This window comes from Pseudoliparis swirei, chromosome 15 (genome assembly GCF_029220125.1).
Source record: "Pseudoliparis swirei isolate HS2019 ecotype Mariana Trench chromosome 15, NWPU_hadal_v1, whole genome shotgun sequence".
NCBI lineage: Eukaryota > Metazoa > Chordata > Actinopteri > Perciformes > Liparidae > Pseudoliparis > Pseudoliparis swirei.
Genome location: NC_079402.1, coordinates 6266150 through 6387759, shown reverse-complemented (window position 1 = coordinate 6387759; position 121610 = coordinate 6266150). Strand labels below are relative to the sequence as shown.

Below are 121610 nucleotides of genomic sequence, written 5' to 3'. Positions count from 1 at the left end.
TTTGTGTGACTAGAGAACCGTACATTCTTCCACAACCACTGCTGGCATGGAGCACCACAGGGACCAGTGCTCGGCCCTTTACTCTTCTCCTTCTAGATGTCACCTTGGGATCAACTATTTCTAAAGCATATCATTTTAATGGAGATTTCTCTAAGATCTACTTCGTCTCACATAAGGCAACTGAGCAAACTACCCGACTCCGTCTCACGGAAGATTATAAACTGGTTATCTCAGAACTTCTTTCGATTCAAATGAAATAAATCCGATTCATCGTCGTCTTACTCAGAAACCCGGGCCCTATTTCTCGTACGTGGTTTAACTCAGTCGATCAAATGGCCTATTATCCAGCTAAAATGTTGAAGTCAGGCTATCTGGGTTTCTTACCTCTCCTATTACCTTTGGGGTCAATTTGACCCCATTCAATGTTTAACGTCTCTTGACATCATTAATTTTGCTTCATATTTCATGACTTTTCCTAATTTATTGGGGACAACTGGGAAAACATAACATTCACATGATGATATGTTTTCAATGTCCTGGACCCAACTTATACGCATCGGTGTTCCTTGGGGTCAATTTGTAAAACATATAAGAAATATCAACTTTTTTATTTATTTAAAGGGCTATTTAGGTAGTCAACAAACAAACATAAAGTATTTCACACTTAAACTTGGGAAACAATATTAATTCAAATAATGTTCTGAAGGTTTTAATTGCTGGGGTCAAATTGACCCCGAGGGTAAAAAGATGTCAGTAAATTTGAAGGTAACAGGAGGGTTAAAGGATGATCCACGCTCAAACAATCTCGTTAATTGGAACCAGACCTCAGTAATCAGGATAGTTAGTAAGATAGCGCGTGCCCGTCCGACTTCAAAAGGGGGAGGCGTCGATCACCGAAACCGTGATTTTCTAACAGCACAATAGCAAATAAACTCAAAGGAAGAGCCTCTTTATTCTCCGCTAACGAGCAGGAGATGATAATGAACACAAAAGAGAAATTCCAGACGATAATCATGGAACATCTAACACCACCACCGCTGCAAGGGCTAGACAAGAAGCATGGCAACACATCAGACAAGTTAAATGAGTAATGCTGCGTTTACATGAATATTCACAACACTTTACTCGCGTGAGTTTACTCTCCAGACTATTTGTGGTTCATTCATTAAGTTGATTCACTTCATTCCCACTGGAGAGGGGGCGTGGCTTATCTCCATGGCTTATCTCTGTCGAAACACTTATACTTTCCACCATGGAAGAAATAATCACTATTTCTGCTTTATACCTGTTGGGAAACTCCCACAAACGTGGGAACATCAAATGCCCTATATATATATATATACAGATATAAGAAGCAAGTTTGGAAAAATCACCATAGCAACTAATATATATATATATATATATACAGATATATATATATATATTAGTTGCTATGGTGATTTTTCCAAACTTGCTTCGTGGAACCGAAAAGCCTGACTTGTCAATCTCATCCTGAAAAGTATCCACGACATTAGCCAGGTACGAGAATTAGGGCCCATATCTGATAATATAAGAGTCATCGTAAAACCTTGGTGTCATATCCAATCATGCTTCCTTAATCCTCATGACATTTCAATTTCCTTTTATCCTTTGATTACTTCTGTTTTAATAGCCTGTAAGCCTTAAAGGCGTTTATGGAACTGGTATTTCTGACTTAATAACCACTTATGAGCCGCAGCCTGAGATCTTCCGGCAGGTCTCTATTTATAAGTAGAGGTTAAAAACCAGAGGAGACGAGGCCTCATGGCCACTGCACCCTGACAGAGGAAGATCAGCCAACTCTTTATCTTCATTCGTCCCTAAAAATATTATTCTAGGAATGCATTTTTCTTAAACGATTGAGTCTACATTCTCGTTTGTAGGAAGTTCCAAACTGAAGCCGCAGCTTTGAAACATCTAAAAAACCTTAGTCCTGGTGTTATTAAGAATAACAGATTAAAAAACAAAATGAGGCTTTTAAGAGTGACCGCCGTCTCAAGAGAAAACGGCTGTTTAGTTCAACCGTTAACGAGTAACGAGACACACCGCATACTTCAGCGCTCCCTTAGTAAACAACAGACAGGATGAGTGGATGCATGCAATGCTGGAGCTTTTTTATTCATTAATTCTAGCTGTAAACTCCTTGCCAACAGTAGATCCAGGATTTAACTGTTCAGTGTCTCAAATGGAGAGAAAAAAACTGTTTACTGTTGGGATTTTAACTCGGGAGCAGTTCGTTACTGTGTCAGCAGAGGGCGCGAGAGTATCAACACACACGTGCACCAGAGTCATGACAAAACTCCGACTTTGTCCCAGGCATAGTAGGACTCTACCCGTACCCTGGAGGACAGCACCACCTAGTGGAGACAGCATTATCAACGAAAGAGCTGCTGTGTGTGTAGGTGTGTAGGTGTGTGTGTGTGTGTGTGTGTGTGCACGTGTGTTCACAGGTCCAGAGTACAGTGCATGTGGTAGGTGCGCTGGTGTGTGTGCGTGTGTGTGTGAGTTGTTTTCGCCAACACATGAAAACAGGGGGAGGTGATTATAAAATACATGATAGGGATTAAGTAGGAGGAAAATAAAAGACAAACACTGGGCAACAAACAAAATCCTCCATCTTTGTCACATGACATGACAAAAGACAGCGGCCTGACATCATTTAGGGCAGCCTCACACAACCACCTTTCTTTCTTTGACCCTTTCTTTCTTTGCCCCCGAAACAACAACCAGGCCGGCTGTGGGAGTACAATAGTCGACTCCATCCAAAGCAGCACGGACGAGGAGCAATTGAACTGAAATGCCATTCCTTTCCTAAAATAAAACAGGACATACAGGCTGGCAGGCAACAGCTGGACACAAAAGCTGCCTCCTGGTCTCTCCCTCTGTGTGTGTGCGTGTGTGTGTATATATATGTGTGTGTGTGTGTGTGTGTGTGTCAACATGTAACAGCAAATGTTTACTAGCGAGTTGGAATAGGCCTTCGTGGGTGTTCTTTTCACAAATCACAAATCATTAGTGTTGTTTATCTATACAAGTGTGGCAGCTATAATATATATATTAGTGCTGTGAAAAATAACGCGTTAACTCAGTTAATTCAATTACAGGTTTAACTAGTTATTTTATTTTATTTGGAGATTTCCCCCTGTTATAATAGTAGGGGAGACACTGGAGTTGATAAGCGTGTCTTCTTGTCTGATCAATACGCAACTCTGAGGTGCGCGAATGGACCGAGCGGCCAGCTGCTGATCACTCACTCAACGAACAGACAATTTTTTTGGGAGCACCGAAGACCCATTTTGACCCAGGAAAAACCCTGAATGTATATATGGGATTAATCATGATTAATCCACAGAAACCTGTGATTAATCTGATTAAAATTTTTAATCGTTTCACAGCCCTAATATATATATATATATTAGGGCTGTGAAAAATAACGCGTTAACGCGTTATGAATAAATTGCAGGATTAATTAGTTATTGTTTTTTAACGCATTTAACGCATGCGCAGAATGAGCTTCCAATAAATCTGTTGTTGGTCGTCTCTAACCAGCAGCATGTCATTTTGTCTCTAGGTGTCGCGTTAACACTAATCTCCGTCTCGCGCGCCGCAGAGCTCAGCCGCGATGCGCGCACACTGGTGAGCAAATTATGTGCATCCCTGTGTATAAATGTATATATCCGTCTTTTGTCATAAATCTTTATGTTCTCACAAAAATATACCGAGAATATCGGTAATATGTGATTAATCATGATTAATCCACAGAAACCTGTGATTAATTTGATTAACATTTTTTATCGTTTCACAGCCCTAATATATATACAGGACTGTCTCAGAAAATTAGAATATTGTGATAAAGTTCTTTATTTTCTGTAATGCAATTAAAAAAACAAAAATGTCATGCATTCTGGATTCATTACAAATCAACTGAAATATTGCAAGCCTTTTATTCTTTTAATATTGCTGATTATGGCTTACAGCTTAAGAAAACTCAAATATCCTATCTCTAAATATTAGAATATCATGAAAAAGTATACTAGTAGGGTATTAAACAAATCACTTGAATCGTCTAATTAACTCGAAACACCTGGAAACATATTTTCAAATGTTTGATTTTGTTTTGCTGTTATAAATCTTTTTTTTACTTGGTCTGAGGAAATATTCAAATTTTATGAGATAGGATTTTAGAGTTTTCTTAAGCTGTAAGCCATAATCAGCAATATTAAAAGAATAAAAGGCTTGCAATATTTCAGTTGATTTGTAATGAATCCAGAATGCATGACATTTTTGTTTTTTTAATTGCATTACAGAAAATAAAGAACTTTATCACAATATTCTAATTTTCTGAGACAGTCCTGTATATAGTTATATAACAAGATAACAATATATAACTCAAAAAAACATAGTAAATATTGTAACTCTAAGAAAATAACCACAATACAAGGAACTTGCGGCGGCGCCGTACGTGATGGCTGCTGTGTTGCGAGCTCCCGGATTTTGTAGTAGTTTTTTGTTATTTATTCTTCTTATTGCGACTATTTTTGCACAAAACGTTAGCAGCCAGTTAACATACGACAGATGCACACTTCTGGAGATTGGATCGGCAGTTGCTCGCCGCCTACCAGAGTTTTTCAACTCTTACTCGGACGTCCCGCCAGGAACAGTAGCGGAACTATCTCCGTCCATTTTAGGCGCGATCTCACGACGGAGGGGGAAGCGAGCTGGCGTGCTGGTCAGGCTGAGACGTCGAGCCAATCGACCCCCACTACCCACCATTTTACTGGCAAATGTACAGTCTTTGGACAATAAGCTATGCGAGCTACAGGCTCGTATTCAATTCCACCGGGAAACTAAGGACAACTGCATCATCTGCCTTACGGAGACATGGATGTCGGAGGAGGTTACCGACTCAGCCATCGAGCCGGCAGGATTTTCCGTCCACCGCGCGGACAGAACAAAGACTCTCTCTGGTAAAGATCGTGGAGGGGTATGTCTCATGATAAACAGATCTTGGTGCAACCAAAGTCATGTACATACTCTCAAGTCGTTCTGTTCGTCCAGTCGTGAGTACCTAATGCTCATGTGTCGACCATTCTGGCTACGAGGAGTTTACAGCAGTCACCGTAACTGCTGTGTACATTCCGCCTCAAGCTAACACGGACATAGCGCTGAAGGAACTCTACGGGCGATCAGCGAGCAGGAGTCGGCACACCCGAGGCTGCTTTCATTGTGGCGGGGGACTTCAACAAAGCGAACCTGAAGAAAGTTCTCCAAGTTCTACCAACACATAACAAGCAACACGCTGGGGAGCGGATTCTCGACCACTGCTACACTCCCTTCCGGGATGGATACAAAGCCCTCCCCGCCCACCGTTCGGCAAATCGGACCACCGCTCCATCCAACTACTCCCGCCTACAGGCAGAGGCTGAAGCAGCAACCAATCGCTGTGAAGGAAGTGCAACGCTGGTCGGACCAATCGGAGTCTATGCTACAGGACTGTTTTGTGCGTGCTGACTGGGATGTGTTCAGGGTCGCGTCGGACAACAACGTCAGTGAGTACGCGTCCTCAGTCACCGGGTTCATCAAGAAATGCATAGATGACGTTGTTCCTACCAAGTCGGTTCGGATTTATCCCAACCAGAAACCGTGGATAAATGGCGATGTTCGCGCTGCACTCCGCACGCGTAACACCGCCTTTGACTCGGGAATATGGCGGAATACAAAGAGCCCGCTACGACCTCCGTAAGACCATCGGCTCTGCCAAGCGGGAGTTCAGGAACAAGGTGGAGGAAAAGCTCAAGAGCCATGACGTGAGAGGTGTGTGGAAGGGCTACAGACAATCACGGACTTCAGAGGGAGAACCAGCGGTGAAGAGAACTCCTCTACCTCCCTCCCAGGCGAGCTAAATACATTCTTTGCTCGGTTCGACGTGAGCGGCAGCCGACCGAAGGCAGCGCCGCCGAGGAGACCAGCCTGCTGATCATCTCAGAGGCTGGCGTGCGCAGAGCCTTCAAGCGGGTGGACATCCGGAAGGCGGCAGGTCCCGACCACATCCCGGGCGCCCTCAGAGCATGTGCAGACCAGTTGGCAGGAGTCTTTGCAGACATCTTCAACCTCTCCCTGTCCCAGGCTGTTGTTCCTGAGAGCTTCAAGATGTCCACCATTGTGCCTGTCCCCAAACACCCCAAGGTAACCTGCCTGAATGACTGGAGACCCGTAGCCCTCACCTCGATTGTCAGTAAATGCTTGAGAGGTTGGTCAAGGACTTCATTTGTTCCATGTTGCCTGCCACGCTGGACCCATGGCAATTTGCATATCGTCAAAACAGATCCACCGACGACGCAATTGCCATGGCACTTCACCGCCCTTTCCCACCTGGAGGAGGAACTGTTGTGTGCGAATGCTGGTTGTGGACTACAGCTCAGCGTTCAACACTATTGTTCCCGCCAAGCTCGACACCAAGCTCAGAGGTCTAGGCCTGCACTCTACCATGTGCAGCTGGATACTGGACTTCCTGTCGGGCCGCCGCCAGGTGGTGAGGATGGGCAGTACCACCTCAGAGCCGCTGACCCTCAACACGGGAGCCCCTCAGGGATGCGTGTTGAGCCTCTCCTCTACTCCCTGTACACCCACGACTGCACGGCCATGCACAGCTCCAACGTCATCATCAAGTTTGCTGACGACACAACAGTGTTGGGGCTGATCACCGACGACGACGAGACAGCCTACAGGGAGGAGGTTGGATCACTGGTACAGTGGTGGCAGGAGAACAGCCTCGTCCTCAACGTCAAGAAGACCAAGGAGCTGATCGTGGACTACAGGAAGCGGAGAGGAGAGCACACCCCCATCTCCATAGACGGAGTTGCAGTAGAGAGGTCAGCAGCTTCAAGTTCCTCGGCACATCTCCGAGGACCTCACATGGACCACGCACACCACTCACGTGGTGAAAAGGGCCCAACAACGCCTGTATTTCCTTAGGCGACTGAGGAAATTCAACATGGCCCCCCGCATCCTCAGAACATTCGACACCAGTACCATCGAGAGTGTTCTGACAGGTTGCATCACCGTCTGGTACGGGAACTGCACCGCCCTGGAGCGTAGGGCACTACAGAGGGTGGTGCGGTCGGCACAGTACATCGTTGGAGGTGAGCTTCCTCCATCCTGGACATATACACCAAGCGGTGCGTGGCCAGGGCCAAACGGATGATGAAAGACAATAACCACCCCGGCCACAAACTGTTCACCCTTCTACCGTCAGGCAGGCGATACCGCAGTATCAAGTGCCGACAAACAGACTGAGGACAGCTTCTTCAGTCAGGCCATCAGGCTGCTGAACAAGGACTGAGACCCTCATTAACACTATACACCAGAACATATTCTGTGAATATCTATGGCCATGGTGTATATTTTATTACATTGTTTTATATATATATATATTGTATATATATATTGTATGTATATACATATATATATATATTGTCTAAAAAAAAGTGTATATTTTATTACATTGTTTTATATATATATATTGTCATGATGTATATTCTATTACATTGTTTTATATATATATATTGTTAATACTTTCTTCTTTTTTTTGTGGATATCGTATAGTTTATTCTCATTCTTATTCTTTTTTTTTTAGTCTGCTACTGCTGTCGGGTGTTTTGCACATAAGAATTTCACAAACCGATTATACTTGTATAAAAGGGGATGTGACAATAAAAACTTGAAACTTGAAACTTGAAACTTGTTGTATATATATATATACAGGACTGTCTCAGAAAATTAGAATATTGTGATAAAGTTCTTTATTTTCTGTAATGCAATTAAAAAACCAAAAATGTCATGCATTCTGGATTCATTACAAATCAACTGAAATATTGCAAGCCTTTTATTCTTTTAATATTGCTGATTATGGCTTACAGTTTAAGAAAACTCTAAAATCCTATCTCATAAAATTTTAATATTTCCTCAGACCAAGTAAAAAAAAGATTTATAACAGCTGAGTGTTTGTCAAGGCTCAGGAAACCCTTGCAGGTGTTTCGAGTTAATTAGACAATTCAAGTGATTTGTTTAATACCCTACTAGTATACTTTTTCATGATATTCTAATATTTAGAGATAGGATATTTGAGTTTTCTTAAGCTGTAAACCATAATCAGCAATATTAAAAGAATAAAAGGCTTGCAATATTTCAGTTGATTTGTAATGAATCCAGAATGCATGACATTTTTGTTTTTTTAATTGCATTACAGAAAATAAAGAACTTCATCACAATATTCTAATTTTCTGAGACAGTCCTGTATATATCTGCATATACCGACCTACTGTATATGTACAGTATAGTATCCTGCTGACATGATTTGTGATTTGTTGGCACTAAAATGTATTTTATTTGCCAACTTCCCTGTTTTTTGCAGTTAGTTTGTCTCGGGGACCTTGAACGCAGCACAGTGGATACACACCGTCGTTGTCGATACACTGGTTATTGAAGCTCTCCAGCACCGGAGCCTTGGAGCTTTGAGCGAAGCTACCCAACCTGAGTGACTGACTGCGCGAGGACAGCGAGCAGCTGCCACTGTCCGTCATACACACACGCACACACACTGAGCGGGTCCCCTGCACACACGGCTGTCCCCCTCTGCAGTGAAGGAACACAACAAGTGAACCGACCAGAAGCGTCTCCGCGGGAGTCTGACCCGCTCCCCCCTCCCCTCGCCCCGTCGCCCGGTAGAGGGTCTCTCTCTGGAGCTCAGGATGGCGGTCGTGGAGGCCGCTGTGGTCTTTCTCCTGGTCGTGGTCGCCTCGGCTCACGGGATTAATGAAGGTGAGTGAGGGTTTCCATTTGCTTTCAAGGGGGTCTTCTTCTTCGACATAAGTTGTCATTTTGTCCGGCGGTGTCCTCTCCTTGATCCGCAGAGGCGGATATAGAAGCTGTAAATCAGGACCGTGTCTCACAGAGTAATTAATAACAAGAGAAGGAAATTAAAAACACGTGTGCACATTTAAAGGCAACAATGGATGTGGACACAATATCCTAGAGATCATTCTGCCACAATGTTTAGTTTAACTTTCTTTATGTGTGTGTTCCTGAAGTGGACACGCTGGTGTTCTCCACATAGTGAGATCACCTGTTGCCCCGCCACATCCTGCACGCGGGGAGGAGGTGTTTATAGGGCCACACCGCGTCAATGTGACTGAACTTTACCGTGGCGGCAGGATATAGTGATGCGTTCAGGAACCGATTCGCCTCCACCTCCTGGGCCAAGATACTCAGAACCAGGGGAGTTTGTAGGATTTGAAGAAAGGGGTTATGGGGGCTGGTCCCAAGGGTAGCGGTATCAATGACTATGTATGCGCGCGCAGCGTCCCACCATCTGTTTTTTGGGGGGGGGGCCGGATATCTATTGTTAGAGACAGAATTTCAGGCTCTTTGTGATATTTTATGCTCATTTGGACACTATCACTGAGATAAAGATGAACTAGTTCAGTGTCAATTATGAAGCCCCCCTAAAACACGCCGAATGGCGCCCCTGCTCAGAACCAGGTACAACCGGTTCTTTTTGTAACAGAACTCGTAGGCTTTAACTACACTCCAGTGGCTCTCATCTATTTTTGCCATATGAATGTACAACAGCTCCAGAATTATTATTTTAAAAAGGACACCTCATTAAAAATGTTGAGCAGTGGTCCTCGGGACAATTCAATTCAGTTTATTTTGTATAGCCCAACATCACAAATTACAAATTTGCCTCAGCGGGCTTTACAATCTGTACACATACGATATCCCTGTCCCAGGGCCTCACGTCGGATCAGGAACAACTCCCAATTTGTAATTTGTGATATTGGGCTATATAAAATAAACTGAATTGAATTGAACAGAAGGAAGCGTTACAGAGTTACATAAACATATAGAATGAATATGGCAGAATGTATGAATAATTAGTAGTAGGCATGGCACACGATCCAGACTTCCACAATCTGTGAAACAGAACAGGACACGGGGGAACCGGGGGAATTGTCACCATATCAGAATCTTGGCACAGCTCGCATGTTTTGTATGTCGAGTTCATGCTGCAGATTATTGGCCTCGGAAGAAAACAGGTGGTTTAGATGCTGCCACAGAGGGGCAGATATCGTAGCCGGCTTGGGTTGCCATGCAATGGACCGGGCCTTTTGGCAGACATCCCGTTGGGCCAAAGAAATGAGAAGAAAAGAAAAAAAACATGCACTCGGCTACCAAAAGACACAAAATCTGAGAAAAATAATATATATATATATATATTGTGTCAACTACCCCTTTCATTTGAAACCCTCAAAGCGATAGCCGTGTTGTATCCTCAAGATTGTGAGTCCTTATATCTTGTTTATCTCTATACACAGAAGTTACAGCGAGAAACTTACAAACTTTTAAAAAACTAAAAAGTGATTAAAAAAAAAAAATTCTATTAATGTGCTGCTGGTTATAGAAGCAAGACTGTTTCCATATTTTTCCAGAGCACTCCGGGGAAAGAAAGCAAATGAGGAATTTCAATTCAATTCAATTCAGTTTATTTGTATAGCCCAATTTCACAAATTACTAATTTGTCTGAGTGCTTTACAATCTGTACACATAGACATCCCTGTCCCAAAACCTCACATCGGATCAGGAAAAACTCCCAAATAACCATTCAGGGGGGAAAAAGGGAAGAAACCTTCAGGAGAGCAACAGAGGAGGATCCCTCTCCAGGATGGACAGATGCAATAGATGTCATGTGACCAGAAGGACATATTTAGAGTTAAAATACATTCAATGAATATGACGGAGTGTATGAATAGTTCATAGTAGGCATATTCCACGATGGAGACCTCCACGATCCATCAGGCAGATGGCGGTAGAGAGGAGGAGTGGGCGGAGTCTCAACAGTGGGCTATTCCTTTTTTTCTGATTTGTTCAAATCAATGTAAATTTTTTTTAGTTGAACGGCTTGATTGAGCCCAGTTGTACAAGCTGTGGCTGCAAATGCATGTTTAGCAACAAGTGCTGTAAAGCTGCATTGTTATTGCTGTTATTACTGGCCCCTGGCTGGGGGTGTGGGTCAGTTGTGCGAAGCTCGGATGACACAAAAGGATCGCTGGCTTTCATTAGCTCTGTTCTATGTCATTAAAAATGAGCCGAAGCAAACAAACATGATGTGATGTTGATCACTAGTATTGATGTGTCCTCGTGCATAACGACATCTGTCTCTTAGGCCACCTCAACGAGATGTTAAATGAACTAGTGACGTCTTTTGTAATCATCCACAGAATGATTTTGATCATGGAAGATGTCAAATATGTCAATAGCTCTGGCTCAAAGAGGGTGTCTGTGTGTGTGAGCCGCAACCACAACAAACAAGAAGATGAGCCCCCTGCAGACATCTGATCCACCAACAATACTATCGTCTGTTTGTCGACAGAATCAAGAAGAGAAAACATGTGTCTGGTCAGCGTGATGGAATCTGGGGGTGGGAGGGAGGGTCACGTTGTTTTTACGATTTGATTAAAGTATGGAAAACACCTAGAGGATAAACTGTGAAGCAAAGCAAACACCAAGGGATGTTACAAGTTACAGGCCTCTGCTTCTGGGAAAGGGTCGACGGGGAGTTTAGGAATAGGGGAGTAAATAAAATGCAGAAAGATATGCAATTAAAGGTCAAGGGAGTGATGCATGAATAGACAATCAATCTAATAACTCTTGAGTTTTCACAGAAACAATTCCACCAATGGGAGTGCTTGAGGAAAAAGTATTCGTCAAATTCATTAGGATTCGTCCTCTGGGAACCGTGCATCTCTACCAAGTTCAAAGAAATCCTTCAAAGACATTTTGCTGGTGGCACCAAATTCCTGGGAAGATGCGCAATGTCTTACAGCTTGTATTCTGTCTCCTGACCATTAGGGGGCGACTCCTCCAGTTGCAAAAAGAAGTCGTATAGAAGATTTTGAGAAATTGACTCTACTTCTCTCTCGATTTCTAAATTCAGTAAACATGAGTTTATGGTCTCAATCTCAAGTTTTTGGTCTTCTTCAATACAGCATAATGTTTAAGACGGTCCATTAAGAGTCAAATAGACCGTTATAAGGATGTTCTGAAACTGGGCACTTCGCAAATGATGAAAAACAGGCTTCCGGATGCGCGTGAATTAAGTTATCAACATTTAATGGCAGGAAGTGTAAAACAAACATTCAAGGCCTCACGATCGTGGTCTTCCTCGGTCCCGGCTCCTCAGCCTTCTGGCGTCGGGGTTCCTGTGGAAGAGCGCTATCTCTAATCCACAAAGTCTTAGACTCAAAATCAGCCAATCCTCGCTCTCAAAGGTGAGTCCAGCCTTTAACACCTAGTGATGGGTTCAAAGTCCCGCTAGAACAATGGAGGGGTCGAATGTCACTGAACCCCGGGTCAAAACGTCACTTCCGGTCAAGTATTTTCACAATAAAAGCCCCGTCTATTATTGTAAGTCACTTCACAGATTCCAACCGGCTTCGACAATCTATAATACTAACATTGTCACTCTCATGCAACATACATTAATTCTTGCCATTTACATTTGTATAGAGTAAACATTACCCCTATGCTTCATAATACATTTATAACAATATCAATATTCTCCCTAATATTTACCATTCTAATATCTTTCTATATATATTCATTTAAAGCATAAGACCTCTGCACATGTTATCAAAATAAACTATTACAACCTAACACCGTAAAACAAAGAAGGGCGGGGACTACTGTTATTGACAGGTAGCTTACCTGTCATTCCAAATTAGTAGTTCCGAATATGGTAACTTATGTTACGACAACATTACGACGGCCTTAATCTAAGATGGCGACGGCGGAATTGCCAGACTCGACGCTTCAAAACATCAGTCCACGAACCAAAGGATGACGTCATGATGACTCTGTCCACGTCTTGAATACAAACGCCAAGAGCCACCGATTGGTTAGTCCTCTTTGGGCTGCAGTAGAAAGGAAGACCCGCTCTCAAATGGACATCATTATGAGTATCATATTCCGTTTCTGCTAATAGACGCTGCACACTGGCCTTGTTCATAAAGCAGGTGCAATTGAGATATTTCTCCTTAATGTAACTTAGGCCAAAATGGCATCCTAGTATTTAACCCCCCTGTTGTGACATCATGCCAGGGTTGCAGTATGATTTACAGTAGCTCTCTTTATATCACACGTTCATGAGCCAAGCAGCAGCAGTGACCTGAGGTTGGGGGTGTGGCTGTGGGCTGGCGTTTCCGGCTCTGTTATTACGAAATTGAAACAAAAGAAACACCCCAAAAAACACACACACACACACACACACACACACACACACACACACACACACACACACACACACACACACACACACACACACACACACACACACACACACACACACACACACACACACACAATGTCCCTTAAACACCATTCCTTCATTATCCTCCATTCCCTTGCTCCTCCTCTGATCTCACCACTCTCCTGTTTTCTATTCTCCCTCTTCCTCTCCTCAGTTCATACACAGTTCAAGGCGAGCCTGATGTCTCTGATCTGAATCCACACATAAACAGTTCCACTGTCTCCCTCCATCCCTTTCCCTTTTTAATTCGTCCCTCTTCTCCCGTTTCCTTCAACTCTCTTTGGGGGGGGGGGGGGGGAATTAATATCGATCGCATCTGTAGGACGGAACAGAACAGGTGTTTCTATTGGCTTTTATACTGAGTGTCCACACAGAAAATGGTCATTTACTCGCTCTCCGTTGAACATAGACCATCTGTGGAAACGAGATAGCGGCGAGCAGAGTGCGCACCGGGGTCGGAGAACATTCAGCCGAAAGCTGTAACAAACCCCCGATCCGATCCCGTTAGTCATAGCCGGACGACGAAAAACAGATGACCCCAACTAGAACGCGGGAATGCCAAGAATGTCAAATAGTTGAGTGAAACATATGCAGCTGTGTTTCGGCTCAACGGCACACGTCATTCAGCCGACTGCTGATGGCCGTGTGATACGGCGGACAGGAAATGACAACATTCCACCGTCGAATTCGCCTTGTCCAACGACGTGTTTTTACCTTCGCATTGAAAATGCGGAAGGTTATGTTTTGATCGCCGTGTATTTATTTATTTATTTTTTCGTATGTGTGTTACTCGCATAACTCAAAAAGTATTAAACTGGATAGCATGAAATGTGGTGGGATGGTTGGTTATTATCCGGGGACCATTTGATTAGATTTTGGGATCAATCGGGTCAAAGGTCAAGGTCAAGGTCATGAAAAGGTCAAAATCTTCTTTGTCAATTTTTATCCAATTGGCATGCAACTAATGCCAACATGTTCAAAATTCAATGCCCAATCTTGTGATATGCGAAGGTATGCGCTCTACCGAGTGCCCATTCTAGTCTTTCCATGTCCCCCCCCACGTAGCGCCTCGCATCATCACCTTATTGGAGACACTGGATGTGATGCTGGATCACAACGCCACCTTCATCTGTGAGGTGGAGTCCCGCCCCCGCGCCGACATCAGATGGACCAAGAATAACCACCTCATCACGTGAGTTTGACCTCCTTCAATGACGGCATTCAGCTCGTCGACTCTCGCAGGTGCTTTATGGAATATAACCACGCTAATGGGAAACAATGTCAAATGGTAATCTGGCAAAATGTTTTGCTTTTTCCCACTTTATTTGCTTTTTCCCACTTTATTCCCACTCGGGTATGTCACATGATATTTCCATAAAGAAACATCAAATGGTATGAGCTACTTCAGAAGGCGCTCCTCGTCTCCTTAGCCACGCTTGGCTATGACCGCCGTCTGCTCTCAAACATGTCCGTGTCAGATCGCAATGAAACCGCTGCCACATTTAGCTATCCCAAGGCTATAGTTATGGTAAAGTTATTAATCTAAAAATGTATAGTCTCAAAATCATCCACACTAACATTATATCATTATAGCCATTTCAAGACGAACACAAGCAAACCAATACCTGTCATACCTGTACATATCATTAGCTTCTACCTATCAGAAGGCTTCAGTTAAAATGATCAAACAAATACAAATGTAAGTCATGTTTTTTTCTTCTTCTGTTAATCATGTCAACGTTGTTGGCAAAGAAGTTATAAAATATCTGTAACATGAGGAGTTAGCTGCAAGGCTAAGATGCTCCTAAGATTAGCTGCTAATTTTGACTATCGATGCTCATATTTGAGCAGAAGTATAAACCCTCTAAATAATAATGTCAGGTGCAAATATTGGTCGTCACACGCGTCACATGATTGTTCCGTGTGAGGTTCATAATCGCCATTTGTAGAACAAACATATTTCTAAAGCCCATTTTGACAATTTAAAAGTATGGTAAAAGTGTATATTAGAAGCTCAGACAATTTAAAAGAATGGTAAAAGTATAACTCTAAAGCCAATACAATTTAAAAGGATGGTAAAGGTGGATATCAGAAGCTCAGACATTTGAAAAGAATGGTAAAAGTATATTTCTAAAGCCTCTGCAGAACATTTTGCTTAAAGTGGATATCAGAAAATAAGACAATTTAAAAAGTATGGTAAAGGTGGATATCGGAAGCTCAGACATTTGAAAAGAATGGTAAAAGTATCATTCTAAAGCTCAGACAATTACAAAAATATGGTAAAAGTCCATTTGGTCGCTCTCATCTTTGCTTCCCGGCGTCCTCTGTGGCCCACCAGGTACTATGACCCCCGGTACATCACCAGGGAGCAGGGACAGATGCTCAGCATCCCTCGCGTGAGAGAGACGGACAACGGGGAGTACTGCTGCCTCGCCACCAACGGCGTCGGAGAGGCGGCCAAGAGCTGCGGGGCTCTGCAGCTCAAGATGAGTACGTCATCTTATGTCATGGCTTCCTTTCGCTGACACGATCCAGGTTGTCCGACGTGAATTTGAAGATTCTAAACAATTTGATGTCTTGTCCGTCCCCCCTTTTTTTTTTCTTCACGCCAGAGCCACAGATCAAACGCCACCCGACCAACTTGACCCTTCTGATAGAATCCAAAGCGGTGCTGCCCTGCATTACCCTCGGCAACCCCAAACCAGATGTCACCTGGCTCAAAGATGACGAGCTCATCAAGGTGCGCTGTGGTGCAAATGTTAGCAGAGGAACACCTTTTTTTATGTAGGGGCGTGGCTTCCTTTGTCCCACGGATACAAATGCATTGGTAACAAAGGTTGTGGAGGTCTGGATCGTGGTCCATGCCTACTGTTAATTATTCATACACTATATCATATTAATTGAATGTGTTTATGTAACTCTGTAATGCTTTATTCTGTACACATGACATCTATTGCGTGAACGTTGTTTTTCCTATTTTTGGGAGTTTTTCCTGATCCGATGTGAGGTCCTGGGACAGGGACGTCGTATTTGTAGGGATTGTAAAGCCCTCTGAGGCAAATTTGTAATTTGTGATATCAGGCAATACAAAAATAAACTGAATTGATTTGAATTGAACAATGTTGAGAAATCCATTCTATCTTTTAAAACAAAGTAACACAAATGTGTCTCTTCTCAGATCAGTGCCCGCGTTACTATTCTAGACTACGGGGCGTTGAAGATCCACCAGATTCAGAAGGAGGATGCAGGACAATACCGCTGTGTGGCCAGGAATAGCTTCGGACTGGCCTTTTCCAAGCCGGTCACCATAGAGGTCCAGGGTGCGTATTTAAACCTCAGGTTCACTTTCTCTTCTCGGGGACAGTCGGAAAAGAAACGTGGGCTGTAATTGATTTGCTGCAATGTATTCTGCGTCTGTGCGTGTGTTCAGCTCCAGCTCGAATCCTGCGTGTCCCCAAGGAGAAGCGGGTAGAGTACGGCAGCCAGGTTTCCCTGGAGTGCAACGCCACGGGGAATCCCACCCCCACCATCACCTGGCTGGAAAACGGGAACACGGTGAGTGTGTCGTGTTTGGTGGGTTTGACCAATAATCTGACGCTGATGTATTTTTGGCTTTTTTTCATGTTTAAAACCATAAAAAAAGACCACACATTGAGGCTCTCCACTGAATCCAAAATATAAAACATTATTTATGGTAGTTGCTCCGTCCACCGATCAATGTCTCTCAATGCTCGTGATCTTTGTCTCACGCGGCCAGCATCGTAGAAATGTCGTTGACTGAAGACACTTGCTGCATGATTACAGAGACTCATTGGAAAAGAAATCCATAACTTGTCCTCTGCCGGTCCTCCAGTGGATCTCTCTATTTCAGGGACGGGGACAGGGGTTCCTTGCACTTCACGTTCAAGGACTATGGCGTCCATGAGAAATGCATCGAGTTACGCATTTTGGCCTTCAGAATAAATAAAAAAATTCTCGTCATCATCTTGTTTTTATTGTTTTTGCTTTGCAACAAGAAGTGACACTCGACGTCCAACGGAACTCTGAGAAATACTTCTTTTTTAAAAAACTGTTCTTTCTTTCTTTTCTTAACTGAAAACACACACACCGTGAAACGGTTACAGCTCTAAGACAACTCCCGGACCGGTAAACACTGTGGTTGCGACCTGTCAATCACAAGGTTGCCTCGACCCAAAGCAAACCTTGCTTTATGTTACTGTGGCAGCTGTCTCCAATTTGGCCTCGACTGCTGGTGACTGGCAATCAGCAGCCGAGGCCGCCCTCATAAAAGCTCTCAGGTGAGAGTGGAGCAGGAGAGTGAGCAGAGGCTCAGTGTTGCGGTCTGCTCTGTGTGTGCTGGTAGAATAAAATATGTTACCGAACGGGACCTCGTCGTTGTGTTCTGGTAATCCTTGGTGCTTTTGGCGGAAACCTGCTGCACTTCTCGTTAAAGTACTATACGGTGGTGTCCCATTTGTTTTGGTCTACAGCTAACACGATGACGATAGCGCTCTGCGGCGCATCGGTGGTGTTATCAATATGTCCGTGTGGCTTTGACAGATGAAACTACTTGTGAGAAACACAGAAGCAAATTACTTAAAAATAACCGGCTCATGTGAGCAAGGGGAGAGTGGGGGACACACAAGGAACACTAATCCACACGAACATACCGGACACACAGTTTCTTGCCGTCTCCCTGGATGCCTCTCTCTCTCTCTCTCTCTCGTAAGCGGCGGAAGAATTCTCATTGGAGCACCGGAGGATTGAAGAGATTTAGCCGGTGATGCACAGTGTCATCGGCTTTGATCGCGGGCACCTTTTTTTACCCCAAGGCCTGAAGGTGTTGGATGGTTCGTATCAACTGCTTAAGTTCCACATCTTGACCTTCGGAACCTTTAGAAGTGACAAGAGAAGGTGGGGCGCAGTACAAGCAAAGATACTTTTTAGGCGACCAAAAAAGGCTTACAGCGAACAACTTTCCATTTCAACTGAAAACACACACAGTGAAAAAGGGTTAAAGTTGGAGGACGAAAACACGGACGTCTACCGGACCGGACGGCGGCGTGGTGGCGACCTGTCAATCACAAGGTGGTCCCGCCCTAAAGCATACGCTGCCTTATGGTCTATCTGACTCTGAATGGAGCATAGTTTACTAAATGAACATAACGCTGTTTTGTAGGAGACTTGAAACTAGAGATTGAGATCAATTTTTTTTTTTTTCTTCATCATGGACGTTAAATTACATATTAGACCACCTTAAGAATAACTTGAAGTTTTTGTTTTTTCAACCAGGCAGCAGACTTGTTCCATGCGTGCCAATGCGGGCAGACAAACACCACATCACGTCTGGGTTTTTAATGGTCTTGGGTGCTAGCTACAATGTGATTACAGGCCCATTATGCTTGTGTGTGTGTGTGTGTGTGTGTGTGTGTGTGTGTGTGTGTAATGATTAAAATGAGTGTGCGAGCTGCTTTTCTGGCAGCTTGTTCGGGTTATTAATTTCAGCGAGGCTGAATCGAGCTAGTCTCAAAAACAGGCGAGTGTCAGACACAACTTCAAATATAGACTTGTCGCACTTCAGCACACATACACACACACACATATCATTTGAATATATGTGAGAGTTGTGCATCAATCCTGAAACATAAAAAACTACAAAGGCATTTCATCTAATTCCATCCTTCCAGTGTGAATACCAGGGATCGACTACAAGCAGTTCCATCAATGCCAGACACATAACTTCCTGTATGCGCTTCATTTGATCAGCTCGACGCCCACGAGACCGCAACACATGTGCATGATCACAATGCACTTTATTTCATGTTCATTTCATGTTTATTTATTTCACGATGGATGTTTCAGAGGACAGATTTGTCCTATTCTCACAATCTGTTCACAATTACATTCTTTTGTATTAGCGCCCTCGTCTGGTGGAGAGTGGGACTACATGGACAGACTTGCCTGATCCCTGTCAGATGAAGCTCAGTCCTGTGATTTAATACAACCAAACGCATAATCATCCTGAGACATACATTTTTATTTCGGTCATCTGTCCCATTCTGCCGCTTCAAATACAAGTTCCAACGATAAATGGCGAGGTTGGAAAGTCTGCTCTCAGAAATGCTGCCCAACTTCCTGCTGAGCACCCAACGACAACCAGCTGGTGAACATCGTGGAGCAGTGAGACGTTTTCCCTGAATGTGAATATTAGAAACTATTATATATTCAATATAATATAATACTACTATTGGATATTAGAACACCTCTCGGTTAAAATAGGTAATAACTAGGGCTGTGAAACGATTAAAATTTTAATCGGATTAATCACAGGTTTTTGTGGATTAATCATGATTAATCACATATTACCGATATTCTCGGTATATTTTGTGAGAACATAGAGATTTATGACAAAAGACGGATATATACATTTATACATTCTTCTATACAATGGTGCTGCAACTCAGCAGTTATTTAGCAGTTTTCTTCCATATGGAACATTAATACATCTTCATCCTAAACAGAATGTTTAACCCTCCTGTTACCTTTCGGGTCAATTTGACCCCATTCAATGTTTAATGTCGGTGTTCTTTGGGGTCAATTTGACCCCAGGCTGTTTTTCACTGTGTCAAACATATCAGAAATATCAACTTTTTTATTTATTTAAAGGGCTATTTAGGTAGTCAACAAACAAACATAAAGTACCTCACACTTAAACTTGGGAAGCAATATTAATTCTAATAATTTTCTGGAGGTTTTAATTGCTGGGGTCAAATTGACCCCGAGGGTAAAATATGTTCGGAAATGTAAAGGTAACAGGAGGGTTAAACAGAACATTTTTCTCTTGTTTGTCAACCATTAACTCCACCATGATACAATCTAAAGGTGGACAGATTGACAAGTGACTTTTTTTTGCTCGGTCCCGATGCGCGCACACGGAGCTCTGTGGCGCGCGAGACGGAGATCGATAAGTGTTAACGCAACGCGAATAGACAGAAATGACATGCTGCTGTGGAGATACGATCAACAACAGACGTTTAGTTTAATAAAAGAACAAAGACGTGCTCTAGAGAACATGTCAGGGGGCGGGCCAATCTTTTTAATGTCATGCGATCTACCGACACTACGCCGCGATCGACTGGCAGGTCGCGATCGACGTGTTGAGACCCCTGATCTACAGGAAGTAAAAGTCGTAACAAGGTTTCCGGAGGTGAACCTGCGGAAGGATCATTACCGATGAACAGACCGTCTGCATGAGAGCGGACAGAGTTCAGATTGAAGTGGTGTATTGGAAGCTCATTTTGCAAGTGACTTTTTTTTCGTCCCGACGACCAACACCAGACAGATTGGAAGCTCATTCTGCGCATGCGTTAAATGCGTTAAAAAAATTAACTAGTTAAACCTGTAATTGAATTAACTGAGTTAACGCGTTATTTTTCACAGCACTAGTAATAACGTTTTCCTCGTACGTTTGACACAACTTAACACAAAATAATGCAGCATGTAAATGTTTGTTACCGCTAATGATAATTATTTACTGTTAATTTAACTTTAAAGCTGCTCGTAACTTATGGTTAATACAAATAAAATATATATATTTGTTTAAGTGTACATCTGATGCAAAATCTTTCACACACATTTTTTTTGCAGGAAGGAGTATTTTTACCGTAAGCTTTTTTTCTGTTAAAAAAACGTAGTATTTTAAGTTACTTCAAACCTTTTGTGAAATTATGGACTTTTCATTAAATTAAATTAAATTTATTTATTTATTTGAACAGGGGCCGTACACATCGATCAACCCAGGGGTAAATGTGTCAGTCTTAGCTAAGGCTAGATATCAACTGTAGTCCCTGTGGCCAGATATTACAAGCCTTCACTAATGGAGAGAAAGGTTAGCACAGAAACATCATAAAAAAGCAATAAACATACAGGTTACGATCAATTACTGGCCTCATCATGAAATCATTAATAAAAACATCATAAAAAGCATATACACAATCACTGAGGAGGGTGTCACGATTCATGCTCACACAAATTAAATTGTGATCTTTAAGTGAGCTAACGTAAGTGAAAACGCGGGTTATGTCTGCGGCCCTGGTCGTGGTCCATGGGGAGTCTTCCTCAGGCAGAGAGGAAGATGACGATGCTGTCGCTAACTGAGGGCACTGAGCAATATGAAAATCGTTGAATTTTACCAGCAAGCCGCTGCGAGATGTGGAGGTGACATATCCACGGCGCAACTCCTGAAGTGCAGTTTGACCTCGTAACGAACGACGCCACGCCGGCTTATCGTTTTGCTTTCGCTGTGGTTTTTATTCCCTAGATTTCGGGTGCGTCCGTGGACGAGACTTTGACGGGCGAGGTGATCCTGTCCGTTCTTAAAGTGGCGGTGACCAAGCCGGCCCTGTACACGTGTCTGGCCTCCAACAGACACAGCGCCGGAGCCAACACCGTCAAGGCGACGGCCAGAGTCACGATCGCAGGTTCGGGGGCCCCTCTTCTTTTTCCTCCTCCTCCAACGCTGATTACAAAAACAACAGCGGCCTATCTGTGTGTGTGTGTGAGGGAGGTTGTTGCTGCTTCGTCTTAAGTTCTGTTAACTGCCATCGATATATATTGTGTTTTTCTGTGGCTTCAGCTGTTGCCCCCCCACCCTCAACACCACCATTTGGTTGCTATCTCAGCCACACTCACCCACACATCCCACATGATGACCACAGTCACCTAAAAAACGACACGCATCCCTTCCTCCCCCGGCCACACACACTGTCCCCTCCTGAAGCTGTGAGCGGGTGAGAGGAGCGCCATGGCTGGTTTTCTCCTCCTGCCGAGGTTGACATCCGTCGTTTCTCCTGCTCTCTTCTCCCCTCTCCTCCTCCTGCTCGCGTTTCTTCAACCGGCTTCTTCTGGATACTGCCGCTTCCCCATAGAGTGGAGGTAAGCGACATGGTCCTCATTTCTATCCTCCTGGCTTCCTCGCATGTTGTTCCCCTCTCTCCTCGGTGCATGGCGACATGTATATGACATAGTAGATTTGGGAGGATTTGAAATGGTCAATATAGCGATCTTATTTTCCGTGAGTTTAAAAAAAATCCTCTGTCAAAATGACACAGCACATTGTCTTTTTGCTGGATTCTATACGGATACTACAGCCGTCTGTGTTGGAAGAAGTGCTTCAGGGCCCCGCTGAAGACAATCGGCATTGTAGCTGCAGCGCTCGGCAGGAGCCGGTCAGTCTGGCAGTCACCCTCACGCCGTGAGCTGAATTTAAACTTTGCTAATCCACACTAGTAACCACATCTGGACTATGTACAGTATATGTATAGAGAGAGAAAGAGAGATAGAGAGAGAGACTGATTTTCTGAGGTAAGAATGAAGAAATAATTGCAGGTCACAGACAACAAAAGGATCAGGCTTGATCGTTAGAGATTACATAATTTTCAAACTCATGACAACATCTGCACCGTATATTGGCTCGATGCAGAAGAAACAGGAAGAGAGAGAGCATCATAGAGAGAGAGAGAGCGTGAGAGAGAGAGAGAGAGAGAAAGAAGACATGGCGGGGTTGGCAAATTGATTCACAAGTGAGCTTTAAGTTCCCCTCCCCTAACATCTGGAGTTTGTAAACGGGCCGGAGCGAAGGCTGCCAGACAGACAGGGAGGTCGCAGATCTCTGAGGTGAGACCGCGTCCTCCAGTCTGGACACGTGGCTCGTGTCCAGACTGGAGAGACAGATAGAGGGAGACAGAGAGACAGACAGGCGGGTTTAAGTACGTCTGGTTTTCAGACAGGATCGAAGTCCATGGGAACCCTCTACAACCCTTTGCTGTGAGCAACATCTGGATTATTTTAAAGACAGTATTTCAGATGGAGACCATACCTTTTTAAAATAAATAAAAAATCTCTTCATTCATTTTGTGCACAAACTATTAAAAAAAAGATTGGAAATAAGCAGTTTGAGTTTATTCTTTAAATCCATGTCGCGCTTCCTTGACCCCATAAAACAATTCCAACACCTTACAGACACTTTGCTGCTGCCCCCCTCCCCCATCTCCTCAGACTTCCCTCCGATACCCTCCCCCCAATCCCCTTGAGACGATTTAAAAAATAGAGAGTATGGGATGAAGCACAAAAAACAGGAGAAGAGTACGTATCTAAACATGTGGAAGTAAAATGCAATCAATGTGATCAATATCAGGACATTAAATTAATACATTCATTCAATCATCAATGAGGGGAAAAAAGTTGCACCCGCCTCCTCACAAGTTCACTACCTGTCAGCCAACACAGGAACTGACTGATTGCTCTGGGGACCTAGAGTCCACCCCCCACACCCCCCTGTTTCTCACTGTTTTTCTTTCCTTCTTGTAAAATACACCTCCACAGACATCAGGAATGGGTGCAAGCAACATTATGACAGATGGTAACTTCTGTAAGTGTCCTTTGCACACACACTTCTACGATTCCAGGAGCTGGAGCAAGACACCTTGAAACTCCAGTCTAACTCTTTGTAACCCTCCCGAAACAAGCACCGGAATAACTGGTCGAGATACTAATATATATATATATATATACACTGTATATGTATATATATATATATATATATATATGGGTCAAATCAATTGAGAACCCATTCTCATTTACAATGATGACCTGGCCAACAGGCCGTAGCTCAGTCCACACAGGGGACATAAACAGCACAGATACAATACAGTATGACAAACACATGAGAAAATGGCTGAAAACAACATGGGTAAATAAATAAACACTATATACAACAACCAAAAAAAGGAGAATTACTGGATGTTCTTCGAGGGCTGGTCAGACTATGAGATGTTGCAGCTTCCGTTCGAACATGTTGAGAGAGGTGCGGGTGTTAGTCTGAGCATGTTTTCTAGTGAGTTCCAGTCATTTGAAGCAGCACAATGAAAGTATAATAACTGATGCTGTTCACCATTCCTCCTGTCCTCTGCAAGGGATGCTGAGGGTTTAGATCAGTGGTCCCCAAACTAAGGCCCACGGGCCGGATGCGGCCCGCCTCCACATTTGGCCCTGCCCCCTAAACAATACCAGACACATTATGATTTTTTGTTCAGTCTGGCCACGCAAATCCTAGACTAGCCCCTTTCAAATAGAACGTATGAAGATCCCGGAAAGGGTTATTCAAATTTGGTAATGGGGCTTTCAGTAAAACAATAAATGTTTACATTTAGGCACCCCTGCGATTGTCATACTTTCTCTGTTACAAACTGACCCCGGGCCCCATCAGAGAAGGGAAAAGTTATGTGGCCCTCACAGGAAAAAGTTTGGGGACCCCTGGTTTAGATAATGGATGGATGAACTTGTCTCCCTCCTAGAAAGACCTTCATACCTGCTTATCTTCCCAGTTAAAACAGAATCTATAGACGCTACAGCAATTAGGTAAAATGTGTTCATCTTCAAACATCTGCCAGTCCATATTTAAGTCGTCAGCCGAGACGCGTATCACACTAATATCCTCTTTCCCCCCCCATGCAGACTCTACAAGGGCGTTGCCGGCTACTGCAGTGCGTACCGCGGCGACGTGTGCCGCGACGTCCTGCGGGACGACCTGCTGGTGTTCTTTAACTCCTCCCTCCCGGACCCCGAAGACATGCAGGAGTACCTGGTCCAGAGCTGGTGGACGGAGCTGGAGGGCCTCGGCGCTCTGTGCAGCCCCGCGGCGCGCGCCCTGCTCTGCCACTCCTCCTTCCCCGACTGCAACCCGTCAGGGTTGGGCCCGGCGCCCAAACCCGTCTGCAGGTAGCGTCTCGGCGTCTGTTCATGGACGTGTAGAAGTGTATTCACTTTCCCCTAAGTGAATGCACCTGTTATATTCATCATGGATGTTGTAGAAAGTGTCCAGTATGGTGACTCCTCTCTGTCTCATAGGCAGCTTTTTATTGAACTTTGGATTTCTGTCTCTTATTTGTGTAATTTTTTCACTTTTTTGAGATTTTTAGGGAGACTCGATGTGTTTAACGATCCTCATCGTTTTGTTTTGATCGCTGTGTATTTATTTGTATGCGTGTTATTCGCATAACTCAAAAAGTATTAAACCGAATCGCATGACATTTGGTGGGATGATTGGTTATTATCCGGGGACCATTTGATTAGATTTTGGGATCGATCGTGTCAAGGTCATGAAAAGGTACCAAAAAAGGCTGCGGCGAAGGTATGCGCTCTACCGAGTGCCCGTTCTAGTTTTACCAAGTTTTTATAGAGCACCTGCTGTAGATTTGTCTTCAAACTTCGTCCATCATGGATTCCAGTTGATTACCAACATGTTAGCATAAAGGCTCCGTGCTTTATTCCAGATTCTTGGGTTAGTAACAGCATCTTCCTTTTTTTTCTCCCTTTCTTTCTCTCAACTGAACAGAGAACACTGCCTGGCCGTGAAGGAGCTGTACTGCCACAAGGAGTGGCTGGTGCTGGGGGGCAGCAGCTCGGTCCAGCCCGGCTTCTTCAGCTCGGTACCCGGGTCCCACGGATCCACCTCCCTGCTGCCCAACTGCCAGGCGCTGCCCAGTCTTCTCAGGGACCCTGACGCTTGCACCCACGTCCCTTTTGTAGGTAAGACCGGCCTGACTGAGACAACTTTGTGTGGTTGCTTATCTCGCTGAAGAAGAAGAACAAGAAGAACAAGAACAAGAAGAACAAGAAGAAGCATATGATTCAGAATGTGAAGAATTCCCTGGACTCTTCAGAGGAGTAAATTGGAGAATTATTTGCTCCATAATAATAATCGGGTACCGCAGAAACGGCTCGAACGCAGCAATCTTGCATGAGAGCCAAACAAAGAGATGGAGTGTGAAATCAAAGGAAGGTTTGCCACGCGCAGTTACTATTGGCCCAAATACAGCCCGGCCGGCAAAGCTGCGGGTCGCTGATACTGATGAGGTCATTATAGAGGTCAGACTCAGCCGAGCCAAAACACACAGCTATAGGCTTGTGTGTGTGTGCGCGGCGAATGCTTTAAAGGCGTCATCGCATGTGTGTTTGCTCTGTAATATAATATCGTTGACCCTCGGTGCTGCACGGATTCTTTATTTTTTTTCAAATTGCTTGACAGCTGTGCTTCCTCTCACAAATTAATTCTTTCCTTATCTGCTTTTGTTTCCTTTTTGCCCTTTTCAGACATCCAGAAAGATCAAATCACGAGTAAGTTGAGAAGCGTTTTAAAGCGGGGGAAACAAAACGTCAAATCAAATCCGTCCGCTCATCAAACGGCGTCGATGCTCAGGGTCGTTCTGTTTGGTCTCCACAGCGACGTGTTTCAGTGACCGGGGACGTTTCTACCAAGGCAGCGCCAATGTGACGAGGTCCGGGGTGCCGTGTCAGTCATGGAGCCAACAGGTAATGTGTGTGTGTGTGTGTGTGTGTGTGTAATAATGAGCGGTGATTCATAGAGATCCCACGAGAGATCAATGAGAAAAAATACTTTACTTCTCTCTTGATTTATTGTAAACATGCATTTATGGTCTCAATCTTTAGTTTCAAGTCTTCTTCAATACATTATGTTCACTTCTGTAAATGATGGTCCATTTAGAGTCAAATAGACCATAAAGCAGACTATGCTTTAGGGCGGGGCTTACCATGATTGACAGACAGCTGCCGCTACCAGAGCCGTCGAGGGAGTTTCTACGTCACAGCAAACATGGTCACGTCCACTTCCTGCATGCGGGCGATGGTAATCCACGTGGTCACAAACAAGGAAGCGTAAAGACCTCAAAACCTGAAGCGAAGGAAGATGGATGCGTACAGCCAACGGGTATCCTACAGGTCGCCATTTTTTTATCGCGTAACTTGCGTACTTCGGTAACGGCACTTCAATAAAAAAAAATTTGAATTAGAAATAACCTGACGTTGCAATATTGTATAATTTTCTCCCGGCCCTTGGTCACATGTTTCAAACCGTGACTTGATGGTGACCTCACAATCACAGAATAAAGGTGAAAGATGTCGAGGAATATATACATAAAGGTCGTAGCCACGGACTGATGATGTGTTTAAGTCTAAGACTCAAAGTGTGACTGATATTCTCTGTGTGTGAATGCTCAGTTTAAAATCAAACATTCCTGATCTCTCTCACACACACACACACACACACACACACACACACTAACTCCCTGTGGCCCAAAAGCCTCTTTATGTTTTTATGGCTTTGCTCTGTGAGAGAGTCTGTGAGGTTGAGCTGTTACTACTCGTGTGTGTGTGTGTGTGTGTGTGTGTGTGTGTGCCAGGTCAGCAGAGAGAGGGCAGGGGCTCATGTCACATCCTGCCTCTGGAAGCAATTAGCTTTCACACGCATATGCAGCACACACACACACAGACATATAGGTGAAACTAAAAAAGGGAATATTACCGTATTTCTCTCCACACCATTTGGGCTTTCACTTCCATATATATATATATATATATATACATTTAGAACATTTTTCCATGATTTAAAATGAGTCAGCTGAGAGCACTAACAAGTCAGCAAAGACAGTCAAATCATTGAGCTGACATTAGTTGAATTTGTGGCCAACTACAGTTGACAAAATGTGCGAGTGGCAGATGTCATATCGGTGTGTGTGTGTGTGTGTGTGTGTGTGCGTGCAGCCAATCAAGGATCCATTATTCCCAAAATGACTACAAATTTGTAGCCGTAAATGTGCCAGCGATGTTATTGTGAACGACGTACCTTGCGGCGTGGGAGCAGAGCGCCTGATGAGGCGGCGTGTCTCTGTCAATTAGAGCTAATGGGATGTCTTCACCAGCGGCTCACACAGCGGGCGCTGCAGGCCCTCTGCAACGCCCCGGGGGGCTTGGCTGTGGGTTTTAATAACAATGCGCCACATTGGAAATGTCAAGACACATTAACTACATTTTATGGGACCTTAAAACACAGCAAACGGCGTGACGACCCATGACAACAACGCTTGTGTCACGGCACGCTTTCCAGCATGGGAGTTTTTCAGGCTTCAACAGAGCTAAAAGAATTCACCGATCCCGAAACAACACTGACATCAGTCCGGACACAGCTGAATGGACGGGTTCTGGCTTGATGGACAGGTTCTGGCTTAATGGACAGGTTCTGGCTTAACGGACAGGTTCTGGCTTAATGGACAGGTTCTGGCTTGATGGACAGGTTCTGGCTTAATGGACAGGTTCTGGCTTAACGGACAGGTTCTGACTTAATGGACAGGTTCTGGCTTGACGGACAGGTTCTGGCTTAATGGACAGGTTCTGACTTAACGGACATGTTCTGGCTTAATGGACAGGTTATGACTTAATGGACAGGTTCTGGCTTAACGGACATGTTCTGGCTTAATAGACAGGTTATGACTTAATGGACAGGTTCTGGCTTAATGGACAGGTTCTGGCTTAATGGACAGGTTCTGGCTTAACGGACATGTTCTGGCTTAATGGACAGGTTATGACTTAATGGACAGGTTCTGGCTTAATGGACAGGTTCTGGCTTAATGGACAGGTTATGGCTTAATGGACAGGTTCTGGCTTAACGGACAGGTTCTGGCTTAATGGACAGGTTCTGGTTTAATGGACATGTTCTGGCTTAACGGACAGGTTCTGGCTTAATGGAAAGGTTCTGGCTTAACGGACAGGTTCTGGTTTAACGGACATGTTCTGGCTTAATAGACAGGTTATGACATAATGGACAGGTTCTGGCTTAATGGACAGGTTCTGGCTTAACGGACAGGTTCTGGCTTAATGGACAGCTTCTGGTTTATGGACATGTTCTGGCTTAACGGACAAGTTCTGGCATAATGGACAGGTTCTGGCTTAACAGACAGGTTCTGGCTTAATGGACAGGTTCTGGTTTAATGGACATGTTCTGGCTTAACGGACAGGTTCTGGCTTAATGGACAGGTTCTGGCTTAACGGACAGGTTCTGGCTTAATGGACAGGTTCTGGTTTAATGGACATGTTCTGGCTTAACGGACAGGTTCTGGCTTAATGGACAGGTTCTGGCTTAACGGACAGGTTATGGCTTAATGGACAGGTTATGGCTTAATGGACAGGTTCTGGTTTAATGGACATGTTCTGGCTTAACGGACAGGTTCTGGCTTAATGGACAGGTTCTGGCTTAACGGACAGGTTCTGGCTTAACGTGTTAGGGTATGAGTGTTGTGGAGGACCCAAACGCACGCAACACAGTCGCTTCAGAATCAAATTCAGGATTTTATTAACCTGAATTGCACAAAACAAAAAACAAGAAACAAACAAATCTCAACACAGGGAGAACTGGCAGTCTCACTCTAAAGTCGGGAGGGCAACTCAACCGCTCTCTGCTGATCCGGCGTCGGGAGGGCAGCTCCACCGAGCCTGTGAAGTCGGGAGGGAAACTCAACCGAGCTTGTGAAGTCGGGAGGGAAACTCAACCGAGCCTGTGTGCTGCTGCTGAACCACAGGCTTTACCGGAACGACCTGACAGCGCGCCAGAGAAAGACCTGGTCCTTATAACCACTGCTGGTGATTACCAGAACTCATCACAGCTGGTCCAACGGAAGCGGGCGTGGCAGTTGGCGGAAACCGGGGGTGGATACTGTAGACAGACAACACCACACAGACAGAAGGGAAACAAGACAGGGGAATCACACACTAGGAGCAGACAGGAACCCTAACATAACGGACATGTTCTGGCTTAATGGACAGGTTCTGGCTTCATGGACAGGTTCTGGTTTAATGGACAGGTTCTGGCTTAACGGACAGGTTCTGGTTTAACGGACATGTTCTGGCTTAATGGACAGGTTCTGGCTTAACGGACATGTTCTGGCTTAATGGACAGGTTCTGGCTTAACGGACATGTTCTGGCTTAATGGACAGGTTCTGGCTTAACGGACAGGTTCTGGCTTAATGGACAGGTTCTGGTTTAATGGACATGTTCTGGCTTAACGGACAGGTTCTGGCTTAATGGACAGGTTCTGCCTTAACGGACAGGTTCTGGCTTAATGGACAGGTTCTGGTTTAATGGACATGTTCTGGCTTAACGGACAGGTTCTGGCTTAACGGACAGGTTCTGGCTTAATGGACAGGTTCTGGTTTAACGGACAGGTTATGGTTTAATGGACAGGTTCTGGTTTAATGGACATGTTCTGGCTTAACGGACAGGTTCTGGCTTAACGGACATGTTCTGGCTTAATGGACAGGTTCTGGCTTAACGGACAGGTTCTGGCTTAATGGACAGGTTCTGGCTTAACGGACAGGTTCTGGTTTAACGGACATGTTCTGGTTTAATGGACAGGTTCTGGCTTAACGGACAGGTTCTGGTTTAATGGACAGGTTCTGGCTTAACGGAGAGGTTCTGCCTTAATGGACATGTTCTGGCTTAACGGACATGTTCTGGCTTAATAGACAGGTTATGACATAATGGACAGGTTCTGGCTTAATGGGCAGGTTCTGGCTTAACGGACAGGTTCTGGCTTAATGGACAGGTTCTGGTTTAACGGACATGTTCTGGCTTAATAGACAGGTTATGACATAATGGACAGGTTCTGGCTTAATGGGCAGGTTCTGGCTTAACGGACAGGTTCTGGCTTAACGGACAGGTTCTGGCTTAATGGACAGGTTCTGGTTTAATGGACATGTTCTGGCTTAACGGACAGGTTCTGGCTTAATGGACAGGTTCTGGTTTAATGGACATGTTCTGGCTTAACGGACAGGTTCTGGCTTAATGGACAGGTTATGGCTTAACGGACAGGTTCTGGCTTAATGGACAGGTTCTGGCTTAACGGACAGGTTATGGCTTAATGGACAGGTTCTGGCTTAATGGACAGGTTCTGGTTTAATGGACAGGTTCTGGCTTAACGGAGAGGTTCTGGCTTAATGGACAGGTTCTGGCTTAACGGACAGGTTCTGACTTAACGGACATGTTCTGGCTTAATGGACAGGTTCTGGCTTCATGGACAGGTTCTGGTTTAATGGACAGGTTCTGGCTTAATGGACAGGTTCTGGTTTAACGGACATGTTCTGGCTTAATGGACAGGTTCTGGCTTAACGGACATGTTCTGGCTTAATGGACAGGTTCTGGCTTAACGGACATGTTCTGGCTTAATGGACAGGTTCTGGCTTAACGGACAGGTTCTGGCTTAATGGACAGGTTCTGGTTTAATGGACATGTTCTGGCTTAACGGACAGGTTCTGGCTTAATGGACAGGTTCTGCCTTAACGGACAGGTTCTGGCTTAATGGACAGGTTCTGGTTTAATGGACATGTTCTGGCTTAATGGACAGGTTCTGGCTTAACGGACAGGTTCTGGCTTAATGGACAGGTTCTGGTTTAACGGACAGGTTATGGTTTAATGGACAGGTTCTGGTTTAATGGACATGTTCTGGCTTAACGGACAGGTTCTGGCTTAACGGACATGTTCTGGCTTAATGGACAGGTTCTGGCTTAACGGACAGGTTCTGGCTTAATGGACAGGTTCTGGTTTAATGGACAGGTTCTGGCTTAACGGACAGGTTCTGGTTTAACGGACATGTTCTGGTTTAATGGACAGGTTCTGGCTTAACGGACAGGTTCTGGCTTAATGGACAGGTTCTGGCTTAACGGAGAGGTTCTGCCTTAACGGACATGTTCTGGCTTAACGGACATGTTCTGGCTTAATAGACAGGTTATGACATAATGGACAGGTTCTGGCTTAATGGGCAGGTTCTGGCTTAACGGACAGGTTCTGGCTTAATGGACAGGTTCTGGTTTAACGGACATGTTCTGGCTTAATAGACAGGTTATGACATAATGGACATGTTCTGGCTTAATGGGCAGGTTCTGGCTTAACGGACAGGTTCTGGCTTAATGGACAGGTTCTGGTTTAATGGACATGTTCTGGCTTAACGGACAGGTTCTGGCTTAATGGACAGGTTCTGGCTTAACGGACAGGTTCTGGCTTAATGGACAGGTTCTGGTTTAATGGACATGTTCTGGCTTAACGGACAGGTTCTGGCTTAATGGACAGGTTATGGCTTAACGGACAGGTTCTGGCTTAATGGACAGGTTCTGGCTTAACGGACAGGTTATGGCTTAATGGACAGGTTCTGGCTTAATGGACAGGTTCTGGTTTAATGGACAGGTTCTGGCTTAACGGAGAGGTTCTGGCTTAATGGACAGGTTCTGGCTTAACGGACAGGTTCTGACTTAACGGACATGTTCTGGCTTAATGGACAGGTTCTGGCTTAACGGACAGGTTCTGGCTTCATGGACAGGTTCTGGTTTAATGGACAGGTTCTGGCTTAACGGACAGGTTCTGGTTTAATGGACATGTTCTGGCTTAATGGACAGGTTCTGGCTTAACGGACAGGTTCTGGTTTAATGGACAGGTTCTGGCTTAACGGAGAGGTTCTGGCTTAACGGACATGTTCTGGCTTAATGGACAGGTTCTGGCTTAACGGACATGTTCTGGCTTAATGGACAGGTTCTGGTTTAACGGACAGGTTCTGGCTTAAAGGACAGGTTCTGGTTTAATGGACATGTTCTGGCTTAACGGACAGGTTCTGGCTTAATGGACAGGTTCTGGCTTAACGGAGAGGTTCTGGCTTAACGGACATGTTCTGGCTTAATGGACAGGTTCTGGCTTCACGGACATGTTCTGGCTTAATGGACAGGTTCTGGCTTAACGGACAGGTTCTGGCGTAAAGGACATGTTCTGGTTTAATGGACATGTTCTGGCTTAACGGACATGTTCTGGCTAATGGACAGGTTATGACTTAATGGACAGTGTGGCAGCTGTGTCTGATTTGGCCTCGGCTGCTGGTGATTGGCAATCACTCAGCAGCCGAGGCCACCCTTATAAAAGCTCCCACTCGAGAGTGGAGAGGGGGAGGTGAGCAGAGGCACGTGTTTTGCGGTCTGCTCGGTGTCCTGTGTGTGGAAATAAATATGTCTTTGAAGAACATCTCTTGCGGTCTGGCGGATCCTTGGTGCTGGGGGGGGAAACCCACGGGTGGCGGCCTCAGGCCTGCTACATTGGAGCCCAACGTGGGGCCCCTGAGGACCCAGTGCCTGAAAGGGAGGGAGCCAGACCAGGAGGAACAGCTGATGAGCAGCTTGGGCCAGATACTGGCCCGGATAGAGGAGATGGGGCGGGCACAGGCGGAGGAGAGCCGCCTGTTCCTCGGAACCCTCCGAAACCCGCCGGCGCTGTGGCAGACTCCCGTTCCCCGTGACCCGTCGCCGCAGCCGACCCCCGAGCCCCGGGAGCCGTCGGAGCTGCCGACCCCCGAGGTCCGGAACCCATCGGAGCTGCCGACTCCAGAGCCCCAGGACCCGTCGGAGCTGCAGAACCCCGAGGTCCAGGAGCCGTCGGAGCTGCCGGACCCAGAGCCCCAGGACCCGTCGGAGCTGCCGACCCCAGAGCCCCAGGACCCGTCGGAGCTGCCGACCCCCGAGGTCCAGGAGCCGTCGGAGCTGCCGGACCCAGAGCCCCAGGACCCGTCGGAGCTGCCGACCCCAGAGCCCCAGGACCCATCGGAGCTGCCGACCCCCGAGGTCCAGGAGCCGTCGGAGCTGCCGGACCCAGAGCCCCAGGACTCATCGGAGCTGCAGAACCCCGAGGTCCAGGACCCGTCGGAGCTGCCGACCCCCGAGGTCCAGGACCCGTCGGAGCTGCCGAACCCAGAGCCCCAGGACTCGTCGGAGCTGCCGACCTCCGAGCCCCAGGACCCGTCGGAGCTGCCGAACCCCGAGGTCCAGAACTCGTCGGAGCTGCCGACGGCTGAGGTCCAGGACCCGTCGGAGCTGCCGTCGAACCCCGAGGTCCAGGATCTGTCGGAGCTGCCGACCCCCGAGCCGACCCGTCGGTGGAGGGCCGACTCCGGATCCCCGGGCCCTGTCGGAGGTACCAGCTACCGCTGCTCCATCCTGGCCGGTCCCGGCTCCCCGTTCCCCGGCCCGGCGGGCGTCAGCTCCCCGTCCCGAACCCCAGAGCCCCCACATCCTAAGCAGTCGACCCCAGAGCCCCCTCCTGCCGAGCCCGGTCCCGGTCCCCCAGGGCCCCTCCTCCGCCCAAGCTCTCATGGGGGGGGGAGTAAACTAGGCGGATGGAGCCCCGGCCTAAATCGAGTGGTGGGGAGTGTGGCAGCTGTGTCTGATTTGGCCTCGGCTGCTGGTGATTGGCAATCACTCAGCAGCCGAGGCCACCCTTATAAAAGCTCCCACTCGAGAGTGGAGAGGGGGAGGTGAGCAGAGGCACGTGTTTTGCGGTCTGCTCGGTGTCCTGTGTGGAAATAAATATGTCTTTGAAGAACATCTCTTGCGGTCTGGCGGATCCTTGGTGCTGGGGGGGGAAACCCACGGGTGGCGGCCTCAGGCCTGCTACAGACAGGTTCTGCCTTAACGGACAGGTTCTGGCTTAATGGACAGGTTCTGGTTTAATGGACATGTTCTGGCTTAATGGACAGGTTATGGCTTAATGGACAGGTTATGACTTAACCCTCCTGTTATGTTGCGGGTCAAATTGACCCGTTTCAAAGTTTGAAAATCTAGGAAAAATATTTCTAAGTACTCTTTCTGTATAAAACTTCTTCTGCTTACCTTATTTAGTGTAATCAACGTAAAGAAAAATACTAAAAAAATATCATGTATTTGCAACCCCCCCTGCATGTTTATATAACAGAGATGATGTTCCCGGGTCAATTTGACCCGGCTGTGAAAGTGAAGGCTAAAAGTCATCAGAAGAGTCACGTTTAGACTATTTCTTTCTTTTTAAATGTAGGACAGTCTTTCTTACTCCCTCCCAACAAGTTTCAACACACACACACACACTAACACACACGCGCACAGACACCAACACACACACAAACACACATATCAGCACACACACAAACACACATATCAGCACACACACACCCCGTTCACAACCCCATATATAAAGTTGTACACATTTCAAACTTCAAACAAAAGAATCAGGTGGTTGTTATGGGAACCGTCTCTATCCTGCTGTGTGCCCATCACCCGACATGAGAAGCACACTTTACAGAACAAACAATGTTTATCATCTTCTAACTTTCCCCCTAAATACACCTTTATTGGACATGGGACACTAATATGAGGGTTTCTTTCATGTCACAACTAATACATATGTCGTATACGTCGTACTTCTAATATACTGTCTGTCTGACATCCCAATCTCACAATCTCAGACCCACACACATTCTCTTTCTAACGACCCCAGCTGTGCGAGAAATACAGATACTATTTTGACGGGAACCTTTATTTTTCCCTGCGGGAAAACTCCACGCACGCCTTAGCAGGGGAGGGCCAAACATACAAAATGGTTGCTGAGCAGTCCTACAACATTACACTCTGCAGATACATTCAACTGCACCAAGAGGATGACTGTGTGCTGGCCTTTGGTCATCTTTTATCATATAATGTATGCATCTTAACGCTAAAAATAAACATAACTAAAGTTTACTTTCAATACAAATCCTTTATGACTCATTTGGCTTGATTTTTAGTGGGCGGGTCATTATGACCCTGAACAGCACAGGTATCTCATCTCTATTTATCTACATCACCCCATGAAATTTTTTTTTTACAAAATGCAAATAAAATTTAGGAGAAAATACATGTTATGGTAGACTAATGCAATTTTGATTTAGATTCTTTCAATGTTCCTAAAAAATTGTTTGAACATGTATTTTTCATTAAAACGAGTGAGTGCTCCTGATTGAACTCTGATCTATGGAGGGGTAAATAACTCAATTCCACTAAAAACTGATTTAATTGTTAGTAATGTTGTTGATGATGAGGTACAAACTATAGTTTTTAGAATTATTTGGTTTCTGACCACTTTTGGATGATTCAACATTAACCGGGTCAAATTGACCCGGGAACATCACGGCTGTATGTAAGAAACGAACATAACAGGAGGGTTAATGGACAGGTTCTGGCTTAACGGACAGGTTCTGGCTTAATGGACAGGTTCTGGTTTAATGGACATGTTCTGGCTTAACGGACAGGTTCTGGCTTAATGGACAGGTTCTGGCTTAACGGACAGGTTCTGGCTTAATGGACATGTACTGGCTTAACGGACAGGTTCTGTCTTAATGGACAGGTTCTGGCTTAACGGACAGGTTCTGTCTTAATGGACAGGTTCTGGCTTAACGGACAGGTTATGGTTTAATGGACATGTTCTGGCTTAATGGACAGGTTCTGGTTTAATGGACATGTTCTGGCTTAACGGACAGGTTCTGGCTTAATGGACAGGTTCTGGCTTAACGGACAGGTTCTGGCTTAATGGACAGGTTCTGGTTTAATGGACAGGTTCTGGCTTAACGGACAGGTTCTGGCTTAACGGACATGTTCTGGCTTAATGGACAGGTTCTGGTTTAACGGACAGGTTCTGGCTTAATGGACAGGTTCTGGCTTAATGGACAGGTTCTGGCTTAACGGAGAGGTTCTGGCTTAACGGACATGTTCTGGCTTAATGGACAGGTTCTGGCTTAACGGACAGGTTCTGGCTTAACGGACATGTTCTGGCTTAATAGACAGGTTCTGGCTTAATGGACAGGTTCTGGTTTAATGGACATGTTCTGGCTTAAAGGACAGGTTCTGGCTTAATGGACAGGTTCTGGCTTAACGGACAGGTTCTGCCTTAACGGACAGGTTCTGTCTTAACGGACATGTTCTGGCTTAATGGACAGGTTCTGGCTTAACGGACAGGTTCTGGCTTAATGGACAGGTTCTGGTTTAATGGACAGGTTCTGGCTTAACGGACATGTTCTGGTTTAATGGACAGGTTCTGGCTTAATGGACAGGTTCTGGCTTAACGGACAGGTTCTGGCTTAACGGAGAGGTTCTGGCTTAACGGACATGTTCTGGCTTAACGGACAGGTTCTGGCTTAATGGACAGGTTCTGGCTTAACGGACATGTTCTGGCTTAATAGACAGGTTCTGGCTTAATGGACAGGTTCTGGTTTAATGGACATGTTCTGGCTTAACGGACAGGTTCTGGCTTAATGGACAGGTTCTGGCTTAATGGACAGGTTCTGGCTTCACGGACAGGTTCTGGCTTAACGGACAGGTTCTGTCTTAATGGAGAGGATCTGGCTTAATGGACAGGTTCTGGCTTAACGGACAGGTTCTGGCTTAATGGAGAGGTTCTGGCTTAATGGACAGGTTCTGGCTTAATGGACAGGTTCTGGCTTAACGGACAGGTTCTGGCTTAATGGACAGGTTCTGGTTTAACGGACAGGTTCTGGCTTAATGGACAGGTTCTGGCTTAATGGACAGGTTCTGGCTTAACGGACAGGTTCTGGCTGCTCGTGGGAGGTAGGTGTGTGTCGTTGTTCACGGTGTAGCACATGTCCAGCATCACGTGTGCTCGGCTCCTTATCCATGGTAAACATGAAACGCACAACAAACCATTTGAAGTATTTCATCTGCAAACTGTTGGCAGTGATTGAGACTGGGCCTATATTCTTTCACTTTATACTGATTTGCGTGTAATATTGGGGCTCGGGGTGCCAAAAAAAGTCACTTGAAGTCAGGATTGAACTTTTTATAAGAAGATGACATCAGAACATTTCAAACATGTGGTGCTTCTCAGGAACACACTGGCATTCTGGGATGCAATGTGCAGGCCACACATACATTAAAAAGGTTGTCTGTGAAGCATAGTGGGATAGGTTTGGATGATCGTGCGTAAGTTCCTGGCCAGTATCAACGCTTTGATTTAACTGTAATGGCAGCATGGTTGGGATAACAGTCAGGCGGAACAGTGCTCCCAGAGCGACGCTGGAAGCAAATTGCACCTAAAAGACAGATGTGTGTGAACCCATGATGTTTGGAAATGTGCACAGAAACTGAAGGGAGAACCACCAACTTCAAACTTTGATTTAAGAAAACTCTCTTTCTCTATCATGAATCATCTCCGATCTCAGATCACTGATAGTTGAATTTAAAGTGTTGTTTTTTGCCGGCCTACCCTGGTCCATCAAAGGCAGAGCCAGCTGTTTCTCATACGAATGCCGGATCATTCAGCTGGTGGTTCGGTCCAAAGTCATCATTTACCTTCTATGCATCACAGAGCAGATGTTTTTAAGCGAGTATCTTTTATCGTGGGAATAAAATATTCTTCGCATATGGATCCTGGAGGAAATGAGTCAAACACGTTTGCCCTCTGTAATAAAATCCCATTTTATGGTCAGCACACACGCAACACGTGAATACTGTCGTGTGTACGGGCTGAGTAGTGTCCTATTTTGTGCTGAGTCATGGAGAAATACTGCAACAAGACTTTGATTCAGTCAGATTGCTGAGACCCCCACCAGCAATTAAATGAAAAGCACTTGAGTCACTGTTAGGGTGGAATTCATTATAAGTTTAATATTACACCTACAAAAACATCATACTCATCCTTTTTCCACAAATACATTAATTAGGTTGTCTTTTTATTTCTGATTATTTTGATCATTATTTGTTATTTAAATACTATCTGATGACAATAGCTCTATTTCAGGTCTATGAGCCTTCAGTGTTTTAAAGCCATGTTTGGTAATCTTAAAAGCATTCAATTCAATTCAGTTTATTTGTATAGCCCATTCTCACAAATTAACAATTTGTCTCGGAGTGCTTTACAATCTGTACACATAGACATCCCTGTCCCAAAACCTCACATCGGATCAGGAAAAACTCCCAAACAACCCTTCAGGGGGAAAAAAGGGAAGAATCCTTCAGGAGAGCAACAGAGGAGGATCCCTCTCCAGGATGGACAGGTGTAATAGATGTCATGTGTACAGAAGGACAGATTAGAGTTAAAACTAGGGCTGTCAATCGATTTAAAAAAATGAACTCATTAATCGTACATTTTGAAATTCATTAATCGCTGTGTTTTCAAAGAGGCTCCTACCTATAAAGTGCCAGCGAGGTATTTAATATTGTGGATGATAAATTGTTTCTTCAGTGAAACATCCAGATTAGTAAAAAAATATATATATATTGAGACACATTGGTCCTGTCATCTTTAACACTGAACAACAGCAGAACCAGTGGCCTTGGTAAACTGACTGACATTCAAATATGTCACGTTAACCCTCTGGAGGCTGGGGGCATTTTCTCCATTTTACAAAAACATGTAAATTCACCTTTTAAAGGCTTTTGCATATGACACATACCCACGTGTTATACATCAAACATTCCAGAACAATCTCAGCTCTATTCAATGAGGCACATTTGTCCTCGCGCCGTATTCTCTGGTTCTGACTGACAGGCTGCGAATGAGCTTGACCTGTGAGGTGGGAGGTCCTTTGTGATTTACTGAGTGTTCATTGGTTGTTTTTTTCGCAAAATGTTGACAGACAAACGGATTGACAAATCACAGTGAAGGTTTCGTGTGACGAGTTCTCTCCGCGCCGCGTCACCCGACACGTCGCCCCTTCGTTCCTCTGTGGATCAGAGGGGGAGACGGGATGAAGGAGGAGCAGGAGGAAACCCGACTGATTCATCCACGAGTTTAAACTGATTTCTGCTCCATATTTTCGCGAAGAAATAAGTTTTAAAAGCGGAAACAGTGTTAAACCGTACTGCCGCGGTTTGACACTCAGGGGAGTGAAAAAACTTCAACGAACACCGGAAGTAAACAAAGTTGCGTTAATTGCGTTAAAATATTTTAGTGCGTTAACGCGGCCAAATTAATCGCATAGATTAACGCGTTAACGCTGACAGCGGTAGTTAAGACACATTCAATGAATATGACAGAGTGTATGAATAGCATGAGTAATCTAGATTTTTTTGATGAGAAAAACAGCCCAACTCTTTTGCAACGAAAGTAGCCACTCGCGTTTAAAAAGTCGCTAAATCTAGCGAGGAAGTCGGCAACACTGACAGCCCTCGTCAGTGTGGCCGGGATCTGTATGTAGTGTTGAAAGTGCCCTGGTCCCTTCAGGCCAACCCTCCAAAGCCACTCCCCCCAAATTAAAATGACGAACGTAAACAACAGAAAAAGCTATTGTTTATGCTCACAGCTGTTAAGATAGCAGCTTGTGGAAAACGTGACGCGCAATGATGCCCACTGCCAGAGTACGGCGCAGGTAGGCAGGCAGGTAGCCTGTCCGATCATCTCAACAAATAACATAATTGTTCAGATGTTTATTCATTTGGTTCTTCCGAAAAGCAAAAGCTAAAAGCTTAAGTAGCGTGACGTTGTTAACCAAGTCGTTTTTTTGGCAGCATTCTTGCCAGCCGGTGTGCCGGGTGACAAAATGCTCATACGGTAGGGATTGTTGTGGATGTCAATGACCACTGAGGTATCTTGTCACTTGAACGTGTTGTTTTCAACAATCCCGGCAGGAGTAGTCAACCCCGTGAGCACTTTGCTTCATACATCCAGCAACGGCGGCACGTGTGCAAAGCAGCCGTTTCACATCTCTTGGGATAGGTTGGACCATCGCTCTTTTAATGACTTAGGACTCATGACACATGAAGACACCAGATGTTCAGTACTTGAGTTGGCACTCTTAAGGTTTGTCATGGCTTGGCTCTCAGCCACAACAAACGCACGATGGAGACGGTGGCGCGAGTAGGAAAAAGAGAAGTTTTATTCCACCGCTACAGGATAACAACACCGGCGGAAACACAATTCATAGGCCGGAGGTCAGCTGTTCCTGGCTGCTCCTCGTCCTACATCCTCTGGCCAGAGAGGGGGAGACTGCAGCCCTCCTCAGGTCCTTTATGGAGATCCTGATTGGATTGAGAGCACCTGGGGAGAGGCTGCACCTGGAGACAATCAGGGAGAGAGAAGCACACACACACACCCACACCCCAGCAGAGACAGTGAGGCAGAGGTCGTCACACCCCCCCCCCCTTAAAGTCGGTGTCCCCAGGACCACCGGCATCTGCAACCAACCCTATCCCAAACCAAAAAGCAATACTTAGTGCCATGGGGCACGTGACAGCGCGTCAGCAATAACATTGTCGGACCCCCTAATGTGCCTAACATCAAGGTTGTAAGCCTGAAGAAACAAAGACCACCTCGTCAGTCTTTGGTTGGGACACTTCATTGAATGTAAAAAGGTCAGGGGATTGTGATCTGTGTAAACCAAAATTGGTCCTCCTGCTCCCACATATACAGTGAAATGCTGCAACGCGCAAATGAGTGCTAACGCTTCCTTCTCAATAACCGAATAATTCCTTTGGTAGCTGTTAAGTTTCTTTGAAAAGAAACTGACGGGTCTCTCCACCCCCCCCTTGTCAAGCTGGAGCAGAACCGCACCGACTCCCACTTGGCTTGCATCTACTTGGAGACTAAAAGGACGATCAAAACATGGAGCCGCTAACGCCTGAGAGGAGCACAACAGAGCCTTACCCTATCAAACGCTCTCTGACAGTCAACCAACCAAGTATATTTTTCCTTAGCCCTAAGAAGTTCAGTCAAAGGAAACACTGTACTGGAAAAATGTTCACAGAACCTCCTGTAGTAACCCACCATACCCAAAAATCTCTGGAGTTCCTTTTTGGTTGTGGGCTGTGGGTATTCAGATATTGCTCTGACCTTGGCCAGAACTGGAGCCACACAACCCTGACCTACCACATGGCCTAGATATGTCACTGTTGCCTTTGCAAAGACACATTTGGCCAAATTAATAGTCAGATGTGCCTCCGCCAACCGTTCAAACAATCTCTCGATGCGCTGAACATGAGCCATCCAAGTATCACTGCAAATTACCAAATCGTCCAGATACACCGTACAGCCCTCTAAACCCGACACCACGCGATTCATCAACCGTTGGAATGTAGCAGGGGCATTTTTTAACCCAAACGGCATTACCTTATATGAATAAAGTCCCGATGGTGTGATAAATGCCACTATTTCCTGTGCTCGCTTGGACAAGGGGACCTGCCAATACCCTTTAAGCAAATCAAATTTGCTAACATACTTTGCAGACCCCACCTGATCCATACAGTCATCCATCCGCGGCAAAGGAAAAGAGTCAGATTTTGTCACCGCATTCACTTTTCTTAGATCAGTACAGAATCTAGGTGTCCCATCCTGCTTCGGCACCAAAATACATGGAGACGCCCAACTAGATGCTGATGGGACAGCAATTTTATTCTCCAACATGTAATTAATCTCTGCATCCAGCCGATTGCGCTTGACTGGTGGCATGCGATAAAAATGTTGCTTAATCAGCTGAGCGTCCCCAACATCAATATCATGCTCAGCCCAGTCAGTTCGCGATGGAGTGTCTCCAAACAGACACAGATATTTGTGTACCACTGCTGAGAGTTCCTCACGTCTTGATTCTGCCAAATGAGACAACAACTCGTCTAAATTACCTAGCGATTCCGAATTTCTCAAACGACCACAGAGCAAACTATCATCTCGTTCAGGCACTATATCCCCCTCATGCGTCAAACCATGTGTCACCGCAACAGCCGACTGGCCTTCCTCCTTCTCCACCCCTGTGTTTGTGTTAACCTCCTGCTTGTGGTAGGGTTTCAGAAGATTTACATGACAGAGGCGTTTAGTCTTCCTTCGTTCTGGTGTTGCCACAACATAATTTAAATCAGAAGTTTTCTCAATGATAGTGTATGGACCTGAATACTTCGCCTGAAATGGGGAACCAACAATAGGCATAAGTGATAGAACCTGGTCACCTGGATTAAATTCCTGTCGTGCTGAACGACGGTCATACCACTTTTTCATTTTACTTTGAGACATTGACAGCTTTTCCTGTGCCATACTCAAAGCAACAACCAACCGACGTCTGAAGCCATTCACATAATCCACCAAGCTCCGTGGTGGCTCAGTGTCCACACAACCCTCTTTCAGCACTGCCAAGGGACCCCGTACCGCATGTCCGAAAACTAACTCATTAGGGCTAAACCCCGTACCTTCATGTACCGCCTCCCTTGCAGCCAACATCAACCAAGGAAGACCTTCCTCCCAGTCTCCATCTAGCTCAGTACAGTAAGCACGTAACAAGGATTTCAATGTCTGGTGAAACCTTTCCAAAGCACCCTGACTTTGGGCGTGGTAAGCTGTTGACTGGTTCTTCTTAATCTTCAAAAGTTTCAACACCTGAGCAAACTTGTGAGATGAAAAATTGGAGCCTTGATCACTCTGAACGACCTTAGGAATACCAAATATTGAAATAAACTGCGACAAAGCCCTAACCACAGCCTTAGTTGTAATCGACCTCAAAGGATAAGCCGCTGGATACCTAGTGGTTTGACACATCACAGTCAGCAGATATTTGCAACCAGACTTTGAACATGGTAAAGGACCCACACAATCCACAATGAGATGTGTAAATGGTTCACTTACCACTTGTATCGGCTGTAGTGGTGCTGGTTTGATCTTCTGGTTCGGTTTCCCTGTCAGCTGACACACATGACATGTTCTGATATACTGCGACACATCTGTCTTTAGACGTGGCCAAAAGTAGTGTCTCAGGATGTTCAAATATGTTTTCCGAACCCCAAAGTGTCCACACTCATCGTGTGCGACTTTCAGGACAAGAGGACGAAGCTTAGTTGGCACCACCAGCTGGAAAACCTCAGTTTCCCTACCATCAACAGCCATCCATCTTCTAAACAACAAGTCATTACGCAACATGTATCCACTTGAAGCGTTTTCCCTTTCTGCCACTGGCGCAGCACAGTCAAAAAGACCCTTCAATGAAGAATCCTGACGTTGCTCCTTTCCCACCTCATGGTGTGTAAGTAACACCGAAAACTCAGACAAAGATGAAACCTCCACTGTGTCAGTTGACTTTCCATCTGATAGCAAGTCATGATCCCTTTTGGCCCTAGCCCGTGTGATCACACACGAGGCCGTAACGTCTGGCACCACTGTAGAGCGCCTCTCAGCTCCTGCCTCAATCAGACCACCAGTGACTACCACAGAAGAACCATCAGCCCAGACTCTACCACCTGCTAAATCGTTACCCAGAATGAAATGTATCCCCTCGATTGGAAAAGCCGGACGTACCCCAATAGCTACCTCCCCTTTAACAAGATCACAGTCAAGATACATCCTATGAACAGGAACAGGAAAAAACGTTAATCCCATCCCCCGAGTCCGAACCGTGTCACCAGTGTCACTTTCCTCAGACAAAAGCAGAACAGAGTCAATAATAAAGGAGTCAAATGCCCCTGTATCCCTCAAAATTGTAATTGGAATTTTGACCTGGCTCCCTACTAATGACACCAACCCCTCTCTTATAAAAGGAGCATAGGATGCCAGAACCTCAGGTCCACATAAGTGGTCCGTAAGCACCTTGTCAACATAGCAGCTACTCCCAGGAGCAGCGAACGCAACTGGTTTACCCACAAATCTTCCTCCCTTGGATTTTGCTCTAAGCACCGGGCAATCTGGTTTCCAATGGCCTTTCTCACGACAATAGTTACAAGTATCCTCCGATTTCCCCCAAGCCACTTTCTTTGGATCCAGCCCCAATGACCCAACATCAACAGCCCTTCCACTTCCCCCAAACCCAGGCAGATCTCCAGCGCGCCCTCCGAACTTGCCCTTATGCAGTAACACAAACTCATCCGCTGCCCCTGCAGCCTCGGATGCCGAAGTTACCCTGTGTTCTGTTATATAGGTTGCAATGTTGTCAGGAAGGATGTTTTTGAACTGTTCCAAAATCATGAGTTCACCCAATTTGTCAAAAGAAGTGATGTCCAGAGCAGCTAACCAACGTTTAAAATGAACCGACAAATCCCTCGCCATTTCCACATAAGTCTACCCCTGTTTTTTCTCCAAGGACCTAAACCGCTGTCGATAAGCCTCAGGAACAAGTTCATACGCTCTAAGCACCGCCAACTTTATTTTTACATAGCTAGAGCTATCCTCCGAACATAGCGCAGAATATGCGGACTGTGCTTTTCCTGTGAGTACACACTGAAGCATCAGGGCACAGTCTGCATCCGGCCATTCCCTAGCTTTAGCCACCCGTTCAAAAAGCAAAAAAAAAGTGTCAGGATCACTTTCATTAAATTGCGGTAACAAGCGCAAGTTGTTAGCATCGAACATGGAGGCGACTTGGGCTCCTGTACACTGTGCCACTCACCCATGGAAAGACGCTGTCCTTCCATATCAATTTTGGCTTTCTCAGTCTCCTGCCGCATCCTCTCCACTGCAATCTCCTTTTCAAACTCCATCTCATACCTCCTTTTGTCATGACTCAGCTGCAACAATAACATCTCCTTCTGCTGATCAAAGGACAGTGAACTAGCTTGCAACAGAGGTTTTACCACCCCCTCTTTCTCTGCCGGCAACACTCCTGTTTCACATAATGCCGACACAATAGAGGCTTTTATAGTGCTTTTTAGTCTCTTATCGCCAACGACTTCCACCGAGAAATGTTCCGCAATAATGAGCAGCTGCTCCATTGCGAAATTCCCAAGGGCTTCCTGAGACGGAGCCCTGATAAACGCGTCTATATCCGCCATACTACCACGCCACACAGGAGCTTACACTGAGAGAAAGAAAAAAACTGATTGGAGTTTCCCCACTCACTACGACACCCGCTAACTAATCACCTCCCTAGTCTTCATGTGGTTACTTGCGGCGGGTACTTATGCACTACAGACCGCTGGCCGAGCAAAGCGACTAGCAAGCTAGCAAAATTACTGAGACCACGGCCATGCCCCCAAACCGAAGTTTCAGCCACTTTCACCACAACATTACACCCCGCACAACGACCCCAAGGGAACCGTCGCTACCACCTATCAAGAGAAACTCCGGACAAAATAACGAACTAACTCAAACACACAACCTTATCTTTACCATCCCGGACGAGCCCCCAGCTGTCATGGCTTGGCTCTCAGCCACAACAAACGCACGATGGAGACGGTGGCGCGAGTAGGAAAAAGAGAAGTTTTATTCCACCGCTACAGGATAACAACACCGGCGGAAACACAATTCATAGGCCGGAGGTCAGCTGTTCCTGGCTGCTCCTCGTCCTACATCCTCCGGCCAGAGAGAGCGAGACTGCAGCCCTCCTCAGGTCCTTTATGGAGATCCTGATTGGATTGAGAGCACCTGGGGAGAGGCTGCACCTGGAGACAATCAGGGAGAGAGAAGCACACACACACCCACCCACACCCCAACAGAGACAGTGAGGCAGAGGTCGTCACAGGTTGCAGAAGCAACCGTGCAACCCCTAATGTCTCAGTCCAGTACATGTAACACCCTCTGCAGTACTAAACTCTAGCCTTACTCTAGACCGGCCAGGGCGTTCAAGAATGTATTGCATTATTTGAAAGGTCATCTTAGTCTTTGAAGAAGAGTCATAAATAGTCAATCTGGAACAGCTCTTGATCGTTACAGGAAAATAAATTAACGGAACCCTCAAGACAAGCATGTTCTAACTCAGGCCAGCTTCGCCCTCTAAATGACTCAATAGTAATACTGTCATTCAATTATAGAGACACATTCAACCACTCAAAAGTGTCCACTTCATGAGCGTAGCCGGAACAATCAGTGCGTCCCTTCTGGAACACGTTTATTCCCCCGCTGTATTAAAATCACATTTTTCCCACTGGAATGGTCAGGATACTGAGACCCTTTGTCCCGTGGTCCAGGAGCAGGTGGGGTGCGATGACGGCGACGTCGGCCGTCACGCAGGTGCTGCGGTTCTTGGCGGCGGCCCGTCTGGTGGCGGACCCGCCGGGGGCTGCTGCACACGCAAACGCCCGCGTCGATGTTTTGCCAGCCTTCCCGCTTGCATGCCAAGAAGAACAAACAGCATGTGGTTACCATTTCCTCCTGGGTGGAAAACCCCCCCGATCTGCACGACTGAGGGTCCCCACAACAGCTGTTGAAGGGAATGACACTGGAACGAGTGACATGAGACGCAACAGTGTTCACAGATGCTTTGCTGAAAGGGGAGAGCGGCTGGTGGAATGCGGCCTCCGGCAGCAGGGACCTCATGGATGGGTTGCCAACTGACGCAACTCCCACACTCCGCTGTGGTTCTGGATGATGAACCCCTGGGACTGGATGTATTTGTGCCATGGCTAAAGAAAGCGTCGTGGTCGACAAAGCTCTTCTGCTCGTTGATTTTTCTCCACTCTACCGTTCTGCATAGGTTCCCCACCAGCACCGCCTGTCCGTCAACGTGATTCCAGAGTTGAAGAACTCCGACAACGCCTGTAGGAACCCTGGGGGAATCAGCGACAAGCCCTGGTGTTACACCTTGAATCCCAACATCCGCTGGGAGTACTGCGCTGTGCCCCAGTGTGGGGAGCCGAGCATAGTACCAGGTACTCTCTCGCCAGGAAACTCGCCAATCAAAGAGAATGTATGGGATCCTATTCCACCAGTTATCAGCCCACCAACGAATGAATAAATGCTTATTCAGTTTAAGTCAATTCAATTCAATTCAGTTTATTTGCAGAGCCCATTTTCACAAATTAGCCTCAGTGGATTTTACAATCTGTACAAAACCTCACATCGGATCAGGAAAAACTCCCAAACAACCCATCACGGGGAAAAAGGGAAGAAACCTTCATGAGAGCAACAGAGGAGGATCCCTCTCCAAGATGGAAATGAGCAACAGATGTAATGTGTACAGAAGGACAGATTTAGAGTTAAAATACATTCAATGAATATGACAGAGTGTATGAATAGTTCATAGTAGGCATATTCCACGATGGAGACCTCCACGATCCATCAGGCAGATGGAGGTAGAGAGGAGGAGTGGGCGGAGTCTCAACAGTGGGCGGAGTCTAAGCAGGGCCATGGCATAGTTGGTAGTCGGCATATTCCACGACCCAGACCATCGATGATCCATCAGGCAGATAGGATCTATGACGTCTCATAGGGTCCGATGACCCTATGAGACGTGAAGTCAAAAGGACTCCGGGGAGGAAGCACAATTAGTAATGTGCACGTTTTCAAGGTTTCAAAAGCACATTCACAGCCTACCACCTTGACTTTAACCATATCCGGGTTTTTTTTTGTAGTGATGAAGCCCGAGTCGCCAGGCCCTCCTCAGACCACTCGTCTGCCCCCCGTGGCCACGGCATCGTCTCCGGCCTACTCCATGTCGGTCATCGTCATCATCCTGACTGCGTTTGCAGCCGCAGTCCTCCTCATCATCTGCATCCTCGCCTGCCACAGGCGGAAGAAGCAGTGGAGGAACCGAAAGAGGTCTGAAAAAAGATGAAACGGTTCTCTATTTATCCGCGTGTCCACCCTTTCTACACCCCTCACTCCCTCTTTCCCTCCGCAGAGCGATGGAGACCCCGACGATGAGCACTCTTCCGTCGGAGCTCCTGCTGGATCGACTGCACCCCAACCCCATGTACCAGCGGGTTCCCCTGCTGCTGAACTCAAAGCTGCTGGCCCTCGAGTATCCACGGAATAATATCCAATATGTTAGGGATATTGGAGAAGGGGCCTTTGGGCGGGTTTTTCAAGCCAGGTGAGAAGGGGAGTAACTTATCCTTACTGCTGGTGAAATTTATTTTCTTCCTTTGGGTCAAAATTCATCTATTAAACTTGTAAACCATCACCACCCGAAGAGCTTTACCCTCATACAGGTCCATTTAACTTTCTTTTTTATGTATGAATGCACATCCGTCCATAATAAAATCCGTAGCCAAACTGTCAAGTTCGCATTCAAACATAACACAAATGTGCAATTCCTTTTACCTTTTCAAAATAAAAGTCTGATTCATCTATTATAGAGAAAGTAGCATAAAGCCTCTATAAATTCTTCAAACAGTTTCCTCTAGGCCTACGTCAAAACCAATAAGGCAAATACAATGCAGGCAATCAACCCAAACAATAAACCTTCCATGGGGTTATTTACAAGGGGAAAGAGAAAGTAGATGTGCATAACAGCTGTATTGATCCAATTGGGCAATAAAAGGAGTGAAGTTAGAAATTGATAAGGACAGAGAGAGAGATAGAAAGTGGCTGAATTGCATTCCACCTTAAATTGAAAGAGGATGTACAAAGAGGGATATTTTCTTGCAATAATACATTACTTAGTACTTAGTATTTAAGATTACCGTGTCACCGTCAGATGCCATCGAGGATATTACTCAGGCAGAGAAATAGAGAGAAAATGTCACAAATCTATTAGGCTTGCAGGTGACTGTTGAATTGCATTGACATCTTACGAAAAGTTAGTTTTTAATTTTTCGGGGATTCTCTCTCCCAATGCCCAACAACATGAGCGGTTAAGGCAACACGACTTGGCTTGGTACAGGATACCATCTTCGTTTGGGTCAAATTTACAACGTGTGTCAATTAAAATAATTATGCAAGTTAAGTTGCAAAAGGATGATCAAATAAGTCGACTAGACTTGTTTTCATGCACAACACAGACTTTGGTCTCCTGGGTGAAAGTTCTATGACTTGTTGAACCATCCATACACCACAACGGTGTCACTCTGTCACGACTACGTCACCAGACATCTATACACATAACCCTGCAGGTCCTGGCTCACAACTACATCGGGCATATACGAATTTCAGTGCAATATGTTTAAATGTCGGGATAGCGGTCCGCATTTTCTCTTTTCCAAGACATTCGTAGTTTTGCACTTTGGTGCTCTCGTGAAAAGTGTCAGAAATAGTGATGTTGAGAATGAAAATGCCGAGGATTTTAATTGTTGAAGCTCTGCTGATAGGTGGAGAACAACAGACAGTGTGTTAGCACAGTAGTTGATGCCATTTTTACAGTAGCACCTGCATGAAGCCGTGCAGAGCTGGGAGACGTCCTTCAGGCTAGCTGGTAATCTCTTAATGGAAACTGGAATGGTGCAGTATATAGACACCCCTGAGAACTTAATACACACTCTCATAGAACAAAAACTAATAGGGACTTTAGAGATCTGCCGCGCTGTGCTTTCCGAAACCTGCCTCGGTGCGCGCATCCCGGACAGCGCACTGCATCTGTCGGGCCAACTACTCCACAGCCGGACGTAACGGGGCTGTGTCGGAAGCGAGGGGAGCGGAATCTGCTTTTATATCAATCACTGGAGATCAAAAGCTGGAAAAAGTTTTCAGCTGGAAACTGAAAGTTTTTTTCAGCTAACCCCTCGTCACTCACCAAGAGCAGTTCATCCCCCAACGGACAATCACACACCCCACTGAGGACCTACAGGTCTCCCTATTGCTGGGTTCGACAGGGCCCCTTTGGCCAAGAACCCACTTCCACCCGCCCACTTCACTCCCTCCATCATCAATCCCCTCAACACTCTGACACCCCTCTCCCATCCAACCCCCACGAAGAGGAGGATCAGAGAAGAGAGGCAGAAGATCAGGAGGCAGCGGGGGCAGGGGCCCGTGTCCTCCTGCTCCTGAGTCTGTGCTGCCTGAAAGTCTGCCCATCTTCAGATGTTCAACCCGATCACTCACTCTGAAACGGGTGTCCTTCCAGCAAAGCCTCCTTCATCATCGCCCCATCAAAATCCTCCAAATCCATTAAATGAGGACAGACCCCATCGCCCTCTCCCCTCTGGTCATGAAGTGTGAATGAGAGGCTTTGCTGGTGTTGAAGGACGTGACAGGCGCCTGCTGGCCCCTGCTGGACCCTGCTGCGTGCACCGTCAAACAGGGATGGTGGATAGCGCAATAAATATGGGACTACTGCATTTACTGCAAACTCCTCTCCAGGACATGCAAGGTTCTGTGTGTGTGTTGACTTCTCTGCATCATTCAAACAATCATCCCGGAGGTTCTACAACCCAAACTCTCCAGCTCGCGCCGTGCCAGCCTCACCTGCGGTGGATCACAAACTCTTTTTAGTCTGCTACTGCTGTCGGGTGTTTTGCACATAAGAATTTCACGAACCGATTATACTTCAGTGGACACCCTTCCCAACACTATATCCCCCAATTTCAAATTAAATAGGTTTGTTCGTCGTGGAGACCTTCAAGTTTCTGGGAATCAATCTCCCGCCTGAAGCCTCCAACAACATTAAACATCCATCAAAAGGCCCAGCAGAGGCTGTACTTTCTGCGCCAGCCCTGCCTCTGGTAGGCGCTACAGAGCACTGTACGCCAAATATTGTGTGTGTATAAGAAGAGCAAAAGTGTACATGAGTCAAATTCCATGTATGTGCAAACCTACATGGCCATTAAAGCTGATTCTGATTCTGATACACACATATTTGGATAACTACACGCAAGGGCATTGGTGCACTGGATTCACTGCTGAACAGCTCTGACTTACATTTTTTTTACAGATGCCTGACCTTAACCTACAAACCCAATTTAGCATTAATTATAACACTTCTTAAGTATCGTCCCTTTAACACCTCGTAGGAAGGAAGTGAGGACCGGCCCAAACGCCTTCACATTTCAACCTCCATCCTGAAACTCAAACAAAAACGTGTCTTCATATAGACAAACACGCACAAACACACCACACACATGCACAAACACACACACACACACACACGCACAAACACACCCACACCTGCATGCAGAGACATAAACACACAAATAGACCCGAGGAGTAAATACCTTCCCAGACAGATGGGCTTCGATCTGTAGATTCCCAATGTCTGTGTGATAGTGACTAAGTGTTTCCGAATGTGTGTGTGTGTGTGTAAGTAACTGACCTATACGATGCACAGCTCTCATACGGTTTTTGCTTAAAAATACTTAAAAGACCCATGGCTCACAAGAGTTCTCCTGAGGAAGCCACCTCCTGCTCGCAAAACAGTTCCAATCATGACGCCATCTTCTGTCTTTCTATTTTTTCCAGAGCGCCGGGCCTGCTGACGACGGAGTCCTTGACGATGGTGGCTGTGAAGATGCTGAAGGAGGAAGCCTCGGCCGACATGCAGAACGACTTCCAGCGGGAGGCGGCGCTGATGGCTCAGTTTGACCACCCGAACATCGTGCGACTCCTGGGTGAGTGGACTCTCACATGTACGGCATGTTTGCCGCGCTCACAGCTGCATTTCCCATCGTTGAATTGATGGTTTTGCCCTGTGAGACAGAGGGAAAGTGCAAAAACAGATCCGGAAACCCGGAAAGAGAGGGAGGCAGTAATGCGCAGTGGGACACGGTGAGCCTGCTGCACGTTAAATCCCACAGCAATGGAGCTGCTTTACCAGAAACACGATGAGAGTTATTTAGTCTTGAGCAAAAGCACCGTAGCTTTGTTGAGAAAGAAGCCATGTCGTTGGTTTTCTTGGCCGCCGCCATTTGGGCATTTTGCATCGAGAAATGACACAAGAGGGTGGAGTTATGTACCGCCGACCTGCTGGATGTTTAGGCAACCAAAACAACCTCTTACGATTATTGTTCATGAGCTGAGCACATATTGTTGAGAGGGGGGGGGGGGAGTTGGAAGACAAAAACACGGACAACGGACCATGTCAATCACAAGGAAGCCCCGCCCTAAAGCTTATCCTGCTTTATGGTCTACTTGTTTATTGTTCATTTGTTTATGAACTGGTTTCCCATTAGCGGACGCCTCTTTCTAGAGTCCACAGAAGGGACCAAACACAGTATATATAAAACATGTATATATTGTATCCGTTAAAACCATACAGTTACATACAAAGTCAGTCGTTCTCGTACGTCAATAACTAACATATACTTAATATTATCATCTATTTGACTCTAAATGGGCCATAATTTACCAAATGAACATTGTGATGTATTGAAGAAGACTTGAAACTAGAGATTGAGACCATAAATTTATGTTTTACAATGTTTACCGAGGTAGTAAATTAAGACTCATATTGTCTCATAGACTTCTACCCGATCAGCCATGGTCGTCCCAAACGACAGCGCGGTGCGCTCTCTTGTTCTGGAGTGACATTTCATTTGGGACGACGCATCCGGAAAGTCTCCGGTGCACGGGAAACCGGAGTTGATCTAATTATTTAGTTAAACTCTGATTAGCCCCCTGGACTAATAATACGCCGCAGATCGTGTGTAAGAATATCGAGGCATCGTACTGTATGTGTGTCCGAGTTCGAGGCGCCGCATGTCGTCATTTTGTCGCATGCGTGTTGTTGCAGGTCGGGGGGGGGGCTCTGTGTGTGGTCCGTATATTTAGCGTTTGAGCATGCAGCTACTGACCTTCAGCTGCTGCTGTTGAACGACACACTGTTTGTGGACACACACACACACACACTCTCTGTGACCCGCATGACCTCCTCTCGCCAGAGCTTCCATGTGAGCATGTTGTTGTTGCAGCTCTTGTGCAGACATGGACATACAAATATAATAAAGTCCAAATAACAAGTTTGTGTCTGCCAATACCTCTACAGAACATATTTATGACCTCTACAGAATTACAATATTCCAGGCTGGGAAAATTGCTGCATTCCACAGCGTCCAACAGAATCCTATTCTGCATCCAGCTCGTTTCCGACTGTGTGTTGATGCTTCCACCAAAAGTTGCATAATTCAATTTCTGCATCATTTTTAAACGCCTTTCACCCAAAAACCTTTGCCTCACATATTTTACTCTTTTGTGTAACTTTTGTTTCTATGGAGGACTTAAAATTACTAAATTACAAATAAATAAATGCAGCTCATTTGCATACAAGGACACATAAATGTCACACATAAATAAATGAAGAAATACGTGTGGACACATAAATAAAGATATAAATAAATGAAGAAATACAGAAATGTAGAAATACATTTATTTAATGATGTCCTGTTGAGTTATAATTTATATTTATTCATTCCTGTATTTATTTATTTATTTATACATTTATTCTTGTATTTATTTGTTTATTTATACATTTATTTTAGCATTTATTTATTCTTGTATTTTTTCATGCATTTATTTATTTATACTTAAGTCATTTTAAGTCCTCCATATGTTGCGCCCTCGGTGAGTTTGAACAAAGTGTGAGAGGCTTTGAGATGACCGGGCTCCATTGAGCGTTCAAGTTCAGGTTCCACGCTGGAACAGAAGTCCCGTCAAGTGCACTAAATCTAGATGATGATTGTGGCCAAAACGACTCATTTCACGGCTCCCACCACAATAAAGTGCAATAATCACGGGCCGCGTTGGAAAGAACACAGACGGGATCTGCGAGGCCTCAAACTAAAAAAATTGGCCACGGAAAGAGAAACTGAAACTGCATTCTGGCTCAAGAGTGCTTTTTCTTTTCTTTGGTGGCAATAATTAGTCAGAGTCCATAAAGCCCTTAAAATCTGAAGCCAGAGTCGGGGATGCCGAGTCAGAAATAAAAAGTTTGGGGAAAAAAGAGCATTTCCAGGAAAGCATGAATAAACAAGCAGACAGTGTCTCCTCCAGAGAGGCAAAGTAAATAAATTGAAAGCATTAATATATGATATGATATATGATATGATATTCCTTTATTTGTCCCACAGTGGGGGAATTTCAAATATTGGGTGAGTGCTAGAATATTCTCCAATGTGCTTCCACCAGGTATATTGGAGGTATATTGAATTATTGCTCATGCAAACACACCTTGAAGATCCGTCACTCCGAGCAACAGTTCGTACGTCCGCCATATTCCATGGAGATGAATTCACTCATATTTAACCACCGAGGAATGATGCATCCAAACACCTGTTCTCCCACATCAGGAATGCAAACAAGTCCGGTTGTGGAAGCCGAATACAGAAACCTAAAATAAAGTTATTTGTACCTGAAACCACATCTGAGACCTAGAAATCAAGGCGTGTTTGCATGACCGGCCGACTTATGTGGCCTCTATGCAGCCGTCTGTGTTTACGTCTCGGGGGGGGGGGGGGGGGGGAATCTATTTATTTACTTTTTTTCCCAGTGAATTAAGTCATTGTGTGGCGCTGAGGAAGGTTTTTTTTTTTTTAAACGACACGCTTGAGATGATAAAAGTGAAATCTCATGTCTGCTTCCCCCCCCCTCCTCCCCTGCTCCCCCAGGCGTGTGCGCGGTGGGCAAACCCATGTGCCTGATGTTCGAGTACATGGCCCACGGCGACCTCAACGAGTTCCTGCGCCGCCGCTCGCCCTCCCAGTCGGTGCGCACGCTCAGCCGCGGCAGCTTCTCCTCCGAGCTGGAGGCGGGGCTCCTCTGCTGTGACGAGCAGCTGTCCGTCTCCGAGCAGATCGCGGCGGGCATGGCCTACCTGTCGGAGCGCAAGTTTGTGCACCGCGACCTCGCTACCCGCAACTGCCTGGTCGGGGAGGACATGGTCGTGAAGATCGCCGACTTCGGCCTCTCCCGGAACATCTACTCGGCGGATTACTACAAGGCCAACGAGAACGACGCCATCCCCATCCGCTGGATGCCCCCGGAGTCCATCTTCTACAACCGCTACACCACCGAGTCGGACGTGTGGGCCTACGGCGTGGTGCTGTGGGAGATCTTCGCCAACGGGATGCAGCCGTACTACGGCATGGGTCACGAGGAGGTCATTTACTACGTGAGGGACGGTCACATCCTCGGCTGCCCCGAGAACTGTCCCCTGGAGCTGTACAACCTGATGAGGCTCTGCTGGAGCACACTCTCATCGGACCGGCCCGGCTTCAGCAGCATACACCGGATACTGGAGCGCATGCACCGAAGCCCGTCCGGCGTCGGCGCCGATGCCGAGGCGGACTGCTAACCTGCGGACGGCGATGGTTGTCCGTCGACTTGTGAAGTGATCCGGTGTCAGGGAAGTACGTTTTTAAAAGAACCTCGGGACTTGAGCACGAGCATTCTTCAGTAACCCAACCAGTTAGGGTTATTTAAATCATTTATCTCTGCCCGGCTATTTCTTTTTTAAAGTGTTGCGGCAAAATGACGAAAAGAGAGACGTTGATTTGGCGAAGCAACCCAGCGGGAAGTGTTTTTTAATGAGGCAACAGTCAACAAGTTAAATGAATATTAACATGGATTTGTAGTGTAAAGTCATCCCTCCCATGATCCGACCTTTCACCAATCAAATCCGTTGTTGGAGTCAGTGACCATGAGCCCTTCCTTTTCCCAAAGATGTTATGTTCTTTTTGGGCTGTCCCTCGGGACCGAGCTTACTGAAAGAACCTGGCACACGATTTACGATTTTATTTCAGAACCCGTTAGTCAGTGTGGGTCATTATCGAATGTTCTTGCTTCATAAACGCCCCTCATATCGGAGGCATTACTTCAAGTCAGGCTACTTTTTTCGAAGGAATAATCCATTACTCCCGAGTATCTACCAGCACGCCCCCCCCCCCCCCCCTCCCCTGAGTTTTAACCTTTGAAGACCCTAAAGCCAGTTGCCATGTGAGTATACGCATTTCAGATACAAATGCACTCTGACATCACCCTTCGTCATGCGTGTGGAATCGTTTTCTTCTTCATCATTTTGAGCCGTTAAGCTGTAGCTAATGGTCTGACGACCACACATTGGGGTCTGAAGGAGAATGGGACGTGACAGGTAAAACATATATGTTGTTGTTGTTGTTAGTTCTAGCAAACTTCCACAGTGGCACAAAATCACTTTAAAATAATGCTATTGTTTTTTGTTTTTATTATATATATTGACAAGTCGCTATTCCATTTTTGGGGCATTATTTGGTTTCTTTTTTCGTGTTATCAATTTGTATGTGTGTGTGTGTGTGTGCGCGCTCATAACGAGTACATATTACAGGAGAAGGGGGAAAAAATGGTTCATAAATAATTTCTTCCATCCAGCGTGCGTCATCATCACCCCATAAGTCTCACACGGACGACACACACACATTTTGCCTCATTATAATTTGGCAGAAACTAATTGACTAAATTCCTTCCCGTGCATTAAAATAGATCCTCGTTTGGAAAGAGTAAATCTTTAATTGGCTCCCGCAAAGACCGACTTTCTCTCCCACGGATCAAACACGTTGCTCATAACGGGGTTAAACCAATCAGTCACATTATTACACAATTTCAGGATGACGAACATCTCTCGTGTCTTCTTTGACAGACGTCTGTTTTATAATGTTTATCTTGCCTTTCAGATGAATGACACGTTTTATCTCACTGTGTGTGATGTTACTCTCTTTTTTTGTGCGTGTGTGTGTGTGTGTTACTTGGCATAATAATTCAGCTTTGTAAGGTATCACATGTATTTGTACTGCTTACAAATAAACATAATAACCACACATTTTGCATTTGAGCCTGAGTAAAACACCAGATGGCTTTAAAAAAAAGTGTCCATGCACAAAACTGTGCTCACAGCGGACATGTTTGAATCATCTACCAGAACCAGGTATATGAATATATGATATATGTATGGTAGATGGGGAAACTCACAGGGGGCTACAGTGCTCTTCGACATGGTGGAAACCGCTTGAGATGTCTTGATTTGTCCAACAGGCCGGACAGACGCCCGCCGTCCTCACCAGGCCTCTCACGCTCAGCTCAAGCGATTCGCTGCGCCTCATTGGACGTAAACGGGAGGAGCTGCCGTGTCCGGTGTGGCTTTGTGCTAAGTGTGCGGAACACCAGTAAGTGCTAAAAGACATCCACCCACAGCGAAGGGCACACGTGCCCCGAGTCCTCCTCAGTGTCTTTTTGAAGGCCAACGATTTAACAAACAGTGGAATTGAGGCGTGAAAGGAGCTGAGGATGATGGGAAATCTGACATTGATTGATTTATCATGTATAGAAATTCACGCTTAGCACAACTGAAAAAACACAGATGTATTTTTTTTCTTCTTGCCTCTCCTTCCAAAAGCTTCTTTCCTTCTGTTTATTTAATCATGAGCCTCCACCTGAAAGATGGTCCTATAACACACACACACACACACACACATAAAGTAAGCACTTCACCATGTGAAGGCTGCTGTGTTTCTACTCGCCACAAGAGGGCTCAGAGGGGGGGGGGGGGCAGGGGGAGTTGAAGCGTTGCCACTCCAGTCCGCCATTTAAACGGAGGACGGCGTCCACCATGTAAACTGTTTACAGGAGGAAGCCCAGAGTTTGGCCTCGGACCCGTCATCCCTCTTCTCCTCCGTCTAAACTTTGGAGCAGGTTGTCTCACTCCCACTTCCGCCCCCCTCTCCACGCTCTCCTCCTCCTACTGATTTCACTGTCTGCACCCTATCCACTCCTTCCTTCACTCCTACTTCCTTGTCGTCTTCAGCTGCGTTATCTCTCTATTTACTAGATGCACGTTTGTTTTATCAAACTCAAGAGGTGATCTATTGCCGAGTAACCCCAACAGCACACACGTCATACGTGTTCATTACCGCCATCATGATTTGATCAATCAATTAAGGGTTAATGTTAGGTTGTAGTGGATTTTATGTACACCTGCACATGTAAAAGAGGAAGTCTTATGTCTTAAACAATGCATATAAAGATAATTTACATGGGGGATATTATGAGGAACATTCTGAAGGATGTAATATAAAAGCATAGGAAATGATGGTCACTGTATTATATTCGTAACTGTAATGTTGGTTGTATGATGTCTTATTGTCATAACTATAGGTTGCTGATTGTATGAATTGGATGTTTTTATTATGGGAGAGGTACGTTTCCCTCGGGAGATAGATGGCTGTTTCTTGAAGCTCTTATTTTGAAAAGTCTGAAACCATAGTCTCAAGCGGAAGTAGCTGATATCTCGGGAAGGGGCGGGCTTTGTATAAATATTATAAACAATTCATATGACGTATACAATTAAAATGTTTTTATCATGTAAATCGCTGTTGAGTACCCTTTAAAGTGCTATAAAACATGTATTATTGTTATTCTAATTTTGATTCAATACAGTGAGGACTGCTGGGTAATATGTCCAGTATGTTGATGTTGATGTCAAGTCTCTATCTGACGGACGGTTTCAGAGCACCATCCGTCAAGATGTCCCGCCTCTCGAGCATTAGAGCGCCAATAAGCAGCTCGCTAGCGCCCCGTCGTATGTACCTACTACGCCACTATGCTACCTTCATGGCTCCTTCCCCCCTTTCCTTCCCTAACCTCCTCTTCGCCATTCTGTTTCCCTTTTCTTATCTATGGCTGCAGTCGGTTCCTCCTCCTCCCTGTCGCCGTCTCTCAGAGCTTTTAGCCAAAATGTTTTTGAGCTGCTGACGCTGAGAAGGAACTCTCATTCACCTGGTTGTCCCGGAAAGGTTTATCTGAACGGACTCGCTCCCTTGCAGAGGGACCCCGAGATTCACAGCTACTTCCATTAAATAATTACGACTTCCTGTTTTGTCACGATACTCTCCTCTGGTTCGGTACATTTGCGGCGGAGAAATGTGATGACGCTTCAGAAGAAGAAGGCCGGCTGCTTGTCAAGTGTGTTGAATTCTTCTGAATTGTTCAACGCTGCAGTTCCTGGACATTCTGGCTCGCCTTTACACGTCTTGTTGACTTTTCCGATGCGCCGTGGTCATTGACTTATCACGCAGTCAAAGGGGACGCCGCATTCGTCCGTCACCAAACCACGTCGCGAAACCGGCGTCTGCATTGACAATGTGGCGGAGATGTGACCTCCCGACACCCTCGCTCAGCGACGGTCGCTCAGCAACTTCCCGTGTGGCCCCCGTCGGCTCCGATTGGCCCGTACGGTGGAGCAACAGGAAGCGGAGAGACATATATCAGTCGGCTGCAGGCTAGCGTACCGAAGCTGTGGAACAATAAACACATGCACACACACACACACAAACACACACACACACACACATACACATGAAGAACATTCTTCCCTCTAAAAACATGTTGCTGCTGTTGCCGCTAAATTCGTGTCACACACGACATCCTAAGAGTGGCGTTGAACAAACACGCATCCCACGCAGTGCTTTGTGCACACAGTCCATACTCTGCAGTTCACTTTGCAAATGTCCAGTTTTCAGAATTTAATTTGTCCGATTTGTTTTTCTTTTGTCTTTGTAATTTCTTTTTTTTTTGGGCGGGAGGTTTCTTTTCTGTTATTCAAGAGCAAAAGCATCATCAGGCAATAAATCACATTTAACTTGCTTGAAAGATGCTTTATGAATAGAACTTGATTGCTCAGTTTGATTGGCTGCTGGTAATAAATATGTGAGTGGGAGTAAGATGTTTATGCAAGATTGTAATGAAAAAAACCCAACTATGAGCTCCAGAGGATTTGATTTGCAGCTTTATGAACGGTCCAGCTTCTACCAGACCTTCACATGAGCCGAATGCTTTGGTTGCCATCAACAAGAAAAACTAAAAAGAGGATGCAGTCCTCACATGAAACCCAGTGGAGCTTGCCAAGATTTCACTTTATTTAGAGTCAACAAACAAACACGGACAGAAACTGAAGCAAACCCCTTCAGGGGGTGGGGGTCCGCCACGGGTTCAACAAAAAGACTTGCGCTCCTCGACAAAATAAACACAGACGACAACCCAGACAAAATATCATTTTTTTTGCAGAGAAGATGTTCATGACCACACAAACTTTCGTAATCTATTAAAGCCGTGATCATTTAATTTTTTTAATTTGTAATTGTCCATATGGGGGCAGCGGGAGTGACAAGGAACACTGACATACTATTCCCTTATTAAGTTGCATTAACAGTTGCCTATTCACACATTCTGCAGACATGGAGCAACGTTGATATTCACTTGACGTTGAATGTCTCATATTTATTGTGCTTTTAGCTTATTAAATACCCTCTAATGTCCTGTGGCGAAAGGTTTCAGGCGAGCCACGCTGTGAACCAATGTGTCCGTCTCATGACGCGTAAACAGGTTTTGCACACGGACCTCTGCTGCCAGTCAGGGCAGTCAACAACGTGTGAACGGCCTCGAGGTCTACGGATTATTATTGGGTCCAGCCCAAAAGAAATCTGCGTGTCATGAAGCATACGTTATCAGTCTGTCCTGTCTGTGACCCCTGTCTGTGTACGTTCCCCACATTTATGTATTTTTTCCAATGTCACAGAAACAATAACGCTGGATAGCAGAGAGTAGCAGCGATAGCAAGGCTGAACGTGTGAGATGAAGCACGACCTTTAAAAAAAAAACATTCCAATAATGTCAGTGACATTAATGTGAAGCAATTTGCACACAAAAAGAAAACAATAATTCAGACTTTTCTCATGTTTTTATTGTTGTTGGGATATCAACACTATGACTCTGGGTGGACATTTATTGATATTGGACCCGTACAGTGTATAGATAGTATGGAAATCACGTTTACGTTCCACAAACAACTGGTACACGGTTTGTTAAATCTAAGGCGTGACAACAAAAAAACATCTGAAAGCAAATGTTTCAGTTCGGAAGAACAGGTAAGGAAGATCTCGCCGGTTGCTTCTGATGGCATACATATAATCATTCTGTGAAAACACTTTGGGTATTAACAGTTTTTCGTATGAAAATGACAACATTTATTGAGTGCAACACAATAAAGGCAGAAGTAGTCAGGATACGCTGGCAGGGATCTGCTGATCTAGAGAGCTAACATGATAAAACTGGCAGGGATGTGCTGATCTAGGGAGCTAACGTGATAAAACTGGCAGGGATGCCCTGATCTGGGGAGCTAACGTGATAAAACTGGCAGGGATGCGCTGATCTGGGGAGCTAACGCGATGAAACAGTTTTTCAGGAAAGGTACATTGAAGCTGGGAAAGGGACTTTGACGTGTGGACTCACATAGAAAATAATGGGAGGTGTTTTGACATCTGTATTTAAGAGCTTGTGCTCATGTAATATAATGTTTTGAGGCTGTGAAAATGTAAGTAAAAAACATACATCAAACTTTCCGTAAAAGTAACAATTTTGACTTTGCTGTACTTTTAAATTTTTAAATTATGTTGTCAGCAACACACACAAAATAAAGAGTCGTTAAAACCACCGGGAGATCTTGTATTCGCTGACCGCCACTGGTTCAACTGTCCGCGTACTCCGGGACACGGTGACATCACTGATGGGTGTGACTACAGGTGCAACGACGCACACCTTAATCCAGAAATGGCGGTAAAAAACCACTGTTTTATGTTACACTTTCAGGAGGGGCACTGGAAGGCACTGCAAGCATCGATATCTAGTTCTGGGTCACAAACAAGTTAATAACCGTAATAGTCTACAGGAAATGCATTAATTAGGCTCACAACACAAAAGAGCTTATGTCACAATAACCATAAACAAAATCCTACAGTACGTTTGGACAGATTATAAACATGTAAATTTACAAACACAAAAACACTTTCCCTTTGGTGATTAACTTTGAATAATATATTTTATATACATACACACTGTACACATATACTTACAACGGTGTACAAAAGAATGACACACTGGTAAACAGAGGCATACAAAGAAAGAACGTTTAGTTGTTTTTTTAATATATAACCTGAAGCGTTACTTTGAGAAATATGGTGAAAATAAATGTCAAATATGGAGGGTTGTGAAGTTAACAAAAGTAAAGGATGGTCAAGCTCAGTGGTCCCCAAACTACGGCCCGCGGGCCGAATCCGGCCCGCCTCCATATTTGGACCGGCCCCCTGAACAATACCAGAGACGCGTTCCGATTTATTATTTTTTTCACCTGGCCCGCTGCCGTTGAGATTGCAGTGAGACGCGGAGAAAATGTGAAGTGGTACTCTTCGCAGTAAAACATCTTTGATGGGACGTGTCGCGTCTCGGCCAATCAGCGTTCAGATGTCCACAGCGTTTGGGAAGTTAGGTTAGCTTGAATGTTAGTCCGCTACATCTACTGCTGTCACGCTGCACGGTGTAGCGATACTAACAAAGTACCCGTACGTTAAAAACGATGTGATTTAGCATATTTTTAGTATCGATACTTCATTAAAAGAGCGATCAGCGCGCACGCGCTGCTCCGCTCCGTTAAATGCTGTCTGCACGCGCAGTGCTTACAGCTGGCCCTCCAGCAGACAAGGGAAACGTTATGTGGCCCTCTCAGGAAAAAGTTTGGGGACCCCTGGTCAAGCTTAAAGGCAAAACTAAAGGAATTAAGTTTAATGGTCTCAGAAGAAAATATCTAAGATTGTTGAGTTTTCGCGGTGTAACTTTTTATATATTCTTTTCTAAGTGTAAAGGCACAACTCGTAGATTTAAAGGCCGTGAAGCAGTGACAAATAGAATCAGCTTAAGTCTTTTATCCTTCTAGATAAAAGAACTTAAGGCTGTCTCATAAACAGGGCGACATGTTGACCAACTCCGACAGGCACAAACACACCAGCTGACTTCATTTCAGCGCTGCAGCTTAAACCCCTGACACACATCTTGCTTCCTGGAAAACATCTGTGCTTTTGGCAGCGGTTCTCCCTTTTCTGGTTGCTTGTTTGGAGCTTGGTCTATGTATTTTGGCCAAAATGTGTTTTGATTCGAGTCACGACAAAGAAAACTAAAAACGTTCAGCTGGCGATTTCTAACAACGTACGTCACAGCATCACTAGGACGACTGACTTCAGTGGAGTCTCAAGTTAATAGCAGACGGTGGAGGAAATAAGATATCATCATTCTTCAAGAGTATTGCCTGAAGACTCAGTGCCTTTTAAAAAAGAAAGAGACTACCAAAAGTTATTAATGTTGTGTTATGGCAAAAAAAAGAAAGTCTATACAGTTGTTCCAATAAATATCAACGTGATCAGAACCCCACTGTGACCAGGATACACATGAGACAAGTACAGAGTCCAATCTGTAAAATGTGCCACCTTACGGTTACGGCGTGTAGCGTTTGCAGGATGTACAGTATTCTTTTTAAAGGGAAAACCACCCGAAAAAGAGAATTGTTTTGTTTTTGTTGACCTCAGAATGAGGAAAGTTCTTGGTCCTCTTTACGGAGCAGGCCGCTGCATTTCTACAGGAGCCCAGATTGGACCAACCAATCTCTGGCTCTAGATTTTGTGCGCCGGCCACCGAATTTCCCCTACGCGCTTGACAAGGGGAAGAAGTTTCAGTCGGTTACAGTGGGCAACCTCGCCACTAGGCGGCGCCAGATCTTACACGCTGCACCTTTAAATCCCTGGGACGCTTTAAACGCAAGGCGTGTCCCTCTGGTCAAGACGCCATGAGGAGGGTGAGGCAGAGATACAGAATTGTTGGGGGATTATTTGTATCGGCAGAATTTGCAAATAACAACTCGTTCACAAAAACAACAACATTTTCATTACTCCAACCATCTTGTAGTGACATAAATCAAACGTCATATATTATTTTTGGATGGAAATGTGTATTGCAGCATATCACCAATAACACTGCCGCAGCAACAAAAGAAAAAAATGTGGACATGACATTCAGTTTCTGGTTAACAGGAACGATATTTACATACTTTCCTTCGAGTGTTTCTAAAGACTATAGTAATGTAGGAGAAAACTTTCCCCATATGAAAATTATGGGAATTGTAATGAATATTGCATAACAGATGCAAATTGGTGTTTTGGGATTTTCAGCTAATATTTATTAGCGGCTGAGCTGAAATGGTGCTCATCAGTTACATTTAGTAGGCAGGGTTTTCTTCAAATGATAATAATGATCATTTTTTGAACACAATGGAAAGATTGACCACTGACCAATTGCAAACTGGACTTTTATTGGCTTGCAATGTGGCTCTATGTAAGGCAATGCTCTTGGGCTGTCAGTCTGTGGGTCAGTCGACCTCATTGGTCCAGACTGAAATATAACTTCATATATATAACTGTCAGATAGACTACCGTAACCTTTTGAGTTTGCCAAGAACAAGCAGGCACCGATTCTATCTTCAGGTACGTCCAAAAGGGAAAACAGATGTTTACGGCCCACCCTGTCACCTCTCACAATCAGGAAACATTCAATTGTACTTTCACATTCCCGTTGAATTGTGCTTTCACGTAATAATCTTTTGAGTCTCGCCGAGACGCTTCGCAAAAAACCCACGAGAGGCAGACAGCTCGGCGCACTTCAAGTCATGACCCGGAGTCTGCTAGCATTCAGCGGGGATGACCATCACCTTGTCTCCACATAACACCGTGGCACGGGGCCTATTCGAAAAACGCAAACATCCTCCCCTTTTTTGGTGAGATCCCTGGAACAACTTGTCTCTAATTCCTTAGAGGGAACAAACAACAGATCCCGGATGCCTCATGTATTTAAATTGGACGAAAGGAAGAAGATTCTCTAAAGTTGAGGTCGCGAGGTCACTTTCTGCTGCGGAAATGAATAACGGCTCTGGTTACTTAAACAATCCATAATGGTTATTTCTGATAGGTCGCTAAACATGTTAAACATCCCAGTATTGATATATTAATTTATCTTATGGGCATCAGCAGGATGTCCCGTACATGTTTCACTTTGACGCCCGCATTTTGGAACAGTTAAAACCTCCGCAAATGGATCCAAATACTTTTGAGAAAAAATATATATATTTTGCTATCGTTCCTCCCAAACATAAAAGAAAAAGAAGTGTTCTGAAAAGAGTCTGATGGTAGTGTGATGCTGTCTGAATGTAACAGGTCTGTATGATGTAAAGACATCTTTCTTAAGAATGGGGAAGAAGTCTGAAATTACAGGACACAAAGTTAGAGAACACTGGAGTACTGGCATTACCTTCATTTCACAGATTACTTTTAAATAGTTCATGTCAGCACTGTGCATGACAACACATTCAAAACAATTAATAAACAACTAAGCAGAAATACTAACAGCCTTTCGGAGTTATCGAAGTCGCCGTCCTCTTCTTCACTGCGATCTCATCCAGCTCGTCATCAACTCCTCCCCCCATCTTCATCATGCAAGTTCTCACCTTGCGGTCTTTAGTTCGTTTCATGTTCGCAGTCCCTCTCGACCTTCCCGCTCATCTTCTCTCAGTCAGTATCTCCAGCACTAATTTACCTTCTTCAAGCAGCTGGATTAATCCCCCCCCCGTAATCTCCAGCCGGTTTTCATTTTTTTACACCACCGAGTGTTCGTTGTTGTGGTGGTTGTGGTGCTGCTGGAGCTGCTGGTGCTGGTGGTGGTGGTTGTGCGCGGCACCGCTCAGCACCGTGTGGTTGACGGACGACGCCGACCGGTCGGAGCCCTCGGCCACCGCCCCGTTGACGTTCTCCTGCCGCTGGCAGCACAGGATCTGCCTGAAGGTGGCGCTCATCTCCTTGTCGCGGTAGGAGTAGATGATGGGGTTCATGGCCGAGTTGAACTCGGCGAGGAGCAGGAAGAACTTCTCGTAGGTGAGGACGTTGCAGTTGACGCAGAAGACGTCGAGGAGGAGGATGACCAGGCCGGGGGTCCAGCAGACGATGAACGCGCCTGAGGAAACACAAAGCAGAGGGACGAAATTGGAATTGGTGCTGAGGAAAAAAGTTCTTTATAAAAGAGAGCTCTGTTCCGAAGGTCGCTTTTTATTTAATTTGACTTGAAATTGGAAAACAATCAGCAATCTCCAGTTCTGAAAAATGAAGCCAATGCCGAAGTGTCTTAGACCTGCATTCTTTCTAACGCCCACGAGGGGGTTCTGGTTGTATAGAAGTCTATGAGAAAATGAGTTCTCTGATTGATTCCCTCTTTCAACATTGTAAACATGAATTTATGGTCTCAATCTCTACTCTTCTTCAACACAGCATGATATTCGTTGAGTAAGTTATGGTCCATTTAGAGTCAAATAGACCATAAAGCAGAGTATGCTTTAGGGCGGGGCTACAAGGTGATTGACTGCTTCCTACCACAGCGTTGTCCGGTCTGGGAGTTGCCCGTGTCTGATAGCCTTAATCCTCTCTCTGTGTGTTTTCAGTTCATGAAGGTCCATTGTAGCCTTTTCAGCGTTCGGTTGCTCCACTCTCTAATGCAGCGGTTCCCAAACTCAAGAATGCCGCGGCCCAATTTGAAATCTGAAAATCTTCTGCGGCCCACCCAAGCCTTTGATCACAACCAGTGTTGTCGACGGGGGGGGGGGGGGGGGGGGTGTGCTAGTGAGTGTATTCACCTGTGTGCGCAGATGTGTCGGGCATCACGGCAGGACGATGCGACCCGAGAAGTGTTAACGGGGGGTGCTGAGCGATTAAACATCTCTCTTGTTCTGCCTGTTTTGTGATATACATGCCTAAAAGGCGCCTAATATTTCTAGACTGAAATAATATCGGCATTATAATTATTATAACTTTGAGGATTTTTTTAGTTGCCTATTTTGTGGTGCCCCCTCAGGACTTGGTGCCCTACGCGCAGCGCGTTATGGGAGCGGCGGCGCTGATCACAACTCTGATCAAAACATAAACAAGGGATGATTAAATGACCTTCAGAATTTAACCGATTAAAAATGTATTAACCGACAATGTATGTTTTGTATACCAATTTCTCCGGAGCTCATATATATTTACTTTAATACTACAAGAGGGCGCCCCATTTGACATTGTTTTGTTTGGCGGTCAGAAAAATAGGTCAGATAAAAGAATAACACGTAATTTAAATCATAAATATTTTTATATTAATTTCAAACTTTTCAAAATTGAAAATTAAAAATATTTTATTTATTTATTGTAAATGACCTCTCGCGGCCCACCTGCAGTACCTTCACGGCCCACAGTTTGGGAATCGCTGCTCTAATGTCATTGGTGGTTGTCGAAAAACAAGATGGCGACAGACAAAATGCCAAAAGGGAGACGGACAAAATCCAAAGTGGCCAAAATGCTAAATTTAACGATTCTAAACACCAGTCCATAACCCAATGGGACCATGCCGACTTCTTCGATACCGTTTTTGGGGGAGACAATAAGCTATTCCCATTCTCGTTGTTGACCCTTGACCCCCATGAAGTGGCAGGCGTTACTGACATGGTTGGACTGAAGGAAAAGTTGAGTGTATGTTGTACAATGTTCACTAATTTGTCATGTACATTATTAGTTGTGAGGCTGATCTGGGTCCATCCAGTTACAACAAGACACATATTTCACTGATGATTAGTATCAAGTTTTTTGGCCCTTGAGAATTGTTTTGCCTTTGTTTTGCTCATGAGTCACTGTTACTAATGAGTGATCAAGCACATGTTCTTCACTAATTCCTGGTTTCTTTCTGCATTTTCATGAGACTGACGAAACACTTGGGCTGAATGTTCAGCTAATGCCACAACAATGTGACGGTGGCCTGACTTTCTTTTACCACGAGAACGGACAGCACTGTATTTCACCAAATCAGTATATATTTAATAAAATGTGTATTTTCAGGGTTTCGACGTAAGTCGTTGACTTCCTGGATTCTTGACTCGTAATGCTAAACAAATGTAAATCATGCATTTAAACAGTGACGACTTGCTTTGGTCTTAGACTGACTCACTATGAGAGACAGTGTGATTCACTGGGTCCTAAACTTGAGTACTGGTGATGTCATCAAACTGGCATGTCTTTTCACTTTCGCCTTGACATTTATACATCCCGTCATCTCCACCCTACACATGTCATGTTACTGTGACATCCTGGGTTTGAACCAGGCACGTCTTTGTATTTCTTCGCCCTCCACTAAATCACCAAAAAAGTAAAGAAGCAGACATTTTTTTGGCGCTTGAAATGTACACAACCGCTGATGGGATCTTAACAGGCACATTAACATGAAGCCACTCTGCCTGGAGCTATTGTTGATGGTTTTGGTCTGTGTTGAAACGAAGGGGAAAAAAGCACACACTCTACAACCACGTCTCCATCTATCACTTAAGAACCGCACCATGAGTCTAGAAAAGAAAAACACTCATGTCACTTTACAACCACATCTACAACTTATTAATGACACTCTTTGAGTACAAAGTACTTTTGTCATCCAGTGTTTTCAAGTACTTTGTTATTGCGGGTGCATTAGGATACCAGTAATAGCACTTAAAGGCTTATTTCTAAATCATAAATATACTCAAATGCATGGTGATATTAAATATACATCATCATTCCATTAGCCTTAATTACCTTTAAATCGACGCACTCTTATCTATGTCAACACTTCCCATTATTCTCCTCTTTATGTGTTTTGGTTTTACACTCATGGGGAAAGTGGGAAATATGCCATTGATTCAACAGGCCAGCACCACAGAGATTTAAAAGCGAAATAGTGCTGGAGAAGTTGTGTAAGTGTAATAATTGTTAATTAGTTTATCATCTGATGGGAGGGTGAAAAAACTATTATCATTTAACTACTTTTCACAAATAATTATATACATATATATTTAATATTGAGACAATGTCACTCTTTCACTTCACAGAAAAAAGGCAACGCTTTCAAAATAAAAGTCCAGATGTCATCGATGCATGACACAGATGACTATTTTCTGATCTGGTTCTAAAAATCATACCATGGTTTAAGTTAGGTAACGTTAGGAAACTAAAACGTCAGGTTCATAGTAAAAATAATTGGTGGTGCGGGGGTCCCAATTTCTGTCTCCATGAGAAATAGGGTGAGCAGAGACATGGGGGGGGGGGGGGATATTGACAGGCAGGCCTGTTATCTGTGAGGGTTTTGCAGGCGGCAGCTGCAGCGAAGGCTTTACCTCACTTCTCAGCTATGCAGGCAGACTCTCCAGAGTTTGATACATTTCTCAAATTGTCTGAGCTTGTTGTCTGGAAGGGAAACATCTTTCTCTGAACGGGATTCAGCACGGAACAAAAAAACAAAACCAAGAAAAAAATACTTCTGACAAGCTGTAGGATTGCTTATTATTAGACAATGTTTCCTGCTTTTAGCATCACCGTCTCATTTTGATTTAGAGCCGATGGGAACGCTCGTGAAATCAAACCTAACCACAACCCCAAATTCTTGTCCGAGTGAGGCAAAAAAAAAAAACATTGCGAAACAATTCCTCTAGTTTCATACAACCTGCTGCTTCTTTCACATGAGATGTTCTGTTTTGAATGGAGAAAACAGTCTTTGTGTGAAGCTATGACCGGAGAGGTTTCAACCTCGGATCTTCTCATTTCCTTTCTGGATCCATGGGTATGCGGTCACTTGTGTTACACCCGCCATCACAAAACAATGCCCCCTTTACTTATGCCCAAACAACAACAAAAGTGCACGGTTTACCACATAAAACCCCACAGAGGGGTAATTGTTGTGTCTATTGTATGAACAAACAGATAGTTTGGCTCGAGTGAATCGGTTTGCCCCGTAAGGACTTGAAAATGCCACATGGAGGGAAAAGAGACGTGAGGAATGGAAAGTCAGTGGAGGAGAGTAAATAAACACGACTCCGGTGCTGGCCGGGAAAATCTGGAAATGTATGGGTGTGGCCACAGCAAGAGTGTCCTGTTATATTTGGCCGCATGCAGCGACGTCCTCTTCAATTAGATATTTCTTCTTAATTAGAGACAAAATAAGAGAAGTCAAGTCCAGATGCACCACAAGTCTGGATCGCCTTATGTGTTCCCGAAAGATGCTTATCATTACATAGGTAACGCCCCCTAAACACTATTTCAGGGCAGCCCCTGTGCTGTGTGCAAATACACAAGCCAAAGAATTGGAAGAATGCCACCAAAAAATAAACGTATAAAGCCTGTGATGAGAACTGTTGCTTTATTGTCAAATAAAACTTAATCGCAGTAAACATCTGATTTTTGTAGAGCGTGACAGAACAAATAAAACATGTTTTACGGTCTTTGATTTGGATCAATGGTATTTCTGAAGTGTTTATCTTGTGTTTTCCTTGTGTTGGACGGTCTTTACTTAGGAGCAGAGCAAAAATGCTCAAATGTTGTTCAAAGTAAGAAAAAAAAGAAGATTACATTTGTCCCGATGTGACATGATGTCCTCACGTTCTAATTTTGACATCCTGGTTTTTCGACAGTCAAAACTTTGACTTGGTTTCTCCTTTCTCTCTTTTACCAGGAATACTATTTTTTCATTATCATCCCAAGCTGTGTTTAGTTTTTTCTCTCTTTCCCTTGTGGAAATGGGCTTTCATATGAGAGAGAGAACAGAGGGCTATGGGGAAAAAAACCAAGGAAATAATGGAGACCAGACTACAGCAACAAACACACACACACACACATATGCACAAGTGCGGGTAGACATGGTTCAACACTCATGTGTCGAGAGACACATACGCACTTGCAAACGCTCACTTACATAACTCATACTCTACACATGGCTCCACGAGGCTTGTCGTTGAGAAAGCACTCATTGTTGTACGGTCAACCCAATTACGGAGGACTTTTTCCTTCTGTCTGAGCTCTGATATTGGTCTTTCTTCTGTCTCTGCTCACCAGCCATCACATTAGGAGATGTGGATCTCTTCCCTCATCTGACTTGGTATTCGTTTTCAATGGCCGACCGTGTCGAGTTTCCACGCGTGGAGAAATGCATCGTTAGGAGGTTCATGACGTTGTTCACCAGCGGCGCTGTCTTGTTGCGCCGTCCTCCGTCACACGCAATGCGCTGCAGAATCCCCTAAACGCGTGGTTAAATGGCTTAAAGGATCACATTGTGTCGTCCAGCTTTGTCAAAGTTACACTGGGGGAGGGGAGGGGTGTGTGCGGTTGGGTATCGGTGGGGCGGTTTCCACATCACACACTCTCGACAGCTGACATACATTATTTTTGTCTTTTTTAATGACCACAGTTGTTCCCTTAACTTAAGGGTCTAACTTACATGTTTACTCTCATGACCATGTAGTCATATCTAAACCGTAAACCACAATGTTCCCCTAACTTCAACAAAGTAGTCGTTTCAACCCCAACACACATTGTCAAACGCACATTTTGTCATCTCATTTGAGGACTTGTCGGGGACACTACGTGTTCTGGAACCTCCTCCAATCGTAAGCTTGCTAACTTAAACTCAGACGATTTAAAAGAGGCGTAGATCGTAGGTGACCGAATGGGGAGCTGCTCGTCGTGTTAGTCTTTTTGTCAGAGCTTCATCAGTCGTCTTCCCCGATGATGACAAAAACAGGTGATTGTTGCTAATGCTCACTTACATAACACATAAGTCGGCTACACATGGCTCCACGAGGTTTCTCCAAGACGAGCACTCGTTGAGAAAGCACTCAGTGGTTGTACGGCTAACCCAATTACGGAGGTTTCTTTTCCTTTGTCTGAGCTCTGATATCGGTCATTCTTCTATCACTCAGCTAAGCTTAGGGAAGCATCGCGGTCACTTGATTAGTTCCGGCACTACCGTGGTTATTCTAACCTAAGCGACCTAAACCTAATTAAGTATGTCCTGTGAATAGAGAAGTTTATTTTAAAAAAGGCTGAACGCATGTACCGAGCGGAAATTGACACGCATCGCTGGGAAGATGTCAAACGTACCGTTGTATGAGAATAAGTTGTGTAGTCACGTCTTTAAGGAGCACCGGGATGTTGCCAGAGGTATTTTATAATATTTTTTTATGGAACAGAATAGGGAGAAAAGAAAACATATGACCAGCGTCGGAAATACACGAGGGCAAAGTGCAAAACTGCCCCTAAGAAATATAATTTTGCCCCTGATATCACTATGAGAGGGGCAACAAATGCCCCCATAATTTATATAATTTAATCGCGTTTTGTAGTTGTTCTTTGTTGTGTGGGTTCGATCTGTAATTGCCTGTACACAAAAAAAATCAATAAATATAATTTTGAATTTGAAATAAATAAACAAAGAAATAAGTTATACATGTAAAGAGTTTTAAATTGCTTTACGAAAAATAAATAACCACAAAGAAATAAGAATAAAATTGAATATGATTGTCTGATTTATGTTTTCTGTTTCTTTTTTGTTAAAAAAAATCTAAGAAAACACTGGCCGGCCGGCGTTTTTGAGATTGCAGTGAGACACGGAGAAAATGCGATGTGGTGCTCTTCGCAATAAAACATCTTTGGTGGGACGTGTCGAGTCTCGGCCAATCAGTGTTAAGATGTCTACAGCGTTTGGGGGTTTAGGTTAGCTTGAATGTCAGCCCGCTACATCTACTGCTGTCATGTAGCAAGGTGTATCGATACTAACAAGGTATCAGTACGTTAAAAAGCGATATGATTTTGCATATTTTTAGCACCGATACTTCATTAATAGAGCGCACGATCATGTTTTATATTTTATTACTACTATAACTAAATATACCAGTATCGTATTCATGGTATATCGTATTCATATTATTGTATTGTATTCTGGTATTGGGTATCATGATATTTATGGCAGGTATATATAATTTTAGGATGACAACCAGGTAGAGGAAGAAACAGACTCATGGAACAGACTAATGGAACAGAATCATGGAACAGACTCATGGAACAGAATCATGGAACAGACTCATGGAACAGAATCATGGAACAGACTCATGGAACAGAATCATGGAACAGACTCATGGAACAGGCTCATGGAACAGACTCAATGAACAGAATCATGGAACAGACTCAAGGAACAGACTCATAGAACAGACTCAAAGCTCAGCAGAGCACACAAGTAAAAAAAAGGTAGTTGGTTCATGAATGACTTAAACCATATTATATGACAATGTAAAGTTGTTATTACTATTATTAGGACCTTTTTTCTGAAAATGTTTGTTACTATTATTTAGATTTGCGGTCAGAACAATCAAAAGACCGTAGTTATAAAAGATTTGAGGTGTCATCACACGACGTGGATGTGGTTTGGCGACAAAAAAAGAAAGTCACCTGCACCTGACCCCCCCCCCCCCCTGTCACCTTTTTCCCCCCTCATGAGTTTGCAGGTGTGTAACTGTGAGCTCCTTCTTCACTGGGCGGATTCATCCGTGCAGCTTCACATTCCGCTACCTGGGATGCTTTCATGCTTCCCCATCGCAGTAATTCTCACACGTCTTCACGTCGGCTTAAGTGTCCACTAATGTTCAATTCTCTCAGGCCTCTAAATATGAATAAACACCCACTATCGAGTTACTGCTCTCATGCACGCGGTGGACACTAGAGAGATGGAGTCTGGTGACGGTGGTCGTCACGGTGATCTCATGGGTCGAGTAGCGTGCTTTGGACTGGAAGTACAGTGATGTCTCTAAAATGGCCATAAACGGCAATTTTCTTTTTTTTTATGCTCGGCTGTCACAAACAGGGCTGGGAGATATCTGCAGGGTTGTTGACCAGCAGCGGTGACTCACTCCTCTCTACCTCACTTCTTCTCCCTTTTCTTCCCAAACTGTGTGGGAAGACAAATGTCGGCAGTAAAAAGGAAACACCCTAGGACTGTTCTGTTCTCTCGTGGTTTAGATCAAATCCAGATTGTTCGCCACAGCCGCAAAGTTCTGAGTCCAATTCTCTCGGCACCTTCAGTTCCTCAACTTTTGCAATGATACCAGTCCAGTCGTTTAACCATTCGAGCTTATCACGAACTCTACATCCTGGCTTCAATCTCTGAACGCAGATGTTTTCTCATTTTCAAATCGACTCTATTCTGCCCCAAAGCAAATTCCTCCCCATAGCTGCGATTGGTTCACTGCTCCACATCGTTTTCTAATATTGTATTATCCGAACAGGCAGAGTTGATCTAGCTGACACTCGAATACACTTGAGATCTCTCAGTTGTTAATGGCAGGCCTACCAATCCAGTCAATGTGGGGCGGCGGGCGTTTGAGGACACTGAGGATGTTTGAGCGCAGCTTGCCAGAAAGGAACAACTGGCTCAGCAGGAACGGGAGCGAACAGAGAAAGCTTGCGTTAAGCGCTTCACACAAACACGCAGAAAACAGGGGGACATCGCAAGGGTCACGTGTGTGTGTCAATTTGAAATCCAGCCATGAAAAAACCCTGTATGCTTCTATAACATTGATTGGTTATTGTGGGTTTCAGTGGCATGTGTGTGCATGTCTCGGGGCGATGGCATGGGTTGGCGCTCCGCGCTGTCTGACGATGCGGGCGCCTCCAGCACCAATGGGCTTTGACATAATCGAATCATTCACAGATATGAGCCAGCACCTGACGCGCAGGGAGCCAGTCACGGTGGATTTGTGAAAGCAGTCGACTCATCGATGAGTGATGCAGAGAATCTCTGTTGGTGTCATTCAAAGAGTCTTTTTTTAAAGCAGTCTGTGCCCAGATCAGTATCATTAGACTAGATTTGGTTTATTGTGTAAATTAAAGGTACAGTACATCTGCATTAAAAAGCTGATATCTGCCGATATATCGGTTTGGCCAATATGTAATAAATAAATATCTTAATGGCCTTTTCTATTTTAAAACTGAAACATTTAAAAAGTGTAAGTGTCACCTCTGTGTGGCTTTTGTGTGTATGTTACCTCACATGACGAAAACACTCATATCACATATCTACGGTGTGATCTTAGCTGAATTCGAGATGTACCCTGTTGAGTTTTGAAGGTGTGTAAAGATTATTTTGTTTGTTTATGTCCATGCTTATGTTTATTCAGAAGATGTGGCTCATGTAAACAGCAAATTCTGTTTGGATATTAAACATTATGATGAGTGGAGCGTTTTCCGACTAAGATGTGAGATATGCCAATATTATTCATGCTTGTGGAACATTCTATGGACAGTGCATACGGCGCATTCGGAATATGCATCTCTGTGGGCTTTACTACAGTTTACGACACACAGCCTTCTGTTTATGGCCAACTACCAACAGTTTGCTTGCCTATAAGAAAAGTCTACATCTCTGGTCGGACAAATATACATACTTGGATAAGTGTGAAATCGTAGGCGGAAATGTGCATTTTGCATTTTTTATATGCGTCTACCTCCATCTGTCTCATGGATTGAGGAGGTCTGGATCGTGGTCCATGCCTACTACGAACTATTAACACACTCATATTCATTAAATGTGTTTATATAACTCTGTAATGCTTCCTTCTGTACACATGGCATCTATTGCTTCTATCCATCCGTGGGAGAGGGATCCTCCTCTGTTGCTCTCCTGAAGGTTTATTCCCTTTTTTCTCCATGGAAGTTTTTTTTTTCAATTTCTTGGAAGTTTTTCCTGATCCGATGTGAGGTCAAAGGTCAGGGATGTCGTATGTGAACATATTGTAAACCCCATAAAGGCAAATTCGTAATTTGTGATCTTGGGCTATATCAAATAAACTGAATTAAACAACACACAGCAGATTATGGAATATCTGCTCATTAGCACTACTAGTGGTGGAAAGATTCCTTCAACTACCGTTAACTTTCCGTTTGTACGTGTGTGTGCTTATATTCTATTTCCGTGTGTCTGTCCCTATCTCTCTTCTTTCTGGAAAAAAATATTTGTCTTTCTCAACAAGCCGGATTCTGATTCAGCTTTCCCATCGTTTGACTAAGTGAGTAGGGATGAACCGATTGTTTGGAATCGTCAGCCAAATTCTTTAACGGTTCTGCTAACGGTCCTCTGTGGCGTTGCGCATGCGCAAACTTTTTTAGTTTCTTCTTCAGACTGCAGCAAACATGGCAACTAGGCAGAGGCGTTCTAAAGTTTGGCTCTATTTCACACGACAAAAAGTGCTGGTGTGAGGTGAGAGTGTGCTCACCTGTGTGCGCGCATTACGGCTGAGCGCTGCGCGCGCCACTCGCTGTGAGCGCTGCGCGTGCAGACAGCATTTAATGGAGCGGAGCAGCGTGTGAGCTCTGATCGCTCTTTTAATGAAGTATCGATACTAAAAATATGCTAAATCACATCGTTTTTAACGTACGGGTACTTTGTTAGTATCGCTACACCGTGCAGCGTGACAGCAGCAGATGTAGCGGACTAACATTCAAGCTAACCTAACTTCCCAAACGCTGTCGACATCTGAACGCTGATTGGCCGAGACGCGACACGTCCATCAAAGATGTTTTGTTGCGAAGAGCACCACTTCACATTTTCTCCGCGTCTCACTGCAATCATCTACCTGCTGCAACGAGCTCAGTCGCACCTGGATGGAACCGGTGTCTCTGTGAGAGTCACTTTCTTTGACTTCTCCAGTGCATTTAACACCATCCAGCCACTGCTGCTGAGTGAGAAGCTGCGGGTGGTCGGTGTGGATGCGTCCACCATCTCCTGGATCACTGACTACCTCACAGACCACAGTTTGTCAGAATGGGCCGTGTGCTGTCTGGAACGGTGGTCAGTGATGTTGGAGCCCCACAGGGAACTGTTCTGTCTCCCTTCCTCTTCACCCTGTACACTAGTGACTTCCAGTACAACACGGAGTCATGCCATCTGCAGAAGTACTCTGATGACTCTGCAGTGGTCGGGTGTATTAGGGATGGACGGGAGGAGGAGTACAGGGCAGTGGTGAGTGACTTTGTAAAGTGGGCCGATGAGAACCACCTGCGGCTGAACGTGGCCAAGACCAGAGAGATGGTGGTGGACTTCAGGAGGAAGGCGACAGCTCCTCCACCTCTGAGTGTCCTGGGAGTGGACGTGGACATGGTGGAGGAGTACAAGTACCTGGGCGTCTCCATCGACAGCCGACTGAACTGGAAGGCCAACATTAACGCTGTGGACAAGAAGGGGATGAGTCGACTCTTTTTCCTGAGAAAGCTTCGATCCTTCAACGTGTGCAGCAAGATGTTGGAGTTATTCTACCAGTCGGTTGTCGCCAGTGTGCTGCACTTTGCCATTGTCTGCTGGGGGAGCAGCATCGGAGCCGGTGACACCAGCCGTCTTAACAAACTGGTTAGGAAGGCTGGCTCCATCATCGGCTGCAAGCTGGAGCACCTGGAACAGGTGGTGGAGAGGAGGACGTTGAAGAAACTGGTGTCCATATTGGACAACCCGGACCACCCTCTCCACCACCTCCTACAGGGACAGAGGAGTACTTTCTCCAGACGTCTCCTCACGCCCCGCTGCCACAAGGACAGATACAGGAGAACATTCCTGCCGACGGCTATGAGGCTCTACAACAGATCACCTCTTGCCAGATCATAGTGCAATAACTACAACAATAACTGAATACTTACACTATGTTGATCTGCACTTCACACATCTCATTTGTTTGCACTACACACATACACACACATTTCATTTCATTTGCTCTGCACTCATACACACACTTTGCTTTTTGCACTCTGTCTATATTTAATATTTTTGTATTTGATTTGTCAGTGTTGTTGTGTGTTGTGTATGCATGTGTGTTGTATATTTACATATATGTTTTGTTTTGTATTTTACTTTTATTTTACTTGAATACTTCTATATCTTTCATCCCTGTTTCTTATATTTTGTGTTTTGTTTTTATTCTTGTGTGTTGCTGCTACTGTCACGACAAATTTCCCCTTGGGGATTAATAAAGTATATATCTATCTATCTATCTATCTCACCGGCAGCGGGCCAGGTGAAAAAAATTATAATCGGAACGCATCTCTGGTATTGTTCAGCGGGCCGGTCCAAATGTGGAGGCGGGCCGGATCCGTAGTTTGGGGACCACTGGTCCAAGGTAAACTCCTCAAAAGTGATCACAACCACTCACTGTGTGAAGCCATTTGCCTTTATTGTGTGTAGTCGATCAAGTTATCTTCTGTCCCTTCGTTTGAAGCATACATTTTAGCTCCGGCATTGCAGGTCTCCCATTATTGATCACTTCACGTTTGGATTGAAAGTCCAGTTTTGAGAAATGTTTGATCGTAACGGTGTTAATGATCGGAGGGCGTGTGTTATCAGCAAACGTTCGCGTTATCGTGTTAACCCATTATTAAACTGAGCATATCGATTTTTAATCCATTATTAAACTTAGCATATAGCTACGCTAGCTTAGCTACAGAATCTTCCATTGTCAGCCCCCTACATTGAGGCAGAGGTCGTGTTTGCCTCCCCTCTTAATGTGGCTTTATGCACAGCAAATTCAGCAATTTTGTTAGTGCCATTTGTTTCATTGTGTAAACCAGCTTTAACTATATAAATAATCTCCATTGCCATCCAATTTAGCTGATGATGTTCAGAGTCAGACCGGTTTAGAGGCTGGTAGTCTGTCTGGGTCACAGGCTACAGCACGTCTTGTACACCTCCTCATATCTTTGTCTTCAGGCATCCTCCACCCCATCTGAAAGAGTGTTCTCCAGGGCTGGAGACACAATAAGTCCTGAGAGATCGCGTATCCTCCCGGAGAAAGCAGACATGCTTATTTTTCTGCACAAGAATTGTTGATGATCCATACAATTGATGGTTGCACACTTGGTATTTGCCACTGCTAGTTTCATTTTTGGCAGCTCAGTTCATATACCCTTTAAAAAAAAAAAAGGAAGGAGCATTGTAATTTCTAGGAACATGTTTAAATTAAACAGAATACATTTTATTTAAGTTATGTAAGTTTTATTTTAAGTTCAAGAGGAATATGTATAAATGTTTTTGGTTATTTAAAAAAATGTAAATGTGTATGTATACATACTGTATATGGTGTGTGCAGCATTATAGAAAATTATATAAAAGAAAATTAATGTAAATAAACCCGTTTGTGCTCTTTTTTTCACCCCTTGCCCAATAAGAATCGATAAAAGAATCGATAAGGAATCGAATCGATAAGCAGGAATCGATAAGGCATCGGAATCGTTAAAATCGTATCAATTCTCATCCCTATAAGTGAGTGCGTCCAACTTTTTACGAGGAGGGAGACAATCTCCCGTCCCACTGTTCTTGTGGGGTTTCCGTGAGTGTGAGAAAGCCTCTGTGTATACTGTGTTTGTGAATACGCGAGAGTGCGTGCAACCGACTTTCCATCTCGTTCTGTCTTTCCACGAAAATAAATGACCCATGGCGGGTTTTACAGCCTCCTGAGAGGGGCAAGTGGACAGAGGACAGCAGGCAGCAGGGGAGCACTTATCGTCATGTGGTCGGCAGCTGGGAGCCGCCAGGATGCTTCACTTCCTCGTCAAGCAGCGAAGGCTGAACACTCCCAGCAACTCCAACCCCACGAGAGACATGGCTACCTTTCTTTGTTTGACTTTGGACTGTAAGACCAACAGAGGCAAAGAGGGATTCTCTTCTTTGGTTCAAATCAAACAGGAAATCAAGTGTCCAAGAGAGTTGATGAAGTGATTGTACTGTTCATCCAATGGAAACAGGAAGCTACCTTTTCTTTCTCTCCTCCTCTGTGCTAAAAAATGACCTCACTCAGAAACAGCAGTGGATTTCTGAGTGGACCACAACTCATCACACCCTCGCTCAAAAGACTTACTATCGCAGGAGAGGGTTTGGCATCATTTATCGAAACATTACGGATTTCAAATGAATAATGGTGTGATTTATTGAACTATTGAACTGTGCAGTAACACTGTTCACACCAGAGGCAGACAAATGCTTTTGAGTTATTTTGGAATGACGTGTTTTCCCTACTTAATTAGTTTTGGAACTTATTTTAAGCCCAATGATTTTCTTAGAAAACCTAACTAAGTGCTTTTGTTGCCTAAACCTAAAGGTTGTTTACGTGTGACTTCACACCGTTAACCGTGAATGTCTACTGCGACCGTAGTGGAGCGCCACCGTTTGGCAAGCACCCTGATGTGATGAGTCGGGTTGAGAACGTGGGATACACTTTGCTACTTTACATTACTGCAAGAGGGTTTTGTGTGTTCTTTTTTATACTGGTATGTTGCAAAGAAAGAGATATCAGTCGAGCACCCTTGGATTTAAACGGTTGAACTTTCCTTTAACCGCAGCAGTCGGTTGTACCCTTTCAGGACCGCAGCCAAATAGCAGCAGTAGTTCCTTCACTCAGAGTCGGTGAGTTCACTCATTCTGACGGTTCCAGATCCACCTCTAGATTGAAGCCTTGGCCGTCACCTCTTGACCCCAGGTTGGTCCTTCATTGGTAGAACCACATATTGAGCAAGAGAGAAGGCGTGACGTCTTTTGCTTCATTTTAAAGGAATCCAATGCTATTTCGAGATATGGTTCCGTGGAACGTGCTATCTATTTAGTTGTTTTTTTCGGGGGGATATTTTCAAGTGTTATTGGATGCTGTGGTAAATAAAACACTGACTACATAAGTGAGGATCATCTGCAATGACAGGATGACTTTCAAACCGATACAAATAATCCACTCACATCCTCCTGACAGTGATTGACTTCATGTCCCGCCTATCACCTTGGAGACGAGAAACAGAAACTGTGCAGCAACAAACAAGGCATCTCCCAGCAACAGAAACATGTATGTCCTTCCAGTTTTAAACATGGCGCCCACCGCTTTGAGTTAAGTGAAGTAAAGACAACAGAGGCAACAGGATGAGATAACACAGCGCAGAACAGACAAATCACACAGAATCCTTTGGTAAATTTTGTCTGGGACCAACACTTCCTGCAGGCTTCCAGGCAGTAACAAGTCTTTTTCCCACAGTTCACACACCGACTTCATTTACACACGACTAGGTTTGCGTGCTACTGTGCTGTAATGCAAAGAACAAAATGCCTCTATTCATTACACACCGCTGGAGAGGCCTGGAGACTTAAAAAGTTGGAAATGTTCCTCGACTTGAATGGATGGCCATAAAACTGTCAGACTGCAGTCTCAGCTCAAACAAAAAACAGGTGCTGCAGCATCAGTGGAAAGCAGTGTCACTGTGTTTACCGCCACCACTCAACGGGGCCCTACAGTACGGTACACTAAGGGACAATTCCAAATGACAGATGCTTCATATTTAAGTTTGGATCTTATTTCTTTTCTCCAAGGGAGCTGTGCTGTCCTGATAAAGCATGGTTTCCCAGTGCACCCGTACATCACCCTGCAAGACTGAATCTAATTGATAAGTTTCAGCCGTAGACGGGTGAATACTGCGGATTAGCTGCGGATATTTTACAATTGCAGACATGCATTGGTAGGCTATTTGTAAATGAAGCTGTAAACTAGGAGGCTGATGAGCATCAGTTTGACCTGACAGGCTCATCTTCAAGTGCATACTTGTATTTTGTGTTTTTACTAGAATATGTTTACATGCTTGAATGTTAAAAAAAAACACTCGATTTGTCTCATACTGTCTTAATATATTCACCCTCCAACTGAAACGCTCCATTTGAGCGCCTGTCTCTTTAAGAACCCCTAATTAAAAAGCCCAGTCTACTCTGATTGGCTTGTGCGAAAAAGAAAATACGTTACCAGGTTTTCATGTCGTGGAAGTGGAACAAAAATGTGATTTCTTGTTGAATCACATGCTTCCCGATTGAACGGAATGGATTGTTTTATTTCTCAGTTCGTTGGGTTGTCGGCACTCCAGATACACAAGCGCTGAACAAGTGTTCCCTCGACGCGTCCCGTTTTAATATACAGCGTTGCATCTTTCTCATTTAATGACGAGCCTTCTCAATAAGTGTACGTTGCGTGGACAAAATCAAAGACAAAAATCTGACTGAGACGAGACGATAACCAGACGGCACCGACATCATTGAACACAAACTATATCAACGCGCAATATAGTCGACGAGAAAATAGTAGTTTGGAAATTAAAACGTGACCGAAAACAAAAAAACTGAAATGCAAGTTAGCTGCTAACTGAAGGTCCTTCAGGAAGATTCAGAGTAATGTCGAATATTTAATTAGCAATGTTTACTTACTTAAATTGTTAACTTTCCAAAGACAACAACCGGGCTTGGGGGAAATAAAGAAGTTGATATTTTGACAAGACACATTAACTAACTACATTCACTATAATCTGATGACTAATAAAGACTCATTGACTAAAACTATACTAAAATGGTTACATTTGCTTTGACTGAGATACAAGTAAAATGCCCAGACTTTAACTAAAAACAAAAAACATGATATAGTCAGTCGTCACATCTAAGATTTACATTTTGCATGAAGTCTAACCGTCCTGTCTACTGTCCATGAGACATGGTGTGTACTCTGGGGTTAAGACATTTAAAGACGCGTTTGGGGGACGTCATGAAGACGATCTTCGAGCACTTTTCTCAAGTTACTCTCAATCTTTCCTCAATGTTTGTATTTCGAGGGCATGTGTTCCATCTCCACTTTCATTTTCTTCAGGAAATAAAAAAAGCGATTCCGCTTACGGTGAAAGAACAAGTCTTTGTTCTTTGCATTCAAACAGGCGCTGAAAGCAGCCATGCTGACATCCTCCATCCTCTGAGGGCTTAAACCTGCTCTGAATAAAGTCAACATACCACATCTGTCAGTCAATGTGCTATGCAGTAATATTTATATCCACTCCGCCCTGAAATCCACTGCATCCATCATAACATAGACACACACTCACGGTCGCCTTTGGCCTCAGCGGAAAAAATGAAACGCAACAACCGATCTTCCTGAAACTGCTCGTTTACAATCACGGCGCATGAATGGGATTCTTAAAGGGATGGCGTTGGCCCGGGATGAGATATTCGAGGCCTACAGTTGTGTTTATGCTGAGTGCTGCGACCTCACAGATGGATCAACGGAGTCATTGTTCTGCTGCAGACTTCAAATGTTGCATCCACTGCGACAGAGATGTAGTACGAGATAAACACAGTGGATGTAGCTTGCTAGATCGAGATTGATGCAAACGGAGTAGATAACTGTCTGTTTTTATTTTATTTATTTTAATTTTATTATTTGATGTTTTAATGATTTTATGAAGAGGCCAGTATTTTATCGTAACCTGTATGTTTACTGCTTTTCTATTATGTTACCGTGTTAACCTCTTACTCCTTTAGTGAAGGCTGTAACATCTGGCCACAGGGACCAAAGCTGAAATTTAGCCTTAGCTAACGTTAACACATTTACCCATGGGTTGATTAATGTGTCCGGTCCCTGTACAAATAAATGAAATGATGAGTGGAGATAAATGGACGGACAGACGGAGAGAAAGATTCATAATATATCTTCCTTACCCAACACAATCACCACGGTTTTCAGCAGGGACATCATGGTGTCTCGGTTGCGCCGGGGCCCGGAGCTGTGCCGCGACATCCTCATGGTCCTCTGGCGCACATAGACAAAGATGTGGGCGTAGAGCGTCACCATGACAACGAAGGTCACGAGGTTAAACACCGCCCAGAAGACCAGGTAGGAGTTGCTGTAAAGCGGCGCCATGTTGGAACAGTTCTCCAGACTGCAGATGCAGTTCCAGCCCAGGCTGGGGATGGCCCCCATGGCGATGGACATGGTCCAGATGATGACGATCACCACCACCACGCGGCGGTTGCTCATGCGCGTGTGCAGCTGCATGCGGAACACGGTGATGTGGCGCTCGATGGCGATGGCGAGCAGGTTGGCCACGGAGGCCGTGAGGCTGGTGTCGATCAAGCCCTGGCGCAGCAGCCAGGTGGACACGGTCAGGCGCCTGGTGTTGGGCCCCGTGTTGAACATCAAATAGAAGTAGGCCAGTCCGGCGAAGAAGTCGGCAGCCGCCAGGTTGGCCATCAGGTAGTAGATGGGGAAGTGGAATCTCCTGTTGACGTAGATGGCGATCATCACCAGGAGGTTGGCGAGCATGATGAAGATGCACACGGTGATGCCCAGGCCCATCACCAGCCTGCTGACGGTGTTCCAGTCGGTGGCCAGGTACTTGCCACTGTGGTTGTAGAAGAAGGCGATGGTCTCGTTGTAGTAGCACTGGTCCTTGTCCATGGTGGCGGTGGTTCTTTTCTGAAGGGAGGAAATGAAATCGACATGTTAGGAGCGATTTATCTGTAAATCTGTGGATACACACAGATTCAATTCAGTTTATGTTACATAGCCCAATACCACAAATTACGAATTTGCCTCAGTGGGTTTTATAATCTGTCCCAGGACCTCACAGGAGAAAATTCCCAAGAAATAGAAAAAACCCTTTCTAATGGTAAATAATAATGCTTATTATTTTTCACATTCACTGTTCTATAACAGTGCTTATTATCTCAAGACAATACCCACGGTTTTGTTGTGTAGAAAAAAATATTTCTAGATTTCTCTCCGCTGATTTGAAGATCAGAAAAAGATATAATGGTAATAAAAAAGAAAAGTGTTCTTTAGCTTGACTTTTTTTCACATGAGTTGAGGACACCTAAACGACATCCGTCGACACTAAACAGAACGCGTCCTTAGGTTTTACGATCCTGTCAAGAATGAGTTCATCCATACATTCTTCGGAAAACGGATATACTCATAACGCTCAACACAAAGCAGCGCTTTAGGAAACATGTGGACTTAAGCCGCTTCCTGAAACATGGAAAAAGACCCCCCCCCCGACACACACTTTGGATTTGGACTGGACATAATTTGGCACTGTGTGTGCGTCGTAATGACCATTTCACAAACAGGAAAACAGCCACCATTAAAACGTGAGCAGCAGCTCTATAAGAGCAAACAGAAAAAAAAACGTAGTTAGAAACAAAACTCCTATTGTGTGCAGTTGCAGGCGTGATGTGTGCGCGTCTGCGTGCCTGCCTGCTACGTGTCTGCGCAGCTGTGTGCGTTTATGTCTGCTGTGTGAATAAACCCCTGTGTGATATGAAGCTGCCATGTTTTTTTGATTTTTTTTTCCATCTAGAGGACGTTTACAAATGTTCCTGCTTAAAAAATAAATGTTAAAGCAAAAAAGGGGAAAACTGAGCGACGACTCGACATAAGCAACACTCACAAGAACACACGCGTGTATGTGTGTGTTTGTAATAAGCTTCAGTCCCCACACAGATGCTGGCTCATCCGTCTCATGCAGCCCGGACCGGAAACAGGACCTTAGGGCTAAAGTAGGGGACAGTGTGTGTGTGTGTGTGTGTGTGTGTGAGACGGAGACGAATGGACAGAGGAGGCTAGTTGGACGAGGAATGAAAGGACGAGTATTACAAGTTCAGCATCCAAGGTCGGTGTTTTGGTGGAAACCTTCCCCCTCTCCAAGAGTGCCATGGAAAATGAGGCAGTGCTGAAAGCTATCAAAGCTGAAGTTTGGCCCAAAACAATGTTTCAGCTCCTGCTGGTACGAGAGCCTACGGTTTTGATCGTCCTTATATATCAGGCTTACTCAATGTAATGGGTGAGTTTTGCCGGTAGCACTGACCCATAACTCAGGCCCTTGTTCGGCTATAAACACCAAATATTGCCCGTTTCTTTTCACCTTGACCCAAGCCAAAAGCAACACTGTGCATGAGCTACACACCAGAGCGGCTCACAACATCTCCATGACCCTTGGCGTGGATTAAGCACTAGGAACAGTAGAAAGGAAGTCCTAATCAATTAAATAAACGCTTTGCTGGTCTCTGTTTACATGTCCAATTTCCGGCGGAGGTGTCCCAAATGCCAACATTACCCAGAACAGTCACACAGAAGGAAACAATCAGGACCAGGGCAGACAATCACAGGAGACAGACCAGATCATGACAGGAGGAGGCCGATAAGGGACTCCGTCCGCAGCCATGTTTGCTTGCAGTGGCCGTAAAGTGTGATTTCATTCACTGAATCGTCCCGATGCAGCACTGCTCCAGGCAAGCAGGAAGTGTGTGTTTCTCTTCTGCTCGTTGGTTTCTGAGGAGAAACGCTGGCCAGTGGTCATTAAAACGGGGCCACGTTCCTTTCGTGACACACGTTTTTACGATTTACTTCATCTTTTGTTTTACATTATTATATGTGTTACTCTGGACCATTCAGAAGGATTCAGGCTCATTTTTAAATGGATCAGTTCCCAGAGCTCATATGTATTTTGAAACTGGCCATAAAAGGATCCCCTATATACGATGTGCTGACAATGTTCAGACATAATTCACAGTCCTCGTCTGTCTCGTTTATTTCATCTGCAGTTATTATGAGTCTTCAGCAGTCGAGGTTAGCCAACTCAAGCGTGCGCCAGAAGAAAAGGAAATGCACTATTTACATGTCTACGGGTTATGAAAAAGCAAATATGTTTCTAAAAGCTTTAGAAACAGCAGGTCTTAAAAATCAAATTGCCAAATCAAATTGTTCACAGGATGTTCAACTTCGTTTCTTCATAGTGCGTGTAATATTTATTTCTTCACAAAGCTTGTACAAAGCCAATGGAGGTATGAGTTGATCCATAATTACAATCCCTCCTCAAGTTGTGGAGGTTGGTGGATGTCGGATACACTCGTTGTCTTGTTTTAATCTTCACAGTTAATTTAGTTTGTGCCCCTATCTGGCATTTCGGGGGAAATAATGCTGGAGTATAAACAAAGCTTTGTAATAACTTCAGATATGAGTCTATTTGCCCATGTAACGAGGTCGGTGGGTCTTTAAATGGGAGGTATGAACGGGAGGAAGCGAATTCTGTGTCAGCACATGCGTATTGCTTTTAGACAGACTTTTTTTTGAACCCATCCTTTGAAGAATCTTTGAATGATCATACAGCACATAATAAAAAGAGGGACTCTTTATGTGCACTGCATGCCTTTCATGTATATTAAAACCATAAATAAACATGAATAAAGTTTACTTTCAATACAAATCCTTATGACTCATTTGGCATGATTTCGAGTGAGCGGGTCATTATGACCTTGAACACCACAGGTGTGTCATCTACATCACCCCGTGACATTTTTTTAATTTAAAAATGCAAAAAAATACACGTTATACTTGACTAATGCAATTTATATCTAGAGCTTTCCAATGTATCTTTAAAAAATAGTTTGAAAATGTATTTTTTGTGAAAAACAAGTCAGTTAATTGACCTGTGATCTATGGAGGGGTGAATAACTCCATTCCACTAAAAGGAGATTGAATTGTTAATAATGACATTGGTGATGAGATACAAACTATATTTATTATGATTTTTTTCATAATAAAGTTTCTGACAACTTTTGGATGATTCAACATGCAGGACCATCAATGCTGTAACTGAGAAACAATCTCAGGATTAAGGTTGGGAAGTAGCTCAAGGTCAACGCTCTGGAAAAGCAACTGCTCCATGAGTCGGTGGTGCGCTGAAAGCAGCCTCTAGCCCGTTTGTGACGCGTCTGTTGTTTCCCCTTGTGGTGTCCACGGTGAGCTTGTGATTTACTTAAATACATTGTCAACCATGCGTGTAATTCTGAGCTTTTTAATCTGCGCTTTTCATTCAGAGAGAGCCGAGGACTCAGAGCCGGCGTCGAGTGACGGGATGGCTCCGCGGCGAGGGGAGTCTCTTTCGACAGTAACCACCGCGGATGGAAAAGCCCATTTATCCTGCTTGTCATCTGCGGTTTATGGCCATTAGTCGCCTGGAGGGAGCAGCCACCGGGGCACTGGGGGCGTGAGGCCAGCTGTCAGTACTAGAAAGCGCAGGAAGTGTCAGTCGCCTCTCAGAACACATTCCCAACACTTTCATCAGACCCTCGTAGCTTGCAGAGAAAGATCCTGTTATTGTGTGTGTGTGTGTGTGTGTGTGTGTGTGTGTGTGTGTGTGTGTGTGTGTGTGTGTTTGCAACAGACAGTGGGTGGGTCTTGAAAAATGATTGAGTAAGAAAGAGAAGTTGGAAAAAGGGGATTTGGGATTTCTGTGTTCCTGCAACTGGGTGTGTACGTCTATGCGCTCAATAAAAGAGAGAGTTTGAATGACTAACTTGTTAAGGCATTTTCGTGTGTGTGCGCATGTGTTTGAGCGGGAGAGGAAAGTTCGGGAGTGTGTGTGTGTGTGTGTGTGTGTACAATGTGTTGAACCCCCGGTTGTTAAAGACGGAGAACAAAACGCTCGCTGTACCCGAGTGTGTGTCGACACACTCTCTTCATGCTTGTTAGCAATGTGTGATAAGGTCTGGCTGTGTATAGAGAGAGAGAGAGAGAGAGAGAGTGTGTGTGTGTGTATATGTGCGTCTGACAGGCTATGAAAGGACCACCCTGCAATCCACACAAGTGAGGTCATAACTCAAGCATCAGAGTTGCATCTGTATATTCATAACGTGCCCCCATTCTACACACACACACAATTAATTATTGTTGTCTCTCTTTTACTGTTACACAGTAACACACACTCATACAGCTACTTCTAGAAGTGATACACATATGTTTTAATGCCCATAAAACGGTGGTCATTGAACCCCACACTGCTCGTCGCATTGAGCAAATTGTGAAGATGAGATCACACTCTCATTGAAATCAAAACATTGATGTTTATTTCATGATTATGAATATTATCTTGTGGGCAAACTTGACATTTTTTGATTTTTTGATTTTGATACGCATGGACATTTTCGCCTGACAGTGGTGCCCGGGAAGCTACAGGTATATTGAAGGAGCTGTGTGTAGCATTTCAGAGGGATCTATTGGCAGAAATTAAACATATTATTAAGTGGAGGACTTGTTGCATCATGCAGACGCTTACAGACTGAAGCAAAATATCCTTTGTTGATCCAAACTGTGTTTTCCATTGAGCCTTAATCTAAGATCAAGAAGTGGGCCTATCACTTATTGCGCAAACATTGTTAGCAAGGATTTTCAATTGAATATATATTTGATTAAGTTTATACCTCCTGCCGCCTGTAAGAAAAATGTGTAATTCCGCGTTTTAGAAATAAATATATGTTTTAAGAGGGTACTGGAGGTCTAAATGTATTTTGTGTTTTGTAGGCATTTAGACATTTGTGAGATATTGCTATAACATTTTGACTATGTTATCTTAATTTTATAATACGGGTAGAAGAAATCAAGCATTCTGATTGGTGGAGAGTGAGTCATGAGGTGTACTTTATCAGCCATAATGTCATACAGCTGTTTACATTCATCTGGGCGTTCCATATGAGTGCGCACTCAAAATAACAATAACGGCAGATTTTGCGCGACCGTTAGTTGTCAGTTCAAGCTCGACAATTACCAAACAAGTTTCGTGTGAATTTTGATATTTTGGAGGAAGGACTCTTGATGAGTGGTTAGCCGAAGAGGATACTCCCGGTGGACGTCATGCTACCTGAGAGAAGAAAGAAAGTGATACCTATGAAATGTTGCGCAACGAAAAAAACTGACGAACACGCAGGGACTATTTTCTTTCTGCGATACACATCGTTTGGTGGTGACAACTATTTTGTGCTGAAACGGAGCTTACTATTTACTTACTATTTATAATGTCGCACGCAATCCAAGACCTGTACACCTCCAGAGTCAGGAAACGGGCAGGAAAAATCACTGCAGACTCCTCCCACCCCGGACACAAACTATTCAAACTCCTCCCCTCTGGTAGACGCTACAGATCACTGTTCGCCAAAACCTCGAGACACAAAAACAGTTTCTTCCCCCTCGCCGTCTCACTACTAAACAATAACCCACTGTAGCATATATATTTATCTCTGCACTTCTCGCACTCTCCACTTCTTCTTGCACTACTGTTTCACAGCTACTGTATATAGCCATTCCTCTTGTATATACTTTAAGTAACTTTCTTAAACTTCTTAGACCGTTGCACTGTTTTGCACTGTTTGTTCTGTACTGCACTGTTTTGTTTTGTTTGTTCTGTATTGTATTGTGTTGTAATGTATATTTTGTGTAAGCACTGAGAGACACTTTACCTAGTCAAATTCCTTGTTTGTGCAAACTTACTTGGCCAATAAAACTGATAAAATAAAACTAAAACTGAAGTGGACATTATTGGCGATACAGTACTGCCTCTCGTACCTTATTGCTTAAATAAGATGTCATAGATAGGTAAGGGGATGTCACAGTTTGACGCTGGTCGGTTGTCATGTAACTATCTCTCACCGCTGTGCAGTCGTGTCAGGGGGGATGGCCAGGTGGCCAATAACTCGGGTTCTCACCATTGTGAGCGAACCATCCTCTGGTGGATACTCTCATTTGAGTTTAGAGTTTGAGTTATCGTTGGTCTAAAGCGTGCTGAGACAAACTGGCTGGGTCCAGTCAGCCACTAAACCCAAGTCTGCTTCCAGCTTCTCAACGATCCATCGTCCCACCTTGGACGTGTTATTGTTGCAGTATGTCCGGAGGGGACAAAAACTATATGGGGAAAACCACTGAATTACAGGTTTGACATGTTATTCCTATGCAGAGAGAACGTTTAGTCTGCATCCCAGAACCTTTATTAGTGTGTCAGACTATAATACGGATGTATAGTTCAAATACAAGTATAGTTATGGCATCTATTCTTTATGGAGAACACAAGACATCCTCTGCCTTTGGAACACATGTTCATTTGGATGTTAAAGTTCAGGGCGGAAAATGTTAATGTTTTATAACCCAGGAAGGATCCCTGCAGTTCATCAGAAGGATATATTGTCTCTGTGGCTTTCTGGCTCTGTATGACTTATTCATGTTCATAAAGCATCTCAGAGTTATTTTAGATATGCATCAATTATGATATTGAATAATGATTCCAGTGTTCACATTTGGGGCATAATGATGGTGATTTTTAAAGACTATTTGCAGTGTCGACAAGTTAGGGACACAGCCTCTGATTGGTTGACAAGTTAGGGAAAAGCCTCTGATTGGTCGATAAGTAAGAGCACAGCTTGTGATTGGTTGACAAGTTAGGGACACAGCTTCTGATTGGTCGACGAGTAAGAGCACAGTTCTGATTGGTTGACGAGTTAGGGACACAGCCTTTGATTGGTCGACGACGACGAGTAAGAGCATAGTTTCTGATTGGTTGACAAGTTCGGGACAAAGCCTCTGATTGGTCGACGAGTAAGAGCACAGCTTCTGATTGGTTGAAAAGTTAGGGACAAAGCTTCTGATTGTTCGACAAGTTAGGAGCACAGAAGCCACACAAACACTCTGGATCAGCTATGTAAACCTCTAAAAACCACTATAACAATGTTTAACATGATTTATTGATGAGTAAATATAGTCTTCAATAAGACTGCAGTTAACGGCTGGATAACAAAGTTCCGGGAGGGGATATGATGGCACCGGCTAAACGGTTAGCTTCTCAGCTAAACTAAGCTTACTTCTCAGAGATTAAGTATGTGTTGTTTATGACGTACGTTTACCTGAAGCCTACAATAAAGTAGCTTGAGAAGGTTGACGATGCTGTGGCAGCATGGGTATTATACGAATGACAAGTGAAACTGAGAGGACATACTTTCCAAAACCTCTTCCATCTCCCTCCCTGGTCCTCCGTTCCACTGTCATCATTGTTCATTCCTTTTGCTTTCTTTCTCCTCCATCCTGTTTCCTTGCTTCCTAAGATCTTCTTTAATATCTTCCCACTGGTGATTTCCTCCTTATCCTCCCTGCCCATTCCTTTTCTCCTCTCCCCGTTTCACCTGACAATCCTTATGCCTCAGCCCTCACCTCTCAACACTTCTCTCCCTTTCTGAGCTACTCCTACTTTTCCTCCTTTCCCCTCACCTCTCCCCCCTCTTCGCTCTCCTCTTAACTCTTTGCCACACTCCTTCATTTCCTCTTTTTTCCCCTCCTCCCTCCGACTCACTGACACAACTATCACCTCTCTTTTCCTCTGTTTTCCTCTCCTGTCTCCCCCTCTCCACCTCACTCCTCCTCCTCAACATCCACCCTACTCCCCCTCTGCCAACTCCCCAAACAATGTGCCCATTGTTTCCATATTCCCATCCGAGACAGCAGAGAAACAGGACTTCTACTCCCCAGAATGCACACAAACACTCGCACAGAGACACAGACGTAGGCTTTCATTCTCCAAATGTCTCTTTAACATCATGGGCGAGCGCACACAAACCACTCACACCCTCACGCTCACACATAGTCTCAAACTGTTGCTGCAGAGCGACGGGGCTCAGGAGGACAAGGGCTGGATTGAGAGCTTGTGTTGAGTCATGTGTGACTGCAGCCGTGACGGGCTGAATCACGGCTCGTCAGTGGATGATACCCCTCCGACCGCTTAAGCACTTCACTCTCAGCACACGGGGGCCCTTGAACTGACCCATGTTCAGTCGTTAAATGTGATGACGAGGACCAGAATAAAATAGAATGGGGTTATTGTGACGAACGAGCCCGTATGATGACGAGAATAACACATGAATTGACTTTCAAACGACACCAGCTCGACCACGTTTGATTGGATTTGAGAGAGAATGTGTTTTCAATTCCGTTTATTTTGTACAGCCCAGAATCACAAATTACAAATTGGTCTGATAGGACTCACAGGACCTCACATCGGATCACGAAAAACTCCCCAAAAATCAGAAAAAATGGGAAGAGACCCATCAGAGGAGGATCCCTCTCCCCCGAATGGACAGAAGCAATAGATGTCATGTGAACACAATGAACGTAGATACAAACAACGGTACAGAGTTTGTACTGCAGGCTGGGGTTCTGCATCTGAAATGGTTCATTCACTCGTTCAATACTCCAAATCTGAGTTCCCCCTGCAGTGATGCAGCGTGTCCGGTCTGTCTCGGGCTTTTATTGTGAAAAGTTCAAGATGGAATTGCTGTGACAACAGTCCAAATGTCTCTGCAATAAGTGCACTTTACCAACTTCCAAATACAAAGTACTTTGTTGCCGTTAATGATGCGATGTTCGTCACATTAACTACTTGAATGTAAATATGGTCCGTCTGCCATTTTTCTTTTAGCCCAATGCATGATGGTATGTGGTGCCTGGTTGTGGTGCATCACTTGTAGTCAGCTATAAAGGGCATAATAGTTCTCAGTATACATTCAGACAGCACTGATCTCGCCATAGAGTCCACTACACAGGGAGAAGGTAGTCTTTCGAATGGAATTAGAGGAATCCATCGATAAATATTTACGTTGAAAAGGCAAATAAATTAAATGGTAAACTTATATGAACTTGACAGCTAATATTAAAAAGGTGTGAACTTCAAACGATGAGACTAAGGGAACAACATTACCGGAGGTCGTGTGGTATTTCATCACACTGCCAAGAGAAGCTCTTGATACTTGGCTGTACTCTGACAAAATAAAAGTTTCATCCACCAGGGAGGATTTAACGTGCTAAATGTCATTAGAGACAGGCTGCTTTCCCAGTGGCTTCTGGTTTGTCTGAAAGCAATGTTGTATTTCTAAATAACAGCCCCAATCATAAATACAATCTTTTTTTAAAGTCTTTTTAATTTGGCTATACATTCTTCCAGGGATCATAGCTTGGGAAAGCCTAGTGACAACCCAAATACAACTCATGCGTTATTATCAACGTATAACACAACCTTTCATTTTGTAGATGCCCATCTGATAAGCTTCTTTGCATTCAGGTCTTTCTGCTAAGATTTGTTCCACATGTTTTAGTAAAGCAGGGTTTTCTTTAAGCTAAATGTCTGGAACTGGAAAGAAAAAGAAAAAAATACACAAAGAAGCAAAACAATAATCCTTAAAAAGCCCTGAGAAACGCAGTTCAGATTAGTTTAAACTGTATGACACTAAATGAAATGGTGTGCGCTAACACACAAGCACCCAGTAACGGCTATAGTTCCACTTGGATCCAACAGGGAAGCACTTCCTCTGATGCAGACTTCGGTGCATTCATAGTTTTGCTGCATGGTTTTCAATACGATAACCAAACAATCTCCACATATTAAGCAATGGCCGCCTCACGAGACACAGCCTCAACCATGTCTGTCATCTTTCTCTGTGTTGTGGCAACTAATCACGATACGCACTTTTTTTAATGTAACTTTGAATATTGTGTGGATGCAGATCGTAGAAAGGAAGAACTCAACTCCAAACAAAGGCATCCTCGGTCTGACTTGCTGTGATCTCAACTGCTACGCCTTTCTCACGAAAGTAGAAACAGCAATCCCTGTAGAGGCCGTGACATCCAAGCTCCAAAAGGGAGTACGCCAGCGAGGGGGGTGGGGTTGGGGGCAAAATAATGCGCAGCTGGAACAAGCAGTTCAGTTTGTGTAAACTAAAGCATTCATAGTCTGTAAAAACGTTGACTAGTTGTACGACCCCTGAACTATCCGTGAGGAAAGAGCTCTGACCGTTTAGCAGTAAAAGAACATTTTGGATGGATTCTCGTCACAGTTCTCTCTTATTCATTTTCCACCACACTCTGTGGTTTATTGTTGGGTGTGTTCAGTCATGCTCTTATGAAATCACACTATTGGAGACAGATTCTGCAGATTACATCACCCGTAGATCAGATGCAATATGGGATTGCATCAGTGCCGTGCGGCCTGCGCGGATTTCAGCGTTTTTCAAATTCATCACTGATCAAGTGACCATTACTGACATCATCCGTGCAGAGGCTGGCTGTGAGACAATGACACAGCAGGGGAGTTGTGAAACACAACTGCATATGGAAAGTGACATATTCCTATAGTTTGGGCTCTATGTCAGCACGGTACACTTTGAATCAACCAATGATTACACGGTTTAACAACATGGTGCTTACTTTTAGCTTTAAGGTGGAGAGCCTTCGTACCCATAATGAGTGACTTGTGGCTCTTTTAATCATAGAATAAAGCCGCAGCAGGACAATGTTTTCCAAACACAGAGACAAAGACAACTAAGGAGTTTCTAGGGCCAGGCAGTGGAATGTTCCTGACCGACCAGGCCAGCCTCCTGATCTCAGTCCAACTGTACATGTTTCAGTGAAGGCAGAAAGCAAACTTTTTATTTTTGTATGCTCTGAAAACAATAGTTATTGAGTGCTTCAAAAAGGAAAACGGTTGAATGCCCTTGCCAACAAGTTAACTTGCTGGTTACAGCCATGTCTGTCCAAAATCACTTCTTTATTTCATCCTATCAGACATTTTGGGGGAATTGACATTATCGGCATTCTAATTCTTGAGTTTGGGCAAACAAATTGTTTTGGGCGGTCACACTGAACTTGACCTTTGCTCCCTAAATTATAATCAGTTCATATTTGAGTCCAATTGGACGTGTGTGCCAAATTTAAAGAGGAGAATTTGCTCAAGGCATTCCTGAGCTATTGCATCAACCAGAATGGGATGGTCGTGAGGTTACAGTGACATTAACCTTTGACTACCAACATCCAATCAGTCCCTTATTTAGTCCAGTTGGACGTGTGTGCCAAATGTGATATAATAATTACTAAAGGCACACTTGAGATAACATGAGAAATGGGTTAAAATCTATCTATTTAGTTCATATTCACCCACAAGTGATGTGGCCCTTCTTACAAATCCTACTTCTGCATCTGAGAATATAATTTTCACTTCTTTCTTAACATCATCAAAACTGTTTTATTCTCAGACGAACTGCGGCAGCGCTCTCTTCGTCACCTGGCGAGAGAAAATAAACACCCTCAAATTAGAAGTAGAGAGTCAGCAATGTAATCGTATGGTTATTGTTTCACTGTTTATCCAAAGTGCCAGAGGACACAGCCAACCCAACAGCACATGTGTCACCGTTTCTGTTCCAGTTTAAAGGGGCATCTTTCCGGTACCGCTGGGTATGAAAATCATTTCCTCATTCTTGCCGATTTTGGTTCCTCTTTCGGGTTTTCCCATAACTAACTTAAGACGTCCTTCATTGCCAGTGTTGGGAGTAACGCGTTACTTTGTAACGCATTACTGTAATTCCACTACTTTTAGCGGTAACGAGCGTGTAACGAAGTATTTTTTAAATCAACTAACGCAGTTACAGTTACTGAAATTTAAATGAGTTCGTTACTCGCGTTACTCTCTTTTGTGAAAAATGAACACTTGCAGACAAGAAGACAAGCTAGGCTACTTTAGCTGCTTCTGATCTGACATCGCAGGACCTTGGTGGCGCAATGATATTGTAACGTCTCGGACGTTATGGACTGATGACACGGAGACGGGACGACGTTATTATTCCTCCCTTTATTGGGCATTCACAAACACAGACAGCGTGCTCCTCTCAGCTCAGCAGCTCGAACATCAACAACAACGGTACCCGTCAACCACCCGTAACTTCCGTTTTACGACAGGTTAACCCCGCCTCCCCTCTACTCCGCCAATCACAGGCACGCCCCCTCGACCAGCACGCACGGTGCCACACTGTGATTGACAGCCACTTCCAGTGTTGCCAGGTCCGCGGTTTTTGCCGCTGGTTGAATTTTTTGTCCGCTGGTTCGGGTAGACCTATTTTGCATGCAAATTACATGAATATCTTTAAATAAAAATCCATATTTTAAATGAAATAATATATTTATACCCAAATCCTACCAAACTGACTCCAGATCAGCACGTACACGCCTCACTAGCACCCCCCCCCCCCCTCAATTATATGCAGCACCTCAAGGCACCTTTGTTTTCTCTTTTAATTTGTGTTAATACTGTCGGCCAATCACTTTTATTTCATTGGGCCTAATGTAAAAAAAACACTGTTAAATGACTGAGACAGTTATTTTGTATTAAGTTAAGTATTAAAAGGGACTTTTGTACTACTGCTTGATTTTAAGGCCTGTTACCCTGTTGATTGCAATAAATAGGTCTACAACATATGTTTATTGTGTTTGACTGTTCAGTACTGTTCATTACATTAAAAAAGCAGACATAAAAGTAACTTAAAAGTTACTTTCCCGAGTAACTAATTACTTTTGATATACAGTAACTAGTAAAGTAATTAAATTACTTTTAAAAGAAGTAACTAGTAACTATAACTAATTACTAATTTTCAGTAACTTGCCCAACACTGTTCATTGCCCTTACACACACAGCACATCCTTGACACATGATGGATTGTGTTTGTATATTTTTATGTTTTATGTTCACTGTATGCACCCATAAACCAGAACAAATTCCAGGTCGGTGAAAACCTACTTGGCAATAAATACAATTCTGATTCTGATTCTGATTCTGATGTGGTTACATTTTGGGATTAATGTCTCAACAATGTGAAGAAAGGACCACGCAGCCCGGTGACCGCCAGCACGAGCTTCTGAAATTGCATCATTGCGGCTCATGCTCTCAATATTTTATCACGCCATGGTACGCCCGGATCATGGTGTGACAAACAGCTGACTAGAAGTGACCAACCCCCCCGCCCCCCCCCCCAACAAATATGGATGTCTTTATCTGCCTCTGTGTGTAAAATGTAACAATGTAGAGGTCCACTGCAGGACATATTTGGTAAGTATTTCGTAGTTCCGTCTCTGGGAAGGCCAACGCATGCTGTCACGATACCATGCGAGTCGCATAAATTTCACAGTGAGCACACTTTGTAGGAAACTTAGCTCTGTGGTTGAGTATCTGGCAGCTCCCACTATGATGACAGCGCAGCAGTGTACACAGTGGGCCTGAGTGTGCAGGGGGGAAATGTTTCTCGACGGGGATGCTCAGAAACAGACCTGTGTAAGACAACTAACCTGTGGGCATGTGCCTGTCTGCTTTTCTCTCTTTGGTTCTCTGTTTTCTCAGAATCTTTCTTTCTTTCCAAGTATTCGTCTCCATTTTCCCATAATTGTCTGGATACATTAAATCGGTGGTATTGCTACTGCCGTTATGTCTTGTGACGCTTTGTCACAACGTAGCTTAATAAGCTAAACCATGGTGCTTTTTCTAACCCGAACCAAGTGGCTTTTTTCCCCCCCGAAACCTAACTCCCACCAGCGTGTTACGATACTCTGCAAAAGACCAACAAATTCTCAACGTGTCAGATGCCAACTCTTGATCAATGGCCGTACACTTCCAACAATGACCCTCTACTTTCGCTCCTCGCCTCAGTTTTGGACGTGGCGCCATTGGGACTTGTCTTTGCAAAAGGCAGCAAAACCACTTAGTCGGTCAAGCACAGTCTTTACTTAATCCCCGCTGACGAACGACTAACGAGTTACACGACGGATATCAACAAACAAGACAGCGTTGACTGTTTGTTTCACATGGGACGCGAACAACGGTCTCAAGGGCGAGCGTCCTGTGTTTGTTTGACCCTCCTCGAGCAGACGTTCACGCTCTCTTCTGTACCATGGCCGTTGCACTAAGCGTCTAATCATGACACGGGTGGGTCGTCACTAAAAGATGCCTCTGTGCGTTGGTATCAGGCGCCAAGGAGCACAGACAAAGTGTCAGTATTTGACGAGCTGGAGGTGAGAATTGGTTTTAAAAAGGCTGCTTCTGCAATAGTGTCAAAATATTAAAAAAGTAGGATTGAGATGGCGTTGAATGCCCTGCTTCCTGCTGGGCATTCAAAGATAACACAACTTTCCCCCATTGTTGTTAGCGGTCGGCCCTACTAGCTAGCTTGCAAACTTCACCACTTGATGAATGAAACAATTATGACACGGTTGGTTATTTTAAATGGTGAAGGTCAACACCGGATGTAGCATGTGACAGGGGAGGTAGATAGTTGGAGAACCACTGAAGGACACGATAAAGAATTACCACTAGGGCTGCCAAAGTGTCAGAGTCCCAACATGTAATCACATTAACAGATAACGATGTCAAAAAAGTCCAAACTGAATTCCTCGGGTGTCAATGGCAGCGGCGGCTTCAAACTGACAAGTATGGTTTCCTGTGAAAACCAGTTTTATTTTTACATTAGCGGAGAGAAGGAGGAAAAAACAGGAATTTAAAGAGGAGAGCAAGTGTCTGACAGCTAGGAAAGTCTCCAGTACTTGGAGGCCACTCTTCCCACACACGGAGCCATATTTTAATAGGTATATGATGACTAAAGGTCTCAGCACCATACACACACTAATGCAAGTATTTCTATTTTTAGACCACAGCAATGTCTGCTCTGATGTGATAGTCAGACGGCTATCACATTAAATGCAATTTTAGAAGTGGTTTATTAGTTCATTCCAATGTGTTTGAAGCTATCATCTTCTCCTCTGTCCAATCTAAAGGGCAACAACAAATTCTCCTCAAATTGAACAACATATAACCCTTACACCGCTTCACTTTATATACTTTAGATACACTTGGATACAATGCAATTCATTTTATATTGCCCAATATCACAAATTTGCCTCGAAAGGACTCATTTTAATTTGTGTTCTATTTAAACTTTGTATTTTTATTTTATTTTTCATTTCCTTTATTATTTAAATTCTTAAATGTAATATGCCCTTCTATTATATTTTATTGTGTTGTATATATTGGAAAACATGCTTGCTGCTGTAACAAAGAAATGTTCCCCCCGGGGATGAATAAAGTATATCTTATCTAATCTAATCAAATGTGGACCTTCAACTCTGAATCATTACAAACTAAAACAAAGACAGACCCATATTTATTTAGCTTTCGTTTTAAATCATTTTTTATTGACGATATCTAAATTATTTCCCTCATTTTTCCAGATAACTGCTTTTTTGTTTTATGAGAAGTAAACACGACTATTGCTGTCATAATACGCAGGCGATACAACATATAAAATAATAATAAATAAGATTAGAGTACGCTTTTTTCCAATGAATAACAGCATTGTAGAAAAGCGAGACAACAAACGGCAAAGATACGTTGTGTAGAGACGTGTTTGTAATACATCAAATACAAACGTAATCGGGGGAGAAATACGTTTCAGTCATTGCACATTACGTTTTAGTTCGGGGGGAACGTCATTTTCGTGATACAGGGTCGGATGGACCGTTAAGTGTTTCCCCATGTCACTGCAGAAACATGAGGCGTGATCTGGACCAGAGCTTTGGGTGCAACTGCATTGTGGTGCGTACCGCTAAGTGCGATCACCGTCTCCATCGTGATCAGCGGTCGTAGAAGGAGTGGTGTTCTGACCACAGGTCCAGACACCAGCTGGAGGGGAAGCTGAAGGAGAAACATTTGCAACCCACTTCCACAACTTCCACAAAAATGGTGCTTAAAGGGCCAAATAGATTAGAGACGCTCTACATCAACATGCATGAGAACGCTCTTCAAATATTTGTAACAATTCGTTGGATCAGGAATATCATTATAACAGCTGTTGGAACTCTCATTCTCTCAGGGACATGTCCTCTGAGCCACAATGGCTCACAAACTTGTGACTCTTGCTACCTGCATGAATGTGGAAACAATCTGCACCGTTGGGAGAAGGAATGGGTGGAATGCAGGTCCGTGGACGAGGGGGTGCGGCTGGGGAGGGATCGTGTCTTCAGCAATCACAACACAGATGTTTCAAGGACCTTCTCTTTCTGTCGGATGTCAGAGCTCAAACATAAATCTTCAGGGGAGACAATAAGTCTTTGCAGGGGGGAGTTTTGTTTAGTTTGAACGAGAAGGTCAGATGTCAGAACAATCAGCTTATCCCCCTTTTCTTTTCTTTTTTTCTTCTTTTTGTTGTGGAACGATTTTCGGAGAAGGGTGTTTTTGTGATCCTGTCACATCTGTCGCTGCTTTCCTGGTTATTAAGGAAACCACTGAGCTCCCCGAGAGCCATCCCATCCCCATATTTGGAGAATGTGTGTGTCATATCCAGGGTGACACAGGATGATTAACCACTGAGAGGTCTTCAAGAGGAGGGCAGGAGCTCAATTTGTACCGAGCCATTATCTCTAATAGATTGCTTTGTATGCAAAGGCATTCATAAAACTAAAAAGCTGTTCCAGACTTTTCTGTGTAAATCTCTGTGTAGCTTTTCATATGCACTATTGTATATTATACTATTAGGAAATGGGTAAAAAGGTAATGTTTTTAGTTTTCATCTGAAAAACGTTTGATGACCCCATATTTTCTTTAAATCACACATCATGTTCTTCACTTTTCGTTTTTTCAGCAAATTTGTAAAAATGACTACATTGAGGTGTGTAAGCAACAAAACGAGCCTCATCAATAGTGCTGCATGTCTCCTGAGCAATGTTCGGGATATCAAATAATGCATATTCCTCTTGTCCAAAGTGGAAAGGCCAAATTGTCTTATTTTCAGTCCAAGGCTGATCACGCTGAAGCCCCTTTGCTCTAGTGGCCTTATCGCACCTCCTGACTGGAGCTGTGTCACAGCCGGGATTAAAGTCAGCATGCAGGAGATAAGGTAAGAGTAACAATGTTAGAAAAAAAGAAGTGTTGCAAGGTATAAAGTGAATAAATGTGAATGAAAGTATTACTCTGAGAATGTGGGTTTTCATAATTAGAACAGCTTCAAAGCAAATCAATCTCCAGCGGGTTTAAAAGGTTTTCACCCTCCACTTTACCATCAAAGACCCCCTGAGGTTTGTGACGGTGGGTGGGACGTAAACAGTCTTCTCACCATCTCTTGGGAAAACACAAATAAACACACTCACAGACACACACTAACGCGAACCATTTGAGCCCTCGGAGCAGTATTAATTGGGTTACATCAAAGAGCAAAGACAGCATATAAGGGAGCATATGGCTGCTTTCTTTTTTGGGGTTATTTTTTTGTTTTGTTTTTTGTCAAAAACTGATGAATTGAAAAAACCTGGTTTCTTTGATGCATGTTTAGATGAAAAGGAAAAAAGCTATAGGGCCACGAAATATATGGAGATAATAACAATGAGCGGGAGTAAATGAAAGCTCATGAGGTCTTCTGCTATCTCGCTGAACTCTGAACTCCTCCAGGTTTCTTCCCTTTTTTTCCCCCTGAAGGGTTATTTGGGAGTTTTTCCTGGTCCGATGTGAGGTTTTGGGGCAGGGATGTCTATGTGTACAGATTGTAAAGCACTCCGAGACAAATTTGTAATTTGTGAAATTGGGCTATACAAATAAACTGAATTGAATTGAATTGAATTGATGGAACCGGAGGGGAAAAGGTCAAGGGGTCACTAAAAGTATTCACATTCGGCTTCTGAACGTGACAAATGAACACAAAATGCTGAGCGATCGGGCCATTGGCTTTGTTCTATACAGACTAGAACTAAAACTCTGACCGGACCTGCTCTTAATCAAATGTCAAGAGTCACGCGAGAAGTTAGAAGTCCTAGGGGACTCAAACAAAGAGTTTCACTACAGCCCGGCCAGCAGTAAATGAGATATTCTGCTTTCAGCCAAAAATGTTGGTAAAGCTTCATCGATTATTACTTAAAAAACTGAATAAAAACCAAACAACTGTTAAAGATATCAATCTTCAGTCTAAGCTTTTGTGGCCTCTGAATACGCTTCATTATCCAGGATGCACAGCTTCAATTTCATTTTACACCCTGAACTTTGCCATTGCAACAGGAAGCACCTGGCCAGAGATGGCAGGAGTGACAATTGATGATATAGATCTTGAAATGGTTTTTTTGCCGCTTCGGACCAAACAATGTCTTTCTCCATCTCCTGTCCTGGTGGCAGGTGAGGCAGATTCAACGTGGCCCATCTGCCTGAGAATCAGACATCCAGAAGATCCAGTTTTCGGTTTCGGTGGCAGGACCCCGAACCCCGTAAAACAGGTCACCGAGAAGGGAAGTCATGCAGTTCATGAAAGTGTCATTGTGTTCGGAGACCCGAGGCCCAGAGCACAGCCCTCGCTGGTAGGAGACAGCATCAAGGCGGATAGTTTGGGAAGATGCCAACGCCCGCAACAAATGAAGGACCATCAGTCCAGCTTCATCATGTTTAAGCAATTACCTACAATTACCTCCACCTACAAGTGCGGCCACTGGCTGGTATTTCCTGAGGACAACTGGTGCTTTTTTGTTTGTTTTTTAGGAATGGGCTTGCATTTATGGGAGAGATGAAGACGTTCAATGAAGAAGAAGAAGAAGAAGAAGAAGAAGAAGAAGAAGAAGAAGAAGAAGAAGAAGAAAAAAGGGAAAAAAGGAAATTTCAAACGCATTCTCTTGACTGCAGATCAGCGAGGAAAATCAACACAGATGTCCAACCGTTTACTCCCCGACCCAAATCCCGCTTGTACTTTCTTCTTTTACATTTTTTTTTCTCCACTCATTCCTTCCACAACTATTGTTTTAATCCCAGAGTTTAGTAGTAAAAAAGAAAAGAAAAAAAAGAGCACATCTCTGGCGCAACCAAGTCCCCTCTTTCCATCCGCGCGCACAACAGAGCGCCTCTCGTCGAAGTAGCGGCGCGCACGGCGCATTTTCAGGCATCTGCTAATGCCATCGAGGGCTTTTTTTTTTATCTCAACCGATCACTTTCCAGCCGCGGTCTACGTGGCAGGTATACTTTTTGGGGGATTATGTAAAGATGCCCACACACCCGTGCGTGCACAAGAGGACGCGCTTAAAGGGAGCCACAAGGAGGACAACATAAATACAATTCCTTGTAAATGTATAAGTGAAGATGTTGCGGTGAAATACTTACTGTGTCTTCCTTTCCAATGTTCCTGGAGGTCCAACTCAAGTTTAATGTCGTGTTGCCTGAAATTCCTCCCCAACAAACAAACTCCTAGAGAGACTGCGCAACTCGTGTGTCAAAGTCGCAGCGGTGCAATAAAAGACTCCAAATCCAAAATGCAGCCAGGTAACCCTTTCATTGTATGTCCGCGCGCAGAAAGTACCTCTTCCGATTCGTTCTCTTGTTCTCGTTGTTGTTGTTGTTGTTGTTGTTTCAACCCCCGCACCGAGTATCCCTGTTTCTCCAACTTGTTTTATTGATTTGTTCCCAGATGAAGTCGCCTTGATGCTCTCTGCTGCGTCTCCGTGCCTCTCTGCGCTAGCGCCGCGGCTCTGACAGTCTCTCTCTCTCTCTCTCTCTCTCTCTCTCTCTCTCTCTCTCTCTCTCTGCACGTGATGTCACTCTCTCTGCAGGAGAACCTTTCCCCCTGCACACACACACACACACACACACACACACACACACACACACACACACACACACACACATGCACAGAGAGAATACATACAAATTAATGAAGAGTGGCATTTACATTTCAATTGTATTCTTATGTTGCTCTGTATAAACCCTTTTTCACTGCAAACCAATGAAAACACAATACTTTTTTCCCTGAAACAGGGTTTTTTCTAAGTCCCCAACATAGAAGACAGGTGAAACTTACAAGTGCATTTAGTTCAACACTTCTTCACATTTCCTCCGACTCATTGTGTAGGAAAAAAATGACATCTCAGAATGTAAATGCCCTCTTTCCCCCCCGAGACATTTATTTTTGCGTTCGGGAGTCGAGAGTTGTTCTTTTTCCCCTCAGTGCCTAATTGGAAACACATTTTTTTCAGTAACTTGTTAAGAGAGAGACAGGAAGGGAGAGAGAGAGAGAATAAGAGAGAGAGAGAGAGAGAGGGGAGAAGGGGGGAGCAGAGTGAAAAAAAGAGAGAGTGCAACCGACACTGAGGGACTCAAAGACATATTGTATTCTTTACCAATTAATCCTCCACAGAACATACTGGAAATATTTCCTCCCGTCTGCCGCTGCTGGTTTCCAAGTGAAGCTTTCGAGCTTATCGGGTAATGAGAAAATGTTCGGTATAGGGACAGCAATGTCTGCCAACTCTACACCATCTGCGAACACTTAGCGTGGTGTTTATCGTATTAAAAACAACAACAACATCAACCGGGGAATGAAATGAAGTGTCAAAGCTACGATAAGTAGAACATTTTCTCATTTCTCTTAATTACTTGAATATTTTACGTTGTCATGTTAATTTCGGACCTATTTTCCAGCTGTGGCACAATAATGTTGCCTCTGTATCATCAAGACACCCAGGAGCATAAAAAGGCCCCAGCCAGCATGTGTGGGCCAAAGGATTTACATTAAGGGTTAAACGCTTTCAAACATTTCTCAAATAAGATATTTGATGTGGGCTCTAGGATGTTGTGACTATTCTCTCACATTCATTCGACCGATAGATGTACGAAAGATTTACTAAGAAAGAAAAAAAGATTTTACAGGTTAAGCAATAAGGAAAACTGACTGAAGGTTTAGGACATTATGTCAGATTATTTGTAATCGATAACATCTTTATCTTATCTTATACTTAAGTTCACTGTTGCTGTCGCGTTGATTGTTGTTTGTCATGTCTAAATGTTGCACCTTCCGCCAAAAAAAATCCTCATTTGTGTAAACATTCCTGGCAATAAAACTGTTTCTGATTCTGATTCTGATTCTGATCAATGATGCAGGTTAATTAAGGAAAACCCAAGCCGTCCAAAAGAAGTTATTCGTCCTTTCCTCCCAAACAACCAATGAGATTGGTTTCTGCTTCAGGCGGGTTACTTACGCAACACGGTTACTTGGTTGGTTCTCGGAAAAAAAGACCATGTGACTTAGGCCATGTCCACACTACTACGATTGGACATGGCCTAAGTGTCCAAACATAGTGGTGTGGACTAGGTTTCTAAACATAGCAACGAATATCGCTACGTTTACTCGGAGCGTCCACACTAGCCCGGAGTTTTAGTGCAACAAAATCGGATACGTTTAAAAAAAACGGTCCAGAGGACGGATACGTTCGATAACTCCGAGTTTACCTCCGAGTGTGGACAGGCGGAACCGCATGTTTTCGTAAACGATGACGCAGCCACCCACGTTCGCTATTTGATTGTATCTTAAGGACACCGTGTCCTTCCCTGATTCGTCACTCACATGTCACATGACCCTTTTCCTTGGAAGAACACGAACAACGGCCTTAATTATCGATCCACTACCGGTGGTTAATTTAACAGTGATGTCTGTTTACAGGCCTTGCTGACCTTGTTGTAAGGTAAAATAAGTTTAAAATAAGTTGTTTTACATGGGACACAAACAGAGGGTCACCTGGTTGAAAGTCCTGTGTTTGTTCGACCTGTCCATTCTACATGGTCTTTCGTGCTCCTTTAGTTGGTCGGACCGTCTAATAACGACCCAGATGGGTTTCCATTGTAGTTTGTTGAAAGCCTGGTGTATCTCATACTAAAGGGACCCTCGGCACCGTGGTATCAGAGGCCTCCACGGCACTGACCAAGCAGCCAGTTGGATTGGTTGGTGTTGACACATGTTGTGGCTAATGGGAAATCTTAAAATCCCCCACACCCCTATTACAACTATAACATTTCCCCAGACTTCGGTATCTAGTTTCTCTGCCACCCGCACCGATGGTCACAGAAGCTTGCGGTTCGTCTTCGCCTCTTTTAAGCGAAGAGCACAACATGTGGAGAAGAGGAATGAGCAACAGAAAATGCAAAGAGCCTCACTGCATGCAGTCGATAGTGAAGGAGGGCCGACTCTCAAGACGCTGCCAGGAACGAGAGGAACCACACAGAAAACCAGCAGTGGGGAGATCTGTTTGATTTGAGTTGGTCCAAAATACTTGCCACGACCGCCATGATGCATTTGTGCTCTTGTTGTGAGAGAAGTTTCTTCTAATTCACACAAGTCTGACGGACCAAATTTAAACCGTGGTGTCCCACAATGGAAAGCAAACATCTACCAGTTGGCCAAAGGAGAATCCCACATACTGTACAAAGGGGTCTAAGACTCATGTCTACATGGACACAGGCCGATGGCTGTTTGTTTCTATATATGCTGTTTCTATATAATTATCGACTTTAAAGAATGATATTTTGCATGGTCTATAGTGCAACTTCAATATTAGATGTAACTGCATCATCTTTTTGATGCAATCTCTGTCATGTACTTTCTCCTGTTGCCTTATTTTCGTGTTACTTTGATGCACAAAGTGTTCCGTGTGTGTTTCTTTGAGACTTTTGTTTTCATGTCTAGTCACTCGTGCCCGTCAAAATAATCTGTGGGGGAGGGTAAAACCTCAGGTTATCGGCAAGGTCGTTGCACGTGGACCGTCACAGTTTTTCAGCGTGGGGGAGGTTTGGACCCATATTTATTGCAACTGAGCAAGGCTTGGGTCAAATACTGGACTGTGTGGGCCAACGGTGGCGACACACTGGAGCCATCTAGCCAAACTAGAGGACATAGCATCAATGGTTCTACTGAATCACCAGTTACAACCCTCACAACACACTAGCTCACTGTACGAGTGTACTGGCCATATTGGTTTAAGTCCCAGCAATAATCAACAAATCCACAAAGTTTTGTCCTGCCTGTCTCCTGTTAGGCCCATAGGGCAGAAGCGTGCACATTTGTAATGAACCTTCCCAAGGATTGGCTATGTCTTCAGAGGACCCCCCACCCCCCACCCCCCAGCATTTTAAGAGATAGATAGAGATGTTTTCTTCACCTGATTTTGTAGATTACACATTTTTCAACCTTTCACATGTGTCTGGGTGATCAATAACACAATGCTTTTTGTGGTCTGACACATTTATATTCATACACTCTGTCATACTCATTGAATGTGTTGTTACTCTGTAATGATTCCTTCTGGTCACATGGCATCTATTGCTTCTGTCCATCCTGGAGAGGGATCCTCCTCTGTTGCTCTCCTGAAGGTTTCTTCCCTTTTTTGTACCCGTGAAAAGGTTTTTTCTATTTCTCGGGAAATTTTCCTGATCCGATGTGAGGTCAAAGGTCAGGGATGTCGTTTGTGTACAGATTGTATAGCCCTTTGAGGCAAATTGGTAATTTGTGATATCGGGCTATATAAAATAAACTGAATTGAATTGAATGGAATGAAGAAAACACCAGGTGCTTCACTAGGTAGTTCAAGTAAGCAAAATCCACAATGTTGGACTACATCTGGTGGCATTTACTGGTGTTTATAGTAAATCAACCAAGTTAATTGTTGGAATGGAAGGAAAGAGCAGAAACTACAAAACTGTGTCTATCTCGAGTCTTGCATTCTCATCACGTTGTCCTGTGTTTTACTTGATGGACATTTGTTTCGAACAATTCAATAGTATGGAGTAAAAAATAAATAGTGCTAAAGAAGGCAAATGCTTCAGGAGTCTAGGTAAGGGAAATGCTCGTACCATTTTGCTCTTAATTGAGGTTGTTTGATAGAAAGATAGAGAAACATATCAAAATAATTTTACAATTTGGGAAAAGAGTTAAAAAAAATAGAAGTAAATATCCTGCCCGAGTGCTTTCGCTACACCCTGACTACCCGTCTGAGTGTATAAAGTAGATCAAATATATATATTTTAGATTGAAAGACCAGAAACAACATTATTTATCCATGCTAGCAGTTTTGACCAAATACCAGCAAAAAGAATGATGTTTCCATTAGCCTGTTAGCATTGTGAGCACGGTAGCATTAGCATTAAGCTAACTACAGCCCGAGTGAAAAGACTGTTTCTTGAAAATGACAAAAAACAAGAACAATATATTTGTATACATGCTGAGTTGTTCAACACTGTAGAACTATTGTATTTGCCTGGAGCAAACCCAATCTCCATGTGACATTTGCTCAGTAGATAAGGGAGGCTTGAAGCTTTGAATATGTGTATGTAAGCAGACAAAGGACCTCTTCTTGAGCCCGAGCTGCCACAACCCCAGCTCTGTCTGCCAGTACAACACCCCTTTAAGAATTTTCAGCGTTTACAAGGCAGGTAAAGACCGGCCCGACCCGACAGTCACCAACCACCACGTCGTGGTGAGATGGGATCAGGCGAAGGGAGATTTGTATTCGTCAAAGAGGTTTTGGATGTATGACAGCGGAGAGTCGGAGAGGCACAGGGCTTCTTTATTTTTCTTCTTCTTCTCTCTCCAAAGAAGAGCTCAATTTCAGCCGTGGAGCCGGAGAGTGAAAGAGGCCGAGGGGTTAGGTTGGGTGAGATTGAGGAAATGGAAGAAAGTAGTAGAAAGGGGCGGGGGTCGGGGAGAACAAGGCTACATAAACAGCTCGGGGGAAGGGAGATGAATTACATCACAAAATAAACAAAACTCGTAGCTAGGTGCGTGAAAAGAGGCGATAATGAGATCTTGTTGAAGTAGAAACAATAGGCGTGGATGTGGAGAAAAAGAAAAAAATCCATATGAATACAAAGAGAAAGAAAGTAACGGACAAAATAAATTAAGGCTCATTGCTCAATGTGCAGTTTTTGCAATACTTTATTGTTCTTCATTCATTTTGATGCTTAGCAATAAAATGGATAGCTTACAAGTGTTGACCGAGAGCACGTCCAGTCCACAGGAGACTTTGCCTGGTTTTATAGATGAATAAAAGCACTTGAAACACCTTTTGCCAAATGTAGTTAAACCTCTCTGAAGGTCCGCCTTTCCTCTCCTCTGACTTTTTTATTGTCACAGTTACTACCCCAGAGTCTGAAATTACACGGACCAGATGCCCACGGTGGCAGTGAGACCGACTGTGGCCCAGCGTCGTGTATGTACAGTGTGTGTTCCAGTTGTTGTCAGAGCACGATGAGGTGGAGGTGACAGATGAGCCACGGTGACCTCCTTTTGTCTCCGGTGGTGACACAAGCTAATAGTGATGAAGGGCTCCGGTTTTTAATGGACTCTTGTGTGCTGGTTTACGGTCCCCCCCACACTCTAAAAAGCCCAACTTCAAATTTGTTGTCCGAACACATTTTTTTAAGTTGAGTCAACAAATGCCTTTGAAAAAAGTTGAACTAACTCAAAATGTCAATTTCATTACTAAAGAGTGGAATGCACTTAAAATGTTAAGTTGAGAAAACTTAATATAGTGGTTTGGGCATCTGCTGAGGTAACTAAGGCCACTGCGCATGTATGTCAGTAAACACACACACATATATATATATATATATATATATACAAATACATATATAAATACATATATATATATGTAAATACATATATATACTACTTTAATCTTATATATTAAATAATAAAATAATATAAAAATATTTTCTTTAGCCCCTGTTTAAAATACATTGGTTTTTGATACCATTGTTTGTGTATTATATTTAGATATGGATTAGATTTAATGGCAGATTTGCTCCAGTTCAGGTTTTTGTCACTTATTGAATTAAAGGGAGCCTGTACCGTGAGAGCAAATGTTTCCCTGTATTTTGCTCAATTTATTCATTTAATTTAACAGACTATGAAGATTGAAATACTATAATACTAATGTGTAGGAGGTGACTCTTGTATGAAAGTGGTATATTTTAGTTTTTAAAATCTGCATAAAAATGTCTTTTGACTTTTAAATTGTATTGTTACAGAATGGGAAGGAAAAAAAAAGAAAATGTAAAAGAGGCAGTGAATATTTATTATAGTCTCTGTATGCTTGTTTTTGTGTAGAATACAGACCCGGAGGAATCTTACGTGAAAGGAGTTGAACTGGGAATACTGCAGAGTGGGTGGAGCGGGGGTGTGGTTCATGGAACGGTGTCTGATTGTCATCAGCTGGTCTGATTGGTAATCAGTCCAGCTGATGCCGATCTGTGTTGGTTATCTGAGTCTGTCTCCATAAAGGAGCTGGACAGACAGGAGATGAGAGGAGCGTGAGAGCACAGAGACACAGTCTGCTGTCGGAATAAAGCTTGTTTCATCCTCTGGCTACTTGATGCTTATTGGATTCACAAAACAGAATTTTCTTTTTTTTCTTTATGCACAACCATTTTCCAAAGGATGTTGACCCTCTGCTGTCTATGTTAAAGTGTTGACACCTGGAATTCATATACAAACAAATTTTTCTTTTTTTCTTTATAAACATTTTGAATTCTAAGGATGTTGACCCTCTTCTATGTTAAAGTGTTGACGTTATGCAAACAAATGTTTAGTGATTGTTAATAAACATTTTGTGTTTGAAGAAGTTTGTTTTCTTTAACTGTTGACTTTTCCAAAGAAAACGGTGTACAGTTTTAATTAATTTAAATGAAGGCAACGTTGCAAAGAATGTTGAGTGTACTCAAATAATGGGCAGTAAAATTTAGTAACAAAACATTTTAAGTTAAAAGTAAGTTCTCTCAACAAAACATTTTAAGTTAAAAGTAAGTTCTCAACAAAACATTTCTCAACAAAAAATTTTAAGTGCTGTTGATGTATGTTTTTAATCTACAAGAACACACAATTTAAAGTTTCTCCAATTTAATATTTTAAGTGTTCTGAACTTAAAGGGTACCTGTAGTGCAAAACAATATGTAGCCAGATCAAAAGATAATGTGTTTCTAAAGTGTATTCATGCACTGACGGTCCAGTATTCAATAACAATACGTAGTTTAGGCTGTTCAAAGTCCTCAAATCCGACATGCGACAGTGCACTGGAGCTTGAATATGTCGCGGGTGGTGTGACGTCAGATCGTTGATAGATCGACAGCCAGCCACAGCGGATGTGTTCAGATACCAATGTAAACAACGTTGAGCGCTCGCAAACAAATGCTGAGAGATTGAGAATATGGACGATGAAAGATTGTCTGATTCAGCAACTGGATACTTGTTTGAACCTTTAAAAGCAGACTATCCCCATTTAGTGAATTGTGACAGCGATGATAGCGATGATTCAGATGAAGTTGATGCCGAAGGACCGCCGTCCAGATGCTTCACCGTGCGGACCGTACGCAAGTCGGCAGACGTTTGGTGCAGTTGTGGAAATGTGTGCCACAGAAAACAGACATAGAGTGCATTTGTTGTAAAGCACAAACTTATGTCCGATGATATAGCAGGGCTCTCAAGTTTTGAAGACAGGCAAGCGTGAGATTTCCATCAGCACCGATACAGCTGACTGTTGCGCGCTACCGCATCGAGCCGAAAAGTTGTCGACGGGTGCTAGTGACTATTTCTACTCAACAATCGATCGTATGGCGCACCCCTGCATTCAAGCATTGTGCGGGCGGGAGATAGATAAGACCGTAAATGAGTCTCACGCTCAATCGTGAGACTTGAGAGCCCTGATATAGTGTCATTAGACCTCATCTGCTTCACACAAAAGAGTGAGCTTGATAGCTACATCGCATAAGCCAGCGCTGGAGATGTCTTTCATTGATGCAATGTTCGGCCGACATGTTCGGGGTGCTAGTGACTTTTCTTTGCTCCGTCCGTCCCGATGCGCGCAAACCGGTGTCGGGAGCTCCGCGGCACACGAGACGGCGGGCAGAGGACTGTCAACGCAACACGTAGAGACAGAAATGACGTGCTTCTGCTGTAATGTGGCGCTATAGAAAGTGACAGGGGCGGGCCAATTTTTTAATGTCATGCGATCTACCAATACTACGCCGCGATCGACTGGCAGGTCGCCGCGATCGACGTATTGAGCACCCCTGATATAGATTGTGTAATTCTTGAGGCCACCGATCTATCCCAAGAAGCAACGCGTGTAGAAGTGGCTCCGGATTGGCTGAATTCCTTTCAACGACTCTACGTCATATTTAGCTTTGAGCTGGAGTAAATAACTAGCAAAATGGCTGCGCCCACGGATTCGGAATTTTGACAAAGAAATGTAAATCCTCGGGTTATGCGTGACTTGTTGACAACAGCAGCGGGGTAAATATGATTTATTTGATGCGCCGAATGGATGTAGCACGTTGTTGTTTTGCACTACAGGTACCCTTTAAGTACATGAGTAGATGTAACTATCAAATGCAATATTTTAAGTAGTGTTAACTTAAATACATAAGTACGTCTGAATAGTAATGTTACGTTTGACAAACTTAAGATATCACTTTGAGTGAACTTCTTATCATAAATTGACACAACACATTAGCCCTTAGTTGAGTGAACTCAAAAAGGCTTTGCAGCTGGTTGCCTCACTTTTTTAAGTTGACTCAATTTTTTTTTTTTAGAGTGCAGTGCCCTTACTGGGTCTTAAAAATAAAAGGAATTGTGGCACCCCACTTTTCACTATCCAACGGCAAACGGACTCCAACGACACCTATTTACAGCACGATGCTATGTAGAGGATAACTCAATACTATTATAACACAATTATACAAAACACACAATATGCACTAATTTGACCTCGCTGATCACCGAAACACACTGAATTCAAAAGGCGACGGAACCAAGATGAATCTCTGGAGTCTGCCCACAGCGAGGAGGAGCTCGTGGTCACAGAGTGGGAAGTCGTGGACGTGACATCGCTTGCTTTGGCGTTCAAGGGGTTCCGAGTCACGGGAACTTCGCTGCTGGTCGACTGCAACACGTGGACGGCCACGCCGACGGCCGACGGGACTCAACATTTTGCGAGCTAGCGACTGTGTTTAACTTTGTTGGAAATACGCTGACAGAGTGAAAAAAAAGGAAAGGTCATTGGGGAATATCAATATTATAACTCTTATAAGATTAGAAAGAAAAAAAACATTCCATTCCTGGAAGCTTCAGCAAACACGTTGCAGCTCGTGACCTTTATAAAAGCTTGCAGATCATTTCCGCTTGCAAAGTCGTGCATACCACAAGGAGGGCGGGGGGGGGGGCATCGCTTATTCTGAGAGGGTTTTCCCATCAAGAAAAAGAACCCTGCACACATGGGCAAACTTTGAGGCGGAATCAACCACCTGCGTAACTTGTGTACGCACACACACACACACACACACACACTCAAATTAATGCTGCAACCAGGTAAGACAACACACAGTCACACACACAAAAGGCAATCAGGCAAGTAAGTATGAACGTAAATGCACAAACGCACACACACAGACACACACACACACACACACACACACACACACACAGGGCTCTTATGTGACAGCTGTTTGTTATTGAGTCGATGAGGTCAGCGAGGTCTGGTGTTTGTAGTGGCTCAGACTCCCAGTGTGGCATCAGGGCCTGTGTATATGTGTGTGTCTGTGTGTGTCTGTGTGTCTCTGTGTGTGTGTGTCCCAAGTAATGCAGTTGAATTAGAAACTGTATCTACCCTCTTCCTTGGACTAGCATCAGCAAAAAGTCAGCAGTTTCCGACCTTGAGAGAACAGACTTTCTTGTCTTTCTTTCCTTTTCTTTTTTTTAAAGAAAAGTCTTGGGAAGTTCTCTCATTACCTTCAGCCTTTCTACGAGTGTTATCAATCTAACTCTCTGCGAGAAAGCCAGGGAGCTAATTCCCCCCCACCCCGCCGAAAAGAAAATTACAAACCACCCCCTAATGCTTCTTCTGGCACCGTCTGTCAACCCAAACAATGGCGATGAAGTGTGACAACATGCCGTCTCGTCAAGACTTGGCTGCCTCTTGGCCGTATACGCGCGGAGGCTGCTGCGATTCCAAGAAGTGAGAGCGGTGAAAATGCTAAACGGTCATCCACACTGTGGCACGGCGTCCAGCCTGCAAGCTGGACGCCTCTCCAGGTGCGTCCGGTGGATTATATTGCAGGAACCTCCCTTTCCAACCTGCGCCTGACCCCTCTGATGCCGATCGGGCCCAACTCGGTTGGTGCATTTGTACTTTTTTGAAACTTTTTTTGTTGCCTACCTAATTTAAAGCAGGCCGTGACTGAGCTAGGATGCTAATGTAGCGCCAATCCACACACACCCCCCCCCCACGAGTGGAGCAGTGCAGCATGAAGAGGCCATTACAGCTGACAGAAAGGCCTTGTATTTGGAGAGCTGAGCTCAGCTTCACATCAGGAACCAATTACTTTCAACTGCTTTCTTTAAATAAAAAAACGCAGCTGAAGAACCCCCCCCCCCCGCTACCTTCTTCTGTTCCCCCCCACCCCTCCCCGCCTCTCCGCTTCTCCCTCCATCCTCTCCAAAGCCAACACCTCTCTTCCCTTATTCCTCCCTCTCTTTCTCTTTCTCCCGCTCGCTCGCTCGCTGGCAGCTCACTCTCCAGCCAACCCTCCTTTTCCTTCCTGTCTCCCTCTCTATCTGGTTTCACTCTTCTCTCCTCCACCCTTTCCTGCTTGCTAACCTTACTTTTATACGGTCCCCCTCTAAAAAAAATTGTTCTCTTTCTAAATGTCTCACTCATAACCTTCTCTTGCCCCGGTGCCCGGCTCTTTCTGCACCACGCGTATGTTTCTCTTTTTCCAATCCTTGTCGCTTGTTAGCATCCCTCCACCCTCCACCCGCCTTCAAGTCTTGCTCCCTCTTCCTTTCACCAACGTCCCTTTGTGTCCCTTTCTTCTCCCTCTGTCTCTTTACAGTTCCACTGCAAAGAAATCTAGGGATTAAAGATGAATTATGGAGAATTTTGCTTGGCCAAAGAAAGAGTGCAAATTAACACTTTAAAGTCCCAGTGAAACGGAGGTTAGAACACACACACGCACACAAACACACACACACACATGTACACACACACAAAAGGCTCAAAATATATTAGAACTAATATTACTTTAGAAACAGCATTTCACACAAGGAAGGGAAGCCTGCTTCCAGAAAACGCAAAGCATCAAACTGAAGCTATATCGGTTGATACATTTTTATACTGAATTTTAAAAAACATGAACCTTTTTAAGAATAGGCGAGCTAAATTGCATTTGTGTGAGGTCACACCACGTATTCTCAGCAAGTGAAAAAGTACAGGAAATGTCTTGCAGACCATTTACGACGTGCAACTGGAAGAACACCCAATAAACTAAGTCTCACACCGTGTCCAGGATTATGCTTTTGTGTCTCTTTGTTTGGTTTGTTGTGAAGCCTCTCAGACTGGAAGGGTTACAGATGCTGAGCAAGTAACTGGAACAAGTAACGGAGAATGTTCTCTCTAAATGTAGTGAGACAGTGGAAATGAAACCATGTAAAAGAAAAAAACTAAACAGTAAAGGGAATCCATACTTATTATACTACCCTCGTAATCCAATGGAGGTACAAGGGCAGCGACTCCGAATGAGTTGGGGATTTCAATAAAACAACGTTTGCATCGTAAAAATCACAGGTTTAAATATTGAAACATATTGGATCTCGTCCCACAGGCATGCGTGCGGTCGGCTTTTCAGTAACTGAGAATATGCATGTACCCACACACACACGCACACACACACACACACACACACACACTGAACGGGGCCATGTCTGCGGTTAAAGGCCCGGTGGTGTGGTACCATGTAAACACACACAGTGGCATGGTTGTGGGAGCCCTCACACACTCACTCCCTCCGTTTCTCTTCCTCTAGCCCTCTCTCTCTTTCTCCCTTCCTCTCTCTCTATCTTTCTCTCTCTCTTTCAGTCTTTTTGTATTGTCGTATTTTTCCTTTCTCCTTCCACAGCTTCCTGTATCTCTGCGTGTCGCTCTTTCCTGACGAGCGATCGTGTTTCAGTTTGATTTTGCAGATGTACGTCGACGGCCAAGACCGCCGCTGTATTCGCACCAGATTCATCTGTGACGTGGTTATTTCTTTTCCCGCCTGCATCTGTATGGATACAGTTTGCGACGGTTTAGTGTAGTTCCAGTATCGGATGTATAAAATGTAGCGCTATGAACATAAGTAATATACAATGAGAATATGGTCTCAATCGCCTCATTTCCATTGTCATATTTTGTATTTGCATTTTAAAGTGTCGTATGAAAAAAAGCTTTATGTAAAAAAAAAAAACTGGTAAAATTCATTGAAACTTCCTAAACTGTGAGAAAAAGCTGTGCCGCTTGAAAGATTTTAAAGGAATATATGCTAACTAAGAAAGAACTTAACCGTGCCAGAAAGGGTTACGTTTATAGTCTCTAAACCTAACCAAGTAGTTCCCGGAGCAGTTCAGAACCACAAACTTACCCAATACAATAAAAAACCGGCCTCGTGATAGCCTTGCCAGACACCTGTGTAAAAACATAAAAGCATGTGCAATAGAAAAAACATCATATTCTACAAAGCTTCCTATCTGCATCAAATAACCAAAGATACAACGTTAGATGAACCGGATGTCGTAGACCACAAAGGTTGCAGTTAGACGACCAAAATCAAAATACCCATGTCAGTGACGATGACGTCAAGGCAACGACGAATGAATTCAAATACTTCTCAAATTAAATGAGTCAATATAAAATTTTCAATTCAGTTTATTTTGTATCGCCCAAAATCACAAATTACAAATTTGCCTCAGAGGGCTTTACAATGTGTACACATACGACGTCCCTGTCTCAGGACCTCACATTGGATCAGGAAAAACTCCCCTAAAAAACAATAATGAGTTTAATGAATCTGTTTATCCATGAAATGATTTGTTTGCTCTTACTGTTTTCTCAGTACATTCAGTCCCAGCAAATGTTGACAAAAGCAAAATTGCATCCCGCCTTATATAGAGTTATAGGCCATACAGACGTCGTCATTGAGATGTCATCCATTACCTGCTTTATGGTCTTTATGGGACCATAATGAACTTAATGAACATCACGCTGTATTGAAGAAGCCTTGAAACTAGAGTTTGAGACCAGAAACCCAAGTAACAATAATAACAATGTTTCCTGAGGGAATAAATCAAGAGGATCGGCGGTTCGATCCCCGGCTCCGCTAGCCCATGTCCTCGGGGAAGACTGTGTTTGTATGTGTTTGAATTTGAGTTAGTCCTGATGGGCAGATGGCACCTTAGCCCACTGCCATCAGTGGATGAATTGGTGTGAATGTGTGATTGCTGAAACATGGTGTTAAAGCGTTTTGATTGGTCGGAAGACTCGAAAAGTGCTATACAAGTACAGGTCCATTTAGCCTATAAGCAGTGGTCCCCAAACTAAGGCCCGCGGGCCGGATACGGCCCGCCTCCACATTTGGCCCGGCCCCCTGAACAATACCAGAGATGCATTATGATTTTTTTTTCAGTCTGGCCACGCAAATCCTAGACTAGCCCCTTTCAAATAGAACGGAATAATGGCGAAAAGGTTAGGTAAGAGAAAAATGTATTCAGAATGCAGAGTTTTTAACCTGCAGTGGTCAAATGAAGATTTTTTTGTTCAATGCAAAGAAAAGGCTGGGGTGACTAAATGTAAACAGTTAGTCTCATCTTGACAGATGAGACAAACAGTGGTGGCGGTATTCAAAGAATACAATCTGCGCCGACACTATGAATCCCGTCACAAAGACAAGTACGATAACTTGCAAGGCCAAATGCAAGCAGACAAACTCTCAAAGCTAAAAAGTGGAGTCCTAGTTATTTGGTTATTATTTATTTCATAAATAGCGTTATTTATTTCCTGACTTTTTTTCTGTGAAGATCCCGGAAAGGGTTATTAATATTTGGTTATGTGTGGCTTTCTGGAAAACAAAAACTGTTTACATTTAGGCACCCCTGCGATCGTCACACTTTTTCTGTTACAAACTGACCCCGGGCCCCCATAAGAGAAGGGAAAAGTTATGTGGCCCTCACAGGAAAAAGTTTGGGGACCCCTGCCTATAACTTTAGACCTAACGACACTATAGCAATGTTCATTCTCACCTAACCAGTTGATGGAAAGGCGCCCACTCAGCATTTATTTTTTAGCTACATTTTAAAAGTATTCTTCCAATTTACTTGACAACGGAATGGAAACTCAGTTAATGACTGCAAAAGATTGTTCAATGTGTAGTAGCAAACACAAGCATGTCTGCTCTTAGACACACAGACACACACACACACACACACACACTCAGACACACACACACATTCTTGGATAAAGAGCTATTTGTTTTAATGGCTGAGGGGAGGATGTGGATCTACCACCCATTGTGACGGTGCGCTGACTGCGGCAACTCTCAGACATTGTGTGAAGAAAATGAGCCATTAAAACTCCACGAGGCAATCGCCGCTAAAAAAATCCTCGTGTTCGAGCCACAGCAGCAGCTGGAGGTCCGTCGGTCTGCGCAAGTCCAAGACAAGGTAGTCAAAACAAAAATCCCGGGTCAGGTTGTTCGAATTTGAAATAACGGACGGAATATTGAGCCAAATCTCCAAAGTCACACAAGTGCCTCTTCGACAGGAATACAAACCCACTACATATATTCTTCAAAATGCACTGAATGCTTGTCTGAAGTTGACCAAACCCAGCGAAAAGTGCAGGTTTTATATTTTACCACTTTTTCTCTCAAAATCCCTTATGTTGTTACAAGCTCAGATCATTTACACCAGCCAAATGAAATGCTGCAGGCTACTTCCGAGCCACGTGCCGGATTGTTCCTAAATGTGGTTTTACAGAGCAAGAATAATGACCCAGACCCCAAGGGACAAGTCCGTATTATTTATTTTATATAATGAAAGAAGAGACTGTGCCTCTGTTCAGTGTTCACCCCACTCTGAATATCTGGTCCCCAATTACACAAATGACTACATTCTGTGCCCATGGCTATATATTCTTTACAAATAAACAAATCTGGGTCTTATCTACAAACTCAAAAACAAGCATGAACTTGATCTTTTAAAATAAATGTGGAAAAGATTAAAAAACCAGATGCTATATGCCTCAAGCAGGAATGACTTGTTTAACAGCCTATCGATTATTTGAAACACCTCTTCTTGAACATCGTCTAGTTCAACAAACGTTAATCCGCCTCGAAAAGACTGAACTATCGCACGTTAGTCGGGGCTCTTGTAGTTCCTAGGTTATCTTAAAGTCAAAGGTTTTAGAACTGGAGCCAGAGCCTTCAGTTATCAAGCTCTTTCGTTGGAACCAGCAGATCAATTTGAGATGGGATGCAGACACAGTCACCTCGTGAAATCAAACTTAAAACTTTCCTCTAGACAGAACAATTTATGCTCCTCCTGTTACACTGGTCATCCTTGCCTTCTGTATCATCCTAGCATCATCACTCCTCCTCTGGATCTCTCCTGTTGCCTCCTCTTCTGTTCTTTTCCTTTTTTCCCTGAAGGGTTTTTTGGAGTTTTTCTTTTCCGATGTGAGGTTTTTATGTGTAAGGATGTGTGTCAGGATATGAAAAAAGTCCCGAGACAAATTTAATGGAATTTGTAGAGTGGGCTTGAAAAAATAAATATTGGGGGAATTGAATTAATTATGAATCAGGTTCCAGGTTCACCCCCCTTCAGCCCCTCTTTATAGCTTATAGCTGCAGGGGAGCTAGACGGGATTTTTCTCTCACCTATCTCCTCTTCTCTCATCTCTCCGTACCATCTCTCTCTTCTCCGTTACTCGCTTTCTCCTGCTTTCTCCTTTTGTTCTCGCCTCCTCCTATCATCGCCGGAGCCATATGAGGCAGCCTACCTCTATCTGCCTGCCCTGGTCATGGTCTGGGTGATCCTGTTCCTGCCCTGACCTCGCCACTGTCATTGACTCACTCTGCACCCTCTGCACACTTGAGACCTCTCCCTCCACGCCACCCTGCCCTGGATGATGGAGAATCTCCATCGTGGAATATGAAGACTATGACTAATCACTCACTTCTCTGTCTGTCATTTGATGTGTTATTAAACTCTATCTGTCCTTCTGTACACACATTACATTGTATGTCCATCCTCATCCTGGAGAGCTCCTCCTCTCTCCTTCTCTCTTCTTTGAAGGTTTCTTCCTTTTTTTTCCCTGGTCCGGTTTTCACAGTGTGTCTTGTAAAAAAACTCAAGAGAAAAGAGTAATTTGTATTTGTTGTGATTACCTGAAATATGCAAATAAAATTGAATTGAATTGAATTAGTCCGACTCATAGCTGTAATAATGGCGTTAATCCATAGACTGGCGTTGAACTATCTATCGGGGGTCGGGGGCTCCTAAGTGAAACCCACTTTTTTTTAAAAAGGTTTGGTTTTTGGCTACAGACCGAGACTGATTTGATTCTTTTCTTCGCTCGCAAAGCAGATCGAAGTTGAGATGGGATGTTGAAACGTGAAATCAAACTAAAAATTGTAAAACAAAAAAGGTAGAACAATTTCAATATGAGGACAAGGTTGACAGCGGGTAAGTGATTAGCAAGTCTGACTTTCAATCAGGGGGTTGGCGGTTCAATCCCCGCCCTAGTCGATGTGTTGTGTCCTTGAGCAAGATCTTAACCCTGAATTCCTTCCTGTAGCCGTATTGAAGTTGTATGAATGTAATATGATTGTATGTCACTTCAGATAAATGTGTGGTGGCCATGCCGGGTTGTTTGTGATGATGCTGATTCAGAGAACCTTTCAGTTGCTCCACCTCAGCTAGACAAGATGTGGGGAGTGTCTCCCCTTATTTTTTCCCTTTAAATCAACCATCAGCTCCTTGCTTTTACTGCCGTTGAGCAACCCTCTTCTAGATTGTTAATTTCCTCATGTGAAGTCTCGTCGGTGTTTGTAACCCGAGCCGGTGACGGTGGCGTCATCTTTCACCGCTGTGAGAACCGAATTGACAGATAGAGTCCTAACTCCACTCCGACTTCGTGCCGACTGCCTA

General features: G+C 44.1%; 2 protein-coding genes across 2 annotated transcripts; one reads left to right on the top strand and one right to left on the bottom strand.

Annotated features, from left to right (window-relative positions):
• Nucleotides 1-8703: 8703 nt before the first annotated feature.
• On the top strand, nt 8704-57400 carry musk (muscle, skeletal, receptor tyrosine kinase). Its single transcript, XM_056433273.1, has 17 exons — nt 8704-8838; nt 14450-14576; nt 15723-15874; nt 15997-16124; nt 16563-16704; nt 16815-16939; nt 21705-21864; nt 22312-22318; nt 24899-25162; nt 25779-25972; nt 26537-26560; nt 26667-26755; nt 47440-47614; nt 48317-48503; nt 48586-48777; nt 52077-52225; nt 55217-57400. The coding sequence occupies exons 1-17, from the start codon at nt 8769-8771 to the stop codon at nt 55900-55902; spliced, it is 2871 nt and encodes a 956-aa protein (XP_056289248.1). The 5' UTR covers nt 8704-8768; the 3' UTR covers nt 55903-57400.
• A 3895-nt stretch (nt 57401-61295) lies between these two features.
• On the bottom strand, nt 61296-104285 carry lpar1 (lysophosphatidic acid receptor 1). Its single transcript, XM_056432872.1, has 3 exons — nt 103940-104285; nt 83856-84612; nt 61296-66458 (listed from the first exon to the last, which is right to left on the bottom strand). Exons 2-3 carry the CDS (start codon nt 84592-84594, stop codon nt 66103-66105), a joined length of 1095 nt encoding a protein of 364 aa, XP_056288847.1. The 5' UTR covers nt 84595-84612; nt 103940-104285; the 3' UTR covers nt 61296-66102.
• Nucleotides 104286-121610: the final 17325 nt, after the last annotated feature.

Coding starts and splice junctions, on each gene's coding strand:
- lpar1 (XM_056432872.1), bottom strand. CDS start 84,594: ATGGACAAGGACCAGTGCTACTACAACGAGACCATCGCCTTCTTCTAC. Junction 66,459..83,855: donor AACCGTGGTGATTGTGTTGG/GTAAGGAAGATA, acceptor GTGTTTCCTCAG/GCGCGTTCATCGTCTGCTGG.
- musk (XM_056433273.1), top strand. CDS start 8,769: ATGGCGGTCGTGGAGGCCGCTGTGGTCTTTCTCCTGGTCGTGGTCGCC. Junction 25,973..26,536: donor CACCCACGTCCCTTTTGTAG/GTAAGACCGGCC, acceptor TGCCCTTTTCAG/ACATCCAGAAAGATCAAATC. Junction 52,226..55,216: donor GAACATCGTGCGACTCCTGG/GTGAGTGGACTC, acceptor CTGCTCCCCCAG/GCGTGTGCGCGGTGGGCAAA.